The sequence below is a fragment of the Magnolia sinica genome, chromosome 12 (genome assembly GCF_029962835.1).
Source record: "Magnolia sinica isolate HGM2019 chromosome 12, MsV1, whole genome shotgun sequence".
NCBI classification, from domain to species: domain Eukaryota; kingdom Viridiplantae; phylum Streptophyta; class Magnoliopsida; order Magnoliales; family Magnoliaceae; genus Magnolia; species Magnolia sinica.
This window is the reverse complement of record NC_080584.1, coordinates 22101199-22245377: the sequence shown is the minus strand read 5'-3', so window position 1 is coordinate 22245377 and position 144179 is coordinate 22101199. Positions and strand designations below refer to the sequence as shown.

Below are 144179 nucleotides of genomic sequence, written 5' to 3'. Positions count from 1 at the left end.
AGAATATATCCCTAGATCAAATGGCTATGGTCTCAATTTATAGTATAACAATATGATATGATATATAGTGCAAGGTAGCAAACCTCGTAGTAAATCTTAAGGAGGAAAATCCCGAACATCTTTCGGCCAAGGAAATATGTTTATTTCTATTTATTTTCAAAAATCTTATTGATGGTCATCTGGGTTCTAACCTGTGGCTCAACTAATCGAAGGAAGGAGAATTTTGAAACATCATTTGATGAACGTAACACAGTTATCTAAGGTAATTTTCAAATAATAACAGAAATTATTATTGTTTTCCTTTTGTGAGAAGAACACAAATTCACAGAAATCATCCTTGTTTTCCTTTTGTGAGAAGAACAAAAATTCTCTCTCTCTCTCTCTCTCTCTCTCTCTCTCTCTCTCTCTCTCTCTCTTTCTATTAAAGTAGAGCGATATATATTAACCATGATTCTTCAAGTCTTGTTGGTAAAATACCATAGCATATCTAGTGATTAAGGTCCAAATCAATCAGAAGAAGAAAATTTTCAAAGCATCGTTTGATGAAAGAAAAACATTTATTCGAGTTTATTTCAAGATATCTCCACAACGATCATAGTTTCTTTTTTTTCAATTGAAAAACGAGATTTTTCATTTTCTTTTGAAATATTGTGATATATACTAATCATGGTTTATTTTATTTTTTTCCTATGTAATTAATAGCTGAGAGAGAGAGAGAGAGAGAGAGAGAGAGAGAGAGAGAGAGAGAGAGAGAGAGATTTGTTGTTAAAGATGAAGAAGAAGTTCACTTACCCGCTCTTGCAGGAACATGCCTCCACTTCCCTTCTCCATACTTCTCAACGCATCTCTTGAGTAGAAGGTCTTCTTCTTCAGTCCAAGAACCTTTCCTCACATTTGAAAAGCGACCCATTTCATCCCAATCTCAAAATCACTCTTCAGAGAGAGAGAGAGAGAGAGTTATGTAGTATGGTGTGTTGGGAGTTATGTACTGTGGTTTGTTTTCTCGAGGCATTGAAAAGCCATCTCTCTATATATATATACAGCCATCTCAGTCCCCATCTCATTTCATTGAGACCACGTGCATATCCATATCCCATAGTATAAGAATTTCTCTCAGCCTTCGTTTTTATTATTATGATGTGGTTTTGTCTTTTTCCTCTAAATGCAACCTTCTCACCTTTAACCATCTACCAGTCCATCTGCCTGTGGTGCCATGGACTGCGTTAGACCAAAAGGTGAGAGGCTATTAGACTTCTCTAATAGTTCATTAACTTCCTAAAAAATGGTGATGACTCTTCCACCGTACACACCATAGTTTCGTTGGAATGTGGGCCATTCCCTATTTTGAATTTTAACCGTCCATTTGATAAAAATCAAATGGATGTTTAGGATTGCTTGATCAGCAATATGCCCCACTTGTAAATGGAGCCAATAACAAAAAGACACACTTATCGGTTGGTAGTGACCATCTGTGTTCCATTGACTACTTTACTTTTTCGCCATCCATTTGATTAACATCAACCGGGTGGTTAGGATTGTTTGATCCGCGTGATCAACCTCCACAAAACTACCAACTTGTGGATGGACCATCCATCTGATCGTAGAATAATGTGGGCCGTTCACTAATTTATTTTCAACCATTCATTTGATAAACATCAATCGGATGGTTAGGATTGCTTGATCAGTGTGATTTTCGATATAATCTGCCTCCACAAGGTAATCTCTCACTGCATGTGTGTAAAGTAAAGGCCTTATTGCAGAACTTTGATACTCTGCCCGAGTGTGAAGAATGATACGCAGGCCCTTAGAGATTTCTAAGAAATTGCATATGCTGAATACAGTATTATATGTAGTTAAACTAAACTTTCCAAATGTGTAGGTCCCATTCATAAAACAAAAATAAAGATGATTTTGATTATCTGACTGTCTGATTGTTGGACATATAAGGGACGGTTGAAAATGAAAAATATCCAATGGTGCTGTTTCAACAAGCAACTGTCCACTAATCAGAGGTTGGGACTGTCTAACTAATCTGATTTGGGTACTGTTGTGACTTAGAGGTAGGTTATTACACAATTCATTGAGTTTATTTTTGAGTTAATATATGCAAAGTGTACAATTTCTAACTGCCCGAGTATCAAGCTTCGTATGCAGCCGGAGCATTAAATAACTCCCATTTATGTTACAAGTCCAACTGCCCCGGAATCCGGTCTAACTGACAAAACACACAGAAGATAACATGGAGTGACATAGAGTTCGCTAACGCGCATTATTTTTTACATGTTCCTGTGATCTGAATCGTTGATCTGATGTGATGTATAGATGATGGGCCTTTACTAAAAATTTCCTTGATCGGAGGATCTTTACTGTTAGATCAACAGAGAAAAAAAAAATGATGGTTCAGAAAATAGGTCATATTCAAAGGAAATTAGTTCAATGAACAAAAGGTTGAGATATTCCAATGTGTGAAATTTTCGCAGTTTCCTGAACATTGTATGGCCAATCACATAAACGGTTGGATCATTGAAATATGGCTCTACGTATTTGAAATCCTCTGCATAAAAAACAGTAGGTTTTGGGATGACCAGGACCTACAATTTTTCGGAGAGTAGCAATTCAACGGTGAGCAAAACACGTTCTGGGTGGATGGCACAGATGTGAAAGATCTGGATCGTTAATCAGGCAGGTACATTATGAAGATGATATGGACGAAATATAATGTTATTAGCTGATCAAACAACTCAAATAGAAAAGTCCAACAATTCAACTTCTACGTGTGGGTTCAGCTCATGAGTGTACTACCTCTTTCTTTGCAGAAATCATGCTCACAGTGCACTTTACCTCATGAATGGCACCTATATATGATATATGATATGTTTGTTATTTTTTAGTAACAAACATATGAAATAATAATTCTTAGGTTGTGTCATATGACTTTAACATCAAGCATAGTGATTTCATCACCCATGTAAACTATACTACCATCACATAATAACAATTTCCAAGTTGTGTCATCGATGTTTAAGATCTCTCATGAAATTACAAATAACAATATAACTTTTGCATCCTTGATTAATTACCTCTGTCAACTAGGTTTTTGTGAACATCTTTTGAATTTGATGATTAATTAATTTGAATCAGGCTTGAATTTTTATTTATTTTATATTTTATTTTATTTTATTTGTTTTTCTATGTTTACAATTTTTACACTTATCATTCTTTTCATAATTTCAATACTTTCCTATTTTATGCCCTTTAGATTTGAATCTTGTTCAATCACTTTCATTGGTATTTCTCTTATAAATCTTTCTCTGGCCACTATAGTATTGCCAGAAAATCCATTAAATGTTTTTTCTTATGGGATTCTTTAGTAAATAGCATGAACAAAATTGACTTCATGCTAAGATCTGGATATTGCTAAGATTTATGATCAAACCGCCATCCCACGAATCTAACATCAAACAAAAAAGAAGTGCAACCATTTTTTTCATCATTATTCTTCAGAATGACCCCGACAATCTGTTAATTAGGGTACTAAACTCATTTAAGTTTCTTGCAAATAAGACCCTTTCATCGTCATCAAATTGTATAATTATCATTGAAGGAATAACTTAGTTGACATTGATTTTCTTTCATATAGGTTTTACAATTTGTCCTACAAAGTTTTGACAATGGTTTGATCGTGCAAGTTGAACAACCAAACCATCTAGTTCAAGAAAAATATTTGTCATGGCTAACGTTTTTCCCTCAAAACCCCATCTTTCATATTTGCGAGATTCTTATCTTTTCCTTCAATCACAACTGCAAAACTTCCTTTCACCAACACCATGGTCATCTTCAATTTACATAATATATAATTGAATCGACGAACTTCAGCCCCTCGAATCTAATAAACTCGATCAAGCCATCTAAAGCACAATTGTAACACAAACGCTAACACTGATCTTGTCCTAAAAAGTTTTTCAACATTTAGCTCAGATACTCACTATTATAGAAAAATAACTGCACATAATTGATGCAATAAATACAAAACCACAAGAAAAGAAGGTCAAACCAAAAATCAAAAGCCACGAATAAATAAATAAATAAATAAATAATAATAATAATAATAATAATAATAAACAAGAGAAAAGTACATAAAAATTTACATTGTTGGATAATATGCACATGTTCTAGATGCAACAACAAAAAGTTTTCTTCATCTCTATAACAAGATAAATAAAGAGTACAATGTTAATCACCCTTCAAGAAGATCACCAGTCTCTCCATGTGTGATCCTCTTATATAGACAATGCATTTCATAAATAGAACTTAAACTCTAATAAAATTAAACTTTATACTCAAGAAAGAAAAAAAAAATAAGAGAGAGAGAGAGAGAGAGAGAGAGAGAGAGAGAAATACTTCCCATATTGAAAGCCTATTACACACATGAATTCACATTTGCACCCCTCACAAGAGGACACTAAGAGGCGTTTATTTAATAATAATTCTTCAACATTAATATGACAAATGAAAACCTATTATACATGGACCACATGTGGCAGCCTTCTCTTTTCTTCTTTACATTTTTTTTTAGTGTTTTTAATTTTTAATTTTTTACTTTTGTTGATGATGACGGCTGAATTGGAACTGCACATGACTAAGTAAATATTTTTATGCACGACACTATTAAGGCTTGATATTTGTGGGGCCACTTGGTTTGATATGTGATCCAATATGTTGATAACACAAATGGAGATGGGTTAAGTGAGGTAGAGGAAACACAGAATTCTATAACGTCTTGAATTTTCGCCATTTTGGATTGCCAAAAAAATAAAAAATTAGCCTACGCCTTCACGTACTGACCTTTGATAGTCGAAGTAATATACGTGGGTGGTACCGATAAAGAACCATACAAATAAGATTAATCAACCGTCAAAAGCCAATGAATCTGACCAATCACTTAAACATTGAGTTTAGCCTCGTGATTTGTTCACATAGGGCTCAAGTCTAGCCGGCCTGTCACTGAGAAATCAAGACAACCACAACTAAATAAAGATCTACCCAAAGCTAAGACAACTATGGGTCGGATCTTAATTAATAAACCAAATCAATCCACTTACTAATTTAGCCTAAGAACCAACGATCTAGAGTGAACATGACCGAATTGCCATTTTCGCTAATTGCGAATAGGCCACATTATAAACATAGTTAATCTAAATCTTAATAATTGCGCATAAGAAATCTTGATGCCTAATTTATTCCAGAAATGCCTCGATTATTTCAACAAACTCTAAACCGCGTTAGTGGGCCTCCGAAATTATAGAATAATGTTCGTCTCGGTGGACTTGATGCCCATCGGGGGTGGCAAACCAAGAAAGTGCCTAGAACTGCTCAACTTGAGCTGGAAACCAAGTGCTTGCAACGCGCGAATCTCCTATGCCGAAATCTGAAACTTAAGTGAAATACAGATTCCGCTCTTTTGCGAAGTTGTGACTTTCTGGCCATTATATCGCAATTAAATTTAAGGTATAAGTTAAGGATATTTTCGTACTCATATCCGTATAACTTTGGCCCCGATCGATCACCGTTGACTGTCCATCATAAGTGGGGCTCCCACAGTTGATCGAAGTATCCGATTGTCACCTGATTCTAACAAACCATAGATCCTATAGTGGGACATATTTTTCCTGACGCAGATGAGCCAGTGGACCTCTGAAAAGACCCTATCAATCGAAATCAACCCTTCTAAGGACAAGTTTAATAGGAAAGAGGCCCTCAGAGCCATTTACACACTTATCTGGGGTTATAAATAGCTCAAATTTTCACTCCCTCACTCCCATACAAATTTTATTGAGCAGGGAGAGGGAGTGAGGAGAAAATGAGAGAAGGGGCATGTGGAGGAGTTGAATCGAAAGATTTTTCTTACCACTACGGACCGCAACATAGCCCATGATCATGTCACCCTATAGGAAAACCAACCCGGCAACTAGAAAGAGATAACTATCAGCCCCTCTTCATGATTTGAGCCTTATAGGCTGATTGCATGCATCCCTTACAAGCTAATTTCACTAACGCAGGGCACCGGCATGCTAACCTATGTATCCCAACGTTAGGAACAGCATAAAAAATCGATGAATTACTTATATGTGTAGAGCATTATCCCTAGGTTTCTATTTATTGAACCCCTTATCATGATTAATGATTTCTATTATGAATGGATGAATGCATGCTAATTTGTACTAATCAATGATTTGTGTATTGCGTAGACGAATGCATGCTAAGTTGTGTCAATCAATGATTTATATAATGTGTAAATGAATGCATGCTAACCAGTATTGATTATTAATTTGAGTAACGTATGGACGAATACGTACTAATTAGTGCCGATTAATGATTGATATAATGCATAGATGAATGCATGTTAACCAATGCGCACTTATATGGCCACTTACTTTCCATTATTTGCTATCTTAATGTAATGGCATCTGCATGTTAGATGACATACACCACAAAGTAAGATTTTCTGAATTCATTATTTATATCCATTATTGTTAGTCACGATAGTCAATTTATTAGTGCAATTGACTGCCTGAGACTACCTGGGTAGTCAAATTGGCCAACAAATCGTAAAACCACACGGGCGGCCCCGATTAGGTTAGCCGTCCCAGACTAGTTTGATTAATCCGGTCTGAACATAGATAACTGGCAGTAGTTGGACTACACAGGATGCTTGCAAGCAATGCCGGTTACGTTGTACTTAGTCCGAGTAAACCGAATTAGCTTAAAAATTGACCATCCATGTGTGTCCATCATGTGTGTTCACGTCTGCTTAAATCTAGAGCACCCTCATACCCTAAAAAGACCTACTGATAACCGTCAGTGATACGATCCTCAAGTCTCATGAGTCGGTTATGGTGGTATGGGACACTATGTCCATGCTGTTGGCCTATGCTAGGGTGACAAGCCTCATCGTAATGACTAATGAGCAACCAATAAGGTTATGAGCCTATTACATTAAACCGTAATGATGCAGCGACCATTCCACAATTGCTTTTGGTGACAACCCTTACATCATTTATGGGCACACTTCACCCGTCGATGGGCGGCCTAACCTTGCTCGTCCAGGCTGTATCATCAGGGTCTTGAGTGATCGGTCGGGCTAATGTTAGCCTCATATTGATTGGGGAGTTGTCATCTAAGTGGTAAACTCTAACATGGATCAAGGATCGCAGGCACAGAGTCGTTACGGCCGCCCTGGGCCTAGCAATTTGGATAAGGCTATTAATTAAATGGAGATGTTCCAGCTTCTCCAATCTTGCTGGATGATCAGACTTAATTAATTCAATTGGCTAACGCGTTCATTTTTTCGCATTGCATTAGTTAAATGCGGCGAATCGACAGTTAAGGTCGCATGCTGAGGGAGTGTTGGGTATTTGCAAACGTAAGATGGAGTCACTATGAGGGAGTGTTGGATGGCGAGCGCATGCATCATATCATAATGACATGCATGTGTATTAATAAGAGTATGAAGGAACTGTATGCTTAAGTTGTTTTTTATTAATTGTGCACGTGGATATGATAACATTTGTAACTTAGAGTTAATTGAACCATTGAGTTGATCACTCACTCCTACTCTGAGACGGTGTTTTAACACACCAACCAGACCCTATCATAAATGTAGATATCTTGGAGTTTGACACATTAGGCGAGGCATCCATGGACTCAGAGGAGGAGTCCTCATTTATCTAATTGTTCAGTAGGCCAATGTACGATGCTTGTGGGTTGTCGACGAGATCTTAGAGTTGACCCATTTATAAATTTTAGACTGTATATTTTTCTCAGCGATAGTCTAATACTTTAGATGGACATGTTTTACTGATAGCTGATTTACTTACATTAAATTCACATTTATTACAGGGTATATCACATAGTCTATTTTAATTCTATGAACTACTCAAATTCCAGGTGAAACGAATTATAAAATCTCGCTTCCGAAAAGTATAAGTAGCACCCGAGATATCAAGAATTAAATATTTACTCGGCCCCTGAAATCCGGGGCGTCACATAAACCCCAATAAAACTAGGCTTCACGCTCAAGAAAGGCAAAATAATAATAATAATAATAATATTAAAGAGAGAGAGAGAGAGAGAGAGAGAGAGAGAGAGAGAGAGAGAGAGAGACTTCCCATATTGAAAGCCTATTACATGCGTGAATGCGCATGTGCACCCCTCACATGAGGACACTGAGAGGCCTTTATTTAATAACAATTCTTCGACATTAATATGACAAATGAAAACTTGTTATACATGACCCACATATGTGGTAGCCTTCTCTTTTCTTCTTTACATTTTTTTAGTGTTTTTTTTTTTTTTTTTTCCACTTTTGTTGATGATGCCGGCTGAATTGGAACTGCACATGACTAGGTAAATATTTTTATACACAACACTATTAAGGCTTGAGATTTGTGGCGCCACTATGTTTGATGTGTGATCCAATATGTAGATAACACAAACGGAGCCGGATTAAGTGAGGCGGAGGAAACACAGAATTCTATAAGGTTCCGATGTAGTGAGATTTCATATGCATAAACCACTATCAGAGATAGAAGCACACAAAGCATGTAAAGTATGTTTGAAAGTAGTTTGATTCACAGAACTATGAACTTTATGTTTTCCCATCCCAACCAAACCGTATGGGAGCGATTGCATGTGACTCTGCCATGGAGATATCCCAGTTCCTAGACCTATGTGGGGCCCATAAAGATGTCCATGACAAATCTACTCCGTCCATTTGTTTTGAAAGACGACAGTAGGACAAGATTCTCAAGATCAGGTAGATCCAAAACTCATGTGGGACATACCAGAAGAAACAGTGGGGATTGAATGTCCGGCGGTGACAGAAGTTTTACATAGGATGATATTTGTTCCTGCAGTTTATCTGAGTGGTAATAATTCTATGAATGGTTTGGATGGGGCATATAAACATCATGGTCAGCTCTAGGAAGGTTTCAACAGTGGACATTGTTGTTCTCACTATTTTTTTGATGTGGCCCACCTGAGTTTTCGATCTGCCTGATTTTTAGAATCCTTTCCTATTGTGGTCTTTCAAAACAGATGGACAGAGTGGATTTCTCACAAACATCTCTGTGGACCCAACACAGCCCCAAGCCCAGAGATATCTCTATGTTGGGGTCACAGGCAATCCGCTCCCCCACTGAATCTGGTTCTTTACATAACTTGGTCAATAATTCATGTGGACCACAACACATGAAATCATAAGAAGAGGATACCATGTTTGTGTTCTTGGCCCACCTAAGCTAGGATGCAAATTATTTTTAATTTTTGTTTTTTTATTAGTCGTTGTTAATATAATGTGCCTCACTTGATGGATAGGTTGATTGTATATGCTGGACTCGGATTGGGTAGTGCCCCATCTAGGGTCATAGCCTCAGTGTCATAGGCCCCACCAATGTATGCTATTCATCCAAATATTTTTTTTCCAGCTAATTATAAGGCACGAGCCTAAAATGACAGATCCAAATCTCAGGTGGACCACACCATAGGAAACAATTGTTATTGAATGCCCACCATTAAAAATTTTCTAAGGTCTATTATAATCTTTATTTGTCATCCCACCTTGATTAGGTCACACGAACACGAATGAAGGGAAAGTACAAATATTTGCTTGGTCCAAAACTTTGTGGCCTGTGAAGTTTTTAATGATAGGCATTTAATCATCACTATTTCTTGTGGTGTGATCCATGTGAGATTTGAATCTACCTTAATTTTTTATTTATGCCCTAAAAAGAGATGGCAAAATAGATGGACCTCATGGATAAAACATAGCCTGACCAGTACCGACCTCCTACTAGAGGGGTCTGACGTGGAATCAATCTTTATATGCACAGCACGGTGGGCCCACAGAGCCCATGTGTTGTACATCTGCCTACAGTCCTATAGCAGGTGTGGCACAAGGCACACGACTCATCTCCTACAGTGCACAGTACACTGCCGCTGATCCCTAGCTACTTTCATGTTAATGAGGGGGAAATGATCATATGCTGGCAACATACGTGACTTTTGTCGTGCAACTTACTTTGAATATGGTAACGTCGCTACGAGGGGATCACCTGCTGCAAGATTCGGGCTCATCTACTTACTAAAGAATCAGGATCATCTTGCTTGCCACAAGGAAGGAATTCTTGCCATTGCAATTTGATAGAGCCACATCTTCATATACACGTTGTGGTTTAATACAATAGTGGTGAAAAGTCGGTGATGACATGGACCAATCGCGGTCTCAAAAAATAGAAAATTTCTGTTTGTTTCAAGCAGTGGATTTGCACTCCTCATTAAATGAGTCACTTGTTCACTGAGTCAGATCATCTGCTTTCCTTTGATTTTGACAGGATGGAACGCCCACTGATCTAATCTGGCTGATTTTTTCACCAGTCTAGCCCACTTTCGAACGGTCAGAAGTTCTTTTCAATTGACACCTAAATCTAAACCGTACAAATAGTGGTACCTACTGTAGATTGAATAGATTACCTGTCTCTGATTAACATACGGTTGTTCATTTAATATCCATGAATGATGGTAAATAATAATAAAAGCTACTCCCACTTGAGGCGTTAGTTTACCCAAAGAAAGGAAAATTCCGTAATAAGTGTATTCAATCCAAAATTCTGTGGGCCCACCATGATGCAGGTGTTTTATTACTCTATTCATTCAATTTTTTTATTTTTTTATTTTTTTTAAATTTTTTTGTTTCATACTATTTTAAGGCAAAGGAAAGAGCTCAAAATTGACGCAATTCCAAAGCTCCGGTGTAATACAACAAAAACAATGAAGAGTGAGGATTGAACACTTACCATTGAAAACCCCTCACAACTACATAAGTTTTGTTCAAACTCTTTTTTTTTTTTTTTACACACCCCTGCACACTCATGCAGTAGTGGTATTTCACCACCTATGAATGCTGGAACCCATGACCGGGTGTTGAAACTCCCGAGAGTCCACCACCGGAGTAAAGAATAAGGATCCTTTGTTTCAAGCTGACGTGGGTTTTCCCTTCATCAATGTTTGTATGACTTTATGAACAAATAATTGGATTTCAAATAACAGCATGGTGGGCCTTATATAGGTTTCAATGGTGGATGTCAAATAAACATCATGGTGGGCCATATATAGGTTTCAATGGTTGGATGTCAAATAAACATCATGGTGGGCCCTATATTGGTTTCAATGGTGGATATTATTAGTCTCAATGCTTCTTGTGGTGTGGTCCACTGGAGCTTTGGATTTGACTCAATTTTGAGCTCATGCCCTAAAATGATCTGGCGACATGAATGCATGGATGAAGGGATGAAACACATACATCATAACCGGGTCATAGAGTTTTGCCCCCACAGACACGGCAGGAACATGATGCAATCCGAGTCCTTTTTAGATGTCCTATCTGTCACCACCTTGCTAATTGAAAATATTCATGTAAATAATCATTATTTATTGACATCTAAGTACCTGTAATTTGGGCGAATCCAACAGGCCCTTAAGATCACTAATTCGTCAAGATTTGGGAGTGGATTAGATGCAGCCCTGGATTAAGTGCGACCCCAGCCTCCATGAAGACAGTGTGGCCCTTATCATGGGGCTCACCTTGATGTATTTATTCTATATCCATGTCATTCATCCTTTTTACTGACTCATTTTAAGGCATGAGATTAAAAATAATAATAATAAAGAGGATCCAAGTCTGAGGTAAACCATGCCATAGGAAACGGTGGTGATTGAAGGTCTTAGTTTTCTATCTTGCGGTATCATTTTAAGGCATGAGCTCAAAAATAAAGAATATCCAAGTCTCAAGTGGATCATACTATAGGATCCATAGGAAACAGTAGTAATTGAACACTATATAATTTCGTTTTGTCGGATTATTGTAGGGCATGAGCCCAAAAATGAAGAAGATCCTAGTCTCAGGTAGAGCTGGGCATCGGTCCGGATTGGATCGGATTGGATATAACCCGATCTGATCTGAAATTCATATGGCCTGATCCGAACTCGGTCTGATCCGGAATCGAATCCAAGTAACCTGACTCGGACTGATCCGATGCATGGTTGGCCTGACCCGATGCAAATCCAACTCGGTTAGGGAAACCGAGTCGGATCGGATTTGGTACGATTTGGATCGTTTGAATTTAATTCAATTGTTTCATGTGGTGTGGTCCACTTCAGCCTTCAATATACTACATTTTTTTGCTCAAGGCCTAAAATGATAAGTCAAAATGGATGAACAGCTTAGATAAAACATATATAGCAAGGTGGGCCCCACATAACTCTAAAAAAATTGTATTTGTGCTTTCCCAGATGTATTACAATGTTGACGTGCACTGCACGCAAGTGCAGTGCCGTCCTTTTCACGTCAGTTGTATATAAGTTCATCACTTGTTGTATATAAGTATGTCACTTGCTGATAATGGGGTATGTGTTATATCCAAACCGTCCATCCATTTGGCGAGCTCGTCTAAAGGCCTGAGACAAAAAATAAGACAAATCTAACTATCGTGGGGACCACACGAATTGTTTAACAATGAAAATCATTCTCTGCTACTATTTGTGGTGTGGTCCATATGATCTTTGGATATTATTTATTTTTTGGATAATGCTCTATAATGATATCTAAAAATATATGAACGGTGTAGATATAATAAATACATCACGGTGGGCCATGTAACTTTAATATCCTTTGAACCGTTCGTACAACTCGGAGCTCGAGGAGCGTCAGTGCTCGTCTTCTCACGACATGTACCTATATAGTAGCTGGAGAGGGGAGTGGATGTCAGATAGACATCATGGGGCGTACGGAGAGGGAAACAGACTGGCTACTCTCCTTGACATAGTCGGTGCTATGTGGGCCCCACCATGATGTATGTGTTTCATCCATGCCGTCCATATATTTTTACAGATCATTTTACAATATGAGTTTAAAAATGAGATATATCCAATTCTCAAGTGGATCACATTATAGGAAACAGTGTTGAATGAGAGTCGACCATTAAAAACATTTTGAGGGCCATAAAAGTTTTGGATCAAGGTGATCTTTGTTTTTTCTCTTCATCTTGGACTGTATGACCTAATCAACAGATTGGATGTCAAATAAACAGTATAGTAGGCCTTAGATGTCAAATAAACAATATAGTAGGCCTTAGGAGGATTTTAATGGTGGAATCCAACCGTTATTGTTTTCATGTCGTGTGGTCCACCTGAGATCTATATTCCTCTCATTCTTGGTACCAAGTCATAATATGAATTTTAAAAATGAATGAACGGAATGAACGAAACACATACATCCGGATCGGGTCGGCTCGGATCGAATTGGATCCAATCGAATCGGATTCTGGGTTGGATCGGTCCAAATAGACATGAATCCAAACTCGACCCGAAAAGCTTTCAGATCTAGCCTAACCTACTCGATTCGCACCGATCCAGGTCGTTGGATCAGTTCAGATCGGGTCGGATCTACCAGATCGGGTTAGGATTGCCTAACTCTAGTCTTAGGTGGACTATAAAAAGTGTTAACAGAACGCTCTACAGCTAAAAACTTTCTCGAGCTGACCGTAATGTTTACTTGCCATCTAACATGTTGATAAGGTCAAATAAACATAAATGAAAGGATATATATATATATATATATATATATATATATTAACTTGACCCATAACTTTTGTGGCTTATTAACGATCAATCACCACTATTTCTTATGGTATGGTCCACCTGAAAATTTGATCTACTTCAATTTTGGGCTCATTCTCTAAAATGATTTGGAAAAATGTATGGACGGTGTGGATATGAAATACATACATCAAGGTGGGCCCCACTGTAAGAGCCGCACCTAATCCGCTCCCTCCATATTTCCGGCTGTGATAAGTATTTGGATGGATTAGTTCCACGTACACGTATGCCACGTGTAAAGCTGCTCTCTCTCGTACACACTTGACGAATTATGAAGTCCCATGCATCATAAAATGAATATCTTACTAATGCACCATTTATTTACAAATCGGGTCAATGGTTGTGTCATCAAGACCGTTGATACTATGGTTCCTACTGTGGATGTTGATTCCCTCAAAAAAATTTCCTTATTAGAGCTTTTTACCTCTTTAAAAAAATCCAGTAAATAGACCGTTAAGAAAGAAACACCAACGGTCCATAATAAGGTCCAAATATTTACGGCTAGGAAGCCATTATCCGGATTAATTTTTTTTGGTTCCCCATCTGTGCTGAGACCCATAGTATCAATGGTCTGGATCTATTAACCATGGGCCCCACTTGTATAAAATGGGCTCAACGTAAAAACTAGTTTGGTTCGGATGAACGAGAACTCTTTGATTCTCCACACATACGGACAAGCACATACACCGTAGAATTTAAAAAGATATGGCCCATTCAACGCACGAATCATCAAAAGTATAAACTGTACACTGAACCTACAACATAAACGATTTTCAACTTCCACTCAAAACTCATGCCTATCAATTTGGACCACATGATCCAATAGCCGCCTATTCAAACTACTATAATCTAGGGCTGAATGTCAGGCGGGTTCAACCTGACCAACCCGACATTGGGTTGGGTTGGGAAAGGATGTATAGGGCTTGGTCTCAAGCTTGGGCTATAAAAACACCAACTCAATAAAATTTGGGTTGGGCTTGAGTCGAGGTCTCGGGTTATCTGACCCAACCTGAACCCCGTCGATACATATAAATTTCTTATAAATTATATTTGAGTGTGGATTGTCTGTGTTGAAGGCACATGAAATTTCAATGTCGTCGGATCTCATTGGTCCACACCATTTGCGATGACTCAAGCTACCAAGATATGCCAGATTTCTCTCTCCCAAATAGATTGCATGCTACACAACTCGACTTTTAAAGTTTTCCTATATTTTAGCTTGTTTGTTTAGGGAAAAAAATAATAATAATAAAGTTCTTTATGATAAATAACTGCCTGTATAATTAATAAAATCATAGGTACAAAAAATAAGTTGTGTTTTGAAATATAATAGACTAACGTAATAATGAAAATATTAGCATGTATCCCCGCTTAGTTTGAGAATTTTCAACCCAAGGCTGGGTCAGGTTGGGTTGAGGTATAGGAACATTGGGTTGGGCTAGGGTTGAGCACCAACCCGGCCCAACCCGCCTGACTTTCAGCCCTACTATTATTTAATGATCTCACCCCATCGAAAGGATAGTTTGTAACCGTTAGATTGTTGGCATTTCTTTCCACGGTTGATGAAATTCATGGGCATATTTCATAAGATTGTTGGATCAGTACAATCGTTGCTACATCCAAGAGTGGGCAATACAATGGACGATCAAGATCGATGGGAACATTGGTGGATTTGGCGATATACGGAGGGTATATAGTTAACATGCAAACTTATTGTCTTTAAATTTGCGTGTATGGGTGTATGCAGTGATTACGGTTGTATAACATGGCTATGGCATGAGGAAGCCCAATCTCGTATCAGAGCCTTCGGATCTTATGTAGCAATTTGAAAAAAAAATAATAATAATAATAATAATGAGTGATGGATTTGAAGAAGAGATATTTGATTAGGTAAATTCTAAGATTTGTTAGTTTGTTAGAAAAGCAGAGAAAATGAATTGTAAAACTGATGACATTCAGAAAAATATGGATCTTAAAGGTTTATCAATGATTCACTTGTATTTAGTGTATGAGGTTTTACTCAACACGACAAAAAAATAACAATGAAAGTTTGTGGGCCAAGTTAAAAGCATTATGTCAAACCAAAGTCTTATTTCCGATCAAAATCAAAGAGGTGTCATGAGAAGGTAGTACATGAAATTGTGGTAGGATCGATTATATGGAAAAGATATGTTGATAAAGAAAGAGAGTGGATTTGACAAATGAAAAAAAAAAAAAAAAAGTTTCCAAATATAGAAATAAAATAAATCAAGTACAGTTACGTTTGAAATCCGTCCATGGTGGAGTGTTGATGGCATAATACAACTGATTATTTCATCAAAATTGAATTCTTGATAGCAGCGTCATTCATGATATGTGTCCATATAGATTGGGATTTTGTACATATAAAACATGTTTTAGCGGTTTACTATCAATGGATAGTGTCTCAACCATTAAGATTGTGTTGGTTCAATGCACTTGCAGATGTTTGATGGAATGATTTTGATACTTGAAATGTTCGATATGTACTAGAATTGAAGAGAAGTTTGATATTTCACTTTCTGAGTTAGATTTAAATGATTGTAAACTTACTGGACAAGGTTGAGTTCTTTGGGTCGCTAGAGGGCTTAAATATTCATAAAAGACATGCGGGTTGGAAATTTATATATGTTGCTTGAAAGCATTTGAAGTTGTGCATGCTAATGATCAGTAGAGAGTGTTTATGAAAAAGGTCATGAAAGCTTTAAATAAAAATAAGTATTGAAACTAGTTGATTTACTTAATGAACAAAAGGTTCTTAGTTAAGGATGGATCTACAAGTTGAAGAAAAACATTAAATGGGAATGTTGAAAGATTTTTTTTTTTTTTTTTTTTTTAAATCCCCAATTTTTTATGAAAGAGTATGCTCAGAATACAAGCATCAACTTCAATTAAATCTTCTTTCTAGTTGTCCTTTGAGTACTGTTTATAGGGTGTTGGCCATGACAGTTGTGGTTAACTTGGAACTTGAATAGTTAGGTATGCAAACTGTAATTTTGTACAAAAATTTTAATGAAGAAATTTATATTACTCAACTTGAAATCTTTATTAAAAAACACGAAGAATCTCATTTATTGGCTAAATAAATCGCTTTCCAATTTAAAACAGGTACCAAGATATTGGTACAAGCAATTTTATTCCTTCATTATGAGCTTTGAATTTTAAAGGTATAAGATAGATCATTATATCTATGTTCATAGTCATGGTAACGATGACTCCATAATTTGTTATTGTATATTGATGACAATATTAATTACAGGTACTACTAAAATATTATTATAACATTAAAAGCTTGTTTAGCTAAAGAAGTTAACAAAAAAAATATGGGGCCCAGTAGTGAAATTTTTAAGAATTTACAACAATATATCTTTAAATCAGTATCTTATATAGTACAAAGTGGAGAAGGTAGATGTGTTTCAAGTATCATGTTAATTGACAGTAAAGAACCTTACGTTTGTCATAGTCTAACTAATCCAGATATTACACAATAGTGAGAGTAATGAATAAATTCATGACAAACCTAGGTAGAGATCATTGGACTATAGTCAAGTAGATTTGTTATTTGAATGATACTTCTAGGTGAAGATAACCTCAATTCAACACTAAGGTCTTGGTATCGAGTATGGCTAATAGTGGGATGTGTGTACTAATGTGCTAACTAATAAATTTTAAAAAAAAAATATTTAAAAATTTAAAAAAAAAAAAGATTTCAAAACTTCAAATTAATTAGGTTTGTGAATGCAGATTACATAAGAGCTCATCATAAAAGAAACTTTATCACAGGTTATGTATTCTTTTTAGTTAGCGGTGTTGTTAGTTGAATATCAAAATGCAGCTAGTGGTAGCCTTATTTACACAAGTATGCAATGAATATATTCAGGTGAAAAAGTTGCAAGCCAAAAGAATTAAACTTTAAGCAAGAAGTGGCAGTAATTCATTGTGATGTTGAAGCGCACTATACATAACTAAAAATCTTCTATTCCATGCTCAAATTAAGCATATTAATGTATAGTATGTCACGCCCCAAACCCGAAAATCGGATTCACAGGAATCCCGATCGCCGAATCCGGTGCCGACAGCCTCCGTAGTACCCCATTCTCAGCTCCCAGCGTCCATACGCCAGATTCCGATCCTGGGATCCTACAAGGATGATTTTTTTTTAAAAAAACTCGCAATAAGCATAGCCATAAGATTACCTAATTCACAAAGGCAACATCATCATCGCATATCCACTAATTTAATCAGTTGAGTACAATGCTAGAAGGAAATACATAAATAAAAACTAAGCTCCAAAAGACCGCCGCACGCTCCAAGCTCAACATTGCTGCAACCTAACATCACCTGCACGCATCTATCGTGCATAAGCTTATAGAAAGCTTAGAAGGTTGTGTAAGTGTGTGCACAAGGTAAGTGTCAAGTATTCCATATCAGAGTAATCAAATTAAGCGGAAGTACTGACAAGTCCATGGATCATACAATATCAGGATACACAACACAAATCAACTATGCAAATGGGGAGTCAAAGCGAGCCAAATATTAGATGCCTAGAATACAATGTCATAAATCACACAATATCGAAAGTACTGATAATTCATAAATTGTACAATGTCGAAATAAGCAGAAATACTGACAAGAGCATGAATTATCATAGTAGACAGAATATTGACAAGATCATAAATCATACGATAACAAAGTAAGCGAAAATACGGACAAGTCCATGAGTCAATCAATATCAGAATATGCAATGTAGAACAACTATGCAAACGAGGAATTATAGATAGTCAAATATCAGATGCAGATGGTGCAATACAATATACATTCCTGATGAGTAACACAAATAGCGTCAGCCGTACCTAGACCATACAAATGCAGGGACACAATAACCCAAAATGTCTCATGCTGTGAATGTCATGCAATATGCGGTGCGAATGGAATGACCATACTGGGGTGTGAAGTCGGGATGGTAGTACGTAGTATCACGGGCTATGGGGTCCATCACAAGGGACTTCTATCCAAACCAGTCCCATACCTAAATTTGGATAGTCAGACTCAATGTGGTAAACTCCTGATCTCAGGTTAGTCGCGTGCCCCAACCGAAATCCTGGCCATTGCGAGGGCACACGTAACAAATAGTTGCGCACCACCAACCCGAGTGAATAGTGAATGAATGAATGCATGAATGAGTATGCAACTCCTGCTCACTAAATCCACATATCAGTACAATTCCTCTCTGGGATCATCACCGGGGTTTAGTACACTCCAAATGGCACTGTCTCTCTCCTAGCAGCACAGTCCAAGTGAGCGTAAGAAACCTCACTATCCGCCTGGCCAATAGTCTGTCAATACCTATCCGGCATGTCGATAGCGGACCCATTCACGAGCTGGTCAAACTCAGCCTAGTAATGCCCCCTACCCTCGGGCGGGTAAGGCCACACCCCCTCCCAACCGACCACGACACAGTGGGAGACGCAGCCTCCTGGTATTCGGCACTCAGGCGCTCATGTATCCACTCGGTCTCGACGTTGGGGCGTCTCCTGGCCTCGGAGGTTTAGGGATTTTCACCCAGGGACATCTATGGCGCCCGTATGCTAGAACCAAACATTTCCGGTGTCCCATCTGACCATCCACGATATGTCTGTGGAGGCTACGGCCCTGATGTCACTAGGGCACACAATGCAAGATGCATGAGTCATACAATCCAATCATGCATCAATCGTACGCATACCGTGCACTCATGTGAGATAACCTCCGCCTATCGGGGAGTCTCATAACAACCTGCCCAATGACATATGCAATGGTCAACCACATCTCATAACAAACATGCAGATGATGCGTATGGGCATGTATGATGATGCTATGCTGTCACATACTCATAATCGGTGTCAACAACCGGCATCGACAATCGACCTCGACAATGTGGACATTTAACCGACATTGCCCCCAAGGAATGACCCAGATAGAGCCAAACACATAATGGGCCCACGGCCTCACATAAAGGCCTGATATACAACACAGTGGGCCTTACTCAAGGGCCACATATACACAACAGGCGGGCCCTGATCATGGGCCTCAAATACATGACGTGTGGGCCCTACACATGGGTCTCGAATACATCAAATGGGTCATGCATCCTGGGCCATGAATACATCACAATGGGCCTTTCTCATGGGCCTAACATACATCATAATAGGCTCCATAGCCTAGTCTTCAAATGCACCCCAATGAGCCTCATCGCATAGGCCTCATATACATCATATTAGGCCTTAAACACGAGCAAAATACACATCATAACATGCCTCAAATACGAGCCGCATATACATTACATTAGGCCTCAAACACGGGCAGAAATACATCACAATCGGAATCCACAATCGGCCACGATGATTGACCTCGATCGATAATCGGTCAATCGGCCGCGACAATCATAATCAACAATCGGCCACGATAATCAGCCTCGATTGATAATCAGTCAACCGGCCATGACAATCATAATCGGTAATCGGTCACGATAATCGGCCTCGATTGGTAATCGGTCAATCGACCACAATAATCATAATCGGTAATCGGCCACAATAATTGGCCTCGATCGATAATCGATCAATCGGTCATGACAATCATAGTCGGTAATCGGCCACGATAATCATCCTCGATCGATAATCGGTCAATCGGCCATGACAATCATAATCGGTAATCGGCCACAATAATCGGCCTCGATCGGTAATCGGTCAACCGGCCATGACAATCATAAACGGTAATCGGCCACGATAATTGGCCTCGATTGATAATCAGTCAATCGGCCATGACAATCATAATCGGTAATCGGTCACGATAATCGGCCTCGATCGGTAATCGATCAATCGACCACAACAATCATAATCGGTAATCGGTCACGATAATCGACCTCGATCGGTAATCGGTCAATCGGCCATGACAATCATAAACGGTAATCGGCCACGATAATTGGCCTCGATTGATAATCAGTCAATCGGCCATGACAATCATAAACGGTAATCGGCCACGATAATTGGCCTCGTTGATTGGTCGAACATAGCCTATGGGAAGGTCACAATATAGACATTCAACCATCATCGCCCATCAAAGTGGACATTTAACCAACATTGCTCCTAAGGAGTGGCCCACATAGAGGTGAACATAAAGTGGGCCCATGGCCTCGTACAAAGGCGTAATACACATCACTATGGGCCACATCACATGGGCCTCGAATACATCATATGGGCCGAAATTACATTACAATGGGCCTCATATATATATATATATATATATATATATATATATATATATATATATATATATATATATATATATATATATATCAAGGTAGGCCTTAACGGATGGCCACAGATACATCAAGATGGACCTTATAAATGGGCCACTCCAATGGGCCGAGTCGAATGGGCTGAGTCGAATAGGTTGAGTCAAATAGGGCGAGTTAAATGGACCGATTCAAATGGACCGGATCAATAGGCTGATTCAAATGGACCGAATCAAAAGGGTCAAGTCGAATAGGCCAAGTCCAATATACCATAAGTACGCCGTTAGATACCATTGAAGAGCATAAAAATGAATCATGTCCAAATGATCATTTGGACCATACCACAAATGACAATGGTGTTAAATTTCAATGACCCACCATAGTCTTTATTTTCCATCTAGTCTGTGCATAAGGTTACAAAGACCTGGATATAGAGGAAAAACGAATATCATACTAGTTCAGAGCCCCATAGTCCCAAAGGGTTTTCAATGGTGGGCGTTTATCCCACTGTTCTCTACAGTGTGGTCCACTTGATATTGGATCTGCTTTATTTACTTATTTATTTATTTATTATTATTATTTATTTACTTTTTTATCTCAAGTCGGGAGACAAGATCGCCAAATGGATAGACAGTAGGGATACATCACATACATCATGGTGAGGCCAATCATCAAATGGATGGACGGTAGGGATACAGCACACACATCATGGTGCGGTCCACGTAGTGGCCTACTATAACATATATCATATAATATATTATAATATGATATAATACCATATAATATAATATGATATATTATATTATGATATAACATGGCATATAGAGGAAGGCCACTGTCGAGAGACTCTCTGATACTCTGGACGGTGCTGATCTAATGCACGAGATCATGGTGGGGCGCATGAAGCAGATCAACAGGATGGACGATATGGGTGAAATAAATGAGACCCAAGGAACTGGCTGACATTGAGAGAGATAGAGAGAGAGAGAGAGAGACCAGCACGTGGCTCTCTTTTTCTTTTTTCTTTTTCTTTTTTTCACTTCTTTTTTTTTTGTGTTGAGACAAAACAGAGGTGGTCCCACGTAGGGCCCACCACAGTAGCATTTATTATAATATATTATAATATAATATAATATAATATAATATGATATATATTATATACATCAAACGTCCAGGCCGTCCAGGGCCCGGACAGTACACACATCAAGGTGCTGCCCCACACGTGGGGTGGATCCACTCCACACGCACCACAGTGTGGCCCAACAAATGGGTGGACGGCGTGGAATAGGGTGGGTCCCACAGACCCTGGTGAATAGGAAAAACAAATTCCAGAATGATTCAAAACTTCTGCGCCCAAAGGGTTTCAATGGCGGACGCTCAACCCCACTGTTTACTACCGTGTGGGCCACCTGAGTTATGGATGAAGCCGATTTTCGGAGGGGCCTCACTTCAGGAAGTGGCCCACCTAATGAAAGGTGTGGATAATCAACATACATCATGGTGGGGCCCACGGCTGGGCCCGTGGGCTGCTGCCTGTCCGTCCGTCTGCCAGTGTGCAGGCCTTCTGACAGCAGCAGCGCCTGGCGCTGCATCATTTATTTATTTATTATTATTTTTTTTGTTTTCCCACATATTTCATATGTGGGGCCCACGTATTGAGAATCCACTCCGTCCAATAGATTCTAGGGTCCAAAACACACCCAAGAAGCCCAATACTCGAGCGTTTTGGTGTATAGAAATAGTAGGGTGGGTCCTAACATCCTTGAATAGTAAGAAAGCACAATTTTCTATGGTATGGCCCACTTGATCATCCGATTGGCTTCATTTTTTGGCTCAACGCCTAAAATGAGCTAAGGAACAGGGTGGACGGCATGGATTAGATCAGTGAATCAAGGTGAGGCTTGTAGGAGTGGCTCACCCAAAACCACTCTTTCTCTTTCCCTTTTCTTTTTTTTTTTTTTGATGTTAGTACACCCCACTGTCTTCACGCTTCAGCAATAACGTCCAGCGTCCCTGGACGCTGGACGGTTGCATATTCATCAAGGCGGTCCCACATGGGCGTGGCTCACTTGACCGTTGGATATTTATGTTTTCTCATCACCGTTAAGTAGGGCCCATTTCACTTGGACAGCCGTGGGGATCTATTTGAGGAACGACTTAGACATCACATACACCAAGGTGAGTCACATCTGGGTGGGCCACACGGCTACATCATCACACCAAAATATTGAAAGAGGGAGGGGGAAGAAAGAGAAAGAAGCACCCACCTCATAGAAATGGAGAAATCTACCCTAAAGATGCACCCACCTTCCTTCTTTTTTCCTCCATAGTACTCCAAAACTCCAAGGAGGCACCTTCAACGGTGGAGATGGACTTCCAATGGTGGGATTGAAGGGGATCTAAGGTAAATGTGGCTAGGAATGGGAGGGCTACCATGGACGTTTCACCTTCTCTCTTGCTAGGGGAAAAATGAAGAAGAAGAAGAAGAGAGAGAGTAATTAATTCATGTAAGGCCATAAATGCTAGGGTTGACTCATGGGGAAAATAAATGTCATAATTGCTTGTAAGCATTTATTACTTGGCATGGGGTGATGGCATCATCCCATGACAACTTAGGAAATGGTGCCATTGTGATATGTGGGACCTGCAAATGTGAGGTCCATAGCTATTACAATGCGCGAGCTACATCTCATGATCTAAGCATCGCATTGACGCACGAGACGCGGCGTTGGAATCGCGACGTCGGCGCGGTCGCAATGGTATAAGTCTCGGGTTGAGCCGACTCAGATATATGGGGCACATCCCAGGGTCACGCGCAAACGCCGATAACCGACCGTGGGTCGCCGAAATTCAACCGGGATGACCGGCGAAGCCTACGGAACAGTTCGGGCTAAGATATGGGTCTTACATAGTATCACTTTGTTCATAACATAGTGGAAGATGGACAAATCTCTTTGTAAAAAATCTACACCATCAACAATGTAATGAATATGTTGAGGAAGTCTATTGTAAGAGAGAAGCTTATTTGGTGTAGGACTTTTGTCGGACTTATTGTTACCTAATGATTGGTGATGTTTGGGCAATTGGTACTAAGAGTATTTTTAAATAAACTAGTCATTAAGTGAAAGAATGTTAAAGCGGTGGTGAATATTCATGAACTCTCTCTCTCTCTCTCTCTCTCTCTCTCTCTCTCTCTCTCTCCAAAAAAAAAAGACAAGATAGCCTTATTTCTTAGCCTTTAAGCAAGCCTTCTCCATTGGGTGTGTTGTCTATGTAAGAGAAAATGCATGTAAAGACATGAATCATCATATGGTGAGAGAATGAGAGTGAGTGGTGAGACTTGTACTTTGATTTTTCTGTTTTTAGTAAAAAAGAATAAAGCTCTATGTTGTTACCCATGGTCATAAGCATATTGCCAAATTACATAAATATGTGTATCTTGTCTTTGGTTTTTCTTTTCTTCTTTCTTTTGAGTTTAATTTGATCTCACTTTCTTTTCTTCTTTTTCGTTTCGGTGTTGTTTCACTTACATTGGTTGTGAACTTGTGTTTTTCTCTAACTGGTTTAAGGGGTATTTTCTCTACACTAAATTCTAGTTTCTTTCATTTCGACAGTGAATTTGTTTGCTTGACATTTTGACCATAAATTTGGCCCATTGTGGTGAACCACATAAATTTTGTCTTGTGATTTATTATTGTATTAGAGCTTCTTTTCTTATTCAATTTATTTTCCTTCATTTTATTACACAAGCTTATTGGTTGGAGTTGTGACGTAGGGAATGACACGATGAGGTTGATCACTATGTTCTTCAGGGATAACTACTTTGAATCCACAAAATTTATCTAGACTTTTCATACAGATCTCTCGAATCCATGAGGGATGAAAACAAAAATAATTTTTAATAATTTGAAATAAGTTGACTGATGATTAAAAACAAAAAATGGAATTACAATCCTTTAAATGGTGAACCCAAACCTAAGATGGAGTTTTAGACTTAAACTCCAACTCGAACTCCCAAAAAATATGACTTGTTGTAACTAGTAAACTTATTATTTATAGGCGTTCATGGTAGACTTTAAGGTTTTTGGCCAAAATTATAATGTCTAATTTGACTTAACAAATTTATTCTCCTAATTTTTCTAAGCCCTTTTCATATAAGGCATGACTCCTACAACTCAAAGAATCAAAAGTTGTGATTGAATTAAAACTTACTATTTATAGTAAAAATGGAAATAAAATGATCTTTCAACTATTGTTCCGATGGAATCTCACAAATTCAGATAAAATAATACAGTGATTGGGACGTGAACTCATCGACATCCAAAATCCATACTGATGCAAAACTTAGATTAGACGCCCATGTAACATCATGCCTAAAACCTCCAAAATCAATGCGTCTTCTAGATGAGCTGAACAGTATATAAAATAATTCAATGGGCCCATGCACATTCTAGAAAATTTTTAATGGGGTCCACGCCATCCTAATGAGATAACAAGGAAAAGCACATGATTGACAGGATTTCATGCCATGCACAAATCAAGTTGGATCCTACACATCACCTTCCAGGTGGAGCCCGAGGTACTGGTTGGTGTTGTGGGCCCCACCATGTTGTATGTGCTTTACCCATACATCATGGTCTACCACACCACTGATCCAAATGAGGCAGATCCAAATCTAGCTCATTTAAGGGCAGGAGCAGAAAAATGAGGCAGATCCAAATCTCAGGTGGACCACACCACGGGATATAATGGTGATTGAATGCCCTCCGTTAAAAACTTTCTAAACCCCACTGTAATGTTTATTTTCCATCCGACCTGTTAATTAGGTCACACAGACATAGATGAAGATAAAACAGAAATATCAGCTTGATCCAAAACTTTTGTGGGCCCTAAGAAGTTTTTAATGATAAGTATTCAATCACCACTGTTTCCTGTGGTGTGGTCCTCTTGAGATTTGGATCTGTCTCATTTTTGGACTCATGCCTAATATGATCTGGAGAAAAAAGATGGACGGCATGGATAAAAGTCATACATCACGGTGGGGCCCACAGAGCACAAACCAGTACCGACATGATGATCACTGCCGAATCCGAGTAACCTACACAGTTTCGTAATGGATCCGATGTCGTTTTTAAGTGTGGGCCATGGAGACATGGACAGCCACTAAATAATAGAGAAATGATCGAGTGCTTTGAGAGCACCATAAGTTATAGACTTCTACTTGCATCAGTTAACTTGGATTGTAAATCGATTGATCTGAACTGTCCATTAAGTCCAGAACACATTCCAATGGCTGTGATGCAAAAAATTCCACCTGATCAGGTGGCCCAATCAATCTTTGATTTGGCCTCATTTTTATAGCCACCCATTTTCCAAGCCATGTTTGGGATTGTTACAATTGCCTTAAAAAAGCCATTCTTTCAATCATGAGTATTCCATAATGGTCATGACCAATAGGCAGATGAAGTTCGTTAGTCCGCCTATTTTTTTGTGAATGATCTTGACCATCCAATTTTTAAAGATATTGATCAAATGGTTATATTTGTCAGATCAGTGTAATGTTTGGATGGTACAGTGTAATGTTTGGATGGTAAAGCATAGAATATGCGCTGCACCTAATGAACGGTCTAGATCAATGGATTGAACGGTCTAAGTGTCGCAATGCAACTAGAAGCACTGAAGCATTTATATAAATAACAGAACAAAGGATAAGCCGTACACCATCTCTTTCCTAGTCATGTCGGCAGCTACATTTATATTAGGAGCTATCCCAACCACTTCCACGAGTGAAACGGGGTATTATACAATGCTCCAGAGTAAAACAGTGGTCAGAATGTCGGTTTGTTCAAGTGGGGCCCATCTCTCGAGACTCAAATGGTTAATACGCTGGCCTCTATGCCAAAAGCATTCTAGATTGGAAGATCACCTCCGTTGAATCCTTATGGTTGAATGTGGGCCATTGTTATATTTTCTTTCTCTTCTATAATTTTTCCAGCATGCAATTGGAGGGCTGTAATTATCTAACATGTAGTATTTTGGTTGATGGACCATCTACAGTACGACTGTATCATATTAACGGTTTGGATTGCAGATCATGGCCCCGCTTGTGCAAACGTGATCACGACTGTATCATATTACGACTGTATCAAAAACCAATCCTACATTAGATATTCTAGCATTCTGGGTCAAGCATTGTATGATAGGCTATCATACGTGTCCTCGAGAAAATTTCCCACAAATCATGGGATAATGCAGATAAATGATCCAGTAGAATTTGGACCACGTATGCAATTTAAGTGACATTGACATGAATTATTAGTAATGGACCTACCCACTACAATCTATCAAACAAAGGGCCCACTGACCTGGAAAATTGGATCCCTACGCGTAGGAATGTTTCCTGTATTGGGGGAGAATTATATATTTATATATAGAGAGAGAAATGCTGACACACAACTGGTTGGACCGTCCAACTAGTTTAATAAATTAATGCTAATTAATGTAGAGAGAGGAGTAGGACTTTGTTGGAATAGGATTAGAGAGTGACAGGTTGAGTTGCAAGAATCGCTACCAAAGTTAGGTCACCAACTTCTGTGGGACCCATCATGATGTATGTGTTGTATCCACACTGTCCATCCATTTGGAGAGATCATTTTTGGGCATGAGACAAAGAATGAGTTAGATCCAAAACTGGAGCAGACCCCACCACAGAAAGCAGTGGGAAGAGTGACGCCCACAGCTGAAACCTTTCTAAGGTCCACTATGATGTTTATCGGTGATCCAATGTATTTATAAGTTAATACAGACATGATAGAAGGGAAAACACAAATTTCACCTTGATCGAAAAACTTTAGTGGTACTTAGATCCAATGTGTTCATAAGATAATACAGACATGATAGAAAGGAAAACACAAATTTCACCTTGATGGAAAAACTTTTGTGATACTTAGAAATTTTTAACTGTGGACGTCACTCTCTCCACCATTTTCTATGGTGAGGACTACTCGAGCTTTGAATCTGACTCATTTTTTCATTTCCTAAATTGATATCTCCAAATGGATGAATGTGTTGATACAAGATATACATCATGGTGGGTCCATAGAACTTGGTGATGTCACTTCAATAGCCAGACTGGCTACTCAACCTGTCGGTAGCTAATCCGCATCCGACTTTGCTGCACGTTACCTTTCAAACGGGTCATTCAAAATGGTTATTGGCTTCGGTGGGCTTTATTGTGGCGTTAATGTACCCAACCATCACATGTATCAATGTTAGACTTATGGACTAAAAATCAACCCCATTGGTGGTTCAGTTGGACCACACAATTGGAAACAGTGTGCTAAAAAATCTCTCCCTCCAAAATGATTCATTTGATGAGGCTCACTTGAATCACTTGTGGATCGTATTATAAAAATCAAAGGAGACTTTTATACCTCAAATGTTCTATTGGTGTGGCTCATTTGAGTTAGGAGTCTACCATATATTTCGGTTCTAGACCTACGATGAGATTGCATATCTAATGGTTGGAGTGAATCTTATATATATGACTTAGTGGGCCATATAAAAAAATCAACTTTCGTTTTTTCTAATGTTGTTAAACTTCTTCAAATGCCAAGCGAAAAGGTGTTCGGGAAAAAAAAAAAAAACAGGAGAGTGGACTAGGTGCAGCCTGTTCTCACTCAGTACTGTGCATCCCAAGCCCTTGAGCCTACCTTGATATAAGTATTGTACATCCATGCCCTACATCCATATTTTCAGCTTATGATAGGACATGATTCAAAAAATGAAGTAGAAAAAATTCTCAGGTGAACCACACCAGAGAAACTGTGGTGATTAGCCATTAAAAACCTTTTGTAGGCCAATAGTTTTGAATCAAGCTGAAATTTATTTTTTATTTTTAATTTACTTGATCAAGGTCTTTGTGAACTTATCAATAAGTTGGTGGCAAGTAAAAAATTACGGTGGGCCCTAGGAAACTTTTAATGGTAAGAGTTCAATATCCATTGTTTCCTATGGACCACTTGAGATTTATGAGTACTTTATTTTTGTATTAATGTTCTACAATGAGCTGAAAAAAACAATGGACAGCGTGGATATACAATAACTACGATCAATGTGGGGGGCATGATCAGGTACAAACGGTGTTGCATTAGGAAGGGCCGCACTTAATACACTCTTTTAAAAAAAATAAATAAAATAATATCTAATAGGTACTTTTTTCTTGCAACGGAGCCAAAAAAGCTTAACGGGAGAAGAGGAGCGCGTGACTTTATGTTTATTGGGCCCATCTTCATGTCGTGATGTGCATGTGAGATCCAATCCGACCGTCATATGTGTCATCTCATTCTATGTCTTGATACAAAATATCAAACCAACTTTTGATTCAGGTAGGCCACACCAATAGAATAGTAGAGGGAAAGATGTCAACCTTTGATTTTTACAAAACCCACAGTCATGAGTAAATAAAATCAACTCTAACCATTAAATGTCACACCAAAGGTTAGACATAGAACTAAAAAATCATGGCCATACTTGATTTAAGTGTGCCTCCGCGGAGGAAATATTTGTGAAGGTAAGGCTTTTCTGCGCACTATTTCCAATTATGCCGTACACTTGAGCCATGGATGGAGTTGATCTTCGATCCGTGAGTCTAACATGGGTTGAGACACATGATGGCCAAGGTGGAGTTTACATTAACACCACAGTAGGGTCCACCCAAGCCAAGGATCATTCCCAAAAGAATTTTTGAAAAGCTAGCTATAAGGTGAAGCAAACGCCCTATCTTGCAACATTAATTAGCATTAATTAATCAAAACTAAGGGTGTATATTATATTTAAGAGAAAAAAATTTGCATTAAATGCCCAGCTAGTTGGACCAAAACGCATTGTCCAGCTAATTGTGTGTGAGCATCTCTCCCAGCTAATTGTGTGTGAGCATCTCTCTCTCTCTCTCTCTCTCTCTCTCTCTCTATATATATATATATATATATATATATATATATATATATATATATATATATATATATATATCTTCTTGAAACATACAAAGGGAAGGTGTCGAAGATGTTCACTTTCTAAAATAGCTCCCCTTTTTGGGATAGTGGACCATGTTTTGAAGGCACTGAAAAATTCAATGTCGTCACTTCTCGTTGTCCACATCATCTCCCATGACTCCAACTAACAATATATGCTGGATTTCTCTCTCCCACATAGATTGTCTGCTATACAACACATCTTTTAGCATGTGGATTTCTTTTGAGCCCCATGATCATTTGTGTTTTAGATCCACATAATCCATCAAATTTTACGGATCATTCTAGATCACAAGCACAAAAATAAAGCATATCCAAATCTTAAGTGGACCACATCATAGAAAATAGGAGAGATTAAATGACTACCATTGAAACCTTTATAGAGTCCACTATGAGGTTTGTTAGCCATCTAACCTCTTCATAATTTCACACCGACTTAAATAAAGGGAAAACATAAATATTAGCTTGATTAGAGCCTTTTTTAGTCTCAACAAATTTTTAACCATAGGCATCTAATACTAACCATTTCTGTAGTGTGGCCTACATGAGCCTTAGATATGCCTGTTTTCTCATTCACTTCCTAAATTTGTATGGAAAGTGGATGGACAGTGTGGATCAAATACATACACCATGAGAGAGCCTATAAAAGTTATGCAGGTTAACACTTCATGTTTTCTCCTCCCAATTTGAAATATGGTGCACCAAGGGAGCGGGATAGGTGAGACTCAGACCTTGCCTAAGATGGTGCAGTTCTCACCGTGGTGACCACCTTGATGTTTATATTCCATATCCACCTGTCCATCCTTTTTTCCTTATCATTTTAGGGCATTAAGCAAAAAATAAAGCAGATTGGATTTTCAGGTAGACCTTATCATAAGAAACAATGGTGATTATTAATGAGCCACAAAAGTTTTGGACCAGGCTAATATTTGTTTTTCCCTTCATCCAAGCCTATGCGAACTTAATAGCAGAGTGTTCAATCACCACTGTTTCCTAAAGTATAGTCCACTTGATAATTAGATCTTCTTAATTTTTAGGATCATGATATAAAATGATCCTAAAAAGGGATGGATGGAGTGGATATAGAATATGCACATCGATCAAGGTGGGCCCATGGTAAGGGCTGCAATGTTTGGGTGACACACGTCTCACCTAATCCGCTCCCCACACCACGTAGCAAGCAACATAATTTTTTGATGTGTGAAAATTATGTAGGCCTCAGAATGATGTATTTCTTAGATGCACACGGTCCATCTAAATTTTTAGATCATTGTAGGAAATGAGCCGAAAACAATGCTGATTCAAAGCTAAAGTGGACCACACCATTGGAAACATCAAGAGTTGATTCAAACTTTTTGAGGCCGCATAAGGCTCTGATAAAGCTGATATTTGTATTTTTACTACATCTAGGTATGTGTGATCTTACACCAAGATGCATAGCTTAAGTGGTAGACTGAGTGAAAGATACATCGTTGAAACACCGAGGTCTTAGCGTCGATTCCCTAGTGGGGATGGCTAACAGTGAAGTGTGATCTGAAAGCGGGTGTACTAACAAGCAAACCAAAAAAAACAAATACCCATGATCTTATGAACAAGTCAAATGGAAAATAAGCCTCACCGTTGGCCCTAGGAAAGCCAACACTAGTTTGTTCAATCCGTATTGTTTTCTATGGTATGGTCCACTTGAGCTTTGGATGCGCCTCATTTTTGGGGCCATGCTCATGCTCTAGAATGATCTTTGAAATTTGATGGACGGTGTAGATCTAAAATAAAAGTCATTTTGGGGCCCAAGAAGTTCAACACATTAAAAGCCATGTTGTGTAGCACGCCATCTATTTGACGGAGAGAAATCTCATTAATAGTAACTTGAGTCATCCAAAATGAGGTGGACCAATGAGAAGCAATGGAACTAAAATTTCATGTGCCTTCAACACGGATGATTTGCACTCAATTTTATTTATAAGGAATAATTAGAGTTATATGGATGTACCATTTATGGTTCTCTCTCTCTCTCTCCCCTCGTGTGTGTGTGTGTGTGTGTGTGTGTATTGGAATCTTGTAAACATGCAATATCCATGCATCCATGCATGTACTTGTCATATAATCATTTCACTACTGATCATATTTCATTACCACGATCATCTACTAAAGAACCATAGCTCAAGCATCAAGTGATGAACCATTAAATCTAAACAGACATTACTATTAAATGTGATCAAAACAATTTTCATTATCAAAATAAAACTTTAATGATTGAAAAACATTTTTAATGGTTTAAAATTTTTAAGGAAACCACTTTTTTATAGGATATTTAAGGTGAGAATTTAGAAATTCATCAAGTGATTTTTATTATTATTATTAAGCCCAATGCTTATAAAAGGCTTTATTTAAAACCTTTTAAAACTCTGAATATGTGTGAAACACAATTTATTCTAAATTTTATTTCTCTACGTGAAAGAGAAAAGACTGGTAGCTCTTTTATCCTCTGATTATCAAGTGTGCCCGTGTCAATGACCAGTAAAAGTATCAACGACTCTGATTAACAGCTATATTCATATGAATAACAGCTTCCATTGCATCGTTTTAAAACTCAATAGATTGACCGGAAACTCAGCTGACTTGTTCCGACTAGGCATGACTCGGCCCAGTCACTTAATAAGTCAGCTGAGTTTTGTTTTAAAATTAAGAAAAATGACCTGATGCAATCAGTTCAAGGCTACAAATGTAAAAATGCTTTCTACATGGATATTTTTATTACTTTACCCATTTCAAATAATTTTTAAATGTATTAATTAAATAATAAAATATTAAGGCTAGTCAAATAAAAACTCAATTGAGTCTTTGAGTTGACCCAGCCTTGCGAAACATCCAATCCAGTTTTCGGGTTTTTGAAATATGGTCCATCATTACCATATGTTCATGTTGTTGTATACCCTCTTGTTTGTCTATCAGGGGACCGGATTGGGTGCAGCCTGGACTCACCCAGCAAGGTGCAGCCCTCGCCCTTGGGCCCACCTTGATATATCTTCCATTTTGGAAGCTCATTTTAGTCCACTAGACCAAAAATGAGGCAAATATAAAACCGAGTTCCTGCTCATTGCAAAGTGGTAGATCCAGTGGGTTTCAACATTGAGATCATGAGCTCAAGTGCCCATGGATGCATGGGTGCATTTGGGTGTAAGGCCGTGTCCTTTAAAAAGGAAAAAAGATTCAAATCTACGATATATGATTTTTGTCATATTTTCTTATTTTTAAAGTTTTAAATTTTTGTCTTTTTTAGAGACCGATTATAATCATGATAGGAATCTTTTAATAAAGTTCATTTTAGGACTTTCTATTTTTGACAAAATTTACTATTTAAGTAAGTTCTATTCTAATTGAATTAAGACTTCTATTAGAATTAAAATTTTGCTATTTTTTGTACTTTTGAATTAAATTTTTATTTTTCTTTATTAATGATATAATCGAGAAATCATACACATTAGATATTATTCAATAAAATTATTTGAGTTTTTTCCTCCTATTATTTCTCGTGAATTTAAGGTTGTGACTGCTTGAGAAAGATGGTGATCTTTTTCATCATCTACACCCCAATCCATAGCTCAAGTGGTAGACTGAGTGAAGATACCCTCATTTCAACATTGACGTCTTGGTATAGATTCCCTAGTGGGGGTGGCTAACAGTGGAATGTGCACTGCCTGTGGGGTGTGTACTAACAAGCTAACTTGAAGGAAAAAAAAAAAACTTTTTCATTATCTTTTCCTACTCCACCATGCGTCAACAATCTTGATGACTGATTGCAAAATAATACACCTAGACGTTAGGGGTTGACTACTCCAAACTAATTCGCATACTTTGAAGAGTAGTTAATATTAATAAATGTCCTCAAGTATCTTAATTTGTAGAAGGGGTTGGTGGCTCGATGGGCCCCACCATAGTGCTAATTTAAAATTCACCCCAATCATTAGGTGCACTACCCATGTTAGGCCGGAGGCCAAAAATTAGATACACTTGTGATTCAAGTGGACCACACAATTAGAAATAGTGTATGGTACAAAGCTCATCCTCCAAACTATTCCCCTTAGTGTTTGCCCACTTGAATTACGAATGGCCTGACTTTTGAGCCCAAAGCCTAAGTTTTAGTGTGGTGTCTATGTTGAAGTGGATTTCCTACATATAATCACCATGATAGGTCCTATGGAAATCAATGATAGAGGTATCTCTTCCAACTATTTTCCTTAGTGTGGCCCTCCCGAATCAACCTAAATTTTTAGCTTTGGGCCCACCTATCTCATGGCCGAAGTGGACATCACATACCCATACATTATGGTGGGCCCCATAAAAAATAAGGGTAGGCAACGTGTCTTCCCCCTATTCTCAAGAAAACATGAATTGTGTGGTGAGGACTCAGCACCCTTTACCGTGGTGTGAAGACTTTGTGTGCCCACCATGATGCATGTGTGTTTTATCTACATCATCCATCCTTTTTTCAGCTCATTTTATGGCATAAGACCAAAATTGAAGCATATCCAAAGTTCAAGTGGACCACACCATAGGAACAGCCAGAATTGAATGCCTACCATTTAAAATTCGTGGAGGCCACAAAAGTTTTGGATCAAGCTTATATTTGTGCTCGACGTTGTGAACAAGTTAGATGACAAATAAACATCACTGTGGGCCCTAGGAAGGTTTCAATGGTGGATGTCATGATCTCCATTGTTGTTTGTGGTGTGGTCCACTTGAGCCTCATATATGTTTAAATTTTGGGCTTATGCCCTAAAATGAGCTTTAAGAGAGGAGCTTTGAGAGAGAGAGAGAGAGAGAGAGAGAGAGAGAGAGAGGATGGACTGGGTGGATAAAACAAATACATCATCGTGGGTTGGAAAAGGTGGTGAGCATCTTACTACACCATCTTCATCATGATTTCTTGGAACAAGTTGGAGAACGACACTGACCCTTGCTGTTGTATAAGGCCCCCCATAATGTCTACGTAAGATCCACTTGGACCATTAGATGTGTATTTCCTTAGGTAGACCACCAAGAAAAATAATTGGAAGAGACATCCATCCTTCATTTTTATAAGGAAAATGTTTATAACAAAACCACTTCAATCATTAAATGCCACACACTAAAACTTTAAGTCAGATAGGCCACAGGCCCACAGCTAGATAAGAAGTTTGGAAGGTGGGCTTTGTCACACTTATTACTAATTGTACTATCCACATGAATCACAGGTAAAGTTGATTTTGAGCCAGGCCTAACATGGGTGAAGCACCTCATGATAGGGGTGGATTTCAAATTAGCACCAACTGGGGCCACTCAAGTTGTCCACCCATCTTTGGAAAGTGAGGTGAAGTAAATGTTTTATTTATTAACATTAATTACTTCCTATTTTTTAAGATAAGTTAGGCGTCCAAACTCCAAATCTCTCTCTCTCGGTCAGTTTCATTCGGACGCGGATTTCCTGCGCAGGAAGTTCCTGAGCAAGGATTCTAGGTGGGGCCCTCTGCGATGTTTGTGAGAAATCAAAGCCGTCCATCTGTTTTTAGACCTCATTTTAAGACATGCTACCGAAAATGAGGAGGATCCAAAATTCAAGTGGGCCATAGGAGATGAAACAGTGGGGAAAGGAATGCCTACTGTTGAAACTTTGCTAGGCTCTACCTTGCTGTTTATATGCCATCTAAACCGTTTATAAGGTCATTTTCACTCAGATAAAATGAAAAAATCAAAATATTATATCGTTAAAAACTTTTATGGACATATAAATATTTCAAAGGTTGTCACTAAATCTCTACTGTTTCCTCTCGTGTGGCCTATTTGAGTTTTTGATCCTCCTCAATTTTGATCCCATGTCATAAAATGAGCTTAAAAAACGGATAAAAGGGTTAGAATTCTCACAAATAATTAAGTAAGACCCACGCAGAATCTTGGGCAGGAACTTCCTGCAAAAGTCTTTCGAAGGAAATACGCGTCCGTTTCATTATCATGTATGCATGCCACGTGTAAATAAAGGAAGATACATGACTAAAAAAATACGGACGCTGACTGCCTACTCACACTGTGAGTAGGGAAGTGGTTCTATGTGGGCCGGCAATTAGAGCTGGGCATCATTCCGGGTTGGACCGGATTCAGCCTAACCCGGTCAGATCCGAAATTCTAACAGGTGGACTCGAAATCGATCTGATCCGAGACCGAATCCAGGTCATTTGACTCGGACAAATTCGATGCTTGATTTATTTGACCCAATCTGAGCCTGACTCAGTGAGGGAAACCAAGTCGGATCGGGTTGGACACTATTCGGATCATTTCATATGGTGTGGTCCACTTCAATCTTCAATGTATCATAATTTTTTGTTCAACACCTAAATTGATATATGAAAATGGATGAAAGGCTTAGATAACATATATACATCAAGGTGGGCCCCACATGGCTATAAAAAAATTTGTATAAATGCCTGCTACATGTGTTGTCCCATCGGGCAGGCTACTGAAATAACGTCACCAAGTTCTATGGGCCCCACTACGCTGTATGTGTTATATCCACACCGTCCATCAATTTTGAGATATCATTTTAGGGCATGAGCCAAATAATGATGTAGATAAAAATCTATAGTAGACCACATCACAGAAAAAAGTGGGGAGAATGATTTGAAGTTGAAAATTAAAGAAATAAAGGAAAACACAAATACCAGGATAATCTAAAACTTTTATAGCCTTTAAAAGTTTTTAATGGTGGGCGTCACTGTCCATAGAACTTTCTATATTGGGGTCCACTGGAGCTTTGGATTTCATTCATTCTTTGGATATTGCCTTGAAATGATCTCTCCAAATGGATGGAAGGTTGGATACAAAACATACATCATGGTGGGGCCCAAGTAACTTGGTTAAGCCACTTTAATACATACTCTCACAACCTACCGTATTGACGTGCAAAGCAAGTAAACAACTGTTGCCCACTGTTGACGTGCCGTGCAAGTAACTCATTCTCATATGTGACTGAACTCTGTTGGGGCCCACCGTGAATGCATGTGGTGTATCCACGCCGTCCATTTGTTTTTTCAGATTATTTTAGCTGTTGAACCCAAAATTGATGAATATTCAAAGCTCAAGTGGACCACACCATAAGAAAAAGTAAAAATATTGATTTTTACTCCGGATCTGGCCGGATCGGAACGGTCCGGATCTATTCGGATCGGAACGGTCCGGATTAACCACTATCCGATCTCGATCCGAAAACTAGTCGGATCTAAATGATCTTACCCGATCCTACCCGATCTAGGCCGTCGGTTCGGTTCGGAACGGGTCTGATCGGGTCGGATCCACCAGATCGGGTCAAGAATGCCCACCTCTACCGGCAATGATATATATGTTTTATCCACGCCAATTCATCTATTTTGGGTCATTATCTTTAGGTCATGCACCAAAAATAAGGTATATTTAAATCTAAGGTGGACCACACCACATGAAAAAAGTGGTGATTGAACGCTCACCATTGAAAACTTCCTAGGGCTCAATGTAATATTTATTTTCCATTCGTGAAAAAGAATGGAAGAAACAAATATCAGCTTGATCCAAAACTTTTGTCTTGTGAAGTTTTCAATGGTTGTCGTTTAATCACCACTGTTTCATGTAGTGTGGTTGACATTATATTTTAACCTACCTTATATTTTTTACCCCGTACCTTAAAATGATATTTCAAAATGAATGGATAAAATACATATATCATAGTGGGGCCAAACAGCACCGTACAGTAGCAAGTCCTGCTAATACGTCTGGAATTTCTGTGTATTGGATTAGAGGAAAAACACTTTCTTTGTAGTATGATTACAATCTATTGGCTAACAATATGCACCGCTATAAGAAAGATCCTAGGTGATAAATATAAAATATTATATAGCTGGAGAGATTTACAATCTAATACCTACTGAAAGCGACGACATGCAAACCGCGTCCTAAAAATATGGTAAATTATCATTATATTATTGTCCTCTTTAGGTGTCGGATTAACATCTGCACCTGAAACAATCTTATGATGAAATTACTTGAATATTTATTATTATATGGATAGAATATTTTATCAAGGACAGTTGATCACAACAAATTTAGGTGGAATTATTGAGAAGTGACCACATCCAGCTGCTACACATGACCTTTATTTTAATAAACAAAAGGCTGTATCCATCAGTCCGTGAAGAAAGTGGGCCACACCATTTTGATCCATCAATCTGGTCCACTAATTGGGTGGGCCACATCAATACACTGAGTCGTACTATTGATTGGGCATTGATTTTGACTGTCTCCCATCTTTGAATGGATTGGCCTGATTTCGTGCCACTTAATCATCATGGTGTGGCCCACCTTTTGCAGAAATCAGGTACACTACACATGGGAATGGGACATGCATGTGACATGTTGAAAAGAAATGGCTGCATGTGAATATGAGTAAGAACAGTGAACGTGTGTTCATCTGTACATATGGCATGCATTTAACTAAATCCATACCGTCCAAATAATGTTACCTGCTTAGGTGGGGCATAGTTTGAAAAATCAGCTTCATTAGACGGTCCTGATCTTTGACTAATGGGTATTTATTTTTCCAATGATTTATTAACCGTCCATTGAAACGTCTAACAAGTAGCCAGTTAGGTTGATAGTTTTGGCATGATTTTTGGGTTGGGACATTAGAAAGTGGGACCGACGATCAGATGGTTTGAGTTATGAGATGTATATGTACCATGTGTGGAATTATAGCGTACATGCGCATGGATGATCAAGGTCTGCCACGGTATTATAGTTTTATCTGAAAAACAGGTCTGAGTACGAGGGCGGACTACTTGAGCATTGGTAGATGTCGTTTGGAAAAGATAAGCAGAGATGTCTCTCATGTGAGAGATAAAGAATCTACGGCCAGATTTCAAGGAAGCACTCCGACAGCGACGCTCAAGGCCCTAGTACATTTACACATGGCTTGGGTGGATCTCGTTACACCGCCTTGGGAAGGTTTCAATGGTGAACGTCCTGTTTCCTCTACGTACTAATGTATGTGTTATGTCTACACCGTCCATTCATTTGAAGAGATCATTTTAGTACATGATCCAGGGAATAAGGCAGATCTACAGCTCAAGTGGAACCCAACATTGAAAACAGTGGGACAGAGACACCCACCGTTTAAAACTTCTTAGGACCATGGAAGTTTTCCATCTAGATGATATTTGTGTTTTGGCTTAATTTATCTCTATGTTAACTTATGAACAGGTTATATATCAAAAATACTTCATGGTGCATGGCCCTAGGAATGTTTCAACGGTGGGTGCACCCACTGTTTTATGTGGTGGGGTCCACTTAGCTTTATATGTGCCTCATTATTTGTATCATGCCATAAAATGATCTTTCCAAGTGGATGGACGGTATGGATACAACACATATCACTTTAATAGCGAATTTGCTATTAGCATTGTCAATATCTAATCCGCATCCGTTTCCTCTGATTCCTGCGGTGTGGCTCACTAAAATTTTAACTCGTACCTTATTTTTAATATCACATTCAAACGTAATCTGGCACAACTGATGGACGGAGTAGAATCTATACTGTGGCCCTTCACACCATTACTATAGCTGATAAAAAATATATTTTTTAACCATTTTGTCCATCTTGTCTCTCTCAATTGACAGTACGTGATAGTAAGTATCGCGACCAAATACACGCAGTCTCGAATAGCCTACCTATTGACCACTCCACACTTTCTTTGAACTTTTACATTCAATAGCCGTAGAAGGGGATCGATTTACTAAGTAATAAGCCATGTGTTAACGACCTAAGTTCACAATTCATTATCCAACCCAGCATTACTTATCATTCATATGGCCCTCTTTAAGAGAGTCCGATCGATTGGCATAGCCACACTATTCTACTCTAGTGTATGGCATACTGTGTTGTGCCTCACAATCATTTCATCTTTATAATACCAATTGAATTCATCAAAAGGAAATTCCACACCGTTATTTGTCATCCATACTTTCACATTTCGCCCTTACTCTTTTTCTACAATTATCTTTCATTGTTTGAAGTTAGTGAAAACATTGGATTTATTTTTTATAAAATAAACTCACACTTTTCTAGAATAGTTATTAATGAACGTTACAAACTATAACGACCCTCCACCATAAACCATGAGCGACGACCCTCATACATCAGAATACATATAATCTAGAACCCCCTTATAAACATGTTTCTCAAATTTAAAAGACAACATTGATTGTTTACCATATATACAATACTCGCACATATTAAAATCAATGCTTTTAAAAGCTAGAATTAAACAAGGGTCAGAAAGTACCTTCATGCCCTACTCGCTCATGTGGCCTATGCGTGCATGTCACATACATGCAGATATGGAATCTGCTACAAACACTGCAATTCACCCTATAAAGTACTCCCGATCAACCTATAAATATTTCCATTCCTTTGTACCTTCATGACTATGAGTGCCCATTTTGAAACTTCAAGGACTTGATTGAAACCGGTGAATTTGCACCCAAGTGCCTCTAGTGCTCCCAGAGATATTAGACTATTCCTCAAATATCTTGATGCGCATCAATCCAACACCAACAACGTTACAGGCAATGTCATTGCTTATAAACAACTGGCCACCATCGCACTCACTGTAACTGGTGAAGTAACTCCGATGAAGGATCATGTGGTACGAAGCCCTCATATCCAAAATTCACTCATTGTTACGTTCATCGTATAAGTGTTCAACCTTGGACTCTAACAACACATCACAACCACTCGTACCTACATTAAATTCAGCATTGTTGGCCTCTTTGGAAGAACTATCCGAATTCTCCTTTCTTGAATTAGGATATTGACAATCCTTTTTCATGTGCCCTAACATGCCACAATTCTATCACTTCAACTTTCTTTTACCCTTACCCTTGGATTTAGACCTTAATCTTGAAGATCCATTGTCCCGCTCAGAATTTTTCCCCTTTGTAACCAGTACATTTGTAAAAGCACACACATCGCCATTTTTCTTTCTCATCACATTCGACTAAAGGGCTAAGATAACGGTCTCAACGTTAATGGTTGTTCTACCAATGCACAAAGAGTCTTTAAACAACTCATACGATGTTAGAAGAGACTTCAGTAGTATACGTGAATGATCTTCATCTTTCATTATTTCTTCTACATCTAATATCTTGTAAACAAACTCATTGAAGTTACTGATGTGGGCCTCAACATCAGTCTCCTCCGCCATTTTCAAATTGAACAATTGTAGCTTCAGATACAAACGATTTTAAAGAGACTTCTTCGCATAAATGTTCTCTAATTTCGCCCATGTATCCACTGCAGTATTCTCTCACATAACATTATAGAGGACTTCATCCGTTAAATACAACTGGATAAATATATTAGATTTCTTATCTAACTTGTTCTATTCTTCTTCTGACATAGTTTTCAGTCGCTTTCCAATGAGAGCTTTATCCAATCCTTACTGAACTAGGATATTGTTCATCTTTAACTTTTCATATTTCAAAAAAAAAAAAATTTGCCGAAATATTTTTCTACATCGAATTTCATGTTAGATGCCATTGATACTTTTTTTTTTCAAATTTGATCTACTTTCCTACATTAAATCTGATACCACTTATTGAAAATCATAGAAATACTTAGAGATGAATTAAGTAAAGTATACACAATCGCACAACCAAGTCCAAACAAGAACAATCTGAATTCTACATGGAAAAATATTTGCGAGAAAAACCATGGCACAAAGCGACAGGTAATTCCCTATGAAAGCAAAAATTATAAGAGATGGAGTCTTACTGATTCAAACAAACCTCAAATCTCCTTTCACAAACCTTATGATGTAGAGCGGATCGTGGACAGTTTCATGGCCAAGATAGATCAGAAAAGGCCCGGTCGACGACAGAAGTGATTCGGACCGTCGGACCTTAGATTGGGCATATCTCGCAATCCGGAATGAGTTACCTGACGTAAAATATATAATTTTGGGGTAGAACAAGCTACTTTAGCCAACAACCCCACTATGCCGGGTTACGCGGCCTGGAATTGTGAAAAACCCCTTGATCGACAGTCGTTTCCCTGTTTTAATTTCGTTTTTACTATAAATAGTAAGTTTTAGTTTGATTATAACTCTTCATCCATCGGGCTTTAGGAGTTGCGCCCAATGTGAAAAGAGCTTAGAATACTTAGGAGAACAATTTGGTGAAGCCAAATAGGACACTTACTATTTTTGGCCGAAAACCTTGTGTACTAGTAGACATCACGACCGTCTATAAATAGTAAGTTTACTATTTATAGTAAGTCCTGGATTCTAGGAGTTTTAGTTGTAGTTTGATTCTGATTTCTTTCCCATTGCTTGGTACCCCTATTTAAAGGGATTTGAACTCGTTTTTATGAATCAATTAATCAATTTCGAATTTATTAGAATTTATTTCTATTTTCTGCTTTCTTTCCTCGTGGATTCGAGAAGTCTCTGTGAGGAGTCCAGAGAAGCTTTGTGGATTCGGAGTAGTTATCCTCATCACGTTCATCCCTGCATCACCTTAGCTATGCCCTTGAACCCTTATAAATAAATTAGAAAGCCCTAATATACATTTCTCTCTCACAAAACCCGATTACACTTGTTATATATAGTGTTACAACTAGAATAAGAAACAACTTATGCACTTACCCAATTTTGCGCACATCTTTGATGAGACCTTCAATGGCATCGACACCCCATCAAGGATCTGTCGATAGCATTGAACATCCTTCGATGTCATCGAGTAACGATGCTAAAACGTTCCAGCAACCAATAAGGATTTTCTAGATTTTCTTGATGGGATCGAACATCTGTCGATGGCATTGAGTGGTCTGTCAATGGCATTGACTGACCCTAATTACTAACAGATTTAAGACATTAACAACAATTTTACCCTTTTTATTGTGGGCCTCAGCCCAACAGCATTGGCAACAAAAGCTTTTTAGTGGGGCATGCTTTTATTTAGTTGCAAGTCATCTTATGTCCATTTTTAACAATTAATAGGTTAGCCTAACCACTCATGGGCTGACGGGAAATAATTATTCGTTTTCAAATCCATAGTGGTCTTAGACAGAAACCAATGTCATATTATTCCTTGTGGCATGGAATACTTTAAATGAGACCTAGCATTGTGGATAGAACATGATGGACAAAGTGGATGTTACAAATAAAACACAACGGGCCATTGAGCGTGAGTGTTTTACCCACTGCCTAAAACAGTTGCAAAGGATCCAACCCACAAAAGGAGTCGGTTCATCTATAATTCTTACTAGAATATGCTTATATATCCTACAAGGCTTGTGTGCGGGGCCAACTTCTGTGTGTATGGCATCCCTTAGGTTCATGGGCGTCCATTGACAAAAAGATCATCATAAGATTTTCATCTCATGATTATTACGAATGAATTAAATTAGGTAGTTTTATTTTTCAACCTTTCTGACTTGTTCCTCTAAAACTAATGATGTAGAGCAGATTGGGGATACTTTCATGGCCAAGATGGAATAGAGAAGGTCCGATCAGAGGTGGAGGTGATCAGGACCGTCAGAACCTTAAAATAGTTTTATCACACAAATCGGAATGATTTTTTTAACATATCATATATGATTTTGGTGTAGGAGAAGCTATTTTATCCGACCAACACTACTATGTTGGGTTGCCAACGCCGAATTTTTGAGATTCCATCAGATCGACTGTCAAAAGTGCATTTTATTTCCATTTTTACTATATATAGTAAGTTTTAATTCGATCATAACTTTTGATCATTTGAGTTTTAGGCCAAATTGGACGCTTACTATTTTTGGCCAAAAATCATGAAGTCTAGTAGGAATCATGACCGTTTTTATAAATACGTTTTTAGGGAGTTGGAGTTGGAATTCGAGTTTGAAACTCCACCCCAAGTTTGAGTTCACTATTAAAAGATTGTAATTTCCTTTTTTTAATCATCAATCAATTTATTTCAAATTATTAGAAATTATTTCTATTTTCATCCCTCGTGAATTTGAGGAATCCTTGTGAGGAGTCCAGAGAAGCTCCGTGGATTCAGAGTAGTTATCCCTGAAGAAGACATGGATCAACGTCACCATATCCTTCCCTGCGTCAACTAAGGTTGAAAAGTATGAAAAAGTCAGTCATTCACAACCATTGATGAAGAATTCCTTGAAAAATTAAGGATTAACAATCTTGTTCATAAATTGAATGGATTCGGCACATATACTAGGAAGGCAATAAAAAAAATGAAAGAAAATGGTCCCACTCCAAAGATTGGACACCCAAAAATCTTACCAATCCAACCATCATGTGGGCCACCACATGATTTTAGAGGCTTTTTGAGTGGTTTTCAATTGGTTTCCCTATGTGGTACATCTACTAATTTAATATGCCAGTCGTAGAACATCCTAAGTCCCAACATTGGGCGGGGATTAGGTACTACCCCCTTCCGACCTCGGGATAGGCGGAGGCCCTACTGGCCACTGAGGGGCCACCGTGATGTATTACTTTTATCCATACCGTCCATTCATTTTTTATTTTTTTTTATCATTTTAAAATACTGGACCAAAAATAAGGACACCCAAGTGGACCACACCACAGTAAGTATCAATGCTAAGGACACCCACCAATGAAACCTTCTTAGGTCCACCGTGTCATTTATTTTCCATCCAACCTGTTGATATGGTCATATACACGTGGATGAAGTGAAAATTAAATATCATCATGATCCATAACTTCTGTGGTCCTTAGAGAATTTTTCAACAGTAAGAATTTAATCTCCACTGTGTGGTCCATTTAATACTTGCATATGCTTTATTTTAGGTCTAATATTCTAAAATTATATGGAAAAATGGATGGACGGTGTGGATAGAAGTCATACATCACAGTGGCCCTTCAGTGGCCCGTGGGGCCTCCACCTGTCCGGAGCTCGGAACAGGTGAGGGTAACGCCCGCCGCCCCAACCCCCCCCCCCCCCCCCCCATGGTGGGGCTCAGTTAATGCGCCGGCTTGTATGGAGTATAAACAATACAGTAGACAGGTGTAAAGGTTTAGGTGAATAAGCCATGTGATTAGTAGAACCTAGACGAACCGTTTGCATATTTTTAATAAAACCATAGCCGACGTGTGTCACGTAGCGCGTGTCTACATGTAGTCAGTCAACTATTTTCCTTTCAACAAGTATCCTAATCATGATATGCTTCGTCCTGCTACCAAACAAATAAATTATTATAGTTAAATAAAAACATATATCATTTGGCCATCATCCAACCCGTTCATCAGATGGCCAGCATTGTGACAAATATTGCGATGGTATCACTTTTTATCAAACCAATTATCACCATAATATCATGAGATTTTAAAAAAATGTTAGCAGTTATTAATTTTTTTTCTTAATTTTATCATGAAAATTTAAAATTAGTTATAGTAATTATAATAAATATTTTAAATTTTCTGATAATATTGTGAGAAAAACGTCAAAATTAAATCTGAAAATCTCTTAAGATATTCCACAGCCCATCAGGAGAATTGTAACAAAGGTGGCTAGAGCATGTGGATTCTCCTTAGCCAAAAATTAGTTTAAGTCCACCCATTAGATTGGTCAACAAGAACAAAGCATATAGATGACCCACCTAGGCTGATCTTTGGGCCACCTAATGGTGGATTAGACTGATTTCAGAAGCCCACTAATGGACGGCTCTGATCTTGTACATATGTACTAGTTTGGCACTTGTCATTGCTTTTGCTACCCACCCTATTTGAGACTATCCAGCAGCCTCCTTACTAAGGTGGAATTCTTGGAAAAGAGTTGGAGTTGGGAGTGTTTATCGGGAAAATTCTATATAGATTTAGGATTTTTTTTTCTTCTTCTTAAGGGCATGTTTGGATTCATGAAAGGAATGAGAAATGAAATAATGTTTACAGGAAAACTTTATTTCCAAGGAAGTATAGTAAATGAAATATTATTTTTCTTTAAAAAGTTTTTCATAGAAATTTATTATCTATTTTTAAGTTAGTTGTTTGCAAAACATAAACTTTTTTTAAAAAGATTTTAGGCAGTCACTAGTATATGGTAGATTAGCACATGTAGCGTATGTGGAATGCTTAGAGATGAATATTGGCACGGGTGGCATACATGGCATATGTGGGCGCCGATTGTGGCATACGTTATATATGTGAGGTGTTTGAAGTCGTACGGTGACACATTTGGCAGAAGGCATACATTGGCACATTTGACATGTGGTTCCTGAGTCTAGATAATGTCACTTATGCATATTGGCACCATGCACGTATGGTAATTTGTGTTGGCGTGATCTGTTGGCGTGAGCTGTTCTGATTAGGCGTGAGTTGTTTGATTGAAGATATACAGGGACAAAAATCCCTTAATTATAGGGTCAGATTCCATTTAGGCGCAATCTCTGTATAACCATATATGGTCCCTTGTAACGTTGTTAAATAGACTGTTTTTCTTTGTAAAAATACACAGAATATATACAGAATTTGAAATATACAAAAAGTTGTCATGGTATCAAAGCCTTTCATTCTAATCTGACCCACCGATCGCTTCTGCTTCAATGGCCGACGCAGATTCACCAACCCCTGCCATACTAGCCGAGTTTACTACAAAGATGACGGAGGTTCTGACCAAAGCCTCCATTTCGACCACAACCACAGACGCCGCTGCTGCACCGATCGGCATCAAGTTGGACGGCACCAACTATGCCCTCTGGTCCCAGGTTGTTGAGATATACATCTCCGGCAAAGACAAACTGGGATATATCAATGGCGACCTCCCTCAACCTTCTCTGACCGACCAGACATTTCGACAATGGCGCACAAACAACGCTGTTGTAAAAGGATGGCTCATTAATTCCATGGATTCCTCCCTCCTAGGTAACTTCATTCGTTTTCCTACTGCCAAGTTAGTCTGGGATGCAATTGCCACCACGTATTTCGATGGCAGTGATGCCTCTCAACTCTATGACCTCCGGCGACGTGTAACAAGGCTCAAGCAAGGCGGAGGCTCCCTGGAAAAATTTTATAATGAACTTCAGGGCTTCTGGCGTGAGATAGACTTCCGCCGCCCCAATCCGATGGAATGTCCCTTGGATATCAAGCACTACAACACGTTGCTTCAGGAAGATCGTGTTTATGTGTTTCTGGATGGGCTCGATGACCACCTTGATAACATCCACAGTGATGTTCTGCAGATGCAACCGTTCCCCACGGTAGAACAGGCCCAAGCTCAACCGTCCGAACCATGCCCGAGGAGATTGCTTTAATCCGTATAACGTCCATTGTAATTTGCATACAACTTTGGTCTCAGAGGTCGCTACATATCGTGGAGGAATATCCATGTATATTTCTTCTTCGAGGTCACCATGGAGAAAAGCATTTTTCACATCGAATTGGTGTAATGGCTAGTCGAGGTTTGCTGCTAAGGACAGTAGAACTCTGACAGTATTTAACTTGGCAACTAGTGAGAACGTCTCTTGATAGTCCACGCCGTTCGTCTGTGTATAGCCTTTCGCCACTAGTCTCGCCTTGTATCGCTCCACGGATCCATCGGCTTTGTATTTGATGGAGAACACCCAGTTGCATCCCACTGTTTTTTGTCCTTCGGTTAGAGGCACGAGAATCCATGTCTCATTCTTTTTTTTCTTTTTTTTCTTTTTTTTTTAATATAAGAACAGGCCTACGCTCACGTCCGCAGAGAAGCAGTTCGTCAAGCTGTGATGACAGCGGGAGATTCCAATGGGTCCTTGGGTGTTTTTTTGGCATCAAAGGCTGGAAAAAATAACATACCAGTAGGGATGTCTACCACTGGTTTCCTTTCCTTAAAGCAAGTGACAAACTCTAAGCCAAAGGTCACGAGGGACGGAGCTAAATGCTCTCATTGCGGAAATGGCAAGCATACCCGTGAAACTTGTTTCAAACTTCACGGGTACCCTGACTGGTGGCATGAACTCCAAGCCCGAAAGCGTCGTGATGGAAACGATGGAGGTCAAGGGAAGGCTGCAATAGTTACGGCAGAACCAGAGCTCTCTTTTATTCCTGTTAACTCTTCAGGCTCCACCACAGGTAGTATTCTTTTTTTGGTTCTCGTAGCTATGGTGATGGGAGCACTTGGATACTTGATTCTGGAGCTACAGATCACATGACGTTTGACGCCAAGGATTTTTCCCAACATTCCCCACCACGGCGCACTAGCATTGCCAATGCTAATGGGGTTATTTCGTCGGTTACAAGGGCTGGCACTGTAAAGTTGTCACCAGCTCTATCCTTGTCTAACACTTTACTTGTGCCCTCCCTTTCTCACAAATTACTATCTGTAAGTCAAGTTACCAAAGACCTGAATTGTTTGGTGCTAATTTACCCTACCTTTTGTCTTCTTCAGGATATTCTCACCAAGGAAATCATTGGGCGTGGTACTAAGAGGGGGGGGCTATATTACATGGATGACTTCGGTGTAGGCCGAGCATTTCATGTACACCATCAGAGGGACCAGAAAATACAACAGATTTTGCTTTAGCATCATCGGTTAGGTCATCCGTCATTTGGATATTTGAAGCATTTGTTACCTGATTTATTTTCGGGATTGTCAATTTCAGACTTTACATGTGATACTTGCATTTTAGCTAAAAGTCATCGAGTTACATATTCATTGAGTATGAATAAAAGTGATATTTCTTTCGCTCTAATTCACTCTGATATGTGGGGTCCTTCCCCAAAACCCTGTATGTCTGGTGTATGGTGGTTTGTGATATTTGTTGATGACTGCACTAGAATGACTTCTCTTTACTTACTAAAAAATAAAGATGAGGTCTTCAGCATTTTCCAAGCTTTCCATTCCATAGTTCGAACTCAATTTTCTGCTAAAATTCGGATTCTGCGGTCGGATAATGGTTGCGAATACATGAATAGTCGATTTCAAGATTATTTTCGACACCATGGTCTGCTTCACGAGACATCTTGCCCTCAAACCCCTCAGCAGAATGGGGTCGCTGAGCGGAAAAATCGCCATATTCTCGAAACTGCTCGTGCCCTTCTACTAGGAGCTCATGTGCCCAGCACTCATTGGTCGGATGCGGTTACCACAGCGGTTCATCTCATCAACCGAATGCCTACCAAAATTCTCACTTTCAAGACCCCTCTATAGGTCTTGTCGATAGTCGTTCACTTACCTACGGTGTTGATGCTTCCACCAAAAGTCTTTGGCTGCGTTACCTTTGTTCATCTTCCCAAGAACCAACGCACGAAACTCGATCCCTGTGCCATTCGTTGTCTGTTCTTGGGATATGCTGTAAATCAAAAAGGGTATCGCTGCTATGCTCCCTCCACCCAGCATACCTATATGACGATGGATGTCACGTTTCTGGAATCTGACATGTTTTTTTCTCCCGCCGCCTCTAATTCTTCCCTTCAGGGGGAGACCAATGGTGAAGAGATGAATTGGCTACTCAATCACACTACTGGAGGATCTTCAGTTCCTTCTCAACTAGCCCTTGAGGAACCAAATACTGCAATTGAACCAACGACATCGTCTCCTGCAAGTACTGAGTCAACGACATCTTCGGAAACTGAAGACGAAATGACAAACCCCCACTCTCCTGTATCCAATGACCCATCTCCTGAGAATATCGCTGAGGGAAGCACTCCACCCATATCTCAGATTTCTAACAATGTGGATACTCCAGTTGGCTATGAGCTCCCTTTCAGGCACAATCGTGGAAATCCACCTAATAGATACTCTCCAGAAGTCAAGGAACGGAGGTCGAGGTATCCAATTGCCAACTATGTATCTACAGAGAAACTATCTGAACCTCTCAAAATCTTCGCAAATGAACTTTCCTCATGCCATATTCCTACTAGTGTTGATGAAGCTCTGCAAGATCCTAGGTGGATTCAAGCCATGAAGGAAGAGATGGAAGCATTACTGAAGACTGAGACATGGATTCTCGTGCCTCTAACCGAAGGACAAAAAACAGTGGGATGCAAGTGGGTGTTCTCCATCAAATACAAAGCCGATGGATCCGTGGAGCGATACAAGGCGAGACTAGTGGCGAAAGGCTATACACAGACGTACGGCGTGGACTATCAAGAGACGTTCTCACTAGTTGCCAAGTTAAATACTGTCAGAGTTCTACTGTCCTTAGCAGCAAACCTCGACTGGCCATTACACCAATTCGACGTGAAAAATGCTTTTCTCCATGGTGACCTCGAAGAAGAAATATACATGGATATTCCTCCAGGATATGTAGCGACCTCTGAGACCAAAGTTGTATGCAAATTACAACGGACATTATACGGACTAAAGCAATCTCCTCGGGCATGGTTCGGACGGTTGAGCTTGGCAATGAAGAAATATGGTTTTCATCAGACCAATTCAGACCATACGCTCTTTCTAAAGCATCGACAGGGAAAGATCACAGCATTAATAGTCTATGTGGATGATATGATTATTACGGGAGATGATTCAGAAGAAATATCAAAGCTACAGAAGCAGTTGGCAACAGAATTTGAGATGAAAAGTTTGGGAGGACTCAAATACTTTTTAAGAATCGAAGTCGCTAGATCCAATCAAGGGATATTCTTGTCCCAACGGAAATATGTCCTTGACCTATTGTCTGAAGTTGGATTGTTGGAGTGTAAGCCTACGGATACACCAATGATCCAGAATCACAAACTCGGAGAGTACCCAAATCAAATACCAACTGACAAAGGAAAATATCAAAGATTGGTTGGTAAACTGATTTATCTCTCTCATACACAACCCGATATTGCTTATGCAGTAAGTATTGTTAGTTAGTTCATGCATTGCCCAAGTGAAGATCATATGGAGGCAGTGGTTCAAATCCTCCGATACTTAAAGGCCTCTCCTGGAAAGGGACTTATGTTTTTTAGGAATAATCACTTAAGAGTCGAAGGCTATACTGATGCTGATTGGACAAGGAATGTCACAGATAGAAAGTCCACCTCAAGTTACTTCACCTTTGTTGGAGGAAACCTCGTGACTTGGAGGAGTAAAAAACAGAAGGTAGTGGCATTATCAAGTGCTGAAGCTGAGTTTCGTGGAATGGCTAAGGGTCTTTGTGAGTTTCTTTGGCTTCGAAGGCTTTTGACAGAGATTGGTTTTGCTCCTGATTGTGAGATGAATCTCTTTTGTGATAACAAAGCAGCTATAGAGATCTCTCATAATCTTGTCCAGTATGATCGAACCAAGCATGTGGAGGTGGATCGACATTTTATCAAATAAAACCTTGAAGCAAAGATAATCCGGTTTCCTTTTGTTAAGTCCGAAGACCAACTGGCAGATATACTAACAAAAGCAGTGTGCAGCAAGGACTTCCACAGCTCACTTAACAAGTTGGGCCTCAGAAACCTATACGCACCAACTTGAGGGGGAGTGTTAGCGTGAGCTGTTGGCGTGAGCTGTTCTGATTAGGCATGAGTTGTTTGATTGAAGATATACAGGGACAAAAATCCCTTAATTATAGGGTCAGATTCCATTTAGGCGCAATCTCTGTATAACCATATATGGTCCCTTGTAACGTTGTTAAATAAACTGTTTTTCTTTGTAAAGATACACAGAATATATACAGAATTTAAAATATACAAAAAGTTATCAATTTGAAGAATTGAATATGGATAATGGCAAGCATGGTACATTAGTGCATGTGAGGTGCTTTGCCCATATGGAGCACAAGTAAAATGAATGGTGGTACATGTGGCATAATAATATATGTGGAGCACAAGAGAAGATGGCTAAAGACATATACGGAACATTATCACATCTGTGGCTCTTTACACATGTGGGGCATAAGATAAGATGGATAGTGGCACATGTGACATTGTGACATGTGCGAAGAATGATTGAAAATGGATGGTGTCTCATTTGGCACGTGTGGCACATGTGAGGTGATTGTATATAGATAGTAGCACATTTAGACTTTAATTCTTGAAATTTTCATTTTCCTTCAATTGTAAGAAAATACATTTTTTAGCAGTGAAGGTGTGAAAATAAGTTTGTTTATTTTCTCGCAAAAATAAAAAGTGAGAAATAGTATTTTTCATAAATTTTTATTTTAAAAACATTTTAAAAAAATTTAAAAAAAAAATAAAAATAAAATAAAAATAAAAAAGAGCTTACCAAACAACAGAAAGTGAGTTTCATGGGAAACATTATTTTATTTCCCATACTTTCTAAAATTCTTGAAAAATAATTAAGATTGGGAGTTTTTATAGGAAAAATACTATGTGGATTTAGATTTTTCTTTTTTCTTGAAAAAGAGTTCGGTTGGGAGTGTTTATAGGAAAATTACCATATGGATTTAGATTTTTTTTTTCTTAAAGACCTTGACCATATCTATTTCCCACTGTAAACCTCTAACCACACGAAAAAGAAAAGACCCATTTGTTAGTCACCCATTTTTTTAACATTTAAAAAGGCAAAACTACAATCAAACACCTATGTCTTTGGTATGATTATAGTCGTCCTTATATAACAGTTGTCCACCTACTAATTGTCTAATTACATTAATACATTAAAAACTTTACTATAATATTAGATGCTCAGTTAAAGAGTTTACAAAGAAAAATTATTTAAATGACTATCAAAATACCTTTTATAGTATAATTATAATTATCAACTTATCGTTTGTTGAATTACAGTTATATTTGTAACTTTAATTATAATACTTTCTTTTATACATTTGGTATAAATACTCGCACCTGAATAGATCCTCGGTGGGTCAGGTTGAGTCAAAAATGCAAATTAGTATTTATTTGACTGATATTTGGTCCAGACCTGATGCCTCATGTTGTCAGCTTGACTAAAAGACCTGACAAATCTTGATTGATATGCAATGTCGAAATTACCTAGGCTTGTTTGGTTGGTAGTAAAAACTGGTGAACCATGGTAAAAGCACAATAATTGCATGCCGCTACTGTTTGACCGGCATGTGGATTTACTGCTAAAGCCTTCTGCAGGAACTTCTTGTGTCGGAAACTTAGATAGACCACTATAATATTTGTGAGAAATTTACCCATCCATCCGGTTTTTTTTTTTTTTTTAGCTCATTTTACGTCATCGGGACAAAACAGGATCCAAGACTCAAGTGGGCCAAATAAAAGGAAAAGGTGGGCAGGAAAATTCCTATTGTTGAAACCTACCTGGGTCGACAATGATGTTTCCATGTCATCCATGCCGTTCATAACATCATTCCTACTGGGATGGGCTGAAGACACAAATATTATACTGATTCAAAACTTCTATAACCCTGTGAATATTTTAACCATCGATGTTTAATTCTCATGTTTTCGGCCCACTTGAGTAATACTAGATTCAGCTCATTTTTATATCCATGCCCTAAAATGAGCTAACCAAACAGATGGCCAGGTTGATTTCTAACGAACATCATGGTGGGCATCACCTAGGTTCCAGTGTAGGAACTTCATGCCTTTCACAGGAAGTTTGGACGAGATGTGAAACGTAATCCAACAGGGTTCCAAGGCCAAAAATCTGTGGGCCCTACCATGCTATATGTGTTCTAACCACACATTCCATTCATTTTTCAGATCATTTTAGGGCATGGGCCCAAAAATGAGGCAAATAGAAAGTTCCAGTGGACTACACCATGGAAAGCAGCGGATTCAACAGTGGGGATCGCTATCCCACTGCTTCCTATGGTGTGGTCCACTTGACCTTTGGATCTACCTCATTTTTTGGCTCATGCCCTAAAATGATCTACCAAGTTAAAGGGATGGTGTGGATAAAACACAAACATCATGGTGGGGCCACACATTTTTGCCACTGACACATGGTACTAGCCGCCCCACCCTACCTATCAACGTCACACAGCAGGAAAAAGCAAAGTAAATAATTATTACTTACTTCCACTAAATTCTTTGTGTACGTACTTAAAGTATACATATTTTGGTAAAAGAGACATGATTGTAGCATTTTCTATGCTGGGTACCATCATCTCTCACTTTGACTGTGGCATTAAATCTCAATTATTTTGTATTGCCGTTCCCATTCAAATGACCAAGTCCAATGCACGGTTGGTTGATTGACTCAAATGCGAATCATGTTGGTTTGAAGGCCTAATCTTTCACACAAGAATACTTGACAACTTAGCCCATTGAGTTGACTTGCTTAAGTTTTTACTCAAGCTACCGGATTAGGACTGTTTGACGCCCAGGGAGTAGAAATTTAAGCTCTTGTGGGTTAATATTGTTGATGCATGTTTTCTGGTTAGCCTTTCTTGACCTTAGCATACCTACACAAGGAACAAACAAGGAAAATCTTAACTAGTATAGGAGACCCTCCGATGCTTGAGTTAATTAGGAAATCTGGGTCTGATTGTAAAATAGAGTTTTAGGCTAAAGATTATGCGTACATTTCTTTGCAGAAGGGGCATGTATATATAGGTCCCTTGGAAGCGGTGTTGAGTATGATAATGAATCCACCATCCGATATAGTATCATACTAGGAAACTAATTTTGAGGATGCGCAGTTGTTCTGCTAACATCCCTGGATAAAATCTAGAGGATCTCCTAGTAGATTCTCAGGTGGTGGGCAATCAACTAGGCCAGAGCATAAGGCTGAGCTTGACCTTGAATTTATGCAAGCAAAGGTTGAGGTCAAGCTCGAGATCGAGATCGGATATACTGAGGTCGTAGTCGGTCAGACCGAGATCAAGGTTGGACTTGTTTTGAATTGAGGCTACAGTTGATGCTGGTTGAATCCAGGTCGATTTTGAGGTCATGTGAGTCATGATTTAGCAACTCTTTTGATGAAAGTCGAGCTCCCATCTTGAGTCACACTGGTCAGTCCATTTTCACCCACAACAATTATTATTATTATTATTGAAAAATAAATATTATTTTAAAAAATAAGTAAAAAAATTCATATTCATTAAACAATAATCACATTATCTTTTATGCGAAAGAACTGTAAATATAAATAAGATTAATGATTAATTTATAAAAATCATTAATATTCTTGTTTATTAAATAGCATAAAAATTTCAAATCAAGAAAAAATATTCTAATTTACTGTTAGATTTCCATGATCAAATAGCCTACCTAAGTGGGGTGCGGATTCAGTCCGGTAGGACTTGACCGAGTTCCGTCAAGTCCTTCAGTTAGCCTCACCTTTACATACGTGTTGTATGTTCAAACCATCCATCCATTTTTCTACCTCATTTTAGTCCATGGCCCAAAATGATGTAATCTAAAATCAGGTGGGCCACACCACAAAAAACAATGATCATTGAACTCCCATCATTTAAAATTTTCAAGTCCATTGTAATGTTGATTTGCCGTTCAACTTGTTGACCTTGACGAAGAGAAAACACAGTCTAAAACCTTTTTACTCCAAAAAGTTTTAAGTAGTGAATCACAACTGTTTCCCATGGTGTGGTCCACTTAAGATATGTACCTGCTTCTTCTTTTAGCCCATGCCCTAAAATGATTTGGTTAAAGAGATGGGCTGAGTGGATACACACAACATATCTTGAGGTGGGCCTCAAGGAAAAGAGCCGACCGAAGCGTCTCTATCAAGGCACCATTCTCAAAGTACTATGCGTCCCTTGGGGGTTTAAAAAGGTCACTTGAGAGGCAACTACAAAATTCCACCACCTTTTTGAGATCGGCGGTGAAAAGCCAAAAGTGTTTTTCCTCCGGTCTCATTTGGCGTGCCATGACTTCATACTCTCTCTTTGCCATCATATGACAGGAGCATGTTGGTGGGTTCCCTTCTCATTGGGCTCTAGTGGGCCCATCTAGCCCATCAGGCTTGTTGGACCAAACCTTAAACAAGTCGGTTATATGGCTAGGTTCAACTTCAGGCCCTTTTCAGACCCATCAAGAAACTGGGTGAGGTTCGGATCTCTCCCTTAATTTGAACCAGTTATAGTTCGGGGTAGCAGGGTTCGGGTCTCGGGGCTTAACGGGAGCCCAGGTCCAAGCCCACTTATGACATAAGTCAGGCCAGTTGGTGCTTAGCCAGAGTCCCATCCAACCAGAGCTCACTAACACACCACTAGCTTATTTTAGCTTATTTTAGGAAGTCATTTGATTCTCTGGCTAAGTATGACTCTTGATACATGATGTAGAGCGGGTGCGGACAATTTCATGGCCAATATGGATAAAAAAAGCCCCAATCGAAAGCCAAAGCGGAACTCAAAACGGACGTATCTCGCAAACCGGAATGAGTTATCGGACGTACCATATATGATTTTGGGGTAGGATGAGCTACTTTAGTCACCCAAGCCAACTACGCCGGGTCACCCACGCAGAATTTGCAAAAGACCATTAGATCGACACTCGAAATCCTGTTTTATTTTCATTTTTACTATTTATAGTAAGTTTTAATTTGAGAATAACTCTTCATCCATTGGGCTTTAGGAGTTGCGCCCAACACGAAAAGTGCTTAGAATAATTTGGAAGACATCATGGTTTGGCCCAATAGGACACTTACTATTTTTAGCTGAAAACCATGCACGCTAGTAGACATTACGACCGTCTATAAATAATAAGTTTACCATTTATAGTAAGTCACGATTTTTAGGAGTTTTAGTTGGGGTTTCATTCCGAAATTCTCCCATGGCTTAATATCCCTATTTAAAGGGTTGTGAACTCATTTATTTCAATCATCAATCAAATTACGAATTTTATAGAATCTATTTTCTATTTTCCTCGTGGCTTCAAGAAGTTTTTGTGAGGAGTTCAAAGAAGCTTCGCGGATTCAGAGTAGTTATCCTTGAGGAAGATGGTGATTGACCTCATCACATTCATCCCTGTGTCAATACACAGGCACTTAGAAATTACACGTGGCATATAGCATCATGGAATCCACTGTCGCTGAGTCATATCCCGAATCTTATTAGTTTAAAAGCCCTAATATCTAATTTGTGGACACTTGTTAATATAAGACAAATAGTTGCACTCTTCACTGTCCAATAAATGTCAACTCAATGGATAGTCACATAATTAAATAAGCATAATCTTTTCATCCATGATGCATTTAAGCTGCAACCCATGACTTAGACATCTTAATTTTAATCAGTTAAGTTCTGCATAGGCAATTTCCAAGAAATTTTTAAGTGTCTACCTACTATCTATTTTATTATTCATGTGGCTAAAATGTACGGAGTAATTAATTATTAATTTTAAAACATTCATTTGTTTTCATATGTTATTGCCTACTTGAGGTGTGAAATGTCCCACTTTTTATACTGGTATCTAGCCTTATGGAAAGAACATATCCCACACAAGTGTGATATTTCAACACATGAGCGCAAAGGTTTGGATGTCTACTACTTCCACACCCTTGTGGAATTAATGAACCTATAGTGCGACAGGAAGAACCAGAATATGGTAGATTCATCTCTATATTACGCAGCGAAAAAAAGGAGTCCACCCATATACTGGACCCTAGCAGTGTCATAAACTGTAGAAAAAGTAACGGTTACTATCGCTTCACAAGTTTTATTTTTAATACTTAACCACCCATCTCAATGCCCATATCTATATGGGTGGACCCTATACATTTAGGGTCCTAACACATGTTTTGTGGAGAGATGGCTCAACCATATTCCGGTTCTTCCTCCCTTCCTAAAAAGTATCAAAGCGTACCACAAAATGGGCCCCACCTGGGCCTCATATGATGCTAGCTCTTTTGTTTGAGCTTCAGTGTAGTAGAGAGTAGAGAATAGGTGCCCTTTGTTTTTTTGTTGCTTACTACATCATTTCCAACTTTTAAAAGTAATTAATAATTTTCATTATTAGAAAATAGTAGAGCCACATTTTATATAGAAAAGTTAGACGGTCCACATTGACGGCTACACCTTAGAAAAAGGTATCTCCCAACGAAAACAATTACACTTCAGGATTTTGTAGCAGCCAAAATGCACCAACAACCAGTAAACTCACAATACTGGTAGGTACTGGTACAAAATGGTAATTGAAAATCGTTTTTACTCTGGAGGAGTGTCGTGGATGATACACAGGCACTTTCAAATAACTAAGAAATTTTATAATTAGAATTCCAGTAAGTCAATTTAAACTGTCCAAAGGGTTTTATCATGAATCAGATATTATGCTTATCTGATTACCTGACTGTAGGATTGGTGGACATTTATTGGACAGTTAAAAATGAAAAATATCAAATAATTCTATTTCAACAAATAAGCATCTGGTAATCGTTACCAGCCAATCTAATTTTAGGATGGTGAATTGGCGAAAATGGGGTCCACCATTTAGTAGGTTTAATGTAAGTTATGGTACGCCACGTGTATGATTTCTGAGTGCCTGCGTATCAATCATCATACGCTACATGAGTATTAATATGACTAGATTTTTATGTGTGTGTGGTGCTGTCTTTGTAGATCAGAACCCACCAAAGGAAAGGTCAAGTCGTGGAGGACTCATGCATCTTTGCCCAAGTTTCGCCAATTCAAAATCAATCAATGCACTACGAATGTACGGCTCAAGATGGCTACGGGCAATGGCCCACCACCTATACTGCATGCGGCGTACAACCAACGATCTGATGACTAACTGACCAAAACGGTTAATTTTTGGATGACTCATAGTTCCATAAGGTTGCACGGTGGATGACCTTAACACTTCCAACAAAACACTACTAATGGACGGTTCAAGATAGAACGGCAATGGGTCATATTCTGCAATCTGTGGCATAGAACCATTTGGATGGTTAGGATCCCCGTATTCCTGTGGAGAACTGATCACCATCTATTCGGGACGCGAGTTGCTTGTGCCCCTCGCCCAGAGGAAGTTCCTAGCAGAAGTTAATGTCCATCAGAAATCCATCCCATCCATCAATTTTGTGAGCTCATGTTGAGTTATGATTAGTGTTTGAATTATAACAGACATTATCGAAATATCTCCGATATTATTTTTATCTCCAGCTCATTGGTATCGATAACATTAGTAGCGATACTCAGAAAATTTTAAGTATTCGCAATGTATTATTGAGTATCACTAACGTATAAATATCGCTAATATAATCGTCAATATTTTCAACTATGTAAGTTCTAGGTATTGTTTGCATTATCAATGTATCAATATCACCAATATATTGTCAATATCTATGTAATGCTTGTATTATAAGTGTATCAAAGATGTTTCAATAGTAAATTTTTATTTCAATATTTTTTTCATAGGCTTATAATTGTATGTAATGTTCAATTTGTTATTGATAATATCTCAATATTATTGAAATCGCAACACATAATATATTCAGACTACAATCTTTTATTTTCTTTATAATTGTTGATAATTTCTTGATGAAATCTTATGCGTTGTTGATATTTTACAATAGTAATAGATGTTTGGATAGAAGCTTGGATGGTTAAATAGACCAAATGGAATGGTTGGACTAATTTCTTACAACAACAAATGCTTTTAAGGCCTTATTAAATGAAAACTTGTTATATATACATTCTTTTTTGTAATTTTTTATTTTTAAATATGGAAATATGTGTATTTTAACATCTTCTGAAGTTTCGCTAAAAATTACATTGTATTCCCAATATTCTTCCGCATTTCCGATTATCAACAATATCACCGGTGATACCGATATTGTTTTCGCATCCCTTTAAACAAAACTTATAGTGATTCTGATACTTTGAACACTAATTATAATATAAAACATGAGGAAGACTCAAAACTCAAGTGGGCCACGAGAAGATGAAAGTACCTATTTTTTAAAAAACTTTCCAAGGCCCATTGTGATGTTTCTGCGCCATCCAAATTGTCCATTGGTCATTCCCACATGGATGACCTACAAACACAATTATCAGCCTCATCCAAAACTTCTACTGCCCCACAAAGATTTCAATGGTGGAGGTTCAATTGTTACTGTTTCCTATCATGTGGCCCACTTGAGTTTTGTATCTGCTTCACTTTTGGCTCATATCCTGACGTGGCAAAACTGATGGACGGGGTGGATTTCTCATGAACTTCAGTGGTGGCCCCACATATCTTCCACCACGTGGATTGAACCCCACCATGAAAATCACCCCAGACCACTCAGTAGGTGGGCCACACCTGTATGTTATTGGAAAAAGCAAAATCAGCTGGCAAGCTGCAATATATTCCAGTGGAGCAACTCACAGACTATACAGCATGCAGGCATGCCGATCTGAATCATCCACGTGTGGATGCAGCATGGCCCAAAATTCACACTGATCAGATGGCCCTGATGGCATATCCTGTCAGATGGGTGGTTAAAAAGAAAATATTTATCTGTCCAAACTTAATGGCTGAGATTAACCGATTCAAGCCATGGTTTAAAAACAAGAAAACTCAATTCCAGACGAGTCGACTCAAAAACTCGTTGAATTTTGTTTTTGAACGAGTGTGATAACGTGCCGGGTAGCTGCGCCCACCAGTAGTCTGGGCTGATAAATCAGGAACACAGTTCAGGCTTATTTGGATTATACGGGTCCGACCTATGGGCCTATTTTCTTTAGGGGTGGACCTCTTTTCTTATGGGCCCAACCCATAAGTAAATCCAAACCACATAAATTGTGGGCCCGACTGGTGGATGTAAATCTAGCCAAAATACGCATGATGGAATGATATATATCATCTGACTTTCGTTGTTGAATTCGGAATGCTGAAACTTTATTCTATCCATCCATTTGATAGCCACCAATCAGGCCATTGATTTCTCATGTTCTGACCCTTCCACAACAGGGCCAACGATGTGGACGTTTTGGATTCACATGCATGCATGCTACAATCCAAACTAACGTGTGTGTGCACGCACCCAACCGTAGAAAGCATGACATACATGTACATCATCAGTCCAATCTTACAACGCCCCGCAGCTACCATGGAACATGGCCCTGAAATCGTTTCAATCGATAAGTAGGCTCCACCACATTGAATTTGAATCGTTGGTGTTTCTTAACTTTTCATTGAAGGCCACCAATTGACGCTTGGTATGATCTTCTCCGTGCGGTTTTTGGGTTATGACATGTCCCTCGAACCTTAAAAACCAGAAAAATGAATTCGACTTGGGGACTCCGTTGATTTGGGACTCTTTTGATATTTAGATTCGGGGTGTGTTTGGTTGCATAAAATATCATGAGTTTTATATTATTGCGGTTAGAGTTGGGCATCGAGTCGAGTCGGACCGAGTTAGGTCCAACTCGACTCGATCCGATTTTGTTAAATACATGACCCGAAATGGATCCGACTTGGGACCGAGTCCAGAGGGCCTGATTCGATCCGAACCGGATCTTGGCTGGGTTGACCCGAACCGAGTCCGACTCAGTCAGAGATACCAAGTCGAATCGAGTTCAATACGATTCGGATCGGGTCAATGAGTCATCAGGCTGGCTGGCCAGGCATTTGAAAAAACCGAGTTGGCCTGGATACACCACAGCGGGCTCGGGCCACTCTGAGCCATCCATTTGATGTTTTATATGGGCTAGGTGGATGGATGGGTAGAGGAGATAGAGGGGAGGAGGAGGAGGAGAAGGAGCTTAAAATCGAGTCGGACGACGGACGAGTGATATTGTGTCGTGTGCGGACGAGTGGAGGAGAGAGAAAGGAGGAGGAGGACAGGTACTGTTGTGCAGCTGTGCCGGAGTAGGGGGCTCCGGGATCAAGTTCGGTGCAGCGGAGCGACTGCTAGGGTTAGGGTAGAGAGAATGGGGTTATTTTTGTTAGGTTTATATAGTACCCAATAACCAAATCGAGTCGGGTTTCAAATCAGGCCGAGTCCGACCGGATCGGGTTTTGATTCGAGTCAGGTCGAGTTACTATATAACTCGAATTCGACTCGGTCGGGTTTCTAATCGGGATAGAGTTATTCGATCCGAACTCAACTATATCATTCGGTTTGGGTCGAGTTGGATCTGATCGAGTCGGATGAGTCGGATCCACCGAGTCGAATCGGGTCCTTCCCAGCTCTAATTGCGGTTTGTTCTTTTTGCTAATTTGGTCACTTGATAAGTGAGAGCGTGCCTAAATTGAATTTGCGGTTCAATTCAAACCGAACAACTATGACCCCAAGCGCAGAGATAAACAGATACGTAATATATAACCGAGATCGAATGAGAACAGTCATGTATTCTATCGATCACTAGTGTGTAAATAGGATTAGGTGATATTCATATGGTAGAGTCCATCCTATGATGATGGGTTAAACATTTGCCTTACATAAGAAATGACTTTTCAGTACAGATAAAATAGAAATAAGAAATTAATCATTACAATCGGTCACAAAGAACAGCTAAGAAATACCTATTTTGAATGGAGAGCTGAATCTAGCATATGAGCGTAAACCCAAATTACAGCTAATACTACCAACTACTTGATTAATGTTACGAGTTACACTAAGAGATGTTAACAACAAGCAAAAAATAAATTATTACACTATAAAACATAATTGATTTGCATAAAATGATAAAGTGATTATACTAATAAATGTAAATGACGAATAATTGAAAGATAATATTGAGTGTTGATTGGATTGGTATGAGACATAGTCTTTTTATTGAATTCATCTATTATTTATAAGCTTACCCCAACCATCTAGATGTTTCTCACATTTTTATGGTTGCTATAATCGTTTAACACCACATAACCTTCTTTGCTTCTACTCCTGCCATTTGTCCTGTTTATATCTAATAACCTAGTCCAACTCACTCAAATACATCTGATTATTCATGGCCCAACCTTACCTGACCCAAATGTGCTCAACTCAAACCCAACCTAAGGACCTTCATAACCCAACCCAATCCAACTTGAACTCGTGTTGGGCCAATTGATGTTCATGTCTTCAGGTTGACCCAAACCCAAGTTGCAGTCCAAGCCCGGGTTGAGTCGAGTTTTCATGTTTTTGAACTAGTTTAGTACTAAGCTAATTCTATATGCTTTCTTAATTTTGAAAGGTTTAGACTTCAAATCATTCTTGATTTCGGTTGTAAAAGGTATTAATACAGGAGTTTTCCTTAACTCATCATTCCTTTGGCTAGATTTCCACAGGCTTCTATTTCTAGACTTAAATTAACGTTGCCATTTCTATTCCCCAAATCACTTTTATTGAATTTTCTATGCCACCAATGCCAATCTACTAGATTTCAATATGAGGATCTGTTTGGATGACAATTAAGATTTGAAACTGTTTTCTGGAACATATATTATATCATAGTTAATGGTAGACATAATTTTTTTTTAAAAATAGATGATGCTTAAGCTCCGTTTGGTGGCTGCTGCTTAAAAATGATTTCATCTTATTTTAATAAAAAGTAATTATGTGTTAAAGATATAAATTACGAGTTATCAAAATTATTTTTAATTCTTACTGAATGTTAACTAAAATGAGATGAATTCATTTCTTTTAGGAACAGCCAAACACGGTCTAATTAATATGTACATTTAAAGAGGTTTTAAGTTTGTAGTTTGTTTTAAGGAGCCGATTGCCCGTGACCCAGGCACAGTAGAGATGTCCGTGACAAATCTACTCGGTTCATCTGTTTTGAAAGACAAGAATAAGATAGGATTCTAAAATTCAGGAAGATCCAAAACTCATGTGGGCCATACCACACAACACAGTGGGGGTTGAACGCCTAGTGATGACAGAAGTTTTGTATCATGATGATATTTGTTATTACAGTTTATCTAAGTGGTAATAATTATATGAACAGTTTGGATGGCATATAAACATTATGGTCAACTCCAGGAAGGTTTCAACGGTGGAAATTGTTGTTCCCACTATTTTGTTGGTGTGGCCCACATGAGTTTTGGATCTTCCTGATTTTTAGATTACTGCCTTATTTTGTTCTCTTTCAAAATAGATGGATGGAGTGGAGTTGCCACAGACATCTTTGTGGATCCTACACAGCCCCGGCAGAGTCACGGGCAATCCACTCTAATGATTAGGGCTATTAATGCACGGGCTAGGACTGGGCTTGGGCTTGGGCTAGTGTATCAAGCCCAAAGTCCAGCTAAAGCTTAAAATTTAAGCTTGTTTCTAAATTGGGTTAGGCTCGGATTGGATCATATCCAATAGCCTGTCAACCTGGCCGTCCCATGAGGGCCTGTTTGGGAGCGTGGATTTGGAACCCCTTGGATTCAGAACTGCCTAGTTTTGAAACCCCCTGGATTTGAAAGCCTCCTATTGTGTTTGGCACCCACCATTGGGAATCAATTTTAATATGAAAGTATATATGCATGGTAGATTTATAGGAGTTTGAATTTAATTACTAAATCAACTTTAATATCTCTAATTAGTGATATTGTAATGTTCGACACAATGGTTGTAATAAGCCCACTGAAATATATGCTTTGCCCAAAAATGATGAAATTCCAAGTCTCAGATGGACCTAAGCACAATATTATGTCCGAGTGAGTAACCAATGATTTTTAACTGTTGATTTGCATGAACAATGTTTGGACCATTGATCATAATATTAAAGTAATTATAGTGATGCAATTGATAATCTAACTGTTTTGGTATATCATTAGTGGGCCATGTGCCCAATAGAATAATAGTCCAGTGACACATATACTATGCATGCAACTCTTGGAAGGATTTTAGATGCAATTCGAGCTCTCATCATGGATTTCAAATCCCCTCTTTGAGGCGATTTGAAACTCCCAATTACTTTATGCTGCAAAACAACCGTGGGATTTGAAATCCCCCCAAATCATAGTGCCAAACGGCCCATTAAGATTTACAAGGGTAGTTTTGTAATGTACACGAACCAATCCTCGAGCTCAAGCTCAAGCCCAGAGCAACATTTTGGCCTAGTCTTGGGCTAGACTATTTGGGCTTATTATGGGCATGGGCCTGAACTGGGCCTATGTTGATCATACAGGCTGGGCATGGATAGCTTGGCCTGGCCCTAATTTGGCCCGTTAACACCCCTAGCTATGCCTCCTAGTAATCACTTTGATGGAATTGTGGTAGCCATCTATTAATGGATAGAAACTGAACGGATTGAATGCATCGGAAAAGGGTGTTCATTAATCTTGATCATCCACCACGTGTAACGCCCTGAAAATCGGGGGTCGAGCAGGTACCCAACTCCCGAGTTCCAACGCATCACTTATGCAACATAGATAATGATGATTTAATGTTGTCCATGTTAGTGCATAAAACATGAATGAGATTAAACTAAATCAGCAAATCATACTCCAGGGACATTTGAATTTACGCAAGCGGAAGACTGTGATAAGGGTATAAAATGTCTAGACCATTGTAGGTCCCCAAAGTATGAACGCATTGCCAGGTCAAATAGTTACAAGTATTGTTTCAAAATACAAAATATCAAAAAGTGATGGTCCACTACAAGTATAAGCCCTGAAGCCCCGTCGATCAGAACGGATTATAGAAACCCGCCAAAATACTGCATATATGAGTGTAACGTCTCGAAAAAATCCGTACAAGAACCCGAGTACCACCTCATACAGAAATCACCCAGGATCAAAACCTTTAGAAATTAGGTTAATGTTAGCAAGTGCTAAACTAGAGTGCTTATGAAATTAACACTAATCACTTTAAATATGATCTGTAAGACCCAAACCGTGCAGTATCATTGACGCTACATTACCCTGAAATCTAAAATCCATCCCTAAACTCGGTTGCTCTCGGGAGCACACCGAAACTCCGTATCGGACCTAGACCGCACGTCAAAAGTCCGATTACCTCGAAACTATACGGATATGACCGCATTACTGGACTTGACAACCCCCTCAGAAATCAAGTCCTAACTGTGTTTAGAAATGCACAACTTGAGCCTGGAGCAAAGTGTGTGAGAAACGTAAAAATATTTAGAAATAAAATTCGAATTTAAGTAATCTGAGTCATGTCGCTTGCGGGCCAAATATAAGGATTCAGACCGTCAGAATCTGACCCAAATACACCCTCGGATCAGGAGAAATGTCCCACATATGTCAGTGTACTTATGACCCTGATTAAGTGACCGTGACCGTTGAACTGAAACTAGTCCTCCACGGCTAATCTACAAACCCGATCAGAATGAAAACTCAGCCTGACTTAGATCCATGGTCAGGGAGCTCAAGTCCGACCACACGTGGAAAAGGGGCCACTAGAAGTGCTCCGTTGGACCGGAACAGTCCGTATTTGGATATAACCTAAGTATACCTTGGCCCTGGGGCCATTCTCATCAGACCTGGGCCTATATAAGGACCTTAAACCCTCTCCCTCTCACCCTATACGAATTTGAGAAACCCTAGGAGAGAGATAAGAGAAAAGAGAAGGGAAAAGAGAGAAAGTGAGAGTAAGAGTTGGAGATTCTTCCTGGGATCCGATCCCGCTACTCCATGCACTTAACCGCCATTCCTGTATCGCTATACAGGCGACTCCGACTCCGTACTTAGGTAAGAAAATCTATCCCTAACTTGTCTTAGGGTTTCCGACTAGCATAATAGATGAATTAGTTAACTTATTCCCTGTTATAAGTTATTGTGGTGTCGTAAACAAGACTTAACTTTTAAGACTGAGTTCGCTACGAGTCTACCGGCGAAAAGTGCGGACTATAAATGTTTAGGTTATGGTTTTCAAGGCTTTCAATGTCAGTTAATGATTTATGACTGACTTGAATTGCTATCACATGCTTAGACATGTTATTCCCGTACTTTACACATATATGTGAACTATGTTGAATATTGTGTATTCTTGTGTTTGTTGAAATGTTTGTATGTGTATGGATTCTGGATATGAATTTGTCATGATTAACTGTTGTAGACATATGGTTGAAGTATATGTGACAATTCCTTAGTAAAAGGATTTGTCCTAATACGTGCTATCACCAACATACGTCGTGTATGTTGGAATATGTAGTCTAAGTGTTTGTAGAAATGTCTGAATGAACAAGTGTGTAATAAATTGTACGTTATATGGGCATTGAGAAGAGATTCTCAACTATCTTAACGATGTGTATGATTTCCTCCACGTAACTTACATTCTTTATCTGTTTTACTTAGGGACTACATATGTGTGAATTCATGTTTAAGTTAAAATCCATCAAATGCTCATATGCTAGTATGATTGGAATTGTTGATTCATTACTTTTCTGATTTGCTTGTATGATTTTCTGTTATAATTGAATGTGTTTGGGACTATGGAATAGTCCAGGCAATCGGTAACAGGCACTGAATAGGTGGCTGAGGTTGTTTCACCACATAGGACGTGATCGATAAATCCGAGCCGTACTTGGGATGTTGGCAGTGGTTAGGCTACACGGAGTTCTTACGCACTCTATGTCGATCAACTCAATGTGCGCTCGTACTAGTCGAGCTCGTCAAGTAACCCGATTGACCCGATGTATGTTCACCATGTATGGACGCTACTGCTTGAATCTAAGGTACCAAACTCACCAGTGAAAACCCTTTTAAACCTTGGTACCTCGATCTGCTAAGACTCATGAGCCGGGCATGGTAGTATGGGACACCGTAGTCGAGCTGTCGGCCTACGCTGGGGTGACGAGCCTCCCCGCAGTGACCAGTGAGCAACCCAGAATCGTGAGCTGAATACGGTGGTATGGGACACTGTATTCGAGCTGTCGGCCTACACTGATAAGGTGATGAGCCCTTTGTAGTGACCTCGAGCGTACGCTAAGACTGTGTAGAGGCGACAAGCCCTTACGTAGCAACAGGAGTACACTGGGCCTGCACTGATAAGGTGACGAGCCCTTTGCAATAACCTAGAACCGTAAGATCGTATGAGATTTACTAGGATTGACGACCCTAGATTAGATCATCGTTTGGGAATTGATATAAGGGAGGTACCTTAGCTTCCCAATCATGCTGTATGAAAATGACTAATAAGAACTTGGTAATCACGTTCATGCACCGTATTGCATGTGCCATTTGGCATTAGGTAGAGCATTGAGGAAGTGACTGACATGCACAACCGTTAGATGAAGATCGCTGAGGGAATGCAGGCGAGGGCATGCATCATTTATTCATACCATTCCTGCATTAATCAGAGTACTTAGGGATGTTCGACTGTATTGCTTTATCATTACTGCTTGACTGAATTGATAACATGTTAACCTTTGCTTTATTGTTCCACTGAGTTGATCACTCACTCCCATGTTACGGGACGGTGTCTTAAACACCAACCAAACCCTGTTGTAGGTTCAGATGATGGCATAGCCTGTGAGGCGGAGCCGGACTTTGAGGATGATGAGGATGCATTCTCATACATGCAGTATTCAGGCGGGTTCTCGTAAACCTTTCTGAATCATCGGGGCTTCAGGGTTATATTTGTAGTGGACTATTACACTTTTAACATTTTGTATTTTGAAACAATACATGTAATTATTGACCTGGTAGAGCAAACATACTTTAGGGACATATACTGATTGTATAATGATACATATTCGTTTCAGTCTTCCGCTTGCGCATTATAACTGTCCTTGGATTATGTTTTGCTGATTTGGCTTAATTTTATTCATGTTTTATGCAGTAATACAGACAACATTTAATCGTCATTAAATATGTTGCATAAGTGACGCGTTGGAACTCGGGAGTTGGACTTCGACTCGACCCCCGATTTTCAGGGCGTTACAATGAGTATGTCTCCTCATCATCCTCAAAGTCTGGCTCCACTTCGTAAGCATCGCCATCATCTGAAACAAAAACAGGGTTTGGTTGGTGTTTAAAACATTGTCCCGTAATGTGGGAGTGAGTGATCAACTCAGTTGAACAATAAAGTAAAGGTTAACATGTTATCAATTCAGTCAAGTAGTAATGATAACGCAATACAACAATCGGGTCCTAAGTACTCTCATTAATGCAAGAATGATATGAAATAATGATGCATGCCCTCGCCTGCACTCCCTCTGCGATCTTCATCTCAGGGTCGCGGCATGTCAGTCACTTCCTCAGTGCTCTACCTAACGCCAAACGACACATGCAATACGGTGCATGAGCGTGATTACCAAGTTCTTATTAGGCCTTTTCATACAGCAGGATTGGAAAATTAAGGTACCTCCCTTGTATCATTTACCCGAACAATGATCCATCTAGGGTCGTCAATCCTAGTTAATTACATACGATAGGCAAGTTCAGGTTATTACCACCAACGCCCTACCAACTGGTAGTCTATTTTCGAAGGCTCGTCACCAACCCAACTAGGGACCACAGCCAGGCTGTGCCGGGGTAAGCCTAGTTTACACTTTAGTTGCTACGGAAAGGTTCGTCGCCTCAATACAATCTTAGAGTATGCTCAAGGTTACTACAAAGGGTTCGTCACCTGATCAGTGTAGGCCAACAGCTCGAATACAGTGTCCCATACCACCGTATTCGGTTCATGAGTTTAGGTTACTCACTGGTCACTACGGGGAGGCTCGTCACCCCAGTGTAGGCCGACAGCACGACCACGGTGTCTCATACCACCATGTCCGGCTCATGAGTCTTAGCGGACGAGGTACCAAGGTTAACAGGGTTTTCACTGGTAAGTTTGGTACTTTAGGTTCAAGCAGTAGCGTTCATATATGATGAATATAGATCGGGCCAATCGGGTTACTTAACGAGCTTGACTAGTACGAGCGTACGTCGAGCCGATCAACATGGAGCGCAAGAGCATTCCGTGTGGCCTAACCACTGTCGACAAGCAGCGTATAACTCGGATTCATCGAACTTGTCCAACATGACGAGACTAGTTCGACCACTCAATCGGAACCATTGCCGATTGCTTGGACTAAATAGTAGTCCCAATCACAATCAAATGCAGCAGGTAATTACATGTGATAGCCATAACAATATTGAGCAAGCAATTCAAACATTTCAGTCATTTGAGCATTTTTTTTTTATGAAACACAAGATGAACATATTATCACACATATACATCTCATACATAAATCACATAGTTGGATTTAAATTACATGAAGGAATTTTATTCATATAGTTAAGGTAGCTGAGAATCTTATCTCAACACCCTTATAAAGTACAATTCATCAAACACTTGCTCATTCAGACATTTTATCAAACACTTAGGCTACATATTTCAGCATACATGATATAACTTAGTTATAACACATATTAGGGCAAATCCTTTCACATAAGAGTTGTCATACCTATAACAATTACGTATTTAAGATTATTAGTCATGGCAAGCACAAATTGAAATTTCATATTCGTTTAAACATTTCAACAAACACATGAAATGCATAGTTAGTAAACATAGTTCATACACATGTGATATATGAAAAACATCGCATCTAAGGGTATATGGTGGCAATCAAGTCAGTCATAAACCATTACTAATATTGAAAGCCATGAAAATCATAACCTAAACGTTTATAGTCTGCACCTTTCACCGGTAGACTCGTAACGAACTCAGTTTAAACACAAAGTTTTTTTCTACGGCACAACGGCAACCTATAGCATGAAATAGGTTAGATATTTCATCACTGACGCTATTGGAAACCCTTAAACAGATTAGAGTTAGGTTTTCTTACCCAAGTACGAAGTTGGAATTGCCGGAAAAGCGATACAGCTGTGGTGGTTAAGCACGTGGAGTGATGGGATTAAATCCCAGGAAGAAACACTGACTCTCTCTCTCTCACTTTCTCTCTTTTTCCTTCTCTTTTCTCTCTTCTCCCTCGTAGGGTTTTTCAAATTCATATGAAATGAGAGAGAGAGGATTTAAGTCTTTATATAGGCCCATGACTGATGGAAATGGCCCCAGGGCCAAGGTATACTTAGGTTATATCCAAAGGGCGTCTGTTTCAGTCCAACGGAGCACTTCTAATAGCTCTTCTTCTGCGTGCGGTCGGACTTAAGCTCTCTGACATTGGATCTAAGTCAAGCTAAGTTTTTAGTCCAATCGGATTTATAGATCGACCGTGGTGGACCAGTTTTAGTTCAACGGTCACCGGCGCTCGATCAGGGCCACTAGTGTATTGACATGTATTGAAAATTTTTCCTGATCCGAAGGTGTAATTGGGTCAGGTTCTGACGGTCTGAATCCTTATATTTGGACCTGCAAGTGAACGACTCAGTTTACTTAAGCTTAGATTTATTTTTTAAAGATATTCATGTTTCTCATACACTTCGCTCCGGACTCAAGTTGTGTATTTTGGGACACTATCTAGACTTGATTTCTGAGATGGTTCTTGAGTCCAACAAGGTGGTCATAACCGTATAGTTTCGCAGTAATCGGACTTTTGATGCGCGGTCCAGGTCCGATACGGAGTTCGGTGTGCTCCCGAGAGCAACCAGGTTTAGAGATTGATCCTAAATTTCAGGGTAATGTAGCGTCAATGATTCTATTCTTTTTGGGTCTTGCGGTTCGTATTTAAAGTGATTAAAGCTAATTTCACAGATAATCTAGTTTGACGCTTAGCTAATTCTCGTCTAATTTTTAAAGGATTTGGTTCTTAGTGATTTCCACCGGATGTGGTACTCGGGTCTTTATACGGATTTTTCCGGGGCGTTACACCACGTGACCCCATATTTGATGGTCTACCACATACAAAAATCAGTTTTGACAAATGATCTTGGGGGTAAGAAAATGAGTATTCTCAGTCCATGTGAAAGAAAAAAGTCCCAGTAGTTTATCTAGACAGCCCATAAGGTGGGACCTACCTTTCATTGAGCCACTTTGATCAAGCGACCAAAAACTGTACTTGAGGAAAGGCCAACACATGCATATTGGTGTATGCCAACCTGATCAACTCTTGCCCTGGGTGTGTGGTGAGTCAGTGAGCTGAAACAGCCTACAAAAACCTCAGGCTGGTCTGCTAGCCAGGTGTAATTGCAAGTTGGTTGAATCAAGGGTAGTGATGGGCTGGGCAAGGGCCTGCCCCCTAGACTTAGTGGGCTACGTGATGAAGTTGATTACTGTCTTCCTTAAGAGGATAACTACTCCAAAACCACAGAACTTTTACAAACTTTACCTCGAATCCACGGGAGAAAATAATAAAATAGAAATAAATTCTATAAATTCAAAAATTGATTGATAACTGATTAAAACAAAATTTACAACCCTTAAAATAATGATACCAAACTTTGGAAGAATTCGGAATCAAACTCCAACTCATACTCCCTAAAATTTGGTGACTTACTTAAACAACTATTTATAGATGGTGATGACCATTCCATTAGACTTCATGGTTTTCGCCCAAAAATAGTAAGTGTCCTATTTGGCTTAACCATGTTATTCTCCTAATATTTATAAACACTTTTCATGTTAGACACAACTCATAAATTTCAAAAGATGAAGAGTTATAATCAAACTAAAACTTACTATAAATAGTAAAAATGAAAATAAAATAAAATTTCGACCGTCGATTTGGTGGAATCTCACGAGTTCGGCATGAGCAACCCAACATAGTGGGGTTGGGTTGCTAAAGTAGCTTTTCCTACCCAAAATCATATATGGTACGTTGAATAATTCATTTGGGTTTGCAAGATGCGCTTGTTTCAAGGTTTTGACGGTTTGGATCACTTCCAAATCAATTGGGCCTTCTCTGGTCCATCTTGGACATGAAAGTTTCTGCGACCTGCTCTACATTAGGATAGGTCTAAGTCTAAAATTTAGGCCCAATGCTCAGGTGGGCCAAGATATGCAAATGGTGGATAGCCCACCCAACTCGTTGGCCCCATCCAATCAAGTGAACTATTGTTATAATGGTTTAAAGCTACTTCCAAGTAGATAAACACTTTAAAAACAGTCAATGGATTATGGCCATTGCTTAAGGTGGTGTTTGGCACAAGGAATTAGATGGTATTAAGTGGGATGGAATTACTCTTTTTCTGGTGGATTTCTCTTAATGCCATTGGAGTGATCCCATTTACTTTGGTGTTTGGATCATGTAGGATGAATGACTTAAATACATGTGTTTGATTCATGTAGTGTTTGGTTGGACATGGAAAACAACCAACAATCTTGAAAGTAGTAGGGGTGCACATCGAACCGGTAGAACTGGATCGGAACTGATCAAATGGTTTGGTTTGGTTCGGTTCTAGAGTGCACTGGTTCCAGTTCCAGTTCCAAAAAATAAAGAACTGTTTTATACGGTTCGGTTCCAGTTTAGGGGTATGTAGAATTGAACCGAACCGTGGAATCGAACCTAGAACCGAACTTGGAAGTGAACCAGGAACCAAACTTAAGGTTTTTTTTTTATTTTATTGTTTTTTATTTTCATTTTTTAACCTTAAGTTGTTCATGCATAACATTGCAATTGGGCTGGATTTTAAAAAGCCTGGAACACTCCACGTCTCACAAATCGCTGCCCTTCTGCTATTGCATGTGCCACATCCAATTTTTAATGCACGACATTTCAATTGGGCTAGATTTTAAAAAGCGCAGGACTGCGGAACCAATTTGGTTTTCATGGTTCGATTTCGGTTCGGTTAACAGTTCGGTTTCGGTTTCGAAAAACCCATAACCGTATGGAACGGTTCGGTTCCGAAAATCCCAGAACCGTATGAAACAGTTTGGTTCCAATTTCTCCCCAAAACCGGACTGAACCGAACCGACTCGTGAGCACCCCTATCGAAAACCATGTTTCAAAACCACACTGGGAAGTAAGGTCGGGCACACCTTGATGTTTATGAGTAATCCACCCTGTCCATCCGTTTTGTGAGATCATTTTAGTACATGTTACCAAAATTCAAGCGGATCCAAAAATAAAGTGGGCCATACGAGAGGAAACAATTGGGAAAGAATTTCTTACTGTTGAAACCTTCACGAGCTCCACCTTGATGTTTTATATGCAATCCCAACCGTTTATAAGGTCATTCCTGTCAGGATGAACTAACAACACAGAAAACCTTAGTGTGATATAAAACTTTTGTGGCCATATAAATGTTTCAAGGGTGGTCAATCAATCCCTATTGTTTTCTCTCGTGTGGCTCACTTGAGTTTTAAATCTATCTCATTTTTTGTCACATGCCCTAAAATGATCTTTTAAAATAGGTGGACAGAATAAATTCCTCACAAATATCAAGGTGGGCCCCACCTCCTTTTCTAACGTGAGAACTTCCCGCCTAAAAGCTTTTTAAGAGGAAATTCCATACATTTTAGAAATCCTGTTTTAGCTAAAATGATTGTGGAAAGCCCTCCCTACTCTATACACAGGACCCAATGTCAGAGACCAACTATGAACTAAACAAGGGATGATTTTTCTCGCCACGGGATTTGAAGTCCCATCCCACTTAATTCCAGCTAATCACAGGGGCCGAACAGGCCCTAACGGATTAGGGCCGAGCTAGGGTTCACCCGGTCTAGGCTAATGTCCACCTGACCCGGCTTGGCCCATTACCACCCTACGGTGAGTTTCTTTTAACCATCCATTCCGTTGTCAAATGTGGCCGTCAGATGAGAGGAAATCCTTGATTTATGATATAGAGTATCTGCACGGTGGGCCCACCTGATGAGCGGTTTGGATCCTGCACGTGCGCACGTCCTGTGGCAACAGCCAAGTTCACTGGCTAATGCAGTCGCTAGGCAGCAGTCTACGTGAATTTGCACACGTGTCTTACGTATACCTTAGCGGGACCTGTCCAAATGGTTAGGTCCGAATGCTGACCGATCAAGTCCGGACATCCTTGCTGATGAAACGATTCTAACCATCCAATTTCACGCATTTAATTGAGACTGCAAACATTTCAGTGGCAACCTTCCATTCAACATCCACCAATTGGATGGCTAGGATCGTTTGGTTCATATAAGTTGCAGGATGTGGTCCATCCACTCCCTGGGCTAAGACTCCTATGATAGTTCACAACCATTTAAAAAATGAACATATCCATACCATCACCGTGATCAAGCAATCCTAACCATCTAATTGATGGCTATCAAATGAATGGTTAAAAGTAAAATAGTGAGTGGTCCAAATTCAAATGGAAAAAATTAGACGGTTAGCGTGATCTTCTCTTTGCTCCATCTACGGTTGTGCCTGAGATTTCGCCCTTGGTTTTATTGGACGCGGATTACATACGGTACTCTGTGGGCCCCATAATGATGTACATGTTTCATCCACTCCGTTCATCCATTTTTAAATATCATTTTAGGATAATAAGGTAAAAATTAGATTGATATAAATCTAATTTGGACCACAAGATAGGAAAATAGTGGGGATTGTATGCCCACCATTAAAAACTTCCTAACGCCCACTGCAATGTTTAATTGCCATCAAACCAGTTGATTAGGTTACAGATATCTGGAAAGGAAAAAAAAAATATCAGCTTAATGCGAGACTTTTATGGCTCCCAGGAAGTTTCTAATGGTGGGCGTTCAATCACCACTGTTTCATTTGGTGTAGTCCACCTGATCTAGGATCTGCCTAATTTTGGGATCCTGTCCGAAAATGATATGGAAAAATGAATGGACGGCGTGGATATAACACATCCATCATGGTGGCGTCCACAGAGCACCGTCCAGTAGCGACTCGTCACTGGCGGTGTCAGTAAGCAATCCGCGTCCGTTTTTCGTAGAGAGGGAGGGAGAGAGACAGACAGAGAGCGTCTTCTGGAGAGTTTCTTCCAGAGAGAGAGAGAGAGAGAGAGAGAGAGAGATGCCAATAGCCAGACCGGAGCCTCAAGAAGCTCGCGTCATTGCCCACATCGACTTGGATTGCTTCTACGTACAAGGTTTCCTCTCTCTCTCTCTCTCTCTCTCTCTCTCTCTGATTTTATTCTATTTTGTTATTATTATTATGTTTTTGGTGTTGTCTGGAAAATTGATGGTAAAAACATGTTCACAGAGAAACTTTAATTTCAATGGTAAATTCATAACATGAAATTTGGATTGAATAGCCACAAACCCTTTTTGAGCATTGCAAATTAAAATCATGTTTTGATCCTCGGCGCCAGCTATGGGTCCCCAATTCAGTATGTGCTCGTGAGGTCTGAGCTGTTCATCAGGTGAGGCCCACTGTATGTATGTGCGGTGCCCTGAAATGTCCTGTCATCAGGTGGGCAACACTTGCATCTTGGATGTTGGCTGCTTTCTGGTTCTTTTTAGCTGGCCATTTCTTCTTAGGCATGTTGCCCACCTTATGACTTAGTGACATGAGTATAGAGGTGAGGCACTGCACAAGAGCTTTGCGGACCACCAGATGGATGGCCTGGATCTCGCACACAGCTGCCACATTGACATGCATGGGGGGAGTCGGTTTGGACACATTTCTCGCATAGTCTATAAAATCTCTCATTTCACAATGATAACTTTCGAAGACTTGCGAAGGGGAAACAAAGCTAAGATTTCTATATTGGATACATTCATCATCATCATGTTCAATTGAGAATACGGCTCTTGATAGAGTGAAATGACTGAACAGGATTCGTGTAGCGAACCCCATAAGATGAGGATTTGATGATGATGATAGCTGCTCTCGTGCTGATATGAGGTGCCTTTTAAATGGTACATTTGCTAGCCTTGTGTGATTGGTTGCCCACTAGATATTAACCTTCCTCCTTAACGTGGGCTCTTGGAAGGGAGTTGGTAGAGAGGTTCATGAGCCTCACATTGACACCATTCACGTGGCAACACGATAATGCAGGCTGATCTGGGCCCACAATCATGGGCCAAGCTCAGGCTTATTAAGCCCAAGTCCAAGCCCTAGCTCCACAGCTGGCCCATCAATAGGAGGCCTAAGCTTCCTATTTAGGTAGTTAGCTAGCAAAATCAATTAGCTAGCTATGCAATAATTAATCAATCAATCATTTTTCTTAATTGCATTCTTATTCCTTCTTTATTGCTTTTTCGTTTTTGTAATAAGCCATTGGTTGTCAAGATCTACACCCCTTGAATTTTGACACAAGGCTTTGACATGGCCCCATTTCCATGTTTCCCAATCCCCTATGTTCCAACTCAAGATGATCATTGGGACACCGATGTTGCCCTTCTGCCCCTAATTGCTACTTTGGATCGGTTGCCCACCTTGTTATTGACTGAGGATTCGAGTCGCATTAAGTCTCTTTGCCTCGATAACAACCTTCTTAGAGGAATCTTAGTTCCCATATATCCACGATGCTCAAAGAAATGATGAACAACCATTGTGTTATCGTCGGAAGCTTTAAAAGAATTCAAGAGACCAAGCTGCAGGTTGTTGATTGGCAAACCATGGATTCTCTGTGGGGCATAAAAACAAAGGAGTTTGTTTATCTCGAGACGATGGGCTTTTTGGGGGATATTCTTGTGGCTCGGAACTCTTCCATTTGGCATAAAGAAGACTTCTGGTGTGGTGAGTTTTTTATTTCAGTTTTCTTGGTCAATATCTCTTCCAGCTTCAAGTGGCTATTTAGCTCTATTGATGGCCCATGTAAAGTAGCAAAGAGATTATAGTTTTGGGATGAACTGAAGGGTCCATCTGCCAGATGGTACCTTCTCTGGTTCTTAGGAGGGGATTTCAATGTGACGCGATTCTCGTATGAAAAATCTCGGGTTTCTCGTATTTCTACAAGCACACATAACTTCTCCACTTGGATTCATGACTCTGAGCTACTGGATCTTCCTATATCCGGAGCCAAATTCACTTGGTCTAATAGGTTGAGTAATCTCATAATGTTGCGGCTGGACAGGTTCCTTGTTAATCTGGAATGGCTAGAGAAGTTTCCTTTGGTGCATGCGACATGTCTTCTGAGAACTACATCCGATCACAAACCCATATCCCTTCAAGTCCAATCGGATAGTTGGGGGCCCAAACCCTTCAGGTTTGAGTTAATGCGGTTGGAATATAAAGGATTCTTTGATATGGTGGCTAATTGGTGGCACTCATTTCTAGTGATAAAGTTGGTTGGTTTTAAATTGCATAAGAAACTAGAACTTCTTAAAAGCAATATGACGTGTTAGGAGAGGGAGATGGTTGAAGTGTTAGGAGGGAGGTAGCCTTTCATCTGAGGAAGCCGAGAAGAGATCGTCCCAATCGTCATCGTATACTAATTATCTTAAACATGAAGAGATGAAGTGGAGATAGAGATCGAGGGCTACTTGGTTAAAAGAAAGCAACAAAAATACGAAATTCTTTCACGATGTAACTTCGACTAGAGCCTGTAACAATAGGATCATCTCCGTAGTGTTGGACAATATCCGTATTGAGAAGAAGGACCAGGTTTGTGATGCCATCATCGACTTCTATACTATGCTTCTCTCGAAAGAACAATGGAATCGCCCAACCTTCGATTATCTCCATTTTGACAACATCTCGAAAGATTTGGCCAATTGGTTAGAGAGACCTGTTACTGACGAGGAAGTTAAGGTAGAGGTGGACAGCTTGGGTAAAGAGAAGGCTCCTGGGCTTGACAGGTTTCCCCTTATTTTTTTTCCATAATTTTTGGAGTATGCTAAAGGACAATGTCTTGACTTCCATAAAGGAGTTCTTGGAGGAAGGGTTGCTCGCTTCAAAATTGGGTGCCTCCTTCATTGCACCGATTCCTAAGCTAGAAGGGGCCAATGAGTTGAAGGATTTTAGACCAATCAGTTTGATATGGAGCCTGTATAATATATTGTCCAAGATTCTTGCATCTCGTTTGCATTCTGTCCTTGATCAAGTCATCTCCCCCAATTAGGTCGCCTTGGTGGGAGAATGTCAGATGTTAGACTTAGTCCTTGTAGCTCATGAATGCATCGACTTGTGGTTCAGGGCCAAGGAATCTCGAATTATCTATAAGTTGAATGTGGAGAAAGCTTATGACCATGTTGATGTGAGAATTCTTAGACTACAATGTTGGGTAGGCATGCAAGGAAAAATGGAGAAGATGGGTTCAGAGTTGTGTTCATTCTCCATCTTTTTCAGTGTTGGTGAATGACTCCCCAAAAGTTTTTTTTTAAAAACCGTTAAGGGGGCTCAGGCAAGAAAGCCCTCCTTCTCCACATATCTTCCTAGTTATTGAGGAAGCTTTTGAGTCGTATGCTCTCCAAAGCCAGTCAGGGTTGTTTAGGGGCTTTAGGGTGGGCAAAATGGGGGATCGGGTTTCCCATCTCTAGTTCGCTGATGACAACATCATTTTCTGTGAAGCTAACCTTTTATGATTGAAGACTTGCATAAAGTGGTTTTGTGCTGTCTGGGCTCAAGATCAATGTGGGGAAGTGCAAGATGTTGGGCATTCATTTATCTAAAGAAGAAATTGTGTATCTGGCCTCTATATTTGGATGTAAGGACGATGCTTTTTCCTCTTAATATTTGGGTCTTTCTCTTTGCATCAGTAAGCCTGCCAAGCATCTATGGGACAAGGTGATCTAGAGAATTGACAGTAAGGTCTCTAAGTGGAATGACCCGTATCTATCGCTTGGTGGTCGTATCACTCTCATCAAGAATGCCTTCACTAATATGCCATTGTACTTGTCTTTATTCAAGTGCCCTCAATCCATTGTTGACAAATTAGATAAGATGAGGTGAGACTTCTTATGGGAAGGAGCGGAAGAAGGCAAAAAATTCCACCTGTTGAAATGGGAGGAGGTGTGCAAATTAGTGGAGGTAAGCAGGGAGGGCCTACGTCTTTTGGGTCCTATGAATATTGCTTTGCTTGGTAAATGGCTTTGTTGGTTTGGGTCGGAAGAAGGGAGTTTTTGGCGTGAGATTATAATTAGAAAATATGGCCTCTAAGAGCAGGGTTGGGAGACCAGACGCTCATCCTTAGACAAAGCCTCCTTCATTTGGAAATCTGTTTATGCTATTATAGTCTTTTCACAAGGGATCTCTTCTGTGGGGGATGGATCCGGGTTCATATTTTGGAAAGATGAGTTGTTCATGATGCAGGACATGAAATTCAGATATGATGTGCAAGATTTCAGGCTTAAGATCACGTTAGTTCAGAAACAATTACACAAATTCCATATCCCACATAAAAGTCCAAACATTCAATTAAAGGGGAATCTGCACGGGTCTAGGCCTACACAGGCTAGGACTGGATCAATAAAATTATAGACCAAACGATGCTCAAAGGGAAATAGAAATCAACCACACATGCATAAGAATCAGTCCTTAATCCAAGGGATTCCCCAATTTCAATTCAAGGAACCCTAGGGTGAGAAAATGGGCAAATAAATTAAGGATAATGCAATCTAGGGTTAGGGTTTATGAAAAACTGGTATGAGAGGGTAAAATAAGAAGAAAACCTGAACCAGAAGACAGTTCCCGCGAGCGGACAACAATAATGGCCCAGACGCACATGTGTGTGATCACGACCGCACGTGTGGGGCCCACTATTCAGAAAAAAGGCCACCTTGGCCCTGGTCGGCCAGGGATGGACTCCAAAACTCCCAAATCTCAGCTCGATCTGATGCACGGTTTGTGCGTGGTGCTCCACAGAAGTTTCAGCCCTCCTGCAGGGCCAGATTTTGGAAATCTGCTGTAGAGAGAAAAACGGCTGCAACTATTGATGGATTTGCAGATGGAATGCTTGTAAGAGAAGAGAAATATGGATGGAAGAAGGTGAGGACGAATCGGGATAGATGTGGCTTCGCACCACGGTAGTTAGCCCTTCGAAGAAGGGAGGGTTTTGCTCCTAATTAGGTTTTCATAACTCGGAAAGAAGCAAGAAAATGCAGCAATTTTTATTAATCTTCATTGAATCAAAAGAACTACAAGGGGTGCCTATTTATAAGAAAACCCTATACCTCAAAACTTGCGCCGTGTGCGCAACCTATTACTTGGCGATGAAGTAAACTAAAATAAAAACCAAACAAAGAAATCTAAAACGTTCATGATGTTCTTAATAATATAAATAAGCAAGACTTAAAATATGAGATCAATCCGACTAGTGGGCCACGATCATGAGATTCCATGGTGGACTTTTCTTAATTGTTGGGCCCACTCTTTTGAATCAAAACTTCGTCTCCTAACTAGGAGGCCCTCCATGGACTTCGTCATCGATTCAGATCGACGGTGGGGTCCTCCTGGCGTACGTGCGTAGGGGGCGGCGTGCGTGCGCGTGATGTCCCCATCAGTTCGACAACTCTTTGCTCTATACTCTTTACTTGTCCAATCTTGCCTCCAACAATAGCCTAAAGGTGGCTGAATGCTTTTCCTCTTTCATGTCTCTTGTCTCGTGGCTTCCCCCTTGTAGAAGAGCGTTGTCGGACGTCGAATTGGACGAGTATGATAATCTTTTGGGTTGTTTGCAACATCTTCTACCTTTAGGCAATATGGACTCCTTGGTGTGGAAGGGTCATAGTTCGGGCAATTCTTGATGAAGTCTTTCTATAAGCTTCTCACGAGGGATGTTTTGGCTACTCAAGAAGAGTTTGCGTATCATTTCTGGTTCTATGGGGTGCCCCCGAAGGTTGCAGCTTTCACTTGGTTGGTGGGCAAAAAAAAAGGTTCTGAGTATTGATAACCAACAAAGGAGATCCATGATTATCCCAAATATGTGTAGGCCGTGTTGAATAGATGTAGAATCCAATGATCACTTATTCATCGTTTGTCCTTTCTCATCCACATCTTGGGATTTTTTCCCCGGGGAAGTTTGGGGAAGCATGGGTTACGCCAGGAACAGTTAGAGAGATTCTATGGGCCTGACATGGGGGGTACAGAGGGAAGATAGATCGTCAAAGTTGGTTGTTGACATTGCCGGCTGTGTGGTGGATGATTTGGGGAGAAAGGGACAATCTTTGTTTTCAGAATTTGTCTCGGTTAGTTGAGGTGATTATCGCGTCAGTTACGTTTTCAGTTTCTCAGTGGGAAACTCTTTTGAGTAATTGTTAAGTTTAGGTTTTGTCCCTCGGAGGTGTTTTTGTATTTTTTTTTTCTTGCTTCTTGCAAGTTTTCTAATAAAAAATTTTCAACCTTAAGAAAAAAATTGGGTGTTAATAACATTATGAATTTTCCTTATATGTATTTATCAAAACTTATGTAAGTGGTCTAGCATGAGTAGTATTAAGTAGATTGTTTCTTTCTACTTTGTGTGTGATTCTTGTGCTTAGCTTAGATGTGCCTACATTTGGGCAGATCCTTCCCATTAGCTATTTGCACCACATAGTCCCATCGGTATTCTCCCAACCCAACTATTAAATGCACTCCCTAAAGGGCGAGCAAGCAAAGTAGGGTCATGGAGGTATAGGCAAACCACCAAGTACCTAGCACCCACTCACATGGAAGGTCATGCTTGAGTGGTTGGCTGCTCAAAATAGGAGGGAACCCACCAATACATGATTGCCTACATGACTCAGGTGCCAACACGCCGACACGGTTAGTTTCCCTTGCACCATAGCCCAACTATTTTGTGCAACCAATAAAGAGGAAGTTATGGACAGTTGATTTTTAGAGTATACACTATATAGGGCTAGTCAAGCCTATGAGCATAAATTGTAATTACTAGACTCAAAAGGCGGAGTGTTGTTATAAGGATGAGTTTCCTCATATTGGGTAATAATCACTAACACCCAAGTTGGCAACAATCAACCAAAAAAGTGAAAAGGACATATTCAAGTGGTTGGCTGTAGGTAACCTTTTTGCAAAATACCATTCACAAGAAATCATGCCCAATATTGAATTGTAGAAAAACTATTGAGCATTATACTCTTCAAACAATTAAGACCTCCAGTGTAAACCCCTTAAGGGCGTCTGGGATAAGGTGATTGAACATTTTTAGAAGAAGCTTTCGCAATGGAAGACCAAAACTTTGTTTTTAAGAGGGAGGATTACTCTCATCAAGGTGAAGATGTCAATTTTTCCGGTATACTTTGTCCCTTTTCAAATGTCCAAAATCTATTATCAAGAGGCTAGAGAAAATGAGGAGAGTTTTCCTGTGGAAGGGAGTGGAGGATAAGCAAAAGTTTCAGCTTATGAAGTGGGACGAGGTTTGCAAGCCGTGGGATTAAGGGGGTGCCGGTTTGAGGCGTTTCGAGAAAATCAACAAGGCCTTGTTAGGTAAAATGGGTTTGGAGGTTTGGGGTGGCAGAAGGGTCCTTATGGAGGGAGGTAGTTGGTAGGAAGTATGGGGTAGATGTTGGGGGTTGGTGGCTTGCTCTTCTTCTCTTTATAGGTCTTCCTCGCTATGGAAAGGGGTACCATGGATTAGGAGTAAGGTTTGGGAAGGCATTCGATTCTCTTTAGGCGACGGGCGAAGGATCAATTTTTGGGATGATATTTGGGTGGGAGATCGGAATTTGAGGGAGGCGTTCCCAATGGTAGCTAAGGTGGCATTAGGGGTGGGGATCTTAGGCGAGGAGCAAGGTGTTCTGTATCTGTTACGATACGCTCGTACAGGCCGATTCGTATAGGTAATGGCTATGACTGTTATGCGATACGGGGGTGAAACGTGGCAGTTAGTTTTTTGGGACTATATTGGTCATTATGGTGGCCGTTACATCCTCCCCCCCTCCCCCCCCCCCCCCCCCACTTTTTTACTTTTCTTATTTCAAAAACTCTCCTAGATTATTCTACAATAGATTTCGACCACTCGTACTATAGTTTTTAATATTAAAATCAATCACAGATTGAAATGATTTGAGCAAATAGAAGCTCCGATGGCCTTTTTTTTTTTTTTTTTTTCAAAAAATAGAAAAAGTAGTATTTATGCAATTTTTCTTATTTCTAGTTTTAATACTTGATTGTGATGTGTAAACATTAGATACATATAATCATGTTCACATATTCACTAGACAGCTCGATACAACACTCTCACCAAAGAGGTTACACTATCATAAACATGTTCAAAACAAAAAATGAATACATATTTGGAACATTTACATTATTCTTGGTCTCTTCGGAGACATCCAATAAAAATTTACATTATTCTTGATTTTGTAAATATTTTTTCAGAATTTTTCGGGCAAAAGAAAATTTTCAACCATGACGGTGGTCGTAACAGTCGTTACGCCCTTGCATCGGCCGTTACAGCCAATACCCGTATCGGTAATGGTGGTGACCGTTATGGCCACCGTTACCGATACAAAATACCTTGGCGAGGAGGTGGTATGCGTTCCGCTGTGTAGGAATATGGGTGATTTAGAGGTTGAGGATTTGGTGGACATGTTGTCCTTCCTTGCTATCGTGAGACCGGTGTTTTCCAAATCGGATTCGATGGTGTGGTTCATAGAGAGATCAAGTAAATTCTCGGTCAAATCCTTATATAGTCTGTTGGAGGGAGGTTATTCGAGTGATGGAATAAGTCCGTCGGTGTATGTTTGGCGCTATGGATCACCTTCCTAGGTGGCGGCCTTTGCTTGGTTAGTAGGGTGTGGCAAGATTCTGACAATCGACAACCTCAGGAAAAAGGAAGATGATCCTCCCAAATGTCCACGTGATATGCTTTTAAGATGAGAAGTCGGTGGATCACCTTTTCATCCATTGTGTGTTTGTTAGGCAGATGTGGTATAAGTTCTTCATCCTTTTTGGTGTTTCGTGGGTCTCACCATGTTCCATCGGCGGGTTCTTCCTCTCGTGGCATGAAGGTTTGAATTCGCTTGCGGGTCGAAAAGTTTGGCATCTTGCGTTGTTGGCTGGTCTTTGGTTTCTATGGAGGGAATGGAACAATAGTAAGGTATTCCGTAACGGTAACGATGGCCGTAACGGCCACCACTGTTCCCTTTACAATACGGGGCATAACGGCTGTTACGGTCTCTCTAGGGCCGTAACGGCCATTGCGGTCTCTCTTTTTATTTTTTATTTATTGAAAAACCCTCGAAAAACCTATATCTGCCCCATAGTGTTGATTAAAAAGTATGAAAAACATGTGTTTGTTCTGTAATAGACCATTAAGGGGCTATTATGGTCTTTATAGGGGATGTGACGTGCCGTTAACAACAATTACAGGTCATTTTTTTCCATAACGGCTGTTACGACTATTACGACCCCGTAACGTGTAACGGTTGCCACCGTTACCTTTACGTAACGGCCTTTATGGCACACCATGAACAATAGATGTTTTAGAAACCAATCGAGCCTTGTAGAGGAAGATTTTCAGCTTGTGAAGAGGAATGTAATAGATTGGGCTGTGGCTTCGAAGGCCGTAGCTTGATTTCTGGAAAGTTGGGCTGTCCTGTAAAGGGCCTTTGGGTCGTCATATAGTTTTTCTTTTCTCGTGTTGTTTGTTTCTGCTTTTTTTGGCTTTGGCCATTTTTCGTTAATAAATTTTCTCATCATTCAAAAAAAAAAAAGAAAAAAAAAAAAAGTCCTCCAGATGCAATGCCTAGACAAGATTACTAGGCATGAATATATTGAATACCTTTAAAGAAGAATTTTGGAAACGACTTTTTCCTTTTTAATTTTTTAATTTTTTAAAGAGGAAGAGAGTAGATTGCGAAACCTACAAGTCAGTTTTGGAGGATGTGTTTATTCGTAGAGGTCTCTGGAACATAGGAGGTTATAGGAATGGGATCGTTATGTCCAATCCCCTAGTTTCCTCGACTTTTGGTGGGGAATTCTCTTGCTGCACTTGCGTGGGGGATTCAGGGTCTGCTGAGGTTTGAAGTCATTTGTTAAGCAGTTTAAAGTGATAGACTTCTTACACTTGGTCACCTCTTAACTCAGACAACATTTTTGAATGCTTGTTTTATGCCCAAGGTTTTGTAGGGTTATTAAATAATCTATTCCTGCTCTGCAAGGAGGCATGGCAGTGTCTTTTGTTTCAATCATCTTCACTTGAGAACTGGTAACGGCAACAATATTTTGCTCTGTGAAGATTTATGGTGCATGAATGTTACTCGTGGAGAGATATTTGAAGATTTATTCCAGATTGCTGATGATAAAAGTGGTCCAGTGAGGATTTTTTTTTTTTTTTCAAGTGCATTGAGAGGAAAATTGTATGGTGCCTCTCTTTTGTTGGGATTTAAAAGAAGGGGAAATAGACAGTTTTTTGCAGCTGCTATCTACTTTACAGAATGTTTATGTTCCTCTGTCTGCCGTCGATAGAAGCGTATGGGAGCTGGAACTGGATGTGATGTTTCTCGGTTAACCCCTTGGCTCGAACTCTTGTTGTTTTTCTATGTGAAAAGGATGCAATTTTCTTGAAGATTTGGGTCTCTAATGTCCTTGTGGATTGCAGCTTCTCAAAGGAGGTGTGGGTAACTTTTAAGTTTGGTTTGATGTGGTTGTTCCTCCTTTGGGTAAAGGAATTGCTTGAAGGGTGGTCGATGGCTGCTTGGGGTCCGATAGTTCCATGGTATCCAGAAAGAGGGTTATTTAATGGCCATTGCGTAACTGTTACAGTTGGTACCATTACATTTTAGAGGGCCATAATGGCTGTTATGAAAAAAAAAAAGGCCCGTAACAGCCATTATGTTCTGTATCATAGTTAACGGTGACGACGGTGTCGATTACGGCCACCGGTATTGAATAAATTACCATTATTCAATACCTTGGGTAGGTTGGATTTTGTGGAATATGGACATTCTTCCTGCTCTGTGCTCAATCTGGAAGGAGAGAGAACAGGATTTTTTATGGTAAAAATTGGCCAGTGTGTGTTAGAGTTAAGCAATGTTTCAGTTTTATTATTTCCTGGGAAACACAAAACATAGTTTCAAGGGTCTTTCAGCATCGTTCTTTCAATATAATTGGACTGATGGCCTGCATTCTCGCTGGAAGCATACTATTTGTATAGCTGCCTGGAAAGTCACGGTAACACCAGCCCTGCTGGATTGTGAAGAATTGTTTGGGAATGGTCTGTTTCTATAGTTGCTGAAGTTTCTGGTCCCCTTGGGATCAAAGATTTGAATTTTGCTTAGGCGGCAACCCTTCCTCAAGTTTGCAAGATTGCTGTTCCGCTTGGTTTAGGCTAGGTAATCTTTGAAGGGGATTCATCCAATGCTATTTCTTAGGCTTGTGACCATTTATTTCCATGGTTGGTGGCTGATTTAATTGAGGAAGCTCAGGATCTTTGTGTTGGGAAGGAGGTTTCCTTTTCTCACCTTCACAGAGAGGCCAATTTTGAAGATGATGGTTTGGCGAAGTCTGGGGTGTCTGGGGCTTATTTCCTTCTTCTAGAGAGAAGATAGCTTCATCTCTGGTTTCTTGCTTATTTTCCTGCAGTATCTTGTCTTGCTGTTGTTTATCTGGCTTTCCTTCTTGTTTTTGCTTTGTTCCTCTCGTTTGTCAATGCAATTGTGATCATTCATATAAAAAGGAGGCTTGGAAATATGAAATCTCTCTTTCTTCTCTCGTTTGTCCATAAAATTGTGATCATTCATATAAAAAGCAGGCATGGAAATATGAAATGTTTTCTGCATTCTTTTTGGGGTTCATTGTGTCCTTTAAGATTCAAGGAATCATATCTTCACAAGTTGGTCATGGGGCAGGTTCAAGGTGATGGGAAATATTGTTTCTCATATAATGCAGGGGCATTTTCACACCGCGCTCAAGTGGGGTAGCCCGTGGGATGTGGGGACACACTCAGGGTGGGTGACCCCTGTAATTTGGGGCCCACGGGGGAGGTCTCGTGTTCAAGACTCCTCACCGGGGGTGATTAATGTAGGGGCATTTCACACCGGGCTCGAGTGGGGTAGCCAGTGGGATGCGGGGATGCGGGGACACACTCGGAGTGGGCGACCCATGTGATTTGGGACCCACGAGCCCACGAGGGGGGTTCGGCCGAGGTCCTAATCTATGAGATGTGGGGCTTAGGCTATGAGATAAAAGGATTAATTTGCCATACTCTAACAGTTCGAGCTTTTAGAGCAAGTGGTTAATTGTCTTGCATCAAATTTGTATCAGAGCAGGAGGTCTCGTGTTCAAGACTCCTCACCGGGAGTGATTAATGCAGGGGCATTTTCACACCGGGCTCGAGTGGGGTAGCCCGTGGGATGTGGGGACACACTCGGGGTGGGTGACCCATGTGATTTGGGGCCTACGAGGGAGGTCCCTTGTTCGACACTCCTCACCGGGGGTGGTTAATGCAGGGGCATTTCACACCGGGCTCGAGTGGGGTAGCCCGTGGGATGTAGGGACACTCGGGGTGGGCGGCCCATGTGATTTGGGGCCCACGAGCCCATGAGGGGGGTTCGGCCGAGGTCCTAACCCATGAGATGTGGGGCTTGGGCTATGAGATAAAGGGATTAATTCGCCATACTCTAATAGTTCGAGCTTTTAGAGCAAGTGGTTAATTGTCCCGCATCATCATATGATCCCTTTTGTTATATTGTTGGGCATCCAGGAAATAGAGAAAACAAGAGGATTTTTGAGAATGCGGTGACTTTTGGGAAGTGTTTATGGAAGAAACTAAAGGCTTCTTGATGAATTGGCTTTAGCGTGCAAACAATTCCATGGTGGTCCAATGTCGGATCCCTTAAGGGGGTTAGATCTTGATGATCGATGGTGGGACGTGCTGTGAAAAAATTTACCTCCAAGTGGACTTGTCCTCCGGTTGGCACATGAAAGCTTAATGTTGATGGCTCCTCAATTGGTAATTCTGGGCAATCTAGTATAGGTGGCATGCTTAGGGATTTCAAAGAGGTAATGATGAAAATGTTCCTCAGTTCCACAACAGTGGGAGATTCTATCAGAGTGGAAGTGCTAGTGCTTAGGGAAGAAATCTGTATCTTTACCACCTCATTCTCCAGTTTGCTTGTGGTAGAAGGGTATTTAAAGAATGTCTGGTCTTGGCTTCCATCCATCTTTGATGAGATTATCTAGTTTGTTTTCTTGTTAAACATTATATGGAGAAGCTAATCCATGGCCCATACTCTTGCTAGAGATGATTTTCATTGTCCCTCTCTTCGTATGTGTACTTTCTTCAATCTCCATTTTCTTTTAATAAGTTCTTAATTGTTATCCACCAAAAGAAAAGTTTTATACTAAACAACTGCATATCCATCTGGCCTTAGATTTTCGATATTTGATATTGTGCCCCAATTTGCAGTGAGCACTTCTAAGAAAAGCTAGGAATCACTTCGGAACATCAATTCTATTCATTTTGGGAATTGCTCCTGTAGGAGAGTAAAGTAATATGTAGTCAATCAAATGGTGGAGAAGAAAAAGGGAAGAAAAGAAGAATAGGAGAAAAGACAAACTTTGGAGAAAGGGATGTGGAGAGAATTCTCTCTCCTCTCACATACTAATGATATCTTATTAACCTAATGAACACAAAGGAATGGCATCCTGAGGGAGCACCAAAACATATACACAAACCCCTATAAATGAGACTTCACATGCATAAAAAATCCAAAACTCTCACATGCACATACATATGCATGAACTCTACTCTCTTATAGCTCCAACGACAATTCAAATTGCATAACCACATACCAATTTGGTTTTATGATTTGGACTGTGTTATTGCTTGGCTCGATTTGCATTGGTAACTTGCCAACAAATGCTAGAAATTGCATTTGGAACACTGACACACTGACTATATACATATGTATATGTATATGCGCGCGCGCACACACACACACACAGAGAGAGAGAGAGAGAGAGAGAGAGAGAGAGAGAGAGAGAGAGAGAGAGAGAGAGAGAGAGCTCATTTTTGGTGATATGAGCCTAAAATCTGAACCGTCCACCTGATGCAGCATCCCATGAAACCCCTAGGGCCCAACTTTTACCCTGATCCAAAACTTTGGTGGGCCATGGCGAAAGTGAGAGGCAAATTAAGGGATCAGAGTAGAAGTTGGGCCTTGAGGGTTTTGTAGGGTGCTGCATCAGGTGGACAGTTCAGATTTTGGGCTTATATCACCAGAAATGAGTTCTCAAAAAGTTTTCACGAGATCTCGTGGGAACTGGTGCGCAGCTGAGCATTCCTCTCTCTCTATATATTATCTATTTGTATAAATCCAACTGCAATTTGGCTTGACTACCCACATACCTATCTGTTTCTTTTCTAATTGTATTATAGTGTGGTTTGATTTGCATGGAGCACTTTGGAATACATGCCTGAATTGTGATTGGAACTTATTATCTTTTTTGCATTTTGTTTGTACAATGCAAACCGCAATTTGGAATGAAAATTCACATACCCATTTGGTTTCCTGATTCAGATTGTGTTAAATGCGGCTCAATTAAGCTTTGAACACTTTGGAAGATGTGCTTGAAATTGCATTTGGAACTCTGATTGTTTGGATTTCTTTGTGTTAAGACTCGTAACTCTAACTGCAAGTTAGACTAAATGCCCCTCAAACACCCATTTGCAAGCGTTCCACATAGACACTATAGAAGAAACAAAAGAAGAAGAAGAAAAAGAATAAAGAATAAAGAGAAGTCATATAGATGATAAAAGAAGTCTGTAATTACAGAGTGTAAAACACTTATTTCTACACCCTTCCTAGCCCAATTTATATACATGTTCATAAACACTAACACAAACTAGGGAAATAACTCAATTTTGAGGTCAGAGAACTAGTTAAACCATTCAAATTAAACAATATTATTAATGTTGAAATAAAATATCCTAAAAATCAAAATCAGATCATAAATCACAGTTGCTCAAAGTGAACGGAGCACAGATCAGATCGCAACTATCACAAATTTTTTTCTTTTCAGATTACTTTAGAATAGCAATAAACAATATGAAATGCTTATTGAGTTACCCACTGCATAGATACTGATAGTTGCATCCTTTCTCCAATTGCAATCAATGATTTTTAATGGGTTGAGATTGCTTGTCATTGCTATGGCAATTTGAGTGAATCACCCTTCAAAGGCGATTTGTCCTCGTACTATAACAAGTGTCTGACCGTTCTTTTGAGAGAACGGATACCCTAAAGTTTTATGTATTGTAACTTGCCATGCAGGAACCCCCCCCCCCCCAACATTCTACTTGTGTAAGACGACTCTACAAAAGATAATCTTCTAATCTTCACCATGAAGGTCACCTGGCGCAGAAATCATGTTGGTAATTTCATCAGGCAGGCTACACATTCAGACTCAATGGATGACCAACCGTCTGACCCAACATCAATTCTTGTCCACTTAAAACTTAGATCAGTCTCATGTTTGACAAAAGTGATTTCCATGGTAGGGCCTAATGTTTTCATGGTAGGGATGTCTTGCACAAGCAGCACTTTGGTGGAAAAGATTGACCTGTGTATGAAGTTACTTGGAATCAACCCAGCTCTACGTGATCATTTCTCATCTTAAGCGACTTGCTAAGCCCACATGCATGTGCAAGGAAGACCATTTATATGCCAGCCCATGTGCTACCATGGCACACGTGTGGGATCCAATCTATCCATCATATGCATCCCACCTTGTAGATGCCCCTGCCAAAAATTGGTCCGGTCAACTTATTAAATTGGCTATGATGTTAGATATCAAAGCTATCCATTTATATATCAGTAGACTAGCCCAACTCTTGAGTAAGGACATCATATGATTGAACTCATATGGTTGATGGGTTGGATCTCATAAATGTATTGGCACATGGGTGGGTGTGAAGATGGGCTCCCTTTGGTGCAAGCCGGTTATCAAGCCAATGGGATCTCAACACCGAAATCGCAAATAAATGGACGAGTAATCCACAAGAATAGTTAGTAGAGAGGAAGAAATAACTTTATTGATATCAAACTTCTTCTTACAAGAAAATGTCACGCTTAGAAAATTTTGGAATGCTTACCTCCTACACCACCCTCGTTTATAAATCCTAAATGAATCTTTATTAAGAATCCCCTCATCTAAGAAACTGATTTCAAATCAATCATAGTTGATTTTAAGTCAATCTAATCTATCCAAGATGGTAAAAGCCTAATAATGGTAAACACAAATCTAGGAAATATTCCTCAATATCTTTAATCATGTCTTTAAATCAACCATACATCATCCATCACATCCTCTCATATCTCTCACAAACAGTAAATTGTAGCTCTTGAAAGTTAGGCCCCAAATCCATAAATAAACAGGCCAAAATTAACACATGCTGGGCCCTACAATGAGACGTATGCCTGCATCACCCTTGCACATGCTTGTGTTCATGCCTGTGGGTGGGCTTAGCAAGCCAGGCACATGTTATAACAGGAGAGTGCTCAAATCGCCACGCCATTACTCTTCCTTTTTATATTCTTTCATGTTATGAATTGTTGCATTTTTGGCCTAAGCTCGGCATCTTTATATTTTGGTTCTTGTAGTGGAGCAAAGAAAACAACCAGGTTTAAGGGGTTTACCCACTGCTGTTGTACAGTATAATTCCTGGAAAGGTGGTGGCCTGATTGCCGTTGGCTATGAAGCTCGCAGGTTTGGTGTGAAGCGGTTAGTAGAATATCATGTACAAGTCCATGTATTATTTTTTATATATTGAATGTGGTAGCACTATGTAAGCTAAAATGCAATTTTTCAGTTCAATGCGAGGTGATGAGGCCAAAAAGGTTTGTCCAGATATCCAGTTGATTCAGGTTCCAGTTGCCCGTGGTAAAGCTGACTTGAAATTATATCGCAATGCTGGTTCAGAGGTTTGTTGGGCCTGCATGTTCTTGTGACTGGGTCATCCGCACCACATTTTTTTAAAAGGAATTATTGGGGACTGATGCACGAAGTCTGTACAAGTTAGCTTGTGGTTTGTTGATCTGATTGGTCCCACGATGGATGGAGGGGGATGCTTAAATATTTTCCAGATTGGAAGATTGTAGCCATCTAATCTTTGGCATTTTCTCCAGAGTATTCTGTATAACCATCTATTTCTAGGCCAATGACTGTACGGCTAGAAGCCTAGGATACAATAATATGGGTAATTTTTGGGGCATCCCAGCCATTGTGGGGCTGAACCATTAGCCCCACTTGTATAGATTGGTCGCATCAAGACCCTAATAAATGTCCTGACCAACGGGATTGCTCCTTTTCTGACTACGAAGCTATTCACTCAACTGATACCAGTGTTTGGGATGAACTTCAAACATGCAGGTGGTCTCTGTGCTTGCAAGGAAAGGGCGGTGTGAACGGGCGTCAATTGATGAGGTCTATCTTGACCTGACTGATACAGCCGAATCTATGCTGTCTGAAAATCCTCCAGAAATCTTGGAAGAAATTCATGAAGAAGCCCTTAAATCACATGTTCTTGGGCTCAATGTGGTATGAGACATCTCTTTTCTTCAAAAATGTATTAGCATCATCATCATCATCTAAGCCTTATACCAACTAATTGGGTTGGCTACATGAATCCTTCTCCACCGTTCCAGAGGGCCATAACTTCAGTTAGACTGTAGGTCTAGTTTTTTCTTACTACCTCCATCGATGTCCTTTTGGGCCTTCATTGCCTTTTTAGAGGTTTAAACTTGCACCAACTCACTCTTCCCAACCAGCGCAGTTCTTGGTCTCCGTTGCACATGACCAAACCATCTTAGTCTGCTTTCCTCATCTCATTACATATTGGTACTACTCCTAAGTTCTCTCAGTCATGCATTCGTCATTTCAACTACACATCTGATGAATGTGTTGTTCCTTAACTGTCCAAGATTCTGTTCCATAAAGCATGGCTGGTCTCTTATAGCTATATAAAATTTTCTCTTTAGTTTGATTGGTAGACGATGATCACATAAAACTCAAGAGGCACATCTTCATTTCTACCGGGCAACTAAAATAATAGTAATAGTAATATCTTCAGTTCATATAAGATTAGAGGAGTTATTGTGGCCTTTATACTTAAGGCTTGATGTCCCAAATCATGTCAGTTCGAAATGCTTCTCCCTTTTACTTTGAGCATTTCCATTTTACTTCTATGTTGGAGTTTATTAATGAACCTGAAATTGTATCCAGGATAGCAGTGGCAGGGAAGAAACTGTGAAAGAGTGGCTCTCTAGGAATGATGCTGATCATCAGGATAAGTTATTAGCTTGTGGAGCCATCATTGTGGCTGAGCTTTGGATGCAAGTCTTGAAAGAGACTGAGTTTACATGTTCTGCCGGCATAGCTCACAATAAGGTATCATCATGATTTTGTGAATGAGAACTCAGTTATTTTTTCCTTTGTGCCTTTTCTCTTAGGGCCTGTTTGGATAGAATGTAAACTAGGGAAATATAAACAGTTTGCGTTGATGAGATATCTGCACCTGTTTGAGAGGCAGCGGATACAAAGGCAAAGTGTTTGTATTTGCTTTCCCTCCTCAACAAGGGAGTGCAACAATATATTTTTTAACAAAAAGTCAAATGGAGGGAAAATGAATTTGCCTCTAATGTGATGTTTTAAATGACAATTTTAGATGGGAAAAATGGTTTCTCTTTGTGGGATGACAATCAAACAGTTTCGAATTCAAAGGAAAAGCTTTTTGCAACACCTTTTTTTTTTTTTTTTTTAAAGTAAAACAATCAGGTGCAAAGGGTTTGCTTCTCTAGCCCTGATGCTATTTTACCTCCTCTTATGTCGCATTTTTGCTTTCCCTTGCGTTTCCCTAGCCTACCTTCTATCCAAACAAGCCGTTGGAGAAATGCTTAGTCTTTGTAATTTGGATGACTTCTGGTTTTGGTAAAATAAAATGTTACCTGGAAAACATTTGGATTGGGAATTAAACTTTGCATTTTATTGAATCATGGCATAGATAGAGAAAAAGGGAAAAGAAAGGAAGAAAAGATAGAGGAAAAGAAGAAGTGGAAATGTGTTCTAAAGGTCACACAACCCCACTCACATATTTTTATTAATAAGAATTACATAATGACAAAACTGCATCCACTAAAACTATATGCCCATGGACAAAGTGTGGATCATATGTTCCATATTATGTGTACTATAGTGGATACAAAATTAGGGGCCACACCCATATTCATTGATCCGATGGGCCTTACAAGTGTACGACCCACAAAAGTGGACCATACAACCCTAGGGCCCTCAATTACTCATCTTTAACACTCCCCCTCAAGTTGTTGAATAGATATCATTGATGCCCAACTTAACTCAAATTGACTGCTGCCAAACCCTTTTGTGAACATATTTGCAAGTAGATCTTGAAATTGATTACAGGGAGTCAAAATTTCGTGGTTGGAGACCTCTTGGATGAAGTGATGGTTGGCGTCGATGTGTTTATTTCATTCCTGAAACACAGGATTACTAGCAATATTGAGGCTGCTTGATTGCTGCAATGCAATTACATTTGCTGATCCACCCCGAATAGCATCTCTTGTAACAAAGTCCTTGGCCACACTAACTCACAAGTAGTAAAAGCTATGGCCCTGCACTCTGCGTCTGCACCAGACCCTGTCACTACACTTGATATAGATGTCCAATGGTAAGTTGTTTGTCAATGGAGATCCAAGCCTGGTTACATCAAAGTAGCCTTCAATTTGAAGATGATCGTTAGGCTGCAAAAGATTCCTCTCCTTGGTGTTCCTTTGAAATCCCCCAAAATGTGTACCACAACATCCATATGTGACACACTCGAAGCATACTTGAATTGAATCACAATGTAATAGTATAAGTTATACATAGTTGTGTGATGGTCAAGTAAATAAGTTTACTAACCAGCCCATAAGAACTCCCTGAGGCTTCAACCATTTCACCTTGATCATTTACCAACTTCCAATTTGGATTCATGGGTGTATTAGTGGGCTTTGGACTAGGAAGTTAAGGTTTTTTTTTTTTAAATTTTTTTTAAATTTTTTTAATAACAAGTTCATAATATATTCCTTTCGGACGAATCGATTCCTTCCTTGGACCTTGCCCCCTTCTATACCTAAGAAATATTTAAGACAGCCCAAGTCCTTCGTGTAGAAGTTTTGTTGTAGCTACTTTAGTGCTTCCATTCCCTTGCTATCACTGCTCATAACCACAATATCAACCACATAAACGACCAATTGATAAGCCTAGTCATACTTTGTTGAATTGAAACAGAATGATCAACTTGTCATTATAACCTTACTAATCATACCATGCTCATAGGGAGTACTTTAAAGCCATAATAGACCTTTTCTTTTAACTTGCGTACCTTATCTTAATCCTCATAAGCAATAAATCTAGGTGGTTGTTCCATATATACCTCTACGCCGATGTTTTTGGTCATGTAAAAAAGCCAAAGTTGGATTGCAATGTGTCATCGTATGGATTATAAAAAAAGGTCATGGGTGCTTTTAGCTCTATCATTTGGCAGAGTGATCTCTTCTTTTGAAAGATATCCCAATTATGGTATCTTTTGAAAATGGTCAAAGGTTGTGCCTCATCGCTTTTTTTCAACTAGGCATGTCACTACGGGGCACACCAATTGATAGGTTGCTATACCAGTTTGGAGGCTGCCTGCTTAGATGATCACATTGGATGATTCATTTGATGGAAAAGAGAGGGCATGTTTCTCGTCTCACTGGCATTGGTGAGATTCTCCGTGCAAAAAAAAGGCATTCTTAACATTAAATTGAAAAGGGGTTAACATTAGATAACTTCCACTTAAATAATCACTTTGACAGAAGTAAGTTTAGCGAAGGGAGAAATGTCTCAGAATGATCAATCCCAATTGTTTGTGTATATCCTCTAGTGACCAAATGAGCTTTAGTCACTCAACTATGCCATATGGTTGAAACCAATGTTCGTAATATCGATATTATCAACAAATATTATCGATATCGCGGTCCAGCGATATGAAACCCATCGGAAGAGACTATGAAAATAAAAAAATTCATGAAATCTGTGGTATTAATCGATCTATCGCTAAATATCGATCGATATGTTGCTAAATATCGATCAATATCGCTAAATCTTGTGCAACATCGACGATGTTATCACTTTTATCAGGATTTTAATGTGTTTTTTCATGATATTTCTCTATACAACACCTATCGATGTTGGGAGACTCAGGACAGGGTAAATATCCGAAAAAATCGGGAAAAAGAAGAAGAGAAAAACTCTCAATAAGGTGGATTTTGGTACCCGTACAAGAGATTGCCCTGATCAGAAGCTGCATTTGGTTGGCCATTCAAATCAAAATGGTGTGTCGTTCGTAGTTTAGTGCAAACAAAATCTCTGATTTCCTTTTTTTTTTCCTTCGAATAGATTATTGTTTGAAAATGTTTGATTTCGGTGGATAATCTGAAAAAATCTCAAGAAATCTGGAGATTTGGGAGAGATTTTGGGTTTTAGGGTTTCGGAAGAAGTGGAACCTTCTTGGGCTTAAAAAATGGCTTTCGAGCCCTTTTTACAGGTGTTGATTCGAGACGTTGGAGACAGATGATCCTGTCGGGGCTCTATAGGGCCCACCATGATGTATGTGTTTTATCCACACTGTCCATCCATTTTGATAGGTCATTTTAGGGCATGAGCCCAAAAAGTAGGCAGATATATCATATAAGACTAAGTGTACCACACAGTCCACACCACAGGGAGTTGTGGTAGCAATGATGTCCATCGTGGAAGCTTATTTGCCATCCAATCTATTCATAAGGTTTGACATACCTGGATGAGGGAAAACATAAATATTAGCTTGATCCAAAACTTTTGTCACCCGCAATTTATTATTATTATTATAATGGTGGCCATTCAATGACCATTGTTTCGTGTGGTGTGGTCCACCTTAGATTGGATATGCCTCATTTTTCAGCCCATGTCCTAAAATTATCTTTCAAAATGAATTGACGGTGTAGATACACCATATTACGTCAAGGTGGCCCCACGGTCAGGGTCCCACCCAATTCACTGGTTGCTCACGTGGTGTGGATTTGGGGAAGCAGATTGCGTATGTGAGTAAACTCTTTGGGGCCCACCTTGATGTATGTGCTGCATATCCATGTCGTTCATCTGTTTGGATTGCTTATTTTATGGCATGGTCCCAAAAATGTGGCGGATACAAGTTTCAAGTGGACCACATTGCAAGAAACAATGGCCATTGATCTCCCACCATTAAAAACTTCCTAGGATCCACCGTAATGGTTATTAACCATCCAACCTGTTGATAAGTTCACATAGACTTGGATGAAAGGAAAAAACAAATATCAGCTTGATCCAAAAATTTTGTAGCCCAAAAAAGGTTTTTAATGGTCGATAACCACTGTTTCGTGTGGAGTGGTCCACGTCCACCTGAAATTTGTATCTGCATCATTTTTAGGACCAACCCTAAAATCAGGTGGCAAAATGGATGGACGGTGTGGATATACCGTGCATGCATCAAGGTGGGCTCTATTGTCAGGATCCCACCCACATCGCTGGTTCCACGTAACTGCTCCCAATAAAACAATATACACATGTAGTGGGGACAATATGGTCCACCTTATATCTGCTATGGTGGATACAAAATTAGGGCGCCATACCACACACTGATATTTTGGGCCATACAACTGTACGGCCCATTATACATCATCTTTAATATTTTTAATACTGAGTTTCTTATTTATCTTAATTAAATGGTGGAATGGTAGACCTGCTTGTCTGTTTTGTTGGCTCATATAACATCAGATTATTATTCTTATTAAAAAAAAGAAAAAACTTTTTCGTTTTTCCTTTTCATTAATTCTGGATTCATTAGTTTGTGGTTGATTTTGTTTGCAGATGCTAGCGAAACTTGCAAGTGGCATGCATAAACCTGCACAACAAACCGTTGTGCCCTCCTCATGTGTAAAAGATCTGCTTGCTTCTTTGCCAATAAAGAAAATGTAATTTCTTGCATTCATCTATTTATCTGTATTCTAGCGGTCTTATGCTGAGCTTGGGCCACTCAAAATCAAAATTTGATAGTGGGGTCTGATAGGCCCTGCTTAACTAGTTCAAAAGGCAGCACAAACCAACCCAGGTCGGCCCTTTGACAGCCATACTGGACTCTTATTTTGTTAAATGTAGCCACCTTTCCGGGTTTGTAGTGTTTCACATTCTAATTACTTACAACCTTAACTCTACTGTCATTATATTCTCTTTATTACTGTTCTGTTTTGCTCAGTGGTTTTCATTTGTGGATGAGGTCAGAGTTTATTTCACCCTTCCCCTTCTATTCTCCAGGAAACTTTTTTATGCTTTGGAGAACAATTATTTTGCAGGAAACAGCTTGGTGGAAAGCTTGGCAGCTCCTTACAAAGTGATCTTGGTGTAAGCACTGTTGGAGATTTATTGCAGTTTTCTGAACAAAAGCTACAGGAGCGTTATGGCATTAATACAGGGTTCGGAATTTATTAGCTATGGGCTTATTGTATATATATTTTTCTCTTGTTATTATTTGGGTAATTATAAGGATGAAGGGCATTGTTGGATTTGCCTGTGGCGTTCTTATGCCTTAAAGCATGGATCATCATCATCTAAGCCTTATCCGAACTAAGTGGGGTCGGCTACATGAATCTTGTTCAACCATTTCACTCTATCAAAGGTCATATCCTCAGTTAATCCATGGGTAATCAAAATTTTTCTTACTACCTCCATCTCCATCCTGGTGGGCCTTCCCCTTACCATGTTTTATAGCCTTCAACTCAAACCAACTCATTCCGTCTAACCATTGCAATGGCTTGGTCTTGGATAGACATGGCCAAACCAACTAGGTCTACATTCCCTCATCTTATTAGCTGTTGGGGCTACTTCGATGTTCCCTTGGATATGTTCATTTGTAATTTATCCTTTCTTGTCTTGCCACTCATCCATCTCAACATCCTCACTTCAGCTAGACTTGTTCTATGAATGTGTTGTTCTTTGACTGTTGAACATTCTGTCCCGTAAAGCATGACTGGTATTATAGTGTCCTATAATATCTCCCTCTAGTTTGATTGGTATGCAGTGATTGCATGCCTTAAAGCATGAATGTGTTCTTATGATATATATATATATATATATATATATATATATATATATATTTTGGTTCCTTTTTTTAGTTTCCATTTCTGAGCTCTACCCTTTTCTCTCATGGATTAGAACCACATCTCTCTACTGAATTTCGTGTCTGCAGGCTGCAGCATAGTTTTTATTTTTATTTTTTAATGTACATGTCCCTTCTCTTTTTGGTTTTCCATATGGTTCAATCGAGCAGCCCTCGACTTCTTTTCTAATTTTCATCTCCTCTTGTGTTTTTCTAATAGGCTTTTCAGCCAGCAAGTGGCTGCTGAAAAGCTGTTGTGCACTAGTGCGCTCATATGTTTTTCAGCATGGCTTCAAAGCCGTTGCACGCTAGCACGCTCATATGTTTTTCGGCATGGCTTCAAAGCTGTTGCACGCTAGCACGCTCATACGTTTTGAAGCTGAAAAGCATCTACATTCTACAGTAAAACACACTCAAGCCTTGATTTATAGTCTTATATGAGGACATGGCCAGGGTGTTCCAAAACAGTAATGGTGGCCATAATGGCCACCACCATTACCATTATGATACGGGCCATAATGGCTGCTACAGCCCAGCCCCCACAACGGCCGTTATGGAGCTTTTTTGTTTTTTTGAAAAAACTGTTACAGGGCATTTTTTGACCTGTTTTTTCTGTAACAACCGTTATGGCCATTTCGACCCCGTAATGTGTAACGGTTATGATCGTTACCGTTATTTAATGGCCGTTACGTAACTGATTTTGAATACCCCATATATTGGAGTTATTAAAAAGAGATTCGATGCGTACATCCTCACTGCCCTTATTGATTGCCCAATTGGTACCTATCCATATCATGCATTTGGTCCAAGAACTTGCTAAGGTTCTGAGTGATAGTAGGCGTTCAAATCCTACTCTCTCACACACACCAATTTGGTTTGCATGCATGAGATCATAAAACTGGAAGTTATGCTGATTCAACTCACATCTGAAATTTTCTTTCTCCAGAAAATATGAGCTCGTATTGCCTTCTACGGCTCAGAGTACGTGTTGTAAACAAATGAAATATAAAAAGCTGCAAAAAGGAGTTTTAAGGCTGGGCTGAAATTGAAAAGAACATCAGTGAAAAAGAAAATATAAGGTAAAACAATTAATAGTTTCTTAGCCAACAGACGTTCATTACTACAAGGGATTTATGCTTGTAGTAATGAACGTCTGTTGGCTAAGAAACTATTAATTGTTTTACCTTATATTTTCTTTTTCACTGATGTTCTTTTCAATTTCAGCCCAGCCTTAAAACTCCTTTTTGCAGCTTTTTATATTTCATTTGTTTAAAACACGTACCTTTGAGTGCCCCCCGCGCCCCCCCCTCCCTTTTCCGTGATCCGTCTTAATACCATATTCTCTTTCAGGCTTGTCAATTATTTTGTTTATGCCCATCTGCCTGTTTTTGTTTCCAATTTTCTTTTCTTGGTTCACATCAAAATATAGCTCATTACTGTTTTCCTTTCTTTACTTATTTGTTATGGTTTTTTTTTTCCTTTCTTTTTTCTTTTGGATTTCTTTGCACCTGTAGATTTTGAGAATGTTTGGGAAAGCTTTGATATTGTAGTCTGTACTAGATATGTGGTATTAAAAAATGGTTATGCTAGCAGCCGTATTGGCTGTTACAAAAAGAACACGGCCAGTCGGCCACTCCTGAATCCTGATACACAATATGGCTTGTAGCAGCCATATTTGCCCCATAATATTGGCTGTTACAAAAAGAATACGGCCACTCCTGATACACAATATGGGGTTAAATCGGTCTGTTATGAAAAAAAATGGGTCGTATGAGCAGCATTATGGGGCTAATATGGCCGCTAAAAGCCAATAAGGCCATAAATGGCCCATTATGTAAGTTTTTATCTTCCATTTTCTCACGTTTTCCACTTTATTCATTTCAACCATGAAGGGCGCTTAAAAACTAATTTTAATAGATCTAGATCTATTTTGAGGATCAAAATAGATATTTGAGTGGGATTCTATGAACGGAAGATCTTCAAAAAAAATTCTATGAACTGAAGTCGAGTGGATCATTTTGGGAGCTATCAGAAGTAGGTGTAAAGCATCACTTTTTTTTTTTTTTTTTTTTTCATTTTTCCATCCTTTGTAGTTGTATTTATATGTAATGGTTTTCAATTTTCCATCTTTCGTCGTTGATTTTATATGTAATGGACCCTAATCCACCAAATCATGCTCATGTTTGATTAGGGCCTATTTAGTCGACTTTCAGCAGGTCAAGCTGACACTGCCCGACAGACAACATTCTTACCAAAGAATGGCCTCTTGGACCACTAAACATGAGCGCGGATTGGGTACTGCCCCCACCGGGACCTAGCTAAAGACGTACAGTCCTATGACTCCTGTCAGGGGCTCTGTGGGGCCCATGTGATGTATATGTTTAATCCACGTAGTTCATCTATTTTGATAGATCATTTTAGGGCATGAGCCCAAAAAGTAGACAGATGGAAGTCTCACGTGGACCACACCACAGGAAGCGGTGGGGATTGAAAGCCTACCGTTGAAAACTTCTTGAGGGCCACAGAAGTTTTGGAACAAGATGATATGTATATTTTCCCTTCATCTAGGTCTATGTGACCTCATGAAAAGTTTGGATGGCCAATAAACATCACGGTGGGCCCTAGGAAGTTTCAACGGTAGGAGTTCAATCCGCATTTCTTCCCGTGGTGTGGTCCAGTTGAGCCCTCAATCAGCCTCCTTTTCTGGGCTCATGCCCTAAAATGATATGTCAAAATAGATTGACGAGGTGGATAAAACATGTACATCATGGTGGGCTACACAGAGCCCTTCACAGGACGGTCTGTCTCTATCTAGGTCTTGGTGAGGGTAGTAACCAATCCGTGTCCAGAAACGCATGTCCAAATCCAAAAGAGAAAACATATTTAGAATCCTCACTTTTTTTATTTTTTTATTTTTTATTTTTTTATTTTTAATTTCAATAAATTTTCATATTTTTCTCTTAAGGAAAAAAAAAGGTCGTTGCAACTTATAGGCCATATCGGCCACTATGTTGCGCAACACCATTCATAATATGTTGATTAGATGTTAATGCTCATTTTGCAGGGATGTATTTTATTTATTATGGAATCATATGCTTGGCCATGATGCCCAGATTTCTATATGATTAGGGAAATGGGGACACAACTCTTTTCTTGAAATCTAGGCATGTATATTGATACAGCCATCCATTCCTAATATGATATTCCTATATTATTTTATGGTTTTTAATTGAAAGCTTTAGCCTTACATTATTCATCTTTTAGTTTATTGGACGAAGTATTATTTCTAAATTCTCTACCATGCTAAATCTAATGAAACTACACAACATTTACAGTTCCATGACATTCTTAACAAAATTCCTTTTATAACATATGAGCAACCCAAAGTTGCATGCTTGGACAAAGTTGATGGTAGCATAAGTGTTGAATACTATTAGTGATGATGATCATCATCATCATTGATGATATCATATCCTATTCTCATTAGTCCATTTGACATTCAATTTCTAACTGCTTGACCTAAGAATGATGGGCTACTGATTTTTTCCCCTTTTTTTTATTTTTTATTTTTTATTTCCACTCTAGTACATGGTTATGGAATATCGCTAGAGGCATCAGCGGGGATGAAGTTGAGGGTCGTCTTCTTCCCAAGAGCCATGGTTGTGCGAAGACATTTCCAGGCCCAAAAGCATTAAAAACAATTGCTTCTGTAAGGATACTCCTTTCTAAAAATCTACAATATTAATATTTATTGCAGGTGCCTACATGTATATTTCAATGAGCTCTTAACAATACAGTACATGACTCATGCTTTGTTTTTTTATTTTTTTTTGGGGTTGGTTGGGGTTGGGCTATGGTGGTGATATTGATAGTTTTTTTCTAGGGGACAATTGGGACATGGTTGCCGCATGGCATTTCCATTATTTTGCAAGAAGCATCTAACAAAATTTAATAAATGGGAAAACCGGTAAGACTCGATCTCCATTTATCCTTCAAAACAATGGAGGTGTTGGTGTTGCAACCATGAGCCCCATATTTTCTCTTGACAAAAAGATATCTTGAAAGTTCTACCAAATCAAGCTTTGTGCATACCATTTACATATAGAGAGTGGGTCTTTTGTATGTATGTGTTTTTGGGTGTGTGCATGTGCACAATGTTCTGTTCTCCTGAGTATGTTTTTGTGCTATAACATTATAATAAAAGAGTGTCTTACAGTTTTTGGGCATCTAACACACAAAACCCCTTTTCTTCAAAACTCTCTTCTCCTCTTCTCCTCTTCTTTCCTATTTACCTATAAGATCATCCAAACTCAATTTGATATCAGAGTCAGGTTTCAAGTTGATCGGAGATATAGGAGCCTGTTAATGTTAACAACTGTACGATTGAGAACAACATTGTATAATCCGTACAGTATGTTTTCAACCGAGAAGAACAATGTTTGAAGCATCTCGATTTTAGAAGATTTATGGTGATTTTTATAGATTTTTTGGAGCTCACCTGAGGTATGTTTCAGCCACTCTTCTCATTTGATTGCAAAACCTCAAAATTTCATTTTTCTATGGTTCCGCTCAAATCGGTGGAGATTTCTTGGATTTTTCTTCACATGATGGGTCGATTTTACCCCATATGATTATGCAAGGTGGTATTTTTCATTGAGGGGGAGATTTGGATGAGTTGTGACGCCAAAGGTGGTCCGGTTGGGCCATTTTTTGCTGTCCTTGGGGTTTTAAACATATACCAGAACTTCCAGTGTATGTCTAGGTTGATGCTCTTGGTGTGTGAGATGTATTCACACTTGATTCAAGTTTATTTCTAATGCTCGACACAGTTTTTGATTTTTAAGGTTGTTTTTGGAACCCCGAGCCCTCATTTGGAACATAGATTTGTGTTAATTTGTGACTCTTGTATTGGGTGTGCCTCATTTGAGTTGTTTGTACTTAAGTTTCTTCTTTGTTGTTTTTACTTAGAGTTTCTTCTTTGTGGACCCTTATCGAGGACAAAATCTCTTTTAGATCTGGTCTGGGATCCTCAGAATCAAATCCCTTGTTGATTACCACAGTTAAGTTGAATGGTAACAATTACCTACAATGAGCTTAATCTGTGAAGTTGATTTTAGGGGGTAGAGATGGACTTTCCTATATATTGGATGAACCTCCAAATCCTTCAGATGGGAATTTTAAGACCTAGACCGAAGAGAAGTTCTAAGTCATGGCTTGGCTACTTAATAGGATGGGTTCGACAGTGAGTAATTATGTCATGTGCTTGAGTTCGGTCAAAAGGATCCAGGACAACCTCCATGACATGTAGTCAAAGGCACATAATATATTCAGAGTTTTTAAGTTAATCTTTGATATTGGCAATTTTCAACAAATTCAAGATACTTGAAGGAGTATTTTTTGGCCCTTCGGGGTTTGTGGAATGACTAGATCTCTATTAGCCCCTTCCCTCCTACTATATAAATGATTATGATCATGTATGTAAGCAATGTAAAGACACTTGAACCATGCAATTCCTCTTGGGCCTTTACTCAAAGTATCATGGTGTTTGGGAACATATTATAGTCATGGATCCCATTCTTTGACCTCTATCTATGCCATGTGTTAGAGGGTGAACACCTCATCCACCTCTACTTTTGTTCCTCCTGATCGATTTGCATATGCAGTTGGAGACTGTCGCTCCTTTAGCCATGGATTTAGAGCTTCGACATGGGATACACAAGGATGTGGTCGTGATTTTAGGCCTAGTAATCAAGGCAGGGGCCATGAAAGTGAGCATAATGGTTGTGGTAGTCATGGTTACAATGGATGAGGATGTGGTCGTGACAGACATCGCACCTATACACAATGTGGGGGCACAAATCACATCGTCGATCAATGCTGGTACCTTATTGGACGTCCTTCCTGGGCCAGTGCATCTTTGGCTAGTAGTGTCTTAGGTGATTTTGAGGAGTCTTCACAAATGACTACTTCCGAGAAACCTTCTTCAAGTGACTATGTTCTCTTGTTGCCTGAGGCCTATGAAGCCTTAATGTGACTCCATATTCGTGATGCTCCTGATACTTCCAGTGATACTTCCAGAGCCACTGCAACCCGATTAGGTACTGCTCTCCATGTGTCTTCCCCTTCTTCCGAGGTCATTGACTCTAGAGCCACCTCGCATATAACTAGAAAACCCCATTTGTTTAGCTCTTTTCTTCCTTTATTTCAGCCTCACTTTTTCACTGTTGTAGATGGAAAGCAAACTCCAATATATTGAACTGGTTCCACCCATCTCTCCTCCAGCATCCAGCTATCATCCGTCCTACATATTCTCAGCTTTCTTAATTGCTTATTTGTTAGTTCTCTTACGAAGTCTTTAAATTGTTCCATAACTTTCTTTCCTTCTCACTGTGTGTTTCAGGACCTCCAGATGAAGCAGATGATTGGTTGGGGCCATGACCGTAGAGGAATCTATATCTTTGATGATGCACTTGCAATGTTATCTAGTCTTCTGTTCTTAGATCGAGTTTGTGTCCAAATGACATTGTCGTCTAGGACATCCATCCTGTCTAGGTTAAAATTTTCGTTTCCTTCAATTTTTGTAACCCTTGTGCTGTGACACTTGTGACTTCTCAAAGCATCATTGGGTCATATTTCCTCCTAGGTTGTATTTCCTCGTAGTATATCTGAGAGGAAATCTAGACCATTCGAACTTATTCATTCTGATGTTCAGGGCCCTACACCTATTATCTCTCTTTTTGGATATCTTCTCAAATTTAAACCTGAGGTGTTTAATATATTCATTTAAAAAAAAAAAAAAAAAAAACAATGAAGTATTCACTCAGTTTCAATGTCCTATTAAAATTCTACATTTTGACCATGGGGGCAAGTATATGTTGAATGTCTTTTTGTAGGATCATGGTATCTTATCCCGTGCTTCATATTCACGACCCCTCAACAAAATGTCGTGGTTGAGGGAAAGAACCGTCATATGACAAGTGCCTTCTTGCTTGGTATGAATCTTCCTAAACATTTTGGGACGATGCTTTATTTACTGCTACTTTTCTTTATTAATCACATACCATCTTGAATAAATTCTCGTTTGAAAATTTACATTTGCATGATAAACCTTTTCCCTTACCCCCAAAAGTCTTTGGGTTTATGTGCTATGTTTAAGTCCTTGATGGTGGTAATGACAATCCTCAAACTGTTAAATGCATCTTCTTAAGGTACTCTCGATCTCAAAAGGGGTATAAATGTTATAATCCTGTGACCTGTAAGAGATATGTCTCAGCGGATGTGACATTCTTTGAAGAGATTCTTTATTTTTATGAGGAAGGGCGATTGCTACATGAGCCTCTTATTTGTCAGGGAGCTATGCCCCTTCCTATTTCGTCTTGATGATACTCCTACATCACCTGTTTCCTCCAAGCCTATTCTGGTGCATCATTAACGGACTAAATCCTCCACTGCATAGCTGCCTATCATTGCATCCGCTTCTGCTGGTGGCTTAGGTACTATCTCTCACCCTCCGTCTCATGATGATCTTCTTATTGCCTTGCGAAAATCTTCTTACTCCTGTAGAAAACATCCCATTAGTAGTTTTGTTTCCTATCAACATCTTTCACCCTCCTAGTCTTTTACAGCTTTCATATCCTCATCGCTTGTCCCTCATAATTTGACTGGACTGGACTTAGGCTATGATGGAAGAACTGCAAGCACTTGAGAAGAACAATACCTGGGAGCTAGTTCCTCTACTATACCATTAGGTAGATTGTTGGATGCCAATGGATTTATACCATTAGGTATCTTTTAGATGGTTCACTTGACCACTATAAGGCATGGTTGGTCGCCAAGGATTATACTCAAACCTATAGTGTGGATTACTTTGAGACGTTCTGTCCTAAGGCCAAACTCAACTCTGTTTGGGTGGTTATTTCTCTGGTTGTAAATTTGTCTTGGCCTCTCTTCCAACTGAATGTAAAGAATGCTTTCTTATACGGTGGCCACGCCAAGAAAGTTTATATTCATCAGCCTTTGGGTTTTACGCTGTCAAATACTTCACTTGTGTGTCAATTGAAGAAGTCTATTTATGGCCTCAAACAATCTCCACATGCCTGGTTTGATAAATTTAGTCATACTCTCATCAATTTTGGATTTGCTGGAAGCCACGCGCTCTCTTTCATTTGTCAGTGGCCCACAGGGATTATGGTGCTCATTGCCCATGTTGATAACATTGTGTTATCCGACAATGATATGGAAGGCATGGTGGTCCTCAAGTCTTTCCTCAAGAGTCGGTTTGAGATCAAAGACCTTGGGACTTTTGGTATTTTCTGGGAATTGAAGTTGCTCGATCAAAGTCTGGAGTTGCGCTCTATTAAAGAAAATATGCTTTTCATTTTCTTTCTGAGACCAAGTTGGTAGGATGCAAGTCTGCTACCATGCCAATGGATACTACCTAGAAAATCACCCCTGATGACAATGACCTCGTCTCAGATCCTGGGATGTATCTCTAGTTGGTTGGCCAACTTATCTATTTAACTATTACTTGGTCAGACCTGTCTTATGTTGTGGGCATTGTTAGTCAATTCATGCAAGCCCCTCGGTAAAGGTTTACTATTTCAACCGTATGGTCATCTCTGGCTTTTCGGTTACTCTGATGCTGATTATGCTAATAGTTTGCATGACAAACAGTCGAAATCAGGGTATGTATATTTCTTGGTATAAATTTTGTCATCTGGAAGAGTAAGAAGCAGACTGTCATGGCGCAATCTTCTGCTGAAGCTGAGTATAAAGCAATGGTCCATGCAACATGTGAACTAGTTTGGCTTCGCATCCTATTGCAGAAACTTGGTTATTCCCCTTTAGGTCCCATTTTATTGTGTTGTGACAATCAACTGCCATTCACATTGCCAGCAATCCGGTGTTTCATGAGCGCATGAAGTACATTGAGATTGATTGCCATGTTATTCGGGAAAAAGTCACCAACAAGGAGATTGCAACCCCTTCCGTTTGTTCTGGTGAGTAGTTAGTCAATATTCTCACTAATTCTCTTAGTCGGGATGCTCTTCATTATATCACTGGCAAGTTGGGCATGATCAACATCTATGCTCCAACTTGAGGGAGGAGTATAGAGGGTAGGTATTTTGTATGCAGTGTTCGAAATATCTGTATCGTGTTAAGTATTGCACCCTTGGGATACAAATATGTATCGGTTATTGCACAGGATATATCGTTTGTATCGGGTAATTTATCGCACTTTTTGGGAAACATGGGGAAACATTAGGAAATTGGTTGAATTTTTCAATGAAACTTCAGGGATTGTTAAAAAAGACTTTAATACACTTTTAAATCATAACATCTTAAAAAAGAAGTGCACATAATTAGGGCTGAAAGTTAGGCGGGTTCAACCCGACCAACCCGTGGCCAACCTGACATTGGGTTGGGCTTGGGCAGGTTGTATCGGGTTTGGGCTCGGGCTTGGGCCATACAAACACCAACCCGATAAAACTTGGGTTAGGCTCGAGTTGAGGTCTCAGTTTGCCCGGCCTAACCTGAACCCGATCAATATATAAATTCCTTATAAATTAATTATAATTGAGTGCGGATCATCTGTGTTGAAGGCACATGAAATTCCAATACTGTCGGGTTTCATTGGTCCATGTCATTTTCGATGACTCAGGCTAACAAGATACACCTGATTTCTCTCTCCCAAATAGATTGCTTGATACACAATACGACTTTTAAAGGAGTAGTTGTCCTATATTTTAGCTTGTTTGTTTAGAAAAAATGAACTTCTTTACGATAAATAACTACATATATAATTAATGAAATTATAGGTATAAAAAATAAGACGTGTGTTGACAATATAATAGACTAATGTAAAATGAAAATATTAGCATATATCTACCCGACCAACCCGGCCAACCTGACCGAGCCCGCTTGGGTTAGGCTTGGGTTCAGAATTCCCAACTCGAGGTTGGGTTGGGTTAGGTTAGGGTTGAGGTATAGGAACCTTGGGTTGGGCTAGGGTTGAGTACCAACCCAACCCACCCGAGTTTCAGCTCTACACATAATAGGTTTCCCTCATATAGGGTCCTAAGCTATGTGCTTTCTGACTGAACTATGCAACAATATTCAAATTGAATGGATAACATCTAGAGTATATATGACGATTCTAGATGACGATCATTTCATTAAACAATCCTAAATACTCCAAAATTAGTCTCAATTGATAGCTATTTGAAGGAATTATTTTTTAATTTAAAAACGATTTTTTTTTTTTTTTTTTTTTTTTTTTTTAATGTTTTAAAATTGACAAGGACTTAACAAATCAGTAGATCAGTCCTCATAGGTGCTTGATTTCATTTTGGAGTGCAAAATTGTAAGCAATTTGGGAGAAATTGGAAAATTTTCGAATTTTCCCCAAAATTTCCCAAATTGGACCACCTACATTCAAATTTCGAAATTAGAGTGTATGCGATGATCATTTCATCAAATATTTTAAAATTAGTCTCAATTGACAGCTAGTTGAAGAATAATTTTGAAAAAAAATATGGAGAATAGGAAGAACCTATGGATATTGAAATCAAAGCTCAAACTCCATGATTTTTCATGCAAAACATGAAGAATCAATGGATTTGTAACCATTTGACACTGATTTAAAATAATTTCAACAAAAAAGGGATCGAAAATTGAAAATGTTCATCGGATTGAACATGTGGGATATATGAACACTACTTGTGCGTTTAATATCGCACAGGTGGGATACAAGATATATCGTGGGATATATCGGTCGATATCGTTGATATTTAAAACATTGTTTGTGTGTATTTGTTTTTTGGTGTGTGCATGTGCACAATGTTCTATTCTGCCAAGGAGTATTCTTTTGTGTTATAACATATAATAAAAGAGTGTGTTAGCCTGTTAGGGCATCTAACACATGGAACCCCTTTTCTTTAAAACCCTCTCTCTCCCTCTCTCCCTCTCTCCCCTCTTGTTTTCTCCTCTTTCGTCCTATTCATTTATTAGATCATCCAAGCTCAACTCTACAGAGGCTGAAATGTTGATTTCTACTGCTCTTTTCGTCCACATAAGCTTAGGACAACTTCTACCATCTCTTTTGATGATCCTTATTTGGGCACCTCTTTGTGCTTGTCGGGCTTGTCAGCACTACATGTGTAGAGTAATATTGAAGCCTTGTCCTTGCTATCAGTGTTCGTAATTTCCATACTATTGGCCGATATTATCGTTATTGTTGGCCAGCAATACGAAACTCCTTAGACTTCACTCGGAAATGAAAAAAAAAGGGTATTCTTTGTATTGTGCATGATATCGCACGATATCGCAAAATATCGGCGATTTTGATGATATATCGCAATTTATCTTGAATTTTTCAATGATTTTATACACAATATCGTCGATCTCTATCGATATCGACGATATCTTCTATAGCCACTACGACGGAATGTTTTTGTAGCCACCTTACCCTGTTATCAATAAAGCAGGCATCGTTTTCGGCGATATGAGGCAAAATCCTCTCTACTACCCCCACAAATTCGAAAAAAATATTAAAAATTATATTAAAAGATCTCTCTTACATGAAGATTTACATTAGGCAGTTGCCTTCGACCGGATTTGGTGGGCCAAACATCAAGCACGCCAGATTAGGTAAGAAAACCTTAAAACCCTTTAAAATTTTTTTTTTTTTCTTACCGATAGAAATTCTCTAAAAAAAGATGAATTCTTACTGAGGTTTTGGGGATTTTGGTGGGGATTTGGAAGAATGATGTAATTCGGGCGAGATTTTAGGGGATTTCTAAATGGATTCAAAATCGCACAACCTTTGGAGCCTGTGGAGAAGAAGACGAGTTTGGGGAGGTTTTGTCGACTCTCCTTATCTAAGGAGTGGATTCGGTGCATCTCCAGTGTATTTAAGACAGTGTAGCCCTTATGGTGGGGCTCACCTCGATGTGTGTGTGTGTGTGTGTGTGTGTGTGTGTGTATTATCCATTTCGTCCATACGTTTGTACATATCCATTTAGGTCATGAGACAGAATGAGGTAGATCGAAAGCTCAAGTGGACCCCATCACAGAAAATAGTGGGGATTGAATGTTTATCATAGCAAAACTTCTTGGGGGCCACAGAAGTTTTTGATCACGCTAATATTTGTGTTTTCCCATAGTCCATATTTTCCTAGACTTATGAATAGGTTGGATCACAAATAAACATTATGATGGTCCCTAGGAACATTTCAAATTTCAACGATGGGTATCACTGCCCCCGTTGTTTTTTGTGGTGGGGTCCACTTGAGCTTTGGATCGGCCTCATTCTTTGGCCGATGCCCTAAAATGATCCCTCCAAATGGATGGATGGTGTGGATACAACACATACATCATGGTGAGGCCCACTGTCAGGGTCCCACTCACATCGCTCTTCCGTTTGAACTAAGAGCGGATTAGCTGCTACCTCGGGAACAACTTAGTGGGTGTTACCCTAAGGTCCCTAACTGTGCGGGGCCCATCTTGATGTATTTTATTTTATTTTATTTATTATTATTATTTTAATATCCATGCTGTCCATTTGTTTTTCCATCTCATTTTATAATGCGATACCAAACCCTAAGAAGATCCCCAGTGTTTGATACAAAACTTTTGTGGCCATACGAATGGGCTCAACGGTAGTTGCTTAATCCACACCGTTTCCTCTTGTGTGGCCCACTTGGCTCTTAGATTCAGCTCAGTTTTGGCCGCATGTCCTAAAATGATTGGGCCAAACTAATGACGGGTTGGATTCATAAAAAACATCACAGTGGACCCCATCTAGGTTCTCAACTCTTGTTCTGGGACACTAATTGCGTACTGACAGCGAGGTGGCTACTGAGAGTGCTATGTGGACCTGTAGATATACATACATATATATATATATATATATATGTTTTATCCAAGCCGTCCATCTATTTTTCCAGATCAGTATAGAGCATGAGCTCAAATATGAGGGAGATCCAAATATCGAGTCACAAGAAAACTGTAGCGATTGAATTCCCTCCATTAAAAACTTCCTAGGGCTCACTGTAATGTTTATTTGTCATCCAACCTGTTGATTATATCACGCACACCTAGATGAACAAAAAACACAAATATCAACTTAATCCAAAACTCGTGGCCCTAAGAAGTTTTTAATGGCGAGTGTTCAATCACCACTCTTTCCTGTGGTGTGGTCCATATGAGATTTGGATCTGCCTCATTTTTGGGCTCATGCCATAAAATAGTCTAGAGAAATGGATAGATGGCATGGATGGGACACATACATCATAGTGGGGTGCGCACTGTGAGTAGGCAATCTGCGTCCCTGTTTTGGTCGATCCCTAACTATGGGGCCCATTGTAATGTATGTGCGTTATATCCACACTGTTCATCCATTTTGAAAGCTCATTTTCGGGCATGATCCCAAAAATGAAGCAGGTTCAAGTCTTAGCTGGACCATAATACAGTTAACAGTAGTGATTGACCCCCCCCCCCCCCCCCCCAAAAAAAAAAAAAAAAGAAGTAAAACTTCATGGGGTCCACCAGAATTTTTATTTGCCAGGTAACGTCACGAATACCTGGATGAAGAGACCACACAAATATCAGCTTGATCTAAAGCTTCTGTGGTCCATGAAAAGTTTATAATGGTCGATTACCACTGTTTCCTATATTATGATCCACTTAAAAAAAAATTTTAAAAAAATTTACCTTCATTCAGCTGTGATTTTTTTTTTTTTTTTTTAAGTGGGATTCACCAGCTATATATTAATAAAGGAAAATGTACATGTTGGAGATTCGGATGGGCCCCATAGAGAAACAGGCCACACCTATCATATGGAAAGAAGAAAACAAAAAACTGAGGAAGACAAATGAAGAAGAAACTGAAGTCAGCTGCAAGAAATGAGCTGACAGGCAGAAGTTCCTGGTTGGAGCTGACTAAGGCCTCCCAGAAGTGCTGGAATTAGATGTAGCCAAGGAGAAATGGACATGAGAATGTGCCCGGGGGGGGGGGGGGGGGAATGTTGGGAAGTTTATTGCGGAGTTTTTTTATATACAATTAAATCCTTACGAATGCAGCAGCGGGCCTGCACTTCAAGAATATGATAACTAAGGTGCAACGTGGGAGTGAGGGTGTGCAACCGTCCATGCCCTTTGAGATAATTGGTAGGCATTTAGATGAAGAACATGCAGCGATGGAGAAATATGTGGACTCACCATAGGCTGTCATGGGAGATGTACGGCTCCACCGTCATGTGTGACAGTTGGATTGGACCGACGACGATGTCGGTCATAAATTTTATGGTCTATTATAGAGGATGGGTAGTATTCCTAAAATCCGTGATGCGACCAATAAGATTCGGAGACAGAGGACGCCTCTTTTGGCCCAGTTTCTCTTAAATCATGCATGGAGAGGGAAGTTTGGAATCTCGTCTATTCAGTCAATCATGCCAAGAGGAGCATTTCAGGGTGATAGAGGACTGATACCTACACATAGAGGTGTCGGGTATTAGTTTTAGTTTCCCTTTGAGAATGCTATCATTGAATGTTATGGAAATGGGGGCTGTGGAGCATGGGCTTGCTATCAAGAACATTGGGGGCAGAATGAAAATTATGTTGTCATGATTTAGGAAACTAAAGCAGAGGCGATCCTTGAGAAATGGAGCTCTGGATGCTGGGGTAGTTGAAGGAGCTTTATTGCGATGGTAGGTTCATTTTAGTTGTATCCTCTGACTATGGGATGAGGATTAATCAATGTTCTTGAGGAATGCAAAGGCCATTCTTCCTCTTGACTAATGGATGAGGATTAATCAATGTTCTTGAGGAATGCAAAGGCCATTCTTGTTGTCTCACAGGTGTGTTTCAAAATCTGACAGTTTTCACTGGCAATTTGTAATTCCAAGGCCCTAATGATCATCACCTGAGATTGAGAGATATCTTGTGGGCTGAGCTTGAGAAGATTTTGTCCAGATGGGGGCCATGCTTCTTTTTCTGAGTTTATTAACAGAAATGAATTCCTTGATATTCATTCTCAGAGTTGGTCTGTTTACTTGGTCCAGTAATGAACACAGCTCCTTTTAAGTGTAAAGTGGACAAATTTCATCTACGATCTGAGGGATAAGAGCACTTTCACAATGTCTGTTCTTCAATACTCCCGCATCCTCAACTTGTTTTCTTGCTAATCTATTGAAAAAGAAATGAAACAACAAAATCATTCTTCTTCTTACCTTTGGGGCTCCAGCTCGAAATCTCTCTCTGATCGCAATTTCTCCACTAAATTTTTATTTTGATGTGAAACAACTAATGTGGAGTTGTTAAAACTTTCCTATAAAACCCCCCAAAAAAGGGAGGAAAAACTTTTAAAATATTGTGGATTTATTTGTATTTTTCCAATGATTTGCTCTATTAGCGGTCAGTGCTTGAGAAACATTGCGAGTGTCCATCAATTCAGTGAACTTTTGTAACATGGGGCTTGCTGCTATATCTGTAGAGACTGAATATCATGATAGGTCAACATATATTGTATTGTTTTTGCATTCCTGCAAGGTTTCATATTGCTGACCTTGCGAGACCGAGATATTGGCTGATACCATTGATAGATAGAACACTGCAATGGCATACTCTGAATCTCTGATGCTCAAGTCTTTGAAAATGATTCCTTTTCACTGCATTGAAGTATTCATTTGTTATTTTTTCCACAAGTCTCTGTGTGCTCTTCATCTAGGTTGAACACTGGCTTAATGAGCTCTGTGAAGAACTGAGTGAACGTATCCAGTCAGACTTGGACCAAAACAAGCGTGTCGCGCACACACTGACCCTGCATGCTAGGGGATACAAGGTATGTCACTTTGAATTTTGCTAGCCCATCACTCACCCTCTACAGGAACCATTGCATGCAGCACAGGAACCAACCTACCTTGTGTGCGGGCATCTGATCCATACATAAGGTGATGACCCGGTACGAAAAATAAAATAAAATCATTATAGTCAGTTGGTCACCCTTCAGGCATCTGTACAAAAGGAATGGACAGTTTAATATAAAAAACTTGCTAACAGTTCAGCTCAGTATATACATGTGGCCCACTTGAAGAGGACTGGTCTTCTTTTGTGCCAGGTCATCTTCATAGTGTCTCCACCTTACTGGCAGTGGCACCACACGTTGGTGACATTGGTTCTGGATCAGAATCAGAATTGGTGTCACTAACATTTGGTGCCAGTAAACATCTGTCTTTATGTTTTTGAAATCGATCAAGATAATATTGTAGTTTATTTTTATGTTGACTGTGTAATCCTGCAGTCTAATGACTTTGATCCACACAAGAAGTTCCCTTCCAAGTCGTGCCCATTAAGGTATGGGACTGCAAAAGTTCAAGAAGATGCTCTGAAACTATTTGAGTCTGGGCTACGTGAATTCCTGGGCTTATGCAGAGTTGAAGCACAAGGAAACCAAAATTACAGTTGGGGAGTAACATCTCTCTCTGTTTCGGCGAGTAAAATAGTAGCTGCACCATCTGTAAGTTTCAAACTGTGTTGCTTAATTTGATAATTGGTTACCTATAGAGGACACATTCGTCTCTTCATTGGTTTCATTAAAAGATTTGCTGGTCACTGAAATATAATTTGATCTAAAGTGTTCGAAAACTAGGGAGTCAACCAGGACTCACCTAGGGGCCTGTTTGGAGTTTGTACATGATGTCTGCAAAAGGGAGTTTCCACAAAAGCCATTACATTGAATTGCCAAAAAGCCTGATTGATTGGTTTTTGTTGAGTAGTAGGCTTTTTAGTGACTATTTTGTCGAGCGGGGAATCAAAGGTGGGTTGCAAAAGTGCATCCAAATGCACATCTTGAAAAGGGATTTGCTCAAAATGTGTTTAGGCGTCAAAATCCCCTTTTGAGGGTGCATCCAAACGGGCCCTAAGTTGACTGAACTTGGTCACTCATTCATTCGAGTGAAATGTAGTCTGCTCAGCACAAACCAGTGAGTCTTGAAAGTCTGGTCCCTGGTTTTGGTTCTCAAAGAATGGATTTAACAATATGGACTATTTATTGATTTTAAAAATTAGTAAAATACTATTTGTAATTTCCCTTTTAAAGTGTTTGCTGAAAATTCAAATCCCAAGTGATAAATTCTTGGATGACTCTAAATCCTAGCCATGACAAGGAAATAGAGAAATGAGTGATAATGGTTCACAAGTGTGAAATATTGAGAACCAAGAGCTTGTTTTCTTCGTGAATTCATATGCCTCTCCTTTAGGGCCTGTTTGGATTCATGGAAAGCAAGAGAAAGGGAATAATGTTTCTGATGAAACTTAGTTTCCATCATTTGTTAAGCCTTTCTTTGTGGGAAATTGTGAGAAACACCATTTCCCACTTTCTATCTTTGTTGAAAAATAAATAAATTTATTTTCTCACCTCCATCCCTAAGAAATGTATTTTCCCATGGTGGAAGGAAAATGGGTTTCTCAAGGGTTAAAGCCCAAATGCACCACCATCCATGTTCAATCACTTCACATGTGCCACATTGTGCCAAATGAGACATTGTCCATCTTCGGTCATGCCCCGCATGTACCACCATTCATCTTATCTTGTGCCCCACGTGTAAAAAGCCCCCATTGTGCTAATGTGACGCATATCACCATTCATCTTCTCTTGCGCCCCATGTGCTATTGTGCCCCATGTACCACAATTCATCTTACTTGTGCCCTCCATGCACCATTGTGCCACATGTGCCATTGTCCATCTTCAATCCTCCAAATATGCCATGTGCCAATGGTGCCAATGTGAACAAGTGCTATCATCTAGCTTTAGTGCCCAGATGTCAAATGTGCCAATGCGTGTCTTGTGCCACTGTACAACTTCAAGCAACTCACCATACAACTTCAAGCACCTCACCATTTCCCTCCTCCGGTCAGAAAATCAATTTGGTGAGAGTTCTTTGGCATTCGTTTATAGAATGAGGGAATTCAATAGCTAGTGGATGTGATAGGGTGCAAGGTAGGCTCTCTGGCCAGTTAGGTTGTTATTGTGTATCAATAAATCTGCCAAGAGGCTTTGAGATGCAGTGAATGATAGAGTAGAAGGAAAGTTATTAGCTTGGAAAGGAAAATATCTTTCGTTGGGTGGCCACATTACTCTCATCAGGCGGCCCTATCAAACTTGTGATCTACTTCATGTCTCTCTTTGGGTGCCTAGTAAGTGTTATCAACCACATTGACAAGATATAAATTGGATATTCTTTGGAGCAGAACGGAAGAAATGCATAATTTCCATCTCATCAGGAGGAAGGGGGGCTTGGTATTAGAGATTTGAGAGCTATGAATATCTTATTACTAAGTGAATGGCTATCAAGGTTCGGGTTAAGAGGAGGGCAGCATTTGGACTGACACAGCAGCTAGTAAATATAGCTGCCAAGAGGGAGGGTGGGCTATGTCGCATGCATCATTATATTGGGCTTTGGGTATTTGGAAAGGAGTCATGAAGAGCATTGAGTTTTTCTCCCAAGGAACCTCTTTTAGCGTGGGCAATGGCACTCGTGTTAGGTTCTAGGAAGATGCATGATGTGGAATTGGCCTTTGACAAATTCCCAAACCTTTGCCAAGTGCCGATTGTCCATGGAGCAAGCACTTCACAATCTTTCATTGTTGAGGGAGGCACTTCTTCTTGGTTCCCTCATTTCTGTATTAGATGTAGAATCAAAGACTTTGTGCATTTTCAGGATCGGTTTAAGAATGTGAATCTAAACTCATTGGAAGGGGATGGTGTTAAAAATTAGATTGCACGGGAAGCTTTCCGTGAAGTCCATTTATCATCTCATTTGTGTGGTGAGCAAGGTACTTTGTAACGGCTGTCACGTAATGGTAACAACGACAACTGTTACACATTACGGGGTCGTAATGATCGTAATAATTATTATGGAAAAAAGACCCGTATGGCTGTTATGGCCCTATAATGGTCCATTGTGAGGCCGACATAGGTTTTTATTTTTTTAAAGACTAACAGCTGTTATGACCCGTATTGTAACGGTAGTGGCGGTGGCTGTCACAACCATCGTTATTGTTACAGAACACCATGTTGGTGAGCTCCTGAAAGGTAGTTCAACTTTCATTTGGAAGATGCCAGTCCCTACTAGAGTAGCTATGTTTGGTTGGCTTATGGTAAAGGATGAATCTTGACCAGTGATCAATTGCACAAAAAAACATGATTATAAAAACTGGTTGCATTTCATGTCTTGGGGCAGCTGAATTAGTGGATCACCTTCTTATCCATTGCCTATTTGCCTTCAAGGTTTGGTGGAGAATATGGGCTTCATTTGGTGTATGCTAGACCTCCCCGACATCTATTGAAGATTTCCTTCTTACCTAGTTTGGAGACATGAGGGGCAAAAGATGAAAGATCCCATGGTGGTATTCTTTATGGTCCATTTTGAAAGAAAGGAATAATAGATTGTTCAAGAATCATTCGAGCTCGACTGAGATAGTCTTCCATAAGACGAAAAATTGGAATCATTTATTAGGCGCCAGTCTTAGAGCCTTTCAATAATAGTATTTGGGAGGAGTGGGCCAAGTGGTAGGTCTTCAAGAGTATCTCAAAATTGGGATGGACGCATCCCAACAGCAATCACAATGCATAGTTTGACAGTCCATCGGGAAATGTGAGGGATTGAAGATCTTGACTTGTCAAGTGGAAAAGATGACAGCGCCCTACCATTCTGGAGCTTGATGATGTTCAAGTTGATCTGACACATAAGATAACATCATCAACTGCTGGTGAAGCAGAAAATGCAATACAAAGGTGATGACCAACTATGATTCTAAACTCGAGGATTATTTTTCTCCAAGCTAGGGGGAACTGGTGGATCCTACCCATTTGATCATTTGGCCCGGACATAGATTGAACCTCCTTGCTTACTGACTGAAATTTTGTTAGATCCTATTGGAAATTTGTCTCACATGAGGGTTTAAATTGTAGATCAGGCCCATATGTTAGTTCATTTTAAATATCAAGACCATCCAAATTTAAGATTTGGACCACATTAAGGGTTCATATTGACCTGATCAACTATCTTTATCAAATAAAAGGTCTTGTTGGGTATTTTGGGCCAAATCAATGGTCTAATTGGATTGTGTGATCCATTTATCCAATTCAATGGCCGCAAAGGACTCATTTAGTGGTTCGTTAACCTGTGAGGCCATATCACCAATTGGATGGTTAAAAATCAAGGACTGATTGACTTGTGAGGGCCCACAAGTCCAATTGTACATGCCAATGGGCCCATACATAACCATAAAGAGTATTTGCTGGTTTACAAGTTGTAGAATACCTCCCAAGTCATATGTTTGTGAATATAGAGACTCCAAGGGAAGGAACTCTTATTTAAGGTTGTTTGGTATAGGCTTTGTCGAAAGTTGAAGCTTCTAAAGTTAAAGATTAAAGAATGGAAAAATACCGTGCTTCGAGAAAGGGAAATCGAGACAGAGGAGATCTTATCTGATATTCTAGCTATGGATAAGGAAGGGGAAATAGGCCAGCTGACTGTCGATAAGTCGATTAAAAAAATGCAGCTTATCCAAAAGTATTCTGCCAGAGTATTGGAGGATGAAATATCATGGAGGCAAAAATCAAGAGCTAGGTGGATCAAAGAAGGTGACAAAAACACTCATTTTTTTCACTCTATAGCTAGTGCGAGAGCAAGGAGGAATAAAATTAGCAGCTTGATAGTGAATGGGCAGCCAACTGATGACCGGCAAATTATAACTGAAGAGGCCATCCGATATTTCAGCGACCTTCTTAGGGGTGAAGATTGGAAGAGACCATGTCTAGATCTTTTGCAGTTCGACAGAATTTCTGAAGAAGAAGCTATAAGGCTGGAATCTCCAATAACTATAGAAGAAGTGAAAGGGGCTATAGAAGATCTTGGAGGTGAAAAGGTCCCTCAGCCAGACGGCTTTCCGATAGCGTTTTCCCAAATTTTTTTTGGGGAAATTCTAAAGGGAGACATCATGGACTATATGTTAGAATTTTCAGATAGAAGTCGTTTATCGAAAGAGTTGGGCGCTTCCTTCATCACTCTAATTCCAAAGATCTCAGGTGCAGAATCGTCAAAAGATTTTAGACCCATTAGTTTAATTGGCAGCCCCTATAAAATTCTAGCGAAAGTTCTAGCATCGCGGTTGAAGGGGGTTTTAGGGAAGATCATTTCAGATGATCAAAGTGCATTCATCCCGGGAAGACAGATTATTGATAGCTCTCTAATTGCTTTAGAATGTTTGGACTCGAGTAAGAGATCAAAGCAAAAAGGTATCCTATGTAAATTGGACATCGAAAAGGCATATGACCATGTAGATTGGGTTTTCTTACAGTGCATGCTCCAACAGATGGGTTTTGGAGATAGGTGGAGGAAGTGGATGGGGGAATGCATGGGTTCTGCTTTCTTTTCAATTCTTATTAATGACTCCCCTAAAGGCTTCTTCAAGAGCACTAGGGGACTGAGGCAGGGGGACCTGCTATCCCCATTCCTGTTTTTGATAGTGGCGGAAGCTCTTTCGAAAATGTTGGATAAAGGCCAGGAAAAAGGCATCATTAGCGGTATTATCGTTGAAGGTATGGATAGGTTGATCTTGCGTGTGCAGTTTGCCAACGACATACACCTGTTTAGCAAAGCAGAGGAAGAAAAAGTTATCAACCTTCGAACGATTATTCAGTGCTTTGAGGTGGTTTCGGGTCTCAAAGTGAACATGGCTAAATCAAAGATGTTTGGCATTAACATGGAGGGAGAAGAGATATTGAAATTTGCTGATTTGTTTGACTGTGCAGTGGATTCCCTTCTGACTACATTCGTGGGCCTTCCGCTTTGCTTTTGAAAACCTCCGCTACATATGTGGGATAAGGTTATCTCCAGATTTGACGCATATCTAGCTAGATGGAAATACAGATTTCTTTCTCTAGGTGGAAGAATCACTCTTATAAAGGCAGCCCTCTCGAATCTTCCTCTTTATTTTATGTCTCTGTTTTCTTGCCCGGGCGTGATCTTAGAAAAACTAGAGAAGCTAAGGAGAAACTTCTTATGACATGGAAAAGAAGACAAAAAGAAATATCATCTTCTGAATTGGAAAGAGGTTTGTAAGCATGTTCAAGATGGAGGGGCCAGAATTAAAGATCTTAAAACGATGAATAGGGCTCTTCTAGGAAAGTGGATTTGGAGGTTGGGATTTGAGGATGGTAATTTGTGGAATTCCTCAATTAAGCACAAGTATGGGTATTCAAAAGGGGGTTGGTGGACCAAATCATCGTCCATTTTCACAACTTCAGCGGTATGGAAAGGGGTGCTAACCATTAAAGAGGAAGTTTTGAAAGAAATCGGTTTTGCAGTAGGGAGAGGAGATAGACTCAGCTTTTGGTCAGATTTCATGGGCAGGGGTTGGAACTTTAAAAGTGAAGTTTCCGCGTATATACCGCATTGTTGCTAATCAGAACAGTTCAGTAGCAGCTAGTTCTTCTATGATTGGGGGTGTGGTGTGGAATGTGGAGTGCAGAAGGAATCTTCGTGACAATGAGGCCGAAGAGTATGTGGCTCTGTTAAAATGTATTTAAGAGGTCAAGATAGATTCGGAAAGCGACGATAAGGTAGTTTGGAACAAACACAAATCAGGAAAGTTCTCGGTGAAATCGTTTTACAGGTGCATTGACAAAGGAGCAGATAAGGAAGAAGAGATCTACACCAACAAGATATGGAAGTACAAAGGTCCTCCAAAGATTGTAGGGTTTACTTGGTTGGTGGGCAAGAATAGAGTGCTTACGATAGACAATTTAAGAAAAAGAGGGATGATTCTCACTAACGTCTGCCTATGTTGTATGATTAATGAGGAATCAGTGAATCATTTATTTATTCACTGCCCCTTCATCAGTCATATCTGGACGGATATTCTCTATCGTTTTGAAATGGCTTGGACAGCCCCTATGTCGGCAGGAAGCTTTTTAAAGGCATGGCATGATATTTCATTGGAAAAGAATAAGTTGATGCTTTGGAGAACGTCTCTTGTTGTTGTCTGGTGGGCAGTATGGGAAGAAAGGAATAGTAGATGTTTTAACGGGATATCCAAATCAGCAAATTATGTTGCTGCTAGAGCTAGATTGTTAGTTGTTGAATGGGCTGTTAACATAGAAAAATTAAAGGGTTGTAATTTGTTGTTTTTAGGTATGTAGTAGTCTGTGTAGCTCCCTCAGGGGTGCAGCCTACTGTTTTTGTAGTAGCCTACTGTTTTTGTAGTCTTTTTCATTTATTAATATAATCTGTGACTTTTCAAAAAAAAAAAAAAAGGTTGTTTGGTAGCAAATAAAAGTTCAGCCCTGGTCAGGCTTATTCGGATCAAGTACTCGTCAATGTGTTTGTCAAATGTGGACCTGATAAAACCCAAGAAAAATAAAGAAAACACAGTGTTCGTTTTTCCCATTGGAGAGTCATCCCTTATTCTTATAAATGCTTGGTTTCTCCTTGCCCTGGTTACAGGATACAGCGATATGTCAATTGTGGTGCACATGTACCAGATGTGAAACATGTGCAACATGTACCACTATGCTATTAGTTCCACCACCCATCTTTCAAGTGCCAAAAAATTGCCACCATTAACCTTCAAGGCCTATCTAAATGCAAGAAAATTTGTCCTAGTTAACTTATTTGGGTCTGCCTAACCAATGCTACTAACATGGATTAATCTAGTTGTTTGTCAAGCACCTGGGATAAGGAAAGATTATAAATGGCATCTGGTGTATGTGCACACATAATTTGGCATATGTAGCACATGCGTTGTGCTCAAAAATGTATGGTGGTACAAATGACACAAGTTAGCTGCTTAAAGACATACGATGGCACATGTGGGAAACGTAATGATGTATGGTAGCACATGCATATGCAGTACATGAAGGGCACTTGAAGGGTAAATGCCGCAAAATTTTGGCACTTAAAGATAGATTGACGGCGCATTGGCTTGTGTGGCACGTGAAACACAGAGTATATTGGCATGATTGTAACAGGGACAGAGGAACCAAGCATTTGTAGGAACAAGGGAGGCATATCTAATGGTATAAACAAAGACTACGTTGTCTATGTTTTTCTTGAATTTTGTAAGATCCAAATGTGACAAATGCATAGACAAGGACTTGAACTAGATAAGCCAGTTTAGGAATGAACATTTGTTGTCTAATAAATGGCCCCTCAAGTGCCCTTCTTGTGTCACATTTGCCAAGTTTTACATCTATTGTATATGTCGCATGTGCCACCATACATCGTCAAATTTCCCACATGTGCTATATGTGCCATTGTATATCTTCAAGCACCTAGCATGTGCCACGTGCGACCATTTTAAAGTACCACACATGTGCCAAATTAAATGTACACATGCGATGGATAATCCTTCCTTGTCTGGGTGCTTAACAAACACCGCCATTGTTGGTTAGTCACAATTAGCCTAGTCTCAGTCGACTGGGGTTGAGCTTTGCTTGCTTTCAAACACGCCTTTCGTAATTTTTGTTTATTTGTTCCCTATTTTGCTCATTATCATCATCATCCAAGCCTTATCCCGACTAATTCGGGTCAATTGCATGAATCATTTTCCGCCATTACATTCTATCGAGGGTTGGTCTCTATTTACCATAGGGTTATTTTGAGTTGAAATAGGTAGAGGTTAAATTGGATCAACAGGCTTTAAGCCGTGGGCATTAAGTCTTTAACTTAATGTTGAATTTTGTATTCAATGGTTATATATACATGCGGAACAAGGACAAGCTATGATTGTTTGAATGAGTGACTGAAATTTAGGATTTTCTTTAAGAGAATGAAAGTTTCATGATTATGAATTGTGATTTCTAGCTTAATATTAATTGGCCATTGGGATTATCTTGGGTCCATATTTTGGGAGTTTTATCAAATTTCTAGCCATTGGAGGAGAGCTTGATCTTAACAAGGGCATGTAGAATTTACTCTTCAAATTAAGTTCGGTTTCTCCAATTGTACAAGTTGTTGCGGTAGTAGCAGTAGTGGTGGTTGGAGACCTGTAGCAACAGTTGTAGAAGTAACAATAGTAATAGGAGCAATAGTAGTGGTAGGTGTAGAGTAGCAGAAGCAACAACCATAGTTCCAAAACTCGCTGATTCAACTCAAAACTCAGCCAATTCAACTTGACTCTGCTAGATTTTGAGCTGAGTCACTGGGAAACTCGGTACTAGGCCTGACTCAGCCTAGACTTGGAGAGCCTCGTCAAGTCTACTCAATGGTTTGGTCAACTCAACATGAATTAGCATGACTTGAGCCAAGTCACTCAACCCCTCGGTGGGAACTTAAGAGTTCAAAATAAAGAGGGTGGGGAGTGAGAATCGAACCTGCAACCTCAAACGGAGGAAGCAACACACTTAACTAGTGAGGTATCTATGTAGTTGTTGATTTGAGTTGCGTCTTATATTACTTATTCTAAATTTAACTATTTTTAATATCTATTTACATTCTTAATATTTTCAGTTTAACAATAATTAAATATGGAGTTGAGTCGGGTCGAGTCTTCAAGTCAACCACACTGGCTGAACATCGAGCAAGTTGAATTTTCGGGTTTTTGAACCGCGGAAGCAACAACAACAATGTATTCCTGCAGAAAGAACTGTACCATATCACATTCCCATAGTGAAATCTCAACACTAGTCAAAATCATATAAAGTAGAAAGATTGTTGCATACAAAGGTGCTGCAGGAAAATCACATTGCCACACCAAGAAAGATGCAAATGGTGTAGATGAAGCCACTCACATGACTAAAGGCAGTTTGCAGCAAATTCTGCACAGTTAAAATAAAGTCAGTTACAATGTTTTACATATCATTATCCCATAATGTATTGCATCCTTGGGATGCAGATGCATATCGGTTATTGCACAGGATATATCGGTTGTATCATATAATTTATTGCTGTTGTTGGGGAACATTGCAAAATTGGTCGAATTTTTTAGTAAAACTTCAGAGTTGTTATAAAAGACACCAATACACACTTGAAAAAAAAAATCACAAAAACAAGTGTACATAATAGGTTTCCTTTGTATAGGGCCCTAATCTATGCATTGTCTAATTGAATTGATACAATTATATTCAAAGTCCATTCACAAAATTTATAAATGTAAGAAGACATGTATGGACATACAATCATCACATTCAAAGCAAAAGAAGTAGAAAATTAGAAATGTACTTGTGGATTTTGAAAAGAAAAATATTTTTTTTAACATTTTTTAGTTAAAAATAAATTTTTTGAAAAATCCCCAAATTATCAAGAATATGTAGATCAGGTTATATACATGTTTGATTTCGTGTTTGGACACTAAGATTACAACTAATTTGAGAAATTTTGGAAAATTTTGATTTTTTTTCTTATTTTCCGCAACTCAGCACATCTCCCCCAAATCTCAAAATTGAAGCTCTATAAATTTTCATGTAAAATATGAAGAATCATGAATTTCATACCATTCAACACTATTTACAACATATAAAAATGAATTAAAACAAAAAAGCACGCACCTTTTAGAAGCCAGCCCTAAGAAGCTTCCGCTCATGACTAGGAATTTGTTTTTCGGGGGGAGAAAAAAAAGAGACTTTTGAATTTTTCAGTATTTTCTAGACAAAACAATGTTGGTTTCCTTTTATCCCTTTTGATATCCCACTCGATCTCAATATATCGCACGATACATTAAGAATTTATAAAGAGGGTGATGCAAGACAATTAACCACTTGCTCTAAAAGCTCGAACTGTTAGAGCACGGCGAATTAATCCCTTTATCATAGCATAGGCCCCACATTTCATGGGTTAGGACCTCAGCCGAACCCCCCTCGTGGGCCCCAAATCACATGGGTACCGCCTCACGCGAGCCACCTGCCCCACACAGGTGGGGCCCTCCTCACACGGGCTGCCCACCCCGAGTGTGCTCTGCATCTCACAGGCAACCCCACTTAAAGCTCGGTGTCAAAATGCCCCTGCATTAATTACCCCCGGTGAGGAGTCTCGAACACGAAACCTGGCTCTGATACCAATTTGATGCAGTACAATTAACCACTTCCTCTAAAAGCTCGAACTATTAGAGCATCGCGAATCAATCCCTTTATCTCATAGCCCAGGCCCCATATCTCATGGGTTAGGACCTCGGCCGAATCCCCCTCATGGGCCTCAAATAATATGGGTACTGCCTCACACGAGCCACCCACCTCACACTGGCCGCCTACCCCATGTGTGCCCCTGCATCCCACAGGCAACCCCACTCGATCCCAATGGGTAAATGCCCTTGCATTAGAGGGAGGGTGGATATATCGCATGATATTGTGATATCGTGTGATATCTTGCATGCTATTGCAATATCGTACGATATGTTGCACGGGACATTGAAAAATGGATATTAAAGTTGGATTTTGTATTGCCCAACTGGGATAACAGATACATCGTGGGATATATTGGTGATATGGCGGGATATATCGGTGATATCACAAGATACTGAAAACACTAGTTGGTTAGCGTCGTCACCTTTTTATTCATGCCACCTTTGCCTATTCTTGTGTTCAACTCTGTTAGCACATGCAAACGCATACATAATAAACTTTTAGTGCTTCTTGGTGCTTTCAAACATGTGGGCGGTCCAATCATGGATTTGGACTGTTTGTTAGGTCCAGCCCACTTGCTGTGGGCCACCATGAAAAATTACATCGATCGGGTGATCCTCACCATCCAAGCACGTGCCTCATGGCTGTCCAGTTATGTAGTTACATGTGAGATGCTTATGATTGTTTGTTGGTCGAGACAAGCAATCCTAGTTTGTTGTACTGAATGGATGGTTTAGATTGATAATTAGACCCATTTTTTTGTTGTAAAAAATCCAAGCATTCATCATTTACAATATTGATTGGATGGAAAGGATCCTTCGGTTGGTATGATCTCTTCATAGTTGTCCATGAAAAGAGTGTTGGACCTAATAAACGGTCCAAATCAATAATTGAACTGCTTACATGTCCAAAAGCATCAGGGTGCACTGAAAGTTTAGTTCAACGGTCCCTGGATCTTGGGTCATTGTGGTACATGGTACATGAATGGGTAGGTGGTGTGCGGATTCTCTCATTAAGCAGTACGTGTTGCAAAAAATATTGATTTTAATAAAATATATTTCAATAATAAAATAATATATAATATATATTAAAGTTGTTTTGAAAAAACACTTTTCTGTGGGTTTTTGGGAATAGTCCCACATGGAAAAGGGAAGAGAAAAATCTGTGGTTTATATGAAGGATGTGGAGTATTATAATATTTACCTACCTAGTTTGTGGACTATGGACCTTGCGTATTCCAGTGCATAGCACTGGAACACCCGCGCGCGCTCGCGCTGGCGCTCGGGCATGGGCTCAGTCTCGGACTCGGACTCGGACTCGATCTCGGGCTCGGTGCGAGGGCGTGGGCATGTGTGGCAATGTGGTTGTAGAGGCGCTAGTGGTACACTTTGCACTTCGCACGTTCGCATCGTATCGCAGAGGGTCGCTCTTTCCCGACCTTGAGCGAACCGGAGCGAGACGTGTGTGAGTCGCGGTACGACTAAGTGGCTATGGCGGATGTCTGGTTAGTAGATTCTTCTTTTGGGATTTTTTTTTTTAATACTGTAATACTGCCAGAAATTGTGTAATTGAGTTCCATTTGGTGGGCCTTCGTGTTTGCTGAACGCAGACCCACACCAGGCTTGTCGTATCCTAGAAGCTGTTTGCCTGTAACCTATCAGCATACTCAATTCACTTGAGTAGGGGCAAATAACGCTTTAAGGACAGCGTTTCAGACGTGCTTCAGCCTGTCCTGATTTCTAATTATTTTGCAATTTTTGGTTTCCACATTATACAGAAATACATTAATCTGTATAATTTCCAACAGTATGCTAGGGTAGGGTCATGTAGGTCTCTCCAATATAAAATAAGAATATGTGATGCAAAGATCAAAAATACAAATTACTACATTATATGCTATTGGAAAGATCAAAATACAAATCTCTATGATATATATAAAATTTACATTACAACTCATTGAACACTTAAAATAGTATATGACTATAATTTTGGATCGCTAAAAATAGCAATTTGGATTGCAAATGACCCATAATTAGACTGTGCAATTCAGAACAGAAAATGTTGGGCAGTTGGGAGATTCAGGTAACATTGGTTTAGTTACACAGGTATACCTGGGCAAGTGAGCATTCGATTATTTCCATTTTTTGTTGTTTCCTTTGCAAGACATTGTTTTTCATGAATTATACTTTTATGACACTCCGCTTGAGTGAGGAGCACCCTTGCTTGTGTTAGGGAACTTGTTCGATCTTAAGATTCTTTCATGGCGACAACCCTTCTTGCTCTTCATCCAAACAGGCCTTTGATGGGTCTTTCCAAGATGGTGCACCATCATCACCGTCGGGTATTTTCCTAAGCCTTTTTTCTTCTCTAACCTTACAAAAATGTATTAAGGGCATGTGTTCATGTAGGAAGCGAAAGCTGTTTGGGGCTGAATCAAGCTGTGCAACAAAAAACGTGCGTTCGTTCAGGAAATGAAAGCTGTTCGGGGCTGACTCCAGCTGAGCAACAAAGATGGTATCCACATGAAGAGAGCCACACCCAAAATGTCCCTCCTAGTTCAGATCGAGGTGTAAGCAGAAGTCAAACATGGGAATACAAGGTTGAAGAGATTGATCCTGCTGTGATTGATGAGCTGCCTTTGGAAATCCAGGCAGAAGTTCGAGGCTGGCTACGCCCACATAAGCGTCCTAATATGGCTAAGCGAGGTTCTAGTATTGCTGATTACTTCTTACCGAAAAAGAAGAATTAGGACGTCATTTTTTTAAATCTCTAGTTTGTTTGCTACTAAGTACAAATTTGTGGCAGTTCTTCCACTGTATCCATGACATCATGCATGCCAATCCAGGCCATTGCAGTCGTGGTCTCCACGCAATCCTAGTCCAAGATCCAACTGATTGGACAGGTGCAAGTATCCAATTTCACCACTTGAATTTGAACCACTGAGTATTTTCTTTTTAACTGTCCATTTAAGGCCACCAATCAGATGGTTAGAATCTCAGGACCAGTGCGAGCTTTGGTTTACGATCTGTCCAAAGCTGGGACCATGATTTGGATGGTCTAGTTTTTTCATGTATGGCATATGTACATACAATAAGTGAGTTGCCACAAATGAGTATTTCACGGCAAGAGGATTTACATGATCCTCCACCCGTGGATATACAGAGCATACTTAGATTGCTGGCTTGTACAAGTGGAGCCCATCTTCGGCAATCTAGGCCATTTTACTCTGTGAATAGACCATGACCCATACATCTTCTAGATTGGGAGATCAATTGAATGTGCACTGCTGTATTTCTTTGTTAACCACTATTTGCAGGTCACAAACTAATCAAGGATATTTTTGAGCATGGCCCATCCACACTGCAGCCCAATGGGATTAAACCGTGGACCCCACTTGGACTAATTGAAAACTGGATCACACTGTGCATTAAATCCACACACCTAATGCAACCATTCTGTAGGTAGTTATTTTAAATTTGGTTGAGAAGTTATGTACATAGCTTGTAGCTTTCTTGTAGAAGAGGGTGTATTAAATGGAAGAACATGACTGAACAATTCAACTGTAGAATATTGTAAGCGATTCCTCAGTAACTTCTCCCTCCCTCCCCTCTCTCTTTCAAGTAGGACATGGAGGGAATGGCTACTCTTGCCTTATCAATACTATTTGATGTCATTAAATTTTGTCATTACCTTTTGTTTCAACTGAATGAGTGCAACTCAATTCACTTCGGCATGCATATGTTGCCTTAGTGTCTTGTAGCAAGGAGTGGTTTTTGTAAGCAGTCCAGAGCAGAACTCTTTGTAAGCTATATGTTTTTAGACTGGTTCAATGGGGATCTATCTATTTCCATGGTTGTGGAAACCTGCCTTCCTAGTTGGAAATTTCATTAGCATTTTCAAGTTTCAGAGTTTTTGGCTGCAAGAACTTGATTTTGAAGTTTATTAGTTCAATTGAATCACATTTGTATACGATCTTATTGATCTTTGTTTCATTATACTTAGGTAACGTAGATTTGCATACGAAATTATACGGTGAAACTATTGGGCCTTGATGCGTTGGGTGTGATTAATCTTTCAATGTGCCCAATCAGTACAAATGCGGCCTATGGTGGTGAGCCATATCAGATCAAGGATGTGGATTTCTGAGTGATAAATCATGCTTGTGCCTATTGGGCACATCAGGATTATTTGCATCTTATAAGGACCCCATAGTTCATCTTCTGTACACAACTGATGACAGGCCATTCTGTTTGCATCTGCAATGAGGAAAATGATCTGTTCTAGTCATCAGGTAGCCCAATGTTATGCATAAAGAATAGATGGCTTAAAGGTACTTGCAAGAAGTTAGCATTTAACGTGCATGTGTAGTTGAAAAACACTCATTGAATAGAGGGACATGTTTCGATGATCCTGCTGCATAACATTTCATTATCTAAATACATTTTTTTTTTTATAGGTGAATGCATTTTATTAAGCAAAGCCAGGAAAGATAACAACACAAAATGTGAACAAACCCAACAAATGTAAATGAAAAGGAAGCAAAAGGGAGACGGGGAAAAAAACAAAGAACCAAAACTGAAAACTAAATTATAGCAAGCCAGCCCCAAGGCTGGATCCCCAAGCCTGCTAAAGACCCGATCTATGGGGCCTAACCCTTGAAACTCAAGACTCTACTAAAGACCCTGCCGTGGTAGCCCGATGATTCCTGAAGATCCGGTTGTTTCTTTCATCCTGGTGAATCAAGTTAGGTGTATGGATGGGATAAAATATAGACAGTACTGCTGTGGAACCTACACAAAACCAACGGTGGGTGTTCCATACCAACCGTTTCCTATGGTGAAACCCACCTGAGTTTTTGATCGTCATGATTTCTATGATCCTACGTGAACTAGATGCAGTGTACCTGAAACGGGTTGGATTTAATGAAAATTCAACTTACGTGGTAGTTAGATACGCACCCTGCGTATCTATTTGGGAAGCGGATTGGCTGGTGTACCACACATCAGCTATATAGCTGATGTATTGACGTCAGCAAGTTCTGTGGATCCCATCAAGAGTTATGTGTTATATCCAAACCGTCCATCCATTTTGCGAGCTTGTATTAAGGATTGAAACGAAAAATAGTCACGGAATTTTTGGATCTATATGAAATTTGTTTTTCCTCTTCATCCACGTCTCTGTGACATTTTGAACAGATTGGATGGAAAATAAACGTTATGGTGGGCCTTATGAGTTTTTTAACAGTGAAAATCATTATCTCCGCTGCTATTTGTGGTGTGGTCCAGTCGATCTTTGGATGTGATTCAATTTTTTTGGATAATGCTCTAAAATGATCTCTAAAAATGGATGAACGGTGTGGATATAATAAATACATCATTGTTGGCCCATATAACCTTGATCTCCTTTGAGCCGTTCGTACAACTCGGAGCTCGAGGAGCGTCAGCGCTCGTCTTCTACGACACGTACCAAAACCAGTTATATATCTGGTGTGTGGTACACCAGCCAATCCGCTTCCAAGATCAGAACGTGTGGTAGTTTCTAGGAAAAACCATAATGTACGGGTTTTATCCACACCGTTCATCTATTTTGTCATATCATTTTAAGGGTCTAATCTTTATTATTTCACTAGTAACCACAGACCTTAGCGACTGATTTTCGGCATTGAGAAATTCGACTGATCAGCAAATAAATACAAAGTGATCCTTAAATCTAGGTTCCAAACAGATGTTACTTATTAAGAAATATTGTTTCATTCATTTTGTTGATTAAAGGGGAAAAATAAAAAAAAGAACATAGGCTTTTTTTAATGTTCTTAGTCATCTAGATATGATCTAGTGTTTAGAATACATGTTTAGTTAGGCCTTGTATGCATTCTTGAAAATCAAAACTTGTTTTGTTATTAGAAATGAACTCCACCTGAGGGTTGGATTTTCTTCAATTTTGGGCTCATACAAAACGATATGAGAAAAGGTATGGATGGCATGGATAAGCAAATACATCATGGTGGCCCTCCACAAAGATTTGCCCGTCACAAGGTAGAGATTGACTGTCGGTGTTGGTCAAAAGGGCCGTTCAGCATACCAAGATCTGCTTCCAATAATTTGTAATTTTTTTTAAAATAAGAACGAGAACAAGAATAAAAAAGCGGATTATCATACATATATTTTGTGTAGAAAGATGAATAGGTACACTTACTTAGTTCTACATTCCTTACACTTATTATATACTTGTAATAAATATCATAAGATATATTTCTGAGTAGTACAAATTTATAACAAGTTATTCAGGAACGGTTGAAAACCGTTCCAGAACCATTTAGAAACGGTTTTCAACCGTTCTTAAAAAGGGGCTCGCAAAAAATTAGGGACGGTTGAAAACCGTCGCAACTGTTCAATATAGGAACTTTTTCAACCGGGCATTACAGAATATTAGGGATGGTTGAACCCATCACAAATTTTCAATTTCGACACAATTGTCAATCATTCTTAATGTTTGGGAATGGTATTTTTTCTTATTTAGAAACAGTTTTGAACCCTTATTTAGGAAGTACCAGTAATAGCCGTGCAACTACTGGCAAAAGCCAGTATTTTTTTTTTCAATTGGAACGTGTATTTTTTTTATATAATATTTGAAATGCAAAGAATGTTGAAGTACAATTAAAAATGAATATTAAACAAATATTGTACAACTTTACAAGAAACAATATATAATATTTACAACAATAAGTTGAAAATTGTCCAAATACATTAAAAAAATCCTCCATGTGATCCACTCTTAGCATGGCCAATATAGCCATTTCGACCCTCTTTGTCCACACATCATTTCAAACAAGCAGCGCTGGTATCCATCTGCAATGGTCACTGCTAAAGTCTCCATTTGCAAGTTTAAGAGAACAAACATGTCAAGAAGTCTAACAAAATTGTGTAAATTTTATAATGCATATTTTTAGTTCCCACAAACAAGCAAGACAAATAAATATTGGTTGCCTAAGTATGTTATTTATTGAATGTATATTATTCCAGAGCAACCAAAGGCCTGTATATCAAGCATATAACAAGAATTAGGAAAGGGAAAAAAAAAAGGACAGAAAATATACATAGAATCCTCCTTTTTTCTTTTCATTTTTATTTATTTTTCTATCTGTTTCTTAAATGAATCCATGTTCAAACTGATGACATCAACCAAATATATAGCTTGACCAAGAAGATCAACAATGCAAGCATAATGCTCTGCTCTGCAACGGATGACAGATGTTTCACCTAGGAATTTCCCCTAGTGAGTAGAAATTTCGTACTATAAATTAAATAGACTTCACTAGGGTCAAGGAAACCATTCCCTGATATGAACAACAATGAAACACAACACAAGCCACCATTGAGCATACGAGAAGAGGATGCGGTTAAAGATGTTGAATGCAACTCATGTTGACTTTCATTTTATACGTATTCAAACTTTTCTTAGAAACTCTACAAACCAAAATTAACTTAAAATTTTATAACAATTGCACAAATAAGATGCTGAAATTTACTGTCAATTGAATTGCATGTCCCAAACCCATCAATGTTTTAGCTGCCTCACATCTAAAAGTACTAATCTCTCACCTTAGATGATGCAAACCATTCAATCTATTGCTTGTAAAAAATAGAAGTATAACAAAATGACTAACATCAAAAGGTTAGCAATACCAAAAAACAGAGAAAATGCTACTGACCAGATCCGTAGTTATATCTACGGTTTTAGTCCATAGCATGACCGTACAGAAATTGCTACGGACTATATCTGTATCCAAAAATTAGCAATGGCTACAGTTTTAGTTCATAGCCATTTAGTTTTAAAGGACCAAATAATAATAATAATAATAAAGAAGCAACAAGCCAGTTCCTTTATAAAAAAAAAATAATCAGAAATGACTGTAGAAATGTAAGATGCAAAAATCAAATCTATGTTAACCAAAAATATCCCACATATCACAAATCATACAAGGTAAATCTATCAAAATATAAGCTAGTTCGAGCTTTTCTTAATTAAGATAACGATTACATTCAAAGTAAAGTGTAAAGCAAAGTTGTATCAAGAAATAAATTTTGGGCAGTTTGGATTAAACCACCAAAATGATTAATGTAGTTGAATTCTAAGTCTTGAATGGGCCTGAGTTTTGGGATATAAGAAGAAAATGTGGTGGCGAATGTGATGGACAGATTGGATATCATGCACACAACAAGTCTCCAAATCCATGCAAGATCCAAGAAATAACAAAAACACAACTAATAAATAAAGAAAAGAAATGGAAATTGCAGGCTTAATCAGTTAAACAGATACCCCTATATTCTGACTATTGATCCATCCAAAATTACTAGCTAATTTTGGGTATTAAAACTGATTTAGACAATGCATTCCAAAGAAGGCACTTACTTAATCTGCAGCAAAGCCTCTGAAGCTTTTGTATGATGCCTTGTAAACAGCAATGCTAAAACAGATTGACTGGAAAAGAAAAGGCACATTAAAATTTCCAGAGACCCACATAAACATATCCACTTTGCTACCACAAACACATAAACGGTCTAAACTAGAGTTTAATCAATTATTGTGCATGAGCAGCCATGCCACTTGCATTCCCAAAAAAATGCCCAGCAACAATGACTGGAATCCCATGGTTTCCTGCAGCAATAGAAGCCATATGTCTGTATTTAATGAGGATGAAATTCATTCCAACTAAAGAAGAAATTCATTCCAACCATATAGGAAACTTGTCCTAGCTCCAACTCAAGCATGTTTCTTCATAAAGAACGGACTTATTTTCTGGCTACAAGTTGATCTCATCACACCTGAGACCAAATTTCTCTTTTCCTATTTGTCTATTTGTTGGCAAGGTGACAGAGATAAACTTGCCTATAAACTGCACCAAATCTGGAACTATAACTCTTTTTTGATTGGGTGGTTCTTTATCAATATAGAACATCTAGATTTCTCTTGTTGGCTAGTCACTAACGAAGCTTAACAAGACTAATCAGTTCTCAAGTGAGGCGGAAAAATGGACACAGCATCATACACATACAAATGATACTGACCATTGAATTGGTAACTTACCATTTGGTTTGGTTATTAGCAACTATATGTAATGCCTTGTTACTCCAATGGAGATCATGCCATCCATCTACATTGCTCAATTGTATATGACAATGGATGAAAACTGGTTTGCTCAAATAAAATTGCATTATATGGTGACACATGATGAATAGTATAAAAGAAGAGCAGCAAAGGGAGTGTATATGCACCGAAATTTTAGAGGAGACGGCAGCTGCACAAAAAAAAAAAAAAAGAAAAAAAAAAGGGCTTGAGACCTTGTGGGTCCAAAGGCCAGGCTGTGGGCCGCACAAATTTCAAATCTCATTTTTCTAAGAGAAAAAGCCTCCAAGTGCAGGTTGCACAAGCATCTAATCATTTCAATAAACTCCAACAAGGTTGACCACAGTTAAAAGGTGACCCACCATTTTATTCCATGAGTGTGCACTGAAGAACAATAAAAGGGCACTAACCAAATGTAATGAAATATAAATTTCAGACCTTTGAATGAAAATCATGATGCTCACTGAAAGGGAGGAAGACATGGGGCCTTTTCATGCGTAAAAGGAATATTTTTATAATTGTTTTATTAGTGGATGGCACTCAGGAAGAGATGAAAGATGACCATACACGTGTAGGAATTGATCAACGGTCCACATTCAATGCAGATTAGTGGTGTTGTGATGCAACCAATCCCACATGTGTGACCTGTCTCAATAATCAAAACTGTTGATTTCATGGGCCTCATTGTGGATGGGAATGTCGAAAAGTCTAGTAGGTAGAAAGATTCTTACCCTCCTACCGGTGGCTCAGAAATTGACGATTACAAAAACAATCAGCAACCCACTGAGATGCATGCCCAAAAGTCTGTTGATTTCATGGGCCCTGCCATGATGTATATGTTTTATCCATGTCAGCCATCTATTTTTCCAGCTCAGTTTAAGGCATGAGTAAAAAATTGAGGCAGAGTCAAAGCTCAAGTGGACCACACCACAGGAAACAGTGGGGGAGTGGATGTCCTACAGACAATATGGTAGGCCCACAGGGTGCTGTATGACTTCACAAAGTACTGCACTAGCCTATGTCTAATCATTAGGAAGCATGACTTATGCTGAATGAGCATGATGTATGAGGAACATGCATCAGATCCACCCTGTCCAACAAATGTGTTACCATATTTTCATATTAGATCTTCAAAATCAGTCTAATTTAGGACTTAGGTGGGCCACACCATAAGGAACGTTGCAAAATCATTACTAAACCTCTAAATTCATGCAGTGTGGCCAACCAGCAGTTGAGAAAACCAACCAGAGAAATTGTAACACTTACCCCATATTCCGATATTGGAATTGCTTGTTGAGCACGTAGTAAATGTGCTTGCCTCCGTGTTAACCACTACAGGGTATATGGCAGAAATCAGGACAGCAGGGAAGAATATATTTGATATATGAACAAATAAAGAGATAACCAATTGTGAAGAGTACATTCATACGAGAACAACGAGGTATATAAAAACTTTAAATTCAAGATGAGAAAGAAAGGGCTTTAAAACTAAGAACAAATTTGCACTCAATCATCCATGCCAAATAAATGATTGATTAAATAGGAAGTCCATTGAGATGACAGGTATCTAGTTCTAGAAGAGCTCTGCCTTATGAACGGTTCATAAACGACAATCAGGAGAGTTCAACTGGCAGACAAGTTCATTGATGAGATTGTTGTAGTACTGCAGGCCTTTTGGGTTGATAGCTCCCCATCCATCTGTGTGTAAATGGCCACAAGAACCAAACAGGAAGTTTCAGCGATGCATCTAGGAAATTGAAAATTAAATCAAACTAATAGCCTGCATACCAGGAATTAGCCTGGACCAGGAGATATAAAATCTGTTGGCATCCAGGCCCATCTCATGCATCAGCTTCACATCTTCCTGCCATCAAAATGGGCATTGATCTAAAGCTGAAAATGGAGAAGAAGTCAATTATACCTTCCCATCTGTAATCTCACGCCAACCGAGCATTGGGTTCTTAGGATTCCTTTCCACAGATCGACTGTAACACAGAAACCCACGTCTCATTCAAAACCATGAGGCCGCTTCAAAATGACTGACTCACAAAGCAGGATTTGACTCAAGTCATAGAAACACCACCCTATTTTTCCCCAATTTTTTTCATTTTCTTCTTCAAATGGTATATCCCAAATCTATCTAAATAACAACTAAAAAATACAGCATTTTATATGACAAAACAGCATTTTTTTTCACTAGTAATATCTTAAAATACTGTAGAAAAACAAAAGCTCTAAACACTCATATATAGAATCTGACAAAATCGAATATCACAGATTAACATTAGGCATGTTTGGATACGAGGAACGAAATTCTCTTGCTTCCAACAATAAGCATGAATTCCCGAAGAGTTACATTAGACCCTTTTTTTTTTTGGCAAATGTGATGCTTGATGGTTGCCCCGTGTTCACACCCCAAGTGCAGGGTTGTGATGTAGTAATAAACTCGGTAAGACCGAGGTCGAATCCACAGGGACTGAAACTTATACGTTATCTGAAAATAACCAGATCTAGAACTAGGCTAAGATGAAATTTAAATCAATTGTGATTTGAGGAATAATGGTGAAATATTAATTTAAACTTAAAGAATTCAGAGAAAGTGAACTAGGGATTCAGAGGATCCACTTGTAGAGATCAGGGAGATCTTATGCCTACTTCATGGATATTATACTGAACTTACTTGATATAGTTTTCAAGAGATGAAAGGTATAAGAATTAGGTATGATTCCATCACAAATCCATGCCTAAGAGACAAGGTAAACAACAGAACTTAGACCAATCCATAACCAACCAAAAGATGTATGAGTGTTAGGAAGGATCCCATCATCCACCCATGTCTATGAGACGATGGCGAACAACAGGGTTTCCGAACATCAAAATAAAAGGAAAGGAATTATTCAAGCCATCACAGATCTACTGTAATTTAAATCACAACAAACCATTAATGACTAAAAGAATTTCTTAAATCAAAACAAAGTCAATCAGTTCAGTTCAAATCAAACCTGTAGAAGCTCCCATCATACCACAAGCTTCACCTCTTAGCCCTAGCTAAGGGATTTAGCCTAACATAATCATAGGAAAAAGAAGAAAAATAAAGAAAAAATACATAAAAATTCCAAACACTTCTCTCTCCGCCTCTCTTTCTCTATCTGACGTCCCCTATTCAAGCATGACCTCTTCTCCACGTTTGGAACTCTTTTTATAGCTTTTGGAGTGGTGGAAATCGGATTTGGGAAGCTATCGCACGCGCAGCGAAAGCCTTTTCGCAGCCAAGTTCGGGGCTTCATAACTCTCGCGTTCCTTGCATTATTTTTGTAAAATCAGCGTCTCTTGAAAGTGTTTTGGCTGGCATACACGATGGACGGTTCAGATCTGCCATATGATCAAAGATGGTGGGCCACAACTGCCTGGAAAGTCCGATTTCGCGGACGTACGTAGCCTTTCGCACGTCCGGTGTTGACGTGATCGGTGGGCCCCACAGGTATTTTCTGGGAAATCCACCCCGTCCATTGGATTCAGGACGAAATTTCGGTCAAGAATGGGTGGTTTTGAACATCCATTGAAGCGGCCCAGAGAAGAAATCACCCCAAAAATCGTTTTGAACGTCGCAGGACCGCCTGTTTGTGGCCTTTGTATCGCGCACATGTGCATGCATGGGTGTAAAATCTCAGTAAGGTTTTGTAGTAGTCGAGGCCCTCTACACGATGGACGGTTTGGATTTCCTACTAGGACCATGTGTGGGGCTCACTAGCGTCCGCAAAAACGGACATCGTCCGTCCGTCTCGCCGCGTGAAACGGCAACTGCCGTATTTGGGAAGGAGACGCGGGTCAGCGCTGCTGACCCGCGTTTGTTGGCTCGGTGCGGCTCGGGTCTGCGTTTGCTGTGCACACACACACGCTTAAAGTGGGACCCACCTTGCTCCTTTTAATAAATCCACATCGTTCATCTGGTTTTCCATCTAATTTAATGGGTTGAGACCAAAATTGGAGTATATCCAGATATCAAGCGGGCCAGACTTAATGGTTTATGGGCTGATCTGTCAGTTGGGGTGCTTCTATAATGATCCGAGGGCTGAAATTTGATATGCACGGTTAATTTATGGCCCTCAGTTGGGGTGCTTCTATAATGATCGGATCCCTAGTGTGTAATTCCATCGATCTTGGTCCCCTGGAGTCCGTCCCATGCCTTGGGTGTCATTAGAGCGTTAAATCCATGGTTTAAGCACCATTTTTCAGTTCATGCTTGTAAATACACTCTGCAACACAAACACGATTAAATTAGGCTATTAAACGGTATCAATGATTGTAAATCCATGCAATAACTGGGTCTGATATGCAATATTTGACCCTCAACACCCCGATTGCTTGTTGTGGACTCTCTACAGAAGAAATAAAGGCAGTATATATGAGCCAAGTGTTTTTTCAGCATAGCATATCCAACCTAGATGCATAGAAAGATTATTAAATTGAACAACAGTTCATGAAACGACCATAGTATAACCACAATGATATGATAATCATGAAGCAAGTAACAATTTGTGTAGAACTTTAGAAAAACATCCCCTACGGCTAACCCATGCTAGAAAGTACACCAACCTAGCTGCCAATGTGGCCTGAAATAGAGGGTTATTAAAATATGAAATCCAAAAAGTCTAGATTCAAAACGAAAGTGCCTCTCGATCAGGTAAGAATGGTTTTCGAGTGGCTTTTTAGCATTGGCCATTCACTGCAGGACCCACCAGGGATGGTCTCTATTCACAGGCCTAACCAGCCACTTCTATTTTAGAGCAGCTACATGCCCCTGTCTACTGAACTTGGGATCTTGACACCAATCCAACACACAAGCAAGAAGTGCCGATGACTTGGGGACTACTCACTTAAGGTTAGGAATTCACTCACCCACAGACGAGAGGACTCATTCTCAACCAAGAATCCAAAGATCTTACAAAGAATTTTAAAAAAATAAAATAAAATAAAATAAAATACACCAATCCCAAGGCTCCTTCAGATCTCCTCACCAAAGTAACTACATTCGGAACCTGAGCTCTTTCTCCCAGGGGGGTCACTGGACATAGCATTCCTTCCAATAGAAAACAAATAGCCCAATGAGATTTAGATCACCCCCTATCTGCATTTTCTCCAAAAAAGCTGTATAAAAGACAAAGTAATTATACTTTCAGAATGCATTTCCTTTCTCCCAAAAATTAAATAAATCACACAGATTTCATACAGGAAAAAAAAAAACCTACCATTTCTATATTAGCAATCATTAAAAAATATATATACCTGAGGTTCCAGATTTTGCTATTGTTCCTAAGTTCTTGATCAGATCTTCCTTTGTCATTCCAATGCCTCAGTCATGAATAGGAAGCACTTTCTTCTCCTTGTCTAATTTAATCTGCATTGTACCACAAATACATCAAACTAAAATGTTCAAAACAGTGGAACTTTCCCACTTCCCATAACAGAATGTTAACGTGAAAAATCGTTCTTATATTGTGATAGGATGAACTAGCAGATCGAATACAGGTATTGATCTAATAAAGTCGAAACAACCCAATTGTAAAATTCTCCACCGCCTACATGTTGAGGACCTACAATTCACTTGGACATGGACAGACATAGCTGTGATTTGAATGCTATGTCCTTATCATGAATACTAGAATAAAATTATTGTTCTTTGTCATTTCCACTAATTGAAACTGAGCATTTGCAATTCAATTCACTTGTGAATCCAAATATGGCCTCTATAATTACTATACAAAATAAGCCATCACCAACCAAGATCTCAAGCTTTGCAGTATCGCCTTCACCCAAAATCTCCTTATCTGTAAGCAAAAGAAATCTGATCTTATCCAACGCCCACCAAGAATGGAACATATTTCATTGAAATCAAAGGCATCGAAACTCAATAAATAATGTATCGGATAATGAGAGATCAGTTTACACCAGAAGCATTAGATATCAGTTCTCTCAAGAAAATGTCCTTGTTGCTATACAGTGAGTTGATGAGTATGTCCGTCAGCGGTGAAACCTCTGCCTGGAACTCAAATTTCTCTGCATTAGTCCGCAGAGATCTCCGAGAGATTGATTCTGCCTCCCTGAACCAAAAAAACCATCCCCTCAGTTAGTCATCACCGTTAGTAATCAAGGAGAGTATCTGAGGCTACTCACATGAGTAGCATTCCATACATGCCTGTGGCAGATCCAAGTTCACAAGGCAGGGCCCATCATGTACGGATCCTTGCCGGAAAAATCAGGCTGGTCTCCACAGCAGGTGGGCCAAACGTCTATGGAAAATTGGTCATCAAAAGGAATTATGTACAGCCCATATACAACTTATATATGCCATCATCCAAATAAGCAGACCTGTCTGACTTCTAGGCCAGTGCAAATACTTGGAAGTGCCTGCTAGGTGAAAGGAAATTTGCTCAAAAGAGAAACACTCAGGACTGAGCTACTACAGTTTTCATTAAGGCCAGCACCATACATATGGGGCCAGTCTTTCAGTGATCCAGAACTTTAATTTCATGGCCTCTCATTGGATGGGTGATTGACCCAAGAATGTCCTCTATTGAAAATTCCAATTCAACTAATCAGTAGGTTTTCTTCATTCCATATGTATTGTCAGCTAGTATTACTTACAAGCAGGACCCATCTGTAAGTGTTCTAGATCGCTTCTCTCATTCCATACGCATTGTCAGCTAGTATTAATTACAAGCACGGCCAATCTTTAAGTGTTCTAGATAGTTTATCTCATGTGCCTCCTCATGGATTGGTGATGGATCAAAAATCTCCCCCATAAAAGAATCCCAGCCATCCAACCATCAGACTTCTTTTCCAATAGAAAACAAAATCAACAGTATTTAAGTAAAAAAATGACCAACTTGACCCTTTCAGGTAATAGTTTCTGGCCCAAAACACAAGACACCCCACACCCAACATAGACGTCTTTATGCCAATGTTAGTGGTTTTGGAATTTTGAGTATTCATTATGTTGAGGTAACTCTTTAAGCAGATATAGATTAACTCATGATATGGCCTGTTCAACTGATATTTTTCCTGTTTTATAGTTGCTACACCAACAAGCTCATAGCAATTCGATTGGTTAAGATAGTGAAAAGATTTAAGTTCTCCCAACTTATACTTTTCAATATCTTTGGAAGTTTAAAAAAGAAAAAGAATAAAAAACTCAGTCAAAAAACCATAGCCAAACATACATGCAAGATAGTGATGAAGTCGTAAATGCCTAGAAAATAGAAGATCTATGTAATGGGTAGTATCCATTGTGAAAACACATACGGCTGGTGGCACTGCACAAAGAAGGTAAAAAGCAATGGTAGTTACGTTCAGGATAAAAAATCTGGCAAACACGAGATCTCTCAAGAATGTAGGTTCTGATAGCTGCCCCAGATATCCTTCCATGCTTATCAAATTGGATCTCAACTAATTTACCAAAATGACTGCATCATTGTGTTAAGTACTAATCTATTGAACACCTCATTGGATTCAAAGAGCAACTGTAACGCCCTGAAAATCGGGGGTCGAGCAGGAGCCCAACTCCCGAGTTCCAACACATCACTTATGCAACATAGATAATGATGATTAAATGTTGTCCGTATTAGTAAATTAAACTTGAGTAGGATTATACCAAATCAGCATATCATACTCCAGAGATGGTTAAATTATGCAATCGGAAGACTGTGACACATATATAAAGCATATAAATGGTTGTAAATCCCCAAAGTATGAACAGATTACCAGGTTAAATAACTACATGTATAGTTCCAAAATTCACAAATGATATAAGGTAATGTTCAACTAGTTTGTAACACTGCAATCCCATCGGCGCAACTCCAGGCCTACATAGACCCGCCAGAGAGTTGCATGTAGGAGAACTCCTCCTCATCCTCATAGAAGTCAGGCTCCGTTTCATAAGCATTGCCGTCATCTACAGCTAAAACAGAGTCTGTTTGGTGTTTTAAAACACCGTCCCAGAGTGGGAGTGAGTGATCAACTCAGTGGAGCTATAAGGCAAGGGTTAACATGTTGTTAATTCAGTCAAGCAGTAATGATAAAGCAGTACAACACTTATATCCTAAGTGCTCTTGTTAATGCAAGAATGGTATGTTGTAATGATACATGCCCTTGCTTGCACTCCCTAAACGTGCGCTTCCTTGCCAAAGCACATGTAAATGCGGTGCATGTACATGATTAGCCAAGTTCTTAATTAGTCTTATTCATACAGCAGGTTGGGAAGCTACGGTAGCTCCCTTTATATCATTGACCCA

The 144179-nt window shown here is 39.4% G+C and overlaps 2 protein-coding genes, 1 long non-coding RNA gene and 1 pseudogene across 7 annotated transcripts in view; 1 reads left to right on the top strand and 3 right to left on the bottom strand.

Moving 5' to 3' along the window:
* The window catches only part of LOC131221103 (transcription factor MYB114-like), a 5659-nt gene extending 4647 nt beyond the window's left edge, over nucleotides 1-1012 (bottom strand). The window contains exon 1 of the mRNA XM_058216218.1: nucleotides 793-1012. Coding sequence (XP_058072201.1) covers nucleotides 793-910 — 118 coding nt within the window. The 5' untranslated portion in view covers nucleotides 911-1012. The remainder of the gene's footprint in view (nucleotides 1-792) is intronic.
* Nucleotides 1013-75524: 74512 nt separating this feature from the next.
* Nucleotides 75525-130624, top strand: LOC131221102 (DNA polymerase eta). 5 transcript variants are annotated; one of them, XM_058216213.1, is made up of 13 exons: nucleotides 75525-75692; nucleotides 92035-92155; nucleotides 92244-92355; nucleotides 92804-92971; nucleotides 93656-93820; nucleotides 98357-98460; nucleotides 98839-98958; nucleotides 103227-103350; nucleotides 115369-115482; nucleotides 115942-116157; nucleotides 128995-129103; nucleotides 129171-129467; nucleotides 130079-130624. In XM_058216213.1, exons 1-13 carry the CDS (start codon nucleotides 75617-75619, stop codon nucleotides 130225-130227), a joined length of 1875 nt encoding a protein of 624 aa, XP_058072196.1. In that variant the 5' UTR covers nucleotides 75525-75616; the 3' UTR covers nucleotides 130228-130624. The 5 variants fall into 5 exon arrangements, with proteins under 5 accessions (XP_058072196.1, XP_058072198.1, XP_058072199.1 ...); XM_058216214.1 differs by having other exon boundaries at nucleotides 75546-75692; nucleotides 92088-92155; XM_058216215.1 differs by lacking the exon at nucleotides 115942-116157.
* Nucleotides 130625-135244: 4620 nt separating this feature from the next.
* On the bottom strand, nucleotides 135245-138019 carry LOC131221101 (uncharacterized). The gene is made up of 3 exons (XR_009158983.1): nucleotides 137677-138019; nucleotides 137155-137586; nucleotides 135245-136710 (listed from the first exon to the last, which is right to left on the bottom strand). It is a non-coding gene; the product is annotated as an uncharacterized LOC131221101 (long non-coding RNA).
* Nucleotides 138020-140858: 2839 nt separating this feature from the next.
* Nucleotides 140859-143313, bottom strand: LOC131219980 (endoplasmin homolog; annotated as a pseudogene).
* Nucleotides 143314-144179: the final 866 nt, after the last annotated feature.

What these genes read in the sequence shown, in the direction of transcription:
- LOC131221102 (XM_058216213.1), top strand. Translation starts at nt 75,617, where the DNA reads ATGCCAATAGCCAGACCGGAGCCTCAAGAAGCTCGCGTCATTGCCCAC. An exon ending in CGCAGGTTTGGTGTGAAGCG is followed by an intron (nt 92,156 to 92,243) that starts GTTAGTAGAATA and finishes GCAATTTTTCAG; the next exon opens with TTCAATGCGAGGTGATGAGG. An exon ending in CGTTATGGCATTAATACAGG is followed by an intron (nt 98,959 to 103,226) that starts GTTCGGAATTTA and finishes TTTCCACTCTAG; the next exon opens with TACATGGTTATGGAATATCG.